The 142,567-nt window shown below is 41.3% G+C and overlaps 9 protein-coding genes across 10 annotated transcripts; 3 read left to right on the top strand and 6 right to left on the bottom strand.

Annotated features, from left to right (window-relative positions):
- Window positions 1-1,435: 1,435 nt before the first annotated feature.
- Window positions 1,436-7,471, bottom strand: SMIM24 (small integral membrane protein 24). Its single transcript, XM_053461785.1, has 4 exons — window positions 7,287-7,471; window positions 5,807-5,945; window positions 5,299-5,334; window positions 1,436-1,898 (listed from the first exon to the last, which is right to left on the bottom strand). The coding sequence occupies exons 1-4, from the start codon at window positions 7,459-7,461 to the stop codon at window positions 1,772-1,774; spliced, it is 477 nt and encodes a 158-aa protein (XP_053317760.1). The 5' UTR covers window positions 7,462-7,471; the 3' UTR covers window positions 1,436-1,771.
- A 2,055-nt stretch (window positions 7,472-9,526) lies between these two features.
- Window positions 9,527-14,852, bottom strand: SMIM44 (small integral membrane protein 44). The gene is made up of 2 exons (XM_053455862.1): window positions 14,229-14,852; window positions 9,527-10,263 (listed from the first exon to the last, which is right to left on the bottom strand). Exons 1-2 carry the CDS (start codon window positions 14,431-14,433, stop codon window positions 10,043-10,045), a joined length of 426 nt encoding a protein of 141 aa, XP_053311837.1. The 5' UTR covers window positions 14,434-14,852; the 3' UTR covers window positions 9,527-10,042.
- An 11,474-nt stretch (window positions 14,853-26,326) lies between these two features.
- LOC128473617 (deoxyhypusine hydroxylase-like) lies at window positions 26,327-30,345 on the bottom strand. The gene is made up of 4 exons (XM_053455870.1): window positions 30,051-30,345; window positions 29,727-29,803; window positions 28,628-28,865; window positions 26,327-26,873 (listed from the first exon to the last, which is right to left on the bottom strand). Exons 1-4 carry the CDS (start codon window positions 30,322-30,324, stop codon window positions 26,557-26,559), a joined length of 906 nt encoding a protein of 301 aa, XP_053311845.1. The 5' UTR covers window positions 30,325-30,345; the 3' UTR covers window positions 26,327-26,556.
- Window positions 30,346-42,685: 12,340 nt separating this feature from the next.
- On the bottom strand, window positions 42,686-46,122 carry LOC128473626 (deoxyhypusine hydroxylase-like). Its single transcript, XM_053455877.1, has 4 exons — window positions 45,840-46,122; window positions 45,566-45,642; window positions 44,825-45,062; window positions 42,686-43,249 (listed from the first exon to the last, which is right to left on the bottom strand). Exons 1-4 carry the CDS (start codon window positions 46,111-46,113, stop codon window positions 42,933-42,935), a joined length of 906 nt encoding a protein of 301 aa, XP_053311852.1. The 5' UTR covers window positions 46,114-46,122; the 3' UTR covers window positions 42,686-42,932.
- A 1,675-nt stretch (window positions 46,123-47,797) lies between these two features.
- On the bottom strand, window positions 47,798-50,117 carry LOC128490005 (uncharacterized). The gene is made up of 3 exons (XM_053461787.1): window positions 49,888-50,117; window positions 49,297-49,596; window positions 47,798-49,033 (listed from the first exon to the last, which is right to left on the bottom strand). Exons 1-3 carry the CDS (start codon window positions 50,080-50,082, stop codon window positions 48,275-48,277), a joined length of 1,254 nt encoding a protein of 417 aa, XP_053317762.1. The 5' UTR covers window positions 50,083-50,117; the 3' UTR covers window positions 47,798-48,274.
- Window positions 50,118-51,799: 1,682 nt separating this feature from the next.
- Window positions 51,800-62,040, top strand: FZR1 (fizzy and cell division cycle 20 related 1). The gene is made up of 14 exons (XM_053461786.1): window positions 51,800-51,901; window positions 52,891-53,057; window positions 54,197-54,322; window positions 55,958-56,021; window positions 56,784-56,911; window positions 57,523-57,605; window positions 57,687-57,870; window positions 57,963-58,028; window positions 58,670-58,772; window positions 59,353-59,537; window positions 59,652-59,885; window positions 60,328-60,432; window positions 60,594-60,686; window positions 61,006-62,040. The coding sequence occupies exons 2-14, from the start codon at window positions 52,989-52,991 to the stop codon at window positions 61,045-61,047; spliced, it is 1,482 nt and encodes a 493-aa protein (XP_053317761.1). The 5' UTR covers window positions 51,800-51,901; window positions 52,891-52,988; the 3' UTR covers window positions 61,048-62,040.
- A 3,417-nt stretch (window positions 62,041-65,457) lies between these two features.
- Window positions 65,458-70,125, top strand: TEKTIP1 (tektin bundle interacting protein 1). The gene is made up of 5 exons (XM_053455885.1): window positions 65,458-65,588; window positions 66,685-66,869; window positions 68,861-68,986; window positions 69,135-69,206; window positions 69,866-70,125. The coding sequence occupies exons 1-4, from the start codon at window positions 65,515-65,517 to the stop codon at window positions 69,179-69,181; spliced, it is 432 nt and encodes a 143-aa protein (XP_053311860.1). The 5' UTR covers window positions 65,458-65,514; the 3' UTR covers window positions 69,182-69,206; window positions 69,866-70,125.
- Window positions 70,126-80,629: 10,504 nt separating this feature from the next.
- LOC128490021 (GRAM domain-containing protein 2B-like) lies at window positions 80,630-102,707 on the bottom strand. 2 transcript variants are annotated; one of them, XM_053461788.1, is made up of 13 exons: window positions 102,457-102,707; window positions 89,180-89,308; window positions 87,106-87,190; window positions 86,361-86,430; window positions 85,638-85,741; window positions 85,079-85,177; window positions 84,679-84,750; window positions 84,363-84,431; window positions 84,121-84,190; window positions 83,412-83,483; window positions 82,661-82,760; window positions 82,376-82,483; window positions 80,630-81,569 (listed from the first exon to the last, which is right to left on the bottom strand). In XM_053461788.1, exons 1-13 carry the CDS (start codon window positions 102,507-102,509, stop codon window positions 81,554-81,556), a joined length of 1,047 nt encoding a protein of 348 aa, XP_053317763.1. In that variant the 5' UTR covers window positions 102,510-102,707; the 3' UTR covers window positions 80,630-81,553. The 2 variants fall into 2 exon arrangements, with proteins under 2 accessions (XP_053317763.1, XP_053317764.1); XM_053461789.1 differs by lacking the exon at window positions 102,457-102,707 and adding an exon at window positions 90,472-90,677.
- A 12,522-nt stretch (window positions 102,708-115,229) lies between these two features.
- HDGFL2 (HDGF like 2) lies at window positions 115,230-126,282 on the top strand. The gene is made up of 16 exons (XM_053461790.1): window positions 115,230-115,380; window positions 116,025-116,101; window positions 116,535-116,676; window positions 116,896-117,063; window positions 117,194-117,286; window positions 117,775-117,837; window positions 117,924-118,059; window positions 118,889-118,964; window positions 119,243-119,603; window positions 121,143-121,231; window positions 121,319-121,386; window positions 121,470-121,540; window positions 122,706-122,807; window positions 122,906-123,047; window positions 124,505-124,619; window positions 125,538-126,282. Exons 1-16 carry the CDS (start codon window positions 115,309-115,311, stop codon window positions 125,599-125,601), a joined length of 1,839 nt encoding a protein of 612 aa, XP_053317765.1. The 5' UTR covers window positions 115,230-115,308; the 3' UTR covers window positions 125,602-126,282.
- The last annotated feature ends 16,285 nt before the right edge of the window (window positions 126,283-142,567 follow it).

Raw genomic sequence — 142,567 nt, forward strand, 5'->3', positions numbered from 1 at the left:
GTGTGATTGCTGTTAGCAGTTTGATATATATATATATATCAAACTGCTAACAGCAATCACACTCCTATCAAGCCAAGGCAGCCAGTACATGCTGGAACCTGGGGATGATAGCAGTGGGATTACAGCCTCCATATGCCATGCTACAACCCCCACCCCCCTTACACATCCATGCTATCACACACACACTCACACTCATTCACAAACATTTAAATACTCATTCATTCCCTTAATCACACACACTTCACACTTACTCAAAAACCCTCCCCCACCCCCTCACCTGAACTGCAGATCTCCCACTCGCAGACTTCTGCAGGGGACCGGCTGTAGCAACTTCTCTGGCCCCGCCCTCAGAGGAGGGAGGGGGGAGATAGAGTTCTGTGAGGACGCTGCAAGCTTCCTGCCCTGCTTCTAACAGAAGAGACGCTGCTCGCGACCGGTAAGCAGCATGGCGCCAGCATTTTTTTGGGGTCTGATTAGAAGACGACCCCGATTATAAGACGAGGGGTATTTTTCAGAGCATTTGCTCTGGAAAAAACCTCGTCTTATAATCGAGCAAATACGGTAATAAGGTATTACATGTCCAACTATGTGTAGACTAGATATGCCAAATGACTCCTCTGCTGTCAAATTAATTGTTTGTATAATGAGTATATATTCTTCAACTTGCTTCAACTTGACTCTTTTTAGGGAGTACTTGCTTTAAAGGGACACGCCAGCCATCATATGCACAGTAATGCAGACGACAACTGAGAAGTCCTTTTAAATGATCATTGTATTCCCTTCAGAATCCACCTAGTTGATTATTTTTTTCTTGCTAAACACCCCCACCACACACACACACAACGTTCACTGAGCCAGAGCAGGAGTTGACTGGTGTTAAGTAAATCACATAGCAACCCAAACACTTCTGCCGTTTTATTTAAAAAATACAAGTCAACTCCAGTGCTGGCTTGGTGAACATTGTGGGAGAGGCCCATTTCAGTGGGACTTCCAAGCAGCCAATCAGAGGTGAGAATCATTGGACCACATTGGGGTGGAGCTGCTACTTCTTCACAAGGTAAACTTTATAACCTCCTAACATTTCAAAGGAAGACCCTTTTGGTTTGAGGATTATGGTTGGAGAGGCTTCATTGAAACTTTACATTATGTGGACATTTATGTAACTAGGTAAGCTACAGATAAAAGAAAAATAACATCTTTTTAGTATGGCTTCATGTAGGCGACAGGCTTCATGAAGGCGACAGGCTTCATGTAGGCTTTTACACATACAGCTTCTACACGTTTATATGTGTTGACACAGTTTGGTATTGATCTCTAGAGCATTTCAAACTCTAATAACCAACAAATTAATAGTACAATTGTCATACCACCTCTTTCGTAAAAAAAAAAAAAACACTCAACCCTGATTATTGACATATTTTTATTTAGAATCCAATATTTATGAGTAATGTATTTGATCACTTCCATTATAAATATGACAACAAAAGTCCCTCTACTTTTCTTTGGTAATTATTTCATGCATGGGGCATTATGACCACTCAAATTTCCATATGCATATATCAGTAATATGTGCATGATGAATGAATTCTCGGCAGGGTTGGCCAAAATTGCAATGATACATACCGACCTAAGTAGTTCAATTGTGTTTTAACTACCTTCACGTCATTGTGAAAAAGAACAATACGCTCTATATACATTAGTTTTGCACTTTTAGTTGGCAAGTATTAATATAGGTTGAAGAGGGAAGATTAATGTCTCTTTTAGCTCTTTTTCACATGACTGTGACCTTCTCTTCATTACTTCCCTTTTCTTCCTTTTTTCCATTGGCCACCTCCATCTTCATCTTCCCACCCTCTTCTTCATCAAGTGCTTCATTTTCATAGGCATTCATTTCAGCTCTGATGGAGACACATCATAACGTTTAACGAGAGAAGGATATTGATACGCCATTCGTTGCACAACTGAAAAATGTTGTCTCGCATATAATAACTTCTTCAAATTCTGAATAATATAACTGCTAACTAGCACTGGATTACACATTGCTGCATAGATTCACTTCTATCTTAGAAGTGGACAAGAATGTAGGGTTCCACATAGGCATCATTAACAATATTCTAAATAAATATTAATTTGCATATCACTTCCATTCCACACTCCAAGAGGCACATTACCGCTTCCACTCAAGTAAGTAAAGAACTGTGTCAGTTTGGAGAGATGTAGTCCTATACTGAAATAAATGCCACAATACAGTCCATTATTCTATATCTTAATGTAGAGATTCATGGGTGGGACTCTCCAGCTTTACAAATTCTGGTGATCATTTTAACATTAAGATTTTGCCACCGGGTAAATGTTGTCATCATATTACAGGTCACAGCATTCAGTCATTTTATTTACCTGCCTGAAGATGGTATGTGCTGCAAACACAAACAGTAATTATTGATCTCAGGTCCTATCATAAACCAAAACTTTGAATCTGCCATCATACCGAGCTGGTGTATACACCATTTTGGTCATGATATGTAACAAAGCAACCCCGTATTTAAGTCCATTGAGATTCATATGCTGTATGATTACAATATCTTAATGAACAATACGCAAAATGGGAGTTTGGTACACCTGTGATAGATAACAATATGTTTTGCATATATTCCCATTAATATGTTTTTTTTGTATCGATCTACCATCATAAAATACATATGAAAGATAACATTTTTCGGTGAAAGCAGACATATAATCAGTATGCTTCAAGTCATTGCAAAACGGAGACAAGCAATAAAATGATGATAGCGTTTATAGTGACATCTGCCTCTATCATGGTTCTGCCTTCATTAGTTGTCATTACAGGGAATTACAGGGAATTTCCATTCCAAATATAAGAAAACAATATCACAGTTAAGCACTGGACTTTGGCCAATGTGAGATGTTAAATTCTTCTTCAGCAGGTAAATAAAAAACAATAGCATTCTTGAGTTTCTTATGACAACAACCTATCAATGCCTGCTTTTATATCACATTAGTATTATGACTTCCCTAAAGCATGAACGTTTCTCTAATAGAAATGAATGATGAATGAATCGCATGGATTTGGTAAGTGTTATAATTAGTTTGTGGAACAACACACTTAAATAAGATAAAACCATTAATCCTTCATTCTCTTTTGCAAAATAAATTATAAGGTAACATTTTTTTTACGTAAAATATTTTATGCAAACTTTAATATGTGTTCCTGCCATATTGCAAACAAACTGTTGCATTGGGTTTCTGTTATTAAAGGGGAACAGTTGCCATCACAGCTTTTAGCATAACCAAATGTATTTATTAAGGATGAAGGGCATAATAATACACCCCAGCTAAACTGGCACTCAAATGCAAGGGCATAATATTGGGAAATCTTCCTGCTGATGCACGAAAGAATCGGCTCTCAAATGACACTCTGGTCTCCCTGCTATTAGCTGCTGCTGGCATTGCTATGAGCTGACTATGATGACGAACGCGCTCTAAGTGAGCAGTCATTACATTGTATGAGATTCAAATGCTGAACGGTAGTTCAGGCATTCCTTTCCTATTGTGTCATTGAAACCACAGGAATGTTCTCTCACAACAAGAGCGCCTCTTCAGGGTTTGTACATATATTATGATCAAGAAAGCAGACCTACACCGTGTGATCAGCGAACCGTGAGATCAGAGTGTAAAGAGGGGGAAGATAATGTTTAAATATCACATAACCTCTGATATTATCATGACATCATTATGAATACCTTCTAGTGACAAGAACGGTTCTACAAAGACACCAACACCTTTAATCATGTCATATGGGGGGAATAAAAAAGGGCATGTGCACCCTTTAATAAATAAATACAGGATGGACGTTCATTTCAAAAATGTAGAAATGTTAAAAAAAGGTCAAAATCTAAAACTAGAGCTCAGAGGCTAAGATGTGATGTAATGACATACCACTCAGTAGACAGTGTAAAGGTTAATACAAGACAAGAACAAAGATCAATTAATGTTGGAGTCTTTACAGCAGGCTAGATGGGCCGAATAGTTTTTAATCGTCCATTAAATTCTGTGTTTCTACACTACTTTCAGGAAAAAAAGTAAATTTTTTAAAATATAAATTAAGAAATCCCCTTTCCATGCCCACCAATGCAGAAAAACTATGATACTACATGTCTCACAAACATTTTCTTGTGAAGGCAAGATCTCATGTCTAGATTGAAGAGATGGACTATACACTATGTACGGTGTGTACTTCTCCTTTTCTTTTCCTTTTCATTTTTTTATGATATTGCGGATTGCGTCCACAAGTCAGCAGAGGTAACAGTGTTCATGGACAGAGCCCATGGTGGATGAGTCTCAAAAATGGACAAAGAAGTAACTAGCCATAATGTTAAAAACAATGAATGCAAGGCTATATCAGACAGGGCCAGTCTGGGGATAATGAGGCAGCCCTGGCAATTCAAGGCCAGCGGCTGCCAGATGATGTAAGTGTGGCAGATAGCTGGATTTGGCAGGCCGCACACTATGTTTTAATGCTCACGAAGCGCGTGTCTGGGCGTATCCAGCTAGCGGCCGCACACTACAGCATCCACTGGAATGGTAGATCAGTTGTTTATGGAGCTCTGATGGCCAGCGGCTCACCGGGCATTTGCCCAGTATGCCAGATGGCCAGTCCAGTGCCTACTACTTCTGCTTATAGCGCATTGGTCATCAACATTGAGTTTTCTCCATCAAATCACTAAATAAAAAGCTTACTTAGTTTTTGATTCATTCTATCTATATAACTTATTTAAAGATAGTTGCCTTAAACATTAGGTATTGTTTTAACTCAGTAGAGCTGATGGATCATGTGGAGCAAAATCTACATAATGCAGTACATGTCTGTGTTAAACAACTCTCAATTCTGATCCCTCCATCTTCTGAGGTGGTCAGTTTCTACTTGCAATTGCTGCACAGGGAACCAGTCAGTAGGAGCATGTTCAGAAGCATACATCTCACTTAATACTTTGAGTGCCAGGGGCCATGACACATATTTTCCATGGGCCGGGCCAATTTTCAGAGTTTTGCTACAGTTTTAGCTGTGGAGAGGGGATCACAGAGCACATACATACCTGGCACTCTGAGAGTTAAAGGTACCGTGTTCCATGTTCATGATGGCATTAAAAATTCGCTAGGGTTGCAAAGGGATTAAACCGTGGTAGGGGCTGAGAAAAATAAATCCTTCGCTATGCTGCATGCTGAACTATAGGTTGTAAAGGGTTTTGTATATGTTGCATTGTGTGCAATTGTCCTTACCTTTCTCTCTTCTTGTTCTCCCTACCGTACCCATCCCTGTAACAAACAAAAACATGTAAGATCAAAGTAATATCTATACCGAGTGAGAATTAATTTGCAGAATCTTCACATCCTGCTAAAGTGGTGATAGGAATGGTTGCAATTAAGAAAAAGGAAAATCTGGATTGCTGATCCTGAATATATTTGTATAAACAATCAAATCAGTTATTGTTGCAGCTCAAATTTTAAACTAGGGAGAGAATCAGCTGATGTGTCGGTTGCGAACTATGAGATCTGCATTGTATGTTCTCAACAACATTAGGTTGCTCATTAGATTCATGGAAACCTGTTGACTGAGTGTCTTCTACCATGTAACCTCTCATGATACCCTCGTATGCTTGTTTTCTTCTACTATGTATCTGAAATGCAGATGTTTATTGTTCAACAACTACCGGTACTATTTGGGGCTGGTGTGTGCTTGGTCTGCTTTTTAAATGGTTTGGATTTTTTTTTTTTGAGTAATACTCACTTTTCTTTTTTGCACCACAGTCTGTTCACAATCATCAAAACGAAGACGATGAAGAGGAACACGACCACGGCAGTAAGCCCTAGCAACCATGGTTGTAGGTAACGAGGGCCTCCTCCAGATGAAGCCCGATTTGCAGCATCTATGGTATGGTTATAAAACACATGTGAACAGCTGAACAAGTAAAAGCAACAAAAATGAGACCCTCACAAGCTACTAAACTGGTGTCTTTGTTATAGGCATACATTCCAAACCCAAAAAAGAGACATTAACGCCATGAAAAAAAAACAACAAATGTTTGTCAGAAAACTACATCTGCAGACACCTCGTACAATACAGAGCATGGCAGCAGCATGTTTTTATATTCATGGTGTAAAGAAGAACTATTTCATTTTCATTTGACAAGCAAGGACTGTTTACGTAAGACTCTACCGAGGACTTTTTTTAAAATATAAATATTAGATTACCCTCCCTTATGTTTATTTATTCTTGGCTGTAAACAACTTTAGACATTGTATTTAGGGGGGGGGGGTTGGTCCTGTTCTTCTATTCACTGCTAGGTTATCTCACGGCTGCTACCCTTACCTAGGCATACTTTGGAGGTTTACATGTATTTTACCCGTTTGCACTGTAAGCATTAAAATGTTGAAATGCTAATTATGGGTTAATAGTACTTATTGATTATTGGGCAATTCCTACTGCTTTATTTTATGGAGATCTGGAGAAGGATCTTGTTTGCACCAACATGTCTACATGGGTGGTTTATTAGAAGAAGAAGAAGCATTCTGAATCCTAGTGCGTAGGAGAGGCAAACTATTATGTAAACAGACAATACAGGTACCAATAACTGATTGTTATTTGACATCACTACATGTGTTTTAACTTGTAAAGAGGCATTTATCAAAGAAGGTTTCAGCCAGTCCTCTGTACATAATATTTACAATAAGGACATCATAATATCTAATACTATATCTTCATGGGGTGACAAATATGGGATTGCTGAAACTCCTTTATATCACAATGCATTTGTAAAGGCTAATCCCAGTGAGCTTCTTCGACAAGAAATACTGAGTAGGCCATGGATTATGCATAGTTTATGTAGGGGGGGGTTTCTTGAACTCTACTATGTATTATGCAAGGCCAGATCAGACATTCACTGGACTTGGCCCTTCATAATATTCAGGGAGCATAAATGTTAAACTTTTCATTTGACAATTAAACAGATGGCGAAAGCCACCAGTTCCTGCTTCAACTTTTTAAAACACAAAAAGCACCCACAACATCTTAATCTCACGCTATGCCCAAGTAACTATTCTTACTACTTTTTTTTTAACATGCAGCCATAAACTAGCCTTCTCTCTGCGCACTAGAAGGTATACACAAATACATACTACTCCTGACTATCCTCCCTGTATAATGGAAACACACAGGCACTGTCAACAACCATCACACACAGCGCAGGTCACTGCAATAGTTCTCTTACCTCCTTGTGCCATAGTGGAAATTACAAGCATCAAAACAACCAGAACTGATTTTAGAGTGGACATGTTGGTAAAGGTGACTATGCCAGGAGGTGAAAGCACAAATTTAGATGAATGCGCCAGTCGTCGATCTTTACTGAAATGGCACTCCCAGTCTTCCTTCTTTCTACTGTTCATTAATCTCTTGGCTATTTGCAGTTTTATGACAGTGTAGGGGGTAAAATCCACACATGCTCCATCTTAGAGTCTCAGTTACTGGGTAACCCATTCCCTGCCAGAGACATGTGATCCAGCTTATAGTAAAGATCAGTCAGAAGTGTAATACAATTTTAGAGCCATAGTACCGTAATATTTATACAATCATTCTGTTCTAATATACATCCATTAGGTGAATTTTCATTGCCTTTGTAGTGGCGTTATAAATATATATATATATATATATATATATATATAGAGAGAGAGAGAGAGAGAGCGAGCATTAGTTTCTAGAAACAGAAGTAGCATGTTTATTAACAGTGCAATTTAGAGGTCCCACATAGACGAAAGGGTTAAGTATCTTCTAACTGGACTTTGGTAAATGTTTTATTGCTACAGCAACCAACTCGAAGAGTAATCTATTGCAACCGTTAAATGTGTTTCAGTTGTGTCCTGCTAGACCCTTTTGTACACCGCCTCACCTGTACATTGTACTTCTGACCTGTACTATTTGCTGTTACACCTTTCCACAATCTGCGGTTCATTTTCTAAGCTGTTTAATTATCTATTTTTTGTCCTTCTGTGACAAATCGTTAAAAGCCTTAATGATTAAGGGACACTTTAGCCATCATATGCACTATAATGCATATATTATACCTGAAAAGTCCCTTTAAGTTATTTGAGCTCCCCCACTTGCAAATGCATGGAGAGATTCTGTAGAATTTCCCCATATGAATTTGCTCCTTCCCTCACCCTCCTATGTTCCATGCAGGAGATGTGTTTGGCTGAACACATCTCCTGCCATTTAATATATTTACTGAGAGTCACCAACAGTGTTGGCTCATAGAACATTGTAGGTGGGATGGAGACCTAGTAAGACCCCTCATGCACATGCACAGAAACCATCCCACTGATTTCAGGGGAGGCACTTTCGTAGTTCAAGTAGCCAATCAGTGCCGAGCATAGTTTCAGCTCTGTAGCTCCAGCTTCTTCCTAAGGCAATGGGTGAGGTAAGCCCTGAGAGCAGGGGTGCCTGCTGCTTTCCACCACCGGAGGATCATGGATCCCCCCACAATGAAGGGAGTGTGAGGTCTATTCCTAAAGGCATCTGTTTCAGTGCTCCCTCATGCTGTGCATTGGCTATTGATGCTGAGCGCCTGGATATAATGTCATATCACACTGCGAAGAAGCACTGATACAGGAGTCTGTAGGAACAGGCCTTGCGCATCCACCACAAAACCACCAGGAAGCCAGAAGAAGAGAGAAGGGTAAGATATAAGGGGAAATGGAGAGAAATAGAAAGGAGAGAGAAAGGGTATATTGAGAAAGGCAGGAAATACAGGGACAAATAGGAAAGACAGAAAAGAGAGAAAGGCAGAGTGTGTTTTCAAAGTGTTTGTGTGAAAGAAAGTTTTGTATGTAAGCATGTATAATGGCAAGTGTATGTTAGGATATTTGTGTGTGAGGGCAAGGGTGAATATGTGTGTGTGTGTGTGGGCAAGCATGTGTATTGACGCCACCCATAGATTTTTTGCTGCGCAGTTTATACTGTCAAGGGTCACGCAATTCTGCGCTGTAGGTTGTTGAAATAATTTTTCAGTATGGGCAACAGTGTTAAAAAATTATCACCCCTGGGTGTCAAATATGCTAGGTACCCCACGGCTGCCGGGACCCCCAGGAATCTTTCCATTTCTCTCTCTTGCAAAGCTCATAGCTCCAAGGTAGGTATAAGGGCTGTGGAGGGATGACTTGATGACTGTGGAGGCTGTGGAGTTTTTAATTATTGTTATTATGCTTATTACAATGTCATCACAGATGTTGTACAGCATTGGCAAGGGTATGTGGGAAGAGAGGGGCACCTCTTATTTATTTATTTTTACAAAAAAAGCACTTGTAAGAAACTTATTTTTTGTTTTTATTTATAAAAATTCTTTAACCCCTTAAGGACAATGGGTGGTCCCTAAACCCATTGAAAACAATGCATTTTGAGCCCGTACATGTACGGGCTTTGTCATTAAGGGGATAAACTATTTTATGTTGAGCCTGTCAGGGACTTTTTACTGGCCCTTTAGCTTCAAATAGCCTGCTTGCATCGTTTCAGAAGGATGTTTTTACTTGAGACTATTCCTCTAAAGCTCGCTTCCACTGACTGACAGACACAATTGGTATTTATTTATACATTGAGCAAATTATTCTGCAGAAAGGCCAAGTTAAAACTTTATAATCCATAGTTTAGTCAATGAGTTCAAGTTTAAATCATCTTCCACACTAGTTAGCAAATAAGCCGCAAAAACGCTGACTTCTCAAGGAAGCCTAGTAACATCTACATACGTTTACCTTAGATATTATCTAAGGTTGTGAGGCCAAACTATCTTTACATGATATTGTTTTCAGCTGACCCTTTCTATTATATATTTGACTTCAGACAAATGTGCTCCTTGTACAGAGACGTATGGACACTAAAGTCTATGTCAATATATAACAGACTTCTGGTCTCATTTGTTCATATCACTCTGACCAACTTTGCTGTGTTCAGTGTCCAAAATCTCATAAAGAAAGATTTTCAGAAGAAACGACTGTGGTTGGTCTCTTTAAAGGTGATTATTGATTGGCGATGTCCAGATCGTGGGGGGAAGGGATCTCGATCCAAACATGGCAGGTCCCTGCACTGTGTCTCGCCTCCAAATACATCCATGTTCAGATGAATCTCATGCTTCTCTTCTTCCTCCCTGTTTCCTTTCTCGCAAGTCTTCTCGTTGTCTGTTTTTGGTCCAAATGCCCAGTCTGCAGGGAAAGAGAAGAAAGAAACGTGTTCATATTGTTCTAGTTTAATGTAACCATTGCTAACTGGATCACATTCACTTTCAATAAATACAAAAGACTGTACATTCCATTGGATTGTGTATGGCCACAGAGCATAGTAATACATGCTGTGTCATACATTTTAAACATTCTTACTAATGGGACTTAACATGCGTACTTGTCAATCATTATCAAAACAATGTTCTAACTTCATAATAACCTGTTAATTGCCATAAAGCAGTTTTCGCAACATTTTCTTGAATCCAAATTACGGGTCCACCTTGGACCCCTCAAGCTTAAACAGAGCAGAACTGTGCCGACGTCGCCACAAGCTGTACAAAATGCAATAGTAGGTGGATTGGCACATATAATCAGTATGTCTCATATGAGGACCTTGCCCCTAGGAAACAAGAAACTCCCAAACTTATCAAACAAACAAATGATGTTGCCATCCCACACATGATCCAACCAAAATATACTCCAATAAATTCTATCAAACCCTTTTCAGCTATATCTTATTCCTCAGGCCAGCTATCTAAAAATGCTAAGAAAAGGGCCTCCCCTGAGCGGTCGTCTGCTTGCAAATGAGTAGGGGCTGCCTCTTCCAAGACTCTTCCTCCTTGTTTCCAATTGCGCCCAAGGCCTGGCAGAAGTCACCAAGGCCTATATCGTACCTGACCTCCTTAGTGTCGTGAGTATTTGTTTTGGGGCTCTCTCCACAGGTTATTACAGGTCACTACAGGATGAGAGCAATGTGTATGTTTTTACTATGTCTCTGTTAAAACTGTAATTTCCTTCTTTCACATTTAGTGCACCCACACAAATTACATAATATTATACTTTTTATTCAAACAATAGCAACAAAAAAAAGGTCATTATGTAAAAAATACATATTTTGTATGTACACAGAAAATCATAACAAAATAGGATATAAATCAAACGGAGACTCAATCATATGCCCCTTAATTCCTGTGGTCCCTTTAAATTTCCCTGTGGTTCTTATTGCAAATGTATACAAGGATTCTGATTTTGCCAGCCCATCTCCTGAGGGGGGGCTCTACACCTTCTTTCTACACCTTCAATTTGAAGCTTTGAAATTCATCCTCATCCCCGAGTGTTTTCATAAAACTACAGCTCTGTAGTCCGGGGAAAACATGTGCAACCATTTTCTGCTCAAGGGATGTGGACCCAGAGGGAGCAAAGTCTCTCCAACAATGTATAGCACTACTGGTGATCTAGAGAACTTTACACCAATGGGATGCCAGCTGCAGTGGAAGGCTGATTGCAATCAGCCAATTAATGGTAGTAATGTCTCAAGGCAAGCAAGGGGACACACAAAGTCTGCAGCTTGACACTCTTATCGGAAAGATCTGTTGCTGGGAAGGGTAGATTTAGACAGTGGAATGGGCCTTGGACCTGGACATCTACAAGTGATAAATGGGGCACCATAGATGGCTAATGCAGTACATGCCAAGACTCTAGTTGTTTGCTAAAAAGGCCCCAGCTATTGAACTTCTCATTGGCAATAGTCTTTTCCTCACTTTCCCTTCTCACCAAGCTCTCAAAAATCAGACTGGACAGTGCTTTTGTGATCCTGATGAAAAACAAAGAATGGCCTTGCTTACCCCTCCAGTTGCTATTCAGGTATAACTTGCACATTTATTTTCCCCAAAATGCATAATTTGACCTGCTTCTTAAACATCCAGTCTCAGACTGCATTAGTTTTCCTAGCTTTGTGTCATCCTGATACATGGCTTTTGATGCCCACTGTCATTAATAAAGACATTAAATAGCAGAGCCTTTGAAGTTCTCCACTTACTAATTTTGTCCAGTTGGAGAATGCTTCATTAACTCCTCTCTGGACTCTTTGGCCCAGTTTTCAAGTCACATTGCTTAAGCCTACATCTTTTATTTTGTATGGGAACCTAACCTTTTGTGTGGAATTGTATCAAATATGTTCATAAATTGAAACATCCTCATCAAAAACACTCTAACCTTGATGTTGCTTCTCTGAAGGAGGATTTAGACAGAGTGGTAGACTGGGCAGGCAAGCGGTGAATGAAGTTCAATATAAATGCAAAGGTTTGCATTATGAGAAAAATAATAACAATGCAACATACTTCAATGATATTTCCCTGGAAAAAAAAAACTAAGGAGAAGCATGTTTAAGTAATTATAGACAACAGACTTAGCAAGAGTGTGCAATGAGGCCATTGAGATATTGGCATGTAGTGGCCACCGGTCCTTAATGACATTATGGAACTAGAAAAGGTGCAAAGGAGGGCTACAAAATTAATAAAGGAATTGGAAGATCTTAGTTATAAAGAGATACTAAAAAGTTCCATCTATATACCCTAGAAAAACGTCATCTTAGAAGGCATAGTGTAATGTTGAATATGTGCAGGGTCAATATTAAGAGCTCTCCAGTGACCTGTTCATTAACAGAAATGCACAAACAACAAGTAGTCATCCTCTGAGACTGGAAGAGAGAAGATTTCCTACACAGCAAAGGAAGGGTTTCTTTACAGTAATGGCAATAAAGGTATTGAATTCACTGCCAAGAGAGGTGGTGCTATCAAATACAATGGATTCCCTCCTTTGGACTGGATATTTTTTTTTTAGAAAAGCAGAACATACAGGGCTATAAATAAAAGAATAAACATTAATATTTTAGAGCTTATGGATCCAAGAAGTGATTGCCTTTTAGAGTCAAGAAGGATTTCTCCCCTTAAGTGGCAAAATTTGAAAAATAGCCTAATTATGGGGGGGGGGGGTTTACCTTCTTTTAGATTAAAATCAAGAAGGATAGGTAGAAGGATTGAATTTGATGGACTATTTTTTCAACCTAAATAAATATATTTATTATGCTCGCTTTTTGTATATGTTTGTATATGATGCATTACAGTGATACATGTGTTGGAGTCTCTCTGCCTAAGCATTAGGAATTTACTAATTCTCAGGTAAGAATTCACAATTTGCCACTGGTAACAAATGTATAACAGTAGTGATAGGTATGGCTATCTAGAGCAATATCCACTTTTTGAGCTGCTACACATTTGGAAATGTATACAGTGTAAATAGAGTGCTAGGCACACACTATTAACTTTGAATCAACAGACCATGGGCTCTCAGGGCCAGCATTCCAATTTAACTGTATCTGGGGGTGAATACAATACATAGAGATTGCTATTGCTATTTTTTTACTCCTTTAGTGTAAAGGATCACATGCCTTTTCATATATTATGGCCTGCTCAGTCCCTGGATATGGTAGACCATATGTGATCTTGTGGACCCATATAGTGCTTGTTTACGATTGTAACAAAGTAGAAGTCATTATGCTTTCCTTAAATTTAACAATTAAGCAAATTACTTTAATGTAATATATGTATTTTCCCTTGCCTATGTCTAGCATTTTGGCTTCAGTATTGAAAACATTTCAGTGAATCTGGAAGGTCAAGAAATACTGTTTTGGGAAAAGAATCAACCAAATAATAACCATTTGGCCCTTCTAGTTTGCCTTTAATTGATCCTTGGTCCCATCTTACATTCAGGATAACCAAGTGCCTATCCCATGCATGTTTAAATCACTTTTGAATTAACCTCCACCACTTCTCCTGGAAGGCCATTCCACTTTTCTAGCACACTCTCAGTAAAGTAGAAATGGAAAGTGCCATTGGTGTGAATAAACTCTTCAGGTCATGCTGCCTACACTGCCCTTTACTGCTAATCTCAACATAGCTCTTTAATTATCATTGAGCAAATTAATTGTCTTAAATGTCTTTGATGCAGTTTTTATTTATTGTCAGTGTACTAAACTATGTTGTTTTGGTAAAGTGCTGTTAATGCAAGGGTAAAGTGTACTGTATTAATTTATAGCTTTTCTTTGTGTTGCAAAAATATTCCATTTCCCTCAAAAAAGACCTTAAGTGTTCACACCTCACTCTTACCTGCGATGTCATGAAGAAGGTCTTTCATGAGGTGTCCAACAATTGCATATGCCACAGTCAGAACAACCAGTGCCGCCATTAGCAGGTATATGACATAGGTGGGCAGCTGAATGGCATCTAGAGCTGGTGGCTTATAATCTCTGTATATTGGTTCATCATTTCTTTCTTCCACTGAGTACGGAGACAGCAAATACCCCTCCATCATTATGTCTCGTTACTTTTTCAAAATGCAGCGTAACATTTTAAAGGTTTCCACTTGGCTTCTCCACACCTGCATAATTTTATGGCACAGAGAAGTACGTAAGTAAAACTCCTGATGGATCCATGTCTCTTAGGCTTTCCTGATGGTATAAGGACAATATTAGTATCATGTAGAGCCTTGTTTCTTTTGAAGACACAGCATATGAAGATGGCATATGGTAGTCCTATGCCATGTTCCGTAATAGGTTACAATTGCTTCTCCTTGACTTCAGTCCTCAAAGATGACCTGGTTTCACCATATTATGAACAAAAGTCAAGACTCTTAAAATTGACCCGTCGACTGCTGTGATGTCCAATATGTCACAGTAGCTTGTCTGTGGACAAGATGTATCCCAATGCTCTACCTAGTTTCATTATTTTGCTACTTGCCATTACAGGAAACCTATTTCACTGTTGAGGAGTTTTTTTTTCATCTGTGGACATCCCGAGTCTAAAAATATTCTGTATGGAATATACGTTCTATCTTACCAATGTCTCTATTCTTTGCATGCTGTCACTGGATGATCCTGTGATTTATCTCCCCCTCCCCTTCTTCACTCAACCCTACATTCCTAAGGTATTAAAGTGTAAGCTCTACTTAATACTGCCTACTATAGATAGATGTGTAATAAGGTCATTTTTTTCTTAATACCATAGATAGATGAGTAATACGATCAGTTCTTTTTATTATTTATCATGCCTAAACAACATTTTAATATAAAATGAGTGACTGAGATGTATATGGGCAAACATAAACCGCTGTTGCCATCGGAATCTCACATAAATAGAAATATTTACAGGCTTCATATGTATGTATGAGCATTATATAACCTACTTGATTCAAATGTTACTGATTGTAAACTGTTATCATTGATGTTTATAACATTCAAATCTATCAGTGCATTTAGCATAATTTATCATGTGTGACCTAGCTGTCTAAACAGCAGCTCCTCCAATTCTTGACATGGCACTCAGTATAAAAGAAAAACCCTGAAGGCCTGTTTAGCTGTACGTTTCCTTGTTGGTGTCCTGCTAGGAGCCCAGATATAAATACCTCACTAGAATCAGCAGAAAGGATTATTGATTGCGTAAAAGAGATGGTACAGAAAGAAAAGAGGATTAGTAAACATCACGTGGCTATTAGGCATAATTAGCTACTCTTAAAAGAAAAACTTTGATTTCCACGGACAAATCATCTCAATAACCAGTATTTTTCTAATATATATATATATATATATATATATATATATATATATATATATATATATATATATATACACACAAGACCAATATATTGATCTTTAGTACAAGTTAAGTTGTCCATGGATGCCTAGATACATCGGTAAATCCTTTTTGTCCCTCCATTTTTTGCCATAAATGCCAAGCCTAATAGTAGAAATAGATTAGACTGAATAATTTCCTTAAAAGCTTCCACTCTCTTGGTAAACTTATCATGGTTGTACATACATGTAAATTGCCCGTGTAGGCTATAAAGGTCATACTTAACAATATAGCACAGGGTAGGCACATATTGGAAGGGAATATATTCTATAATTGTGTTAAAGATAGAAAATACATATGCCAATGAGTATGCCAACGTCTTTGCCAAAGGCAAGCCTGCTTTTGATGGTTCTAGTTGAGAGTGATGGATGTTGAAGTCAACAAATGTTCATCTGTCTATTTAAAAAAATGTAAAAAGCTAAATTTATTTTAACAAAATAACACGTGTCTTGTTTTACATTTTTTAAAATGTTTTATTTAGTCAAAGGAAGAAGGCACTTGTGACCTCATTATCCGTGATCCCAGCATGTTAACTGAGAGAAGGCTGTTTTAGCTGGCAACATGCTCCCTTCACACACCATATTACCATGGTGATACTTAAAAACTTTTTTTGAGGAAGCCACAGTGTTTTAAAGTAAATGAAAGTCTTGCTCATACTTTCAAATGCACAGGAGCACTACAGAAAAGTTTTCTCCGCCATAGTGTGTAGCAATCATGGAAAAGGGAGCACAAGTGCGCTGCTGTGTATGTGGTACTGCCAGCTGAACTATAGGGTGGGCTGAGATGGATGCCCCCACTTAACCCCAAACCCACTATAAACCACGACACGTTTAAGTGATTTGCTACGGAACCCGCAACGCCCACCAACCAATCCCTCTCCTGCCAAACCTTATCATAAGCCACCCATCATGCAAGCAAGCGGCCCCTGGAGTTCCTACTGAAAGCTAGAAAGAGAATCCGCAATCACATTCAGGTATACCGGAATGTGCTTAGCCCGAAACGACACATTCAACTCCATACAAAGCAGAACAAACCAGCACAACAAGCATAATACCAGAGGAGAAGAGGCTGACAAAAAATTGATTGAGTGGACAACCACTAGGTTGTCAGTAAAAAGGACAACCCTACGACTGCGCATGCAACACGTCCACAAGGTCAGAGCCACCATTAGAGGAAACAACTCCATTGCCGGCCACCTACCCGCGCAACACTGCCCCCAAAATATGCCCCAAAACCCACTCTCCCTAATGCATGGGTAAACAAAAACAACGACTCCGCCAACACTGAAAAAACACCTTCCCATTAAACCTGGCAAGGAAAACCTCCCAAACAGCTAGGTCTGCCCTCGCCTACCTGTCCCGCCGGAATTATCCGACAATGGTTGAAGGAGTCTTCCAGGAAGCACACACCTCAGCCATGCCCACCCTTAATGCAGCTAACTTATCGGCCGAAAGCAATCAAAAGCAGCATCCTGAAAGGGGCCCCCCATGAGGCCCAACAGAATCTCCTTGGAAACCTTTCACGCAGGACTTCCGGAAAGGCCGCCACAGATTTTTAAGTTCTTCCTAGACAAACAGGCAGCCCTAGGAGCAAACGGTATCCGAAAGCCATACGCAAAACCATCATCAAGAAATGGCAAACCCCCCGTCTACTGTAGCGGATTAGCCGCGGTAGCATCATGTCACGCTTCACTACATCCTGGTCCATGGAAACCAGAAAAACAAGAAGAGGAAAGAAAAAGAGGGGAGAGAAAACAAGAAAAGGCTAGCTACCGAACATAAGGGACTAGGACAGCCAAACAACACAGGATAAGGTGACAACAAAATGGCACTCAGCCTTGTGACACAACCCCTTAAATAACTACCCACTAAACTCCACCCCAGCTACCAAAATTGGCGCCAAGGCCTAGCCATACACAGGATCCCATGCCGGCCCCTATGCACATCAATATTGAGGGTTTTATATCAGGGACATGGGAAGATAAAGATAAATGATAGATTTGATTTTATTAATCCCTCTTTTTAGACAGGGTTCTACTTCCTTATTTTGAATTACATTTCTTTTATTATTATTTATTTTTACTGAGTAAACTTAAATCGCCCCTTCTTTGGATAAGGGTAATTTATTTAAACATACAATTATAGTGGTCAATGCTTTGGCCAAACCTTGTAGACTTTAGGGAGAGTTATGTTTCATCTCCTTCACTTCCCTATACATTATATAGACCCAACCCTAGTGTGCCTCTGCTGCTGGAAGAGCTCCATGACCCTGTATAATGTATAGTTAAATCATTGTAGGTCGTTGAATGTCTCCTTACACATTGAATTGTGCATTATACAGCTCAGAACTTCTCACTTCAAACTTGTTATTGTTGATCTTTCATAATGAGCAGTGAAATGAGAGAGTTAAAACTAAAACTTCCCTGACAGGTTTCCCCTTAGTGAATAAACCCGCTTTCACATTATTCTGGCCCACAAATCATCAATATTGCTTGCATACCAGTTACCCTCCTCAGTCGTAACTATCATATCACATTAGGAAGGATCCATTGCATCTACGTCTACAGGCCGAGAAGATACAATTTCTGCTTGTTATTTTAAACCATCTGTGTGAACTTGCTGGGAGCTTGTTGAATCTCCATATGCATACAGTCTCCATTTGCATACGTATCAATTCCAGGCAATGACCCAGAGACCCGTAGAAGCAGCACCTTACGTGGCGTCTCCCGGTGAAACCCGGAGAGTTCCAAGGCATGCCAATATGTGGTTATGATTAGTGATTGTAAAAGAAGTAGGGTGCTGTCTATATATCTACTAGCCACTAGAGGGTGCTGATATGCTATTTTTATTATAATATCATTAAGGACAAATATTACACCAGTGAGTGAATGAATGCCTAGATGTACACAGTCTCATTAAATACATCAACATTTAAATAAACTCTTTTTTACCGGTAACTTGATTTTATATTTTGAGTGAGCTGCTCAAGGTCTCCAACTTTAGCATATTATATTATGCATGTATATTTGATCACTGCCTTATGTGGTGAAGTTACATGTGTAAACCTACACATATTAGGCATAAATGCATTTTGCAGCCCACCCAAAAAGAACATATGCCAAAACACCTTTTTTCATATAATAATCAAATGCCATCCAAGAATAAAAAAAACAGGCAAAAACACACTTGGAAATATTATGCCCATTTAGATTTTAGAAAGGCTGATTTTTCTAAAATAAGAAGATATTTAGGCGAGTCTGATTTATTTTATGTATTGACTTTTATTTGAAAAATCTTTCACACATCTAAAAGAGCTAATAAAAAAAACTTACTGAATTGATTCTAATACTTGACATGAGTTTAAAAATATCCAATGTTTTTATGCTTTTTGCAAGTTATAGGGCAATAATCTGTCATGAAGCCCTGAATCACCTCCGCTGTAAAGGCACTCGGTGGCGGATCAGGTATGTGTTTCAATGCAGGGGCAATCTCAGATTCAGACCATGGCCGAAAGCAGACTGACAATGGATCCAGCTCAGGGCTGCTTTGCAATTTACCTAATCTTCCTCTTGGGCACCATCTAAAGGTAATTTGGGCACGAGATAGATATAAATTTGGGGTGAAAAGCTTAATTCAAGCAGGATACAGTGATACAGGCTTGGGATCAGAAGCTCTCTGTGACTGGACTGGTGGGGAACTGCACTATAAAAGCCCTCTACACCTGAAGAGAGGTGCTCAGTTTGTATTGTAGCCCCTCTCAGTATAACTTGGCATGTTATTTCTCCCGTAGCCTGACATTCCCTTCCTGACCCAGTTCCAGCCTACCTGTTTCTGCCTCCTGTGTACCTGGTTGTCCCTGTGTCCCCAGTGACTGACTTCCCAGTTACGACTTTGGGCGGTTCTCTGGATTACCCACTCATCTCCTGACTTCTGTTGCCAACATTTTGGCCTGTATCTGCATTTCCTTGCCATTCCAGGTGGCACAGATAGAGAGATGGTTCCGCCTACCAGGTAAAGAAGTCACAGTTCCTTCCAAGCAGAAGACTTACCTTCTTAGAGATCCAAAAGACATCTCTCCCCGCCCGGAGCCAAGATCAGAAGGCTAAAGGAGTTCATCCTCTCGGTGTTATTATTATTATTATTATCTTTTATTTATATAGCGCCAACAGTTTATGCAGTGCTTAATACAATACATACAATACATAAAAGACAAACCGATACATTAGATGGAGAGAGCCCTCCTCGCAAGCTGACAATCTTGAGGGAATGGGGTGACAAACATAAGGCACAGAGAAAGGGTGAGAGGTAGTGTGGGGGGGTATAAGGCACAGAGAACGGTGAGAAGTAGTGTGGTGGTTGTCTCAATGACAAGGAAGTTCTAGCAGCTAAGGTGGAACACTTCTCTGAAGAAGTGAGCTTTGGGATTTTTGTTGAATGTTGGGAGGGAGGGTTGATCAACAAGAAGGTGTCCATCAGGTGCATATAATGTCTCTACTGGGCTTAATGACATCATCTCTTTCAGTGGTCCCTTGGGCCCTTGGTCACTCAAGACCTGTTCAACAGTTCCTGCTACACCACTGGGACCGATCCCATACATTGTTACACAAAAAGGTCCTTCTCTCCCCCTTCGTTTTAGCCTCGCTCAGATGGTGGATGTTGGAAAAGAACCTCTCCAAAGGCCTTCCATGGAAGACACAGGACTGGATAGTCATCTCCACCAACGCCAGTTTAAGAGACTGGGGAGCGGTTATGGGGAAAGAGATCGCCCAAAGAAATTGGTCTTCACAGGAAACAGACCTACACATCACCTATCTAGAGTTATTGGCGGTCTAGAGAGCACTGAAGTTCTGGTCCCTGACCCTTCGCCACAGGCCAGTCAGGATTCTTTCAGACAATGTCACCATAGTGGCATTTCTCTCCAAGCAGGGAGGCACAAGGAGCAGACGCCTACAAGCCCTGACTGCAAGAATCTGTCAATGGGCAGAGTTCAAACAGTGCACAATCTCTGCTATTCACATCAAGGGGTCCTAGAATCAGGAGGCAGACTACCTAAGCAGACAAGCCGTGCACCCGGGGGAGTGGAGCCTGAACAAGGATGCATTCGATCACATCACAAGGAAAAGGGGCATACCCCAGTTAGACCTGATGGCCTCCCAGTCAAACCGACAGGTGAAAGAGTTCTTTTCACTTTCCCCAGAGGGACAGCCCCGATGACTATAAGCTCTCTCTCAGACCTGGGACTACGATCTGACATACACCCCCCCCCCATACCTCTTATCTCCCGAGTCCTCCGAAAGCCTCACAAGTTCATCATGATCGCTCCTTTCTGGGCATGAAAGATCTGGTTCTCAGACCTTGCCCGCCTGACTATAGACGGGCCAATTCGTCTTCCTCAGGTGAAGGACATTCTCCTCCAGGGTCCTATTCTCCACCCAGATCCTCCCCACCTTAACCTTTCTGTCTGGCTTCTGAGTATGTCTTTATAACCCCACTGGGGAGGAAGGGGAGGTCCACTTTTTTATAGGGTTTCCTGCCCTACCTGGTAGGCGGAGCCATCTCTCCATCTGTGCCACTGTGGAAATGGACAAGGAAAGAGAATTCCCAGGTAGGAATTCCCATTTTCCAATTTGTCCCTCGTGCTCCTATGGCTGGCTCCAGTTACTTGTCTATTACTCCTGCTACCCAGAATTGGGCTTGCCTGTGGTACCTACTGGTGACATTGCAGGTAGAGCCACTCCTTGAGTTACAGTTCCTCCCATTGAGCCTTGGACCTAGGTGGTCCTGATATTACAACTGAGCCATAGATATGTGGCTTAAGAGAAAAAAGTAGTTCACAGGAGGACATGAAAGTTCTATACTGGCCGTATTGCCCAGAGAACCTTTCTTGTAGTGGGACCTGAGGATCAGGAATGCTTGGGTGTAAATTGCATTGTCCGGCTTCAAAGATGTCCAAAAAACGACATAGGCACAAGATAACCAGGTATCAAAATTCCAAGTTGAAACCTAAAATTAATTTATTTCATAGAAATATAATATGTTAATAATTCAATTTAATGATTTTAACTTTTATTTCATATAAATATATTATATATATATATATATATATATGTACTAGACTTGTGTATTCGTATTCGGGCAAACATGAAAACGAACACGAAGGGTGCGTTTTCATTGTTCAGCCCGAATACCGAAGAAACTAACATGGCGGCGACAAAAGACGTACACGAAATCAAAGACAAACAACATGAAGAATCGTGTTCTTCTTCGCCTTCGTTAATATCTCCAACTAATCTCCTTGGTCCCTTCCCCTTCTAGCCTACCTTATCTACGTAGCATCTCAGGGGTTAACTGTAGCGGAAATCCGTAGGATCGCACAAGGAGTTAAAGGTCCGTACGAGCGACTCTATTGGTCGCTGACAGGGAGCTCCTCTGGCATCAACCAATGAAGGAGCTTCCTTCCGGTGACCAATAGAGTCACTCGTACGGACCTTTAACTCCTTGTTAAAGCTCCTGGAGCAGGGAGACCCCCAGGGCAAGTTTCCGCCATCAGGAGTTAAAGGTCTGTACGTGCGACTCTATTGGTCGCTCGTCCGGAAATTTAACTCTTGGAGTGGGGAGACCAAAGGCGAGTTTCACCATCAGGAGTTAAAGGTCCGTACTAGCGACTCTAATGGTTGCTGGCAGGGAGCTCCTTCATTGGTTGATGCCAGAGGAGCTCCCTGACCAATAGATTTGCTTGCATGGACCTTTAACTCCTGGAGCGCTGAGCTCTGGAAGTCCACTGCCAAACGTCATGTTTGGATGCTTTGACCTGGGGGTGAAAGAGGTGAGTTGGTAGCAAATTGCCCACTCATTCACCTTTTCCATTTTTCAATCCTCTATTTATTTTTGCAAATCTTGCTTTTTCCTTCCTTTCATTTTAATTTTTTTCCGTCTGATTCACAACCAACCAAACATAACACACACATATTCACAATTCACAAGGATCTTTACTGTTATTTGTCCTGGCCTTTACTTCTACACTCGCTAGTCTACAATTAACGCTATAACTTACACTTAACCCTTTTTTGGCCCTCTTTCTTCTATCAAATACCTTCCAACGGTTCCGTATTTTCTGACAGTACCGTTGGTTGCATCCTGTCAACCTAGGTAAGTAAATACCCCCTTGTGGGTAAGTATGCAAACGTAGGTAAAAATAAATATGATAAAACAACTTTTATAATATAATAAATTAAATATAAGAAATGTACTCATTGTTTTTAATAACACCAATTAAACTTACAGTTAGATAATATTGATAATAGATCTTTAACCAAACCAGTGCACTAATACTATTCTTAACCTTACATTAAGTCTAAGCTTATTTTGAGTTTCTGGCCCAAATTCTTCCATCCGCATACCTGCCAACAGCCCCTATTTTTCCGGGACGGTCCTTTTCTTTAGTCCTGTCCCATCAAATTCGGGTAAACTAGGTATGCAAATGTAGGTAGGATAAATAAATATAATAAATTAAATTACTATAATAATATAATAAGAGACGAACCCTCTTATTTTTAACACACATTAAATTTAAAATTAGATATTAATAATAGATCTTTAACCAAACCAGTGCACTACTACCTTACATTAACCCTATAAGTCTAAGCTTATTTTGAGTTTTTGTCCCACATGCTTTCATCCGCATACCTGCCAACAGCCCCTATTTTTCCGGGACAGTCCTGTTTTTCCAGTCCTGTCCTGTCAAATTCGGGAAAGTATGCCAATGAAGATGAGTTGCAAATGTTAGCCAAGCATGTCAAATTGGTCTAAAATCCCCTATTTTTCTTTTATTCAACTTCTATTGATGTTATATGATAAATATAATCAACGTTGCTCCAAGGCCAAGTTGCTCAGAGCGTTTGTCTAAGTCTGAGAAAACTGCTCTGAGCAACTTGGCCTGGGAGGAATGGGGATTTAATTTTAGGGCAAGGTACACTTTGGAGCACCTCGGATCGCGCCAGAATTTAAAGGTCCGTGTGCGACTCTATTGGTCTCCGGCAGGGGGCTCGTCTGGCATCGTCGAATGAAGGGCAGCTCTTCATTGGTTGCTGCGGCAATGTGTTTGTTAACCCCGTATATTAACCCCTGCTAGGAAACTGGTGAAAACAAAGATGAAAACGAACTTGAAGAACGTATACGAATATTCGTCCGAACCGAACACAGGAACGGGCGAATATTCGTAGAATACGAAGATTTTTTTTCTACGAAGACGAACACGAAGACTTCGCCCGCGCCCAAGTCTACTTGAAAACCCTCCAATGTGGCTGAATCAAAACGATTCTCCTGAGAAGAGGCCAAAATTCCTCCACAGAGAAGTAAAAAACTCATCGCAAGTTATTGCAAACATTTAATTGCATTTGTTGCAGCTAAAACTTAGCCAACCAGTTATTAGGTTTAGGGGGCAATTGTTTCACAGTACTGTAGATATATCATGGTATGTTTTTCTTTTCCATTTTCAAGTTTTCCCAAAGATGTTCAACAGTGTTGAGATTCAGTGATTGCTGTAGGAATGCCAATGTAATTAATACTCCTTGTTCTTTCCTGGACATCAGCTATGACTGGCACGGCTTTGATCTGTGTTTAGGACCATTGCCCTGCTAGAAAATGAATCATCTCCTGCACAATTTTAACCTCTTAATGACAATTGACATGCCAGGTACATCACAGAAATGCATTATCTTAACGGCAATTGAGGTGCCTGACACGTCGTGGGGTCAACGATTGCTTTCTTTGCTCAGCTGGTGTTGCTGCAATGCCTCGACATTGAGCCGTTCAGCAACACAAAAAAAAGTCAGAGGCCCCTTTTTATTGCTCCTAGAAGCTTTTCAAAATTCCACATGCTGCCTCTATCAAAATGGCGGCACCCATTCAAAACACAAGCGTTCCCAGAGGGTACTGCAGCACAACATGCAGGTCAAAAGGAGCCCAGCTCACAAATCACTGATGTGATTAGTGAGGTAAAAAAAAAAATTGAAAATGTAAAAGTAGTCGTCAAGAAGGCAAGTCTCAAGGGCTTGATGCAATGTTCCTCACAGGCTTTATTCCAGGACGTGGTCTGTCTGGATGTTCAGTCAATAACAGGGTTATAGGAGTTGAGGGGGAACAGATAACCAGGAACTGCAATTCCTCAGCATGTACCAGACCCACTGAGAGTGTTAGTGGAATCATAGTAAGGGTGACCTAGGCAGGATGAAGAGGACTGCCATCAATGGCCTCAAGCCATACAGGAGTCTCTTTCGGAAGTGTGGGAATAAGGTACTGCTTGCAGAACAAAGTTCCCTGCAGCTCCAGAATCCAAGAAAGCCTCTGTGAAGACTGAGCTCGTAGGCCAGGACAAACAAACAGGAACAATCATACGAGTAAAGAGGACAGTCCCAGTACACCTAAAGCAGGTCCCCTTACCCACCCTAGGTGCGGGTGTTTCCCAGTCTCTTGGGACAAGATCTCAGTAAATGGCCCGCCGCTCTGCAGTACATGCAAAGTCCCTCCCTTCTCTGCCTAGACTTCTCGTGCTCAGAAAGTCTGGTGGCACCTAGCTACACAGGTGATGGAATAAACTGCGGCGCCATACATATGTTGGATCTTCCTCCTCTCTCTCGTGCTCTTTGGCTTTCTCTCTGTGATTGCCTTTCGCGGAGACGAAGATCAATCTGGGTAACATATGCAATTACTGCATTACCGCATTACAGGTGTAACGATTGGATGAGGAGGACCCCGGATGGCGGAGTAAGCCAGGCAAACAGATGTAACGTGCAATATTAAGTTTTTACCACATGGTGGCTGTGCTACCAGTTTGCCGCATGGTCAGCCACGCGGTGAAGATGCCGACCGGGTAGCGGTGGTACTTGCTGCCCGGGAAGCCGTCTGAGGGGGAAGCGTCGTGGGAGCGGCCACGGAGCGGGACCAGAGAGGCAGGTAAGTCCTTACAGCAGGTCCCTGGCAGCTATCCTGTCCTTTAGGATATCTGATAATATCCCCACCGACAGGGCTAAGGTTGGCTATGTCATTTCACTCCTCACCGGGAAAGAAAACCCCCGGCAGTCTGTTCGTACTCCGAATTTGTGACAGCTCTGTCACAGGACTGTCCGAGGACTTGATTTGTCATTGTAATAATATTATTTGTCAAATATAACAATATTCTATTAGTGTGGTCACTTTAAGTCTGCCTTGTCTTGCTTTGGATGGAAATTATTCGATTTTAGAAAGTCTCTTAATGTGTGTTCAACTGCACCCATAGATACATTCAACATAGCTACACTGTGGCTCTGGGAATGTTTGCTCAGGTTGCTCCGCTAAGCAAGCTCACATCACATGTGTATTAGGATGCTACTCTTTGAATTAAAGATATAGTTTCACAGCAGTTTTGAAAATGTATAGGTAAATGCTGTGTGACTAAGATTTAACAAACAGGGGGAAAAAATTGTCCTAGTGTTAATCCATGTATCAACGGATAACAATGTTTTATCACTTTCTAATAGATGATCATATCAAACCAGTTGGTGATGGTGGACCTTATCATATGTACGTCACAGACAAGTCTTCAAAGCTAAAATATTTTTATTTTTTTCATATGCACTTTAACAATTTGGTTCAGATGTCTTTTTGTTGTCTAACATCATATAAGCGTCCAACATCAATTAATAAATTCTTACTTTCAACTGGATTTTTATCTCCCTTTGCATATAGGAAACAGCGGCACACCCCATTCAACCAGACTGTCTAAATCTAGGATTAGACAGATTTAATACTTTAATAATAAGCAAGAGGACTTATGGACACTCTTGTACTTGTTTTAGTCCATCCGCATACTGAAAGTCCCCACTGTTCTCATAGCCATACATATCTAATGCAACCTCACAGCTCTCCCTCACTACTTGCTCATCATCCTTCACATGCGCCTGCAGTGCTTTTAAACATTCCTCCTGGGCAATAGATCCCAGAGCTTCAGCACATTCATGCCGCACCATAGGGTTCTCATCAAATCGCTCCAACGCAGCCGATAGTCCTGAGACAGCCGACTCGTGCTGCATTTGCCCGAGAACATATCCAATCTCATGGCGGAATAAGGCACCTCCACATTGTAGGCCTATGGAAAAGGGAGGAATGATAAGTAAAGAAAAAACTGTATTTCCATCTATATATATATATATATATATATATATATATATATATATTCATGTAATGACACTTCTGTACCTTTCTGTCAATATGTTTGTAAAGATGTGTTTATAGATCAATAAAGCATTACTGAGTTCTCCAACACAAAAAACTATCTTTATAACTATATCATGGGTTACAAAAAGAAGATTTGTAGGGAAATTTCTATTTTCTTAGCTCTTCGGTGATGTCATCTCAGCTGAATGTATTTCACTGGCTGCTCATTTAAAATATCTGTAATGTGTTTTCTATATGGAGCAGAAAACGGGAGGAGTTTTAGATAAGTGTCTAGAGCCTCAACAGGTAGGCCAATATACTGGAGTACAAATTATCTTCAGGTGGAACTACCACAATTATTTATTACTAGCATAATGTTTTCCTTCTAAGACAGCTCTAATTCTTTAATGATACAATGATTTAGGCAACTGCAGGCTTTTTCATTTGTATGTGTCCCAGTCCTGTCATCTTAGCCCGTTCTACTAAACATCCTGACTCCTTATGCTACTACCTGTAGTAAAGAATACAATGGCTCCCTCTGCTTAAACCTTTGTATCAAGAAAAAAACATTGAATTATGTTTTAAAGGAAACCCAAGTGTAAGTTTCAGTTGAATAAGTGAGTGAGTGAATGTTATAGGTGTTTAGGGGGCACAGGCAGTCTGCTTCAGGTGGCAGAGGGGGCACTGGCAGGTTGCTTCAGGGGGAAGAGGAGGCACAGGCAGGTGACCTCAGGGGGCAGAGGGGGTACAGGCAGGCTGCTTCAGGAAGCATTGAGGGCACAGGCAGGCTGCTTCAGGGGGCAGAAAGGGCACAGGCAAGCCACTACAAGGGCAGAGATGGCATGGGTAGGGCAATTCAGGAGCAGAAGGGGGAATAGGCAGGCCGCTGCAGGGGCAGAGGTGGCACAGACAGGCTGTTTCAGGAGCAGAGGGGGCACAGGCAGGCTGTTTTAGGGACAGAGGTCTACCATGTCAATGTCTGGATTAGTATATAGTGATAGTTATGCTGTACCATATATGTTCAGTAATTTTTTTTATTAAATTTATTTATAAGTTAATAATTCATTTTTTTCAGATTTCTAGGTTTTTTGTCAGTTGGCATACAGTTTACAAATTAGTGAAATAAACATTCTTGCCAAAATACATTTTTTGTGGCTGTCCTTACATTTTAAAGTGGGAGGTGCCACATACAGGATCCAGGATCTGCTTGTGGCTTAAGGGTGGATAGCTTGTGATGAGTCAAAAGCTTGTTTCACACTGGGTTTGGGCCAAGAGTGTTAAAGATGATACAGTTGTTTGTTTATGTTTATAAGTGAAGAGTTTTGTAAATATTATGTAAAGTTAAATAAAAGACCACAGGCTATTTATATCCCCAAAAATTATGTGTTTTTATTGTGGTTAATCGAAGTTGTCTTTATATCTCTTACAACCACATGTAATTTAAAGAAACTCAACTAGCAACCTGCGAGTTTAAGGCCAGCCTAAATAGAACCGCACTTTTTACATTTTTTCTACAAGTTTCTCTGAGTTGCATTCCTAGAGTTCATTAGCTGCTTTAAACTCTGAGTCGAGTTACTATGGAATAGCTTGTGTACTGATATGCACATAAATTGGACTAAAATATGCATTCAGTAACTGGAGTTTCTGCTTAATGAATATGGCAGAGCTACATAAATGACAGTTTACCTTCTGTCAGTGCCAACACAGCTTCCTTGCCTCCGATATTGCGAAGGGCAAACATAGCACGATACCGTTCAAAAAGCGGGCAGTTATCATCTAGAAGGGTTGCCCGTAGAGCCGGGATATCGCTTTCCTCAGCAGGAGGAGCAGGATCCACTGACAGGTAAGGGTTATTATCAGGGGCATCTGGATTCTGCTGAAGCCATTCAATGCGACGTATGGCCAGCTGGCATGTCTCTGCTACCTGCAATTCAACAAAATAAGAAAACAGATAAGAAAATGTTTAGAACAGAAAATGAAATGTATAAAAAACACGCTCCATACAAAACTGCAGCAAATACTATAAACTATGTGGCAATCCCTTTTAATGACAGGTTAAATTTAGAGTAAATAAAACTTTATGAGAAGCATTTTGCTGTCGAGCAATCATGTAGTAATGGAAAAATCACCATGTAACTATGGGTCACCATCTTTTGCTGGACATTCAGTGGTTATGCCTGGGCGTGGGTTACCAGTGATATTGAAAATATTTGTTTAAGGACAGTAAAGAGAGGACAGACAAGAAATAAAAGAGAGGAAAGGAAAAGGCAGATAAAAGAGAAAAGAGAAGCAAAAGAATAATGAGGGAAAAGATTAAATATAGGGGGAAAGGCAAGAGGAGATAAGACTTGTTCACAGTTTTAATGCTCCAGACTGAATCAGTCACCACCTTCATACGAAGATTTTGCACCAACAAGACCACGGGTCATCTCCATAGTCTCCAAATCTCCAACACACCTTGATACTACAGCTCAGCTTCTCCCACGTTTACCTGCAATGTGAACCCTCCTTCCCTTCCCATATCGAACATGGTCTCCACTCCATAAGTTTCATATGTAAGTGTGGAAGACAGGCACCTGCCTTGTGAAATGTGGCCTCACATGGTACCCAGGCCAACGGTCTCTGGGAAATAATGAGGTAAATCCAAGATCTAGGACTTACCCCTATATTCCTGGACAGGTAACAGATATACCTACATTGTAGTATTTAAGAATTCAGTAAAAGTATTAGGGATACTATGAATGCTGAAAGCTTCTTTTCTTTTCATTTCAAGTAAAGCCTTTACCTCTATGACCGGATCCTCGGAATATTCCTTTAGAAGATCCAGTACCTCGGGGTCTCCAATAGCTCCCAAAGCTTCTCCTTTAAAAAAAAAGTTAAAGAAAGAGAGTTAAAAAGTTAAAAAAGAGAGTTAAAAAAGGAAAACAAAATACAAAAGGAAAACAAATCAAATAAGAGTAACTTTGTTATATCCCCCCCCCCTCGCTATACCGAAAAAAATGCTTACAGGCATTCAGTTTTCTCCCAGCTGCCACGTCAACACTACCCCATTGTTTTGTCCTACCTTCAAAAGTGACCTCTGGTCCTCACAAACCCTGCATACTCTCACCTGCCTCGTGGCGGACCATTGGCTCCTGTGCTCGGTCCTTCAGCACTGTGATAAGCACGGGAAGTGCTGTTCGGTCTCTCATTTGCCCCAAGCAGTAGGCCAATTCATGTTTCAGCAATGCGGATTCATCACTAAATCCTTGACCGATCAGTTCCACTGCTTCAGGTCCTCCTAGATTCCGTAGTGTAAAAAGTGCCCGAAACCGGGCAGGAAGAGGGCGAGTGGGGTCCAGCAGCACACGACCAACAAGCTGCACGTCGTTGAGTTCCTCCATGTTGAAACAAACAGGATGTGACATCGTAAACAATAAACTAAATGACTGCCAAAGTTGTCTCGAGACATTCAGGTTACTAGTCCTAGTATTTGTCACTCGCTAAACATTGACTTTTCTTCCTTTTTTTTTTTTCTGGGTTAGTGTACAAACATAAATGACATTGATTTTTCAAGGGCACATAAGGCTATGTTTTTGATACCATTTTTATGTATGGTTGTGTACATTTTGGTAATAATATATTAATAAGTAGAGAAAAAAACAACTTCATTTCAAGCTTTTTCTCTTCTGAAATTGAAAAAAAAATTCCACTTATTTTACCCTCATCCTATTTCGAGTGGCTTTGTACCAAAGAATGACAGGTAAATAAATACAATAAAAAGAGGTTAAAAACAAAATGAATGCAAATAGGATAAAACAGGGCTTACTTTGATGATTTCCCTGTTAAATTGTCTAAAGTGTGATTTTTTACTTGCTACTGTGATCTATATAATATGTTTAAAAGATATGTGTCCTCTTACAAGATTTTAGATATTTTAGATTTATTTGAAATCTGTTTAATTGAACTGTACTTTCAGCAAAAGATATCCCCCTGTACACGACTGTCATATTCATGTTATTTATTACCATAATAAAAAATATGTTAATATATACAACATTTCAACATAGATATGGGAAGATTTAAAACCGTAAGTGGTATTTAGATACTACAGTGATAGATGTCCAGCTGTGATATGATCCACACTCGTTTTTTTTACTTACTACATTACATTAATATAGCGCTAGAAGATTCAGTAGCGCTTTACAATCAGAGTCAGTAGGATATATTTAAAATAACAAAAAATAACAAACTGGCACTAAAGGAGAAGATGGCCCTGCTCTTATGAGCTTGCAATATAGTTGGTTGAGGGGGAAATGAAACAGTAACAGAAGTCTGCTTGGATTGTTACAAGTCTATCAAATCCATTTGTTCTCAATCCACACTTTAATTATATACAACTGCTATGAAAAGGATCCTCTAGAGATGCCAGTGTGTTTTTTTTAATTAGCCCATGATCGCAACCCCTTTGTCACAATGTCTGAATTTTTTTTGTACCCTTCTGACCATAGCTGTTTTAACTGGTCATTCTGCCCCCATGTGCTATTTGGGACATTTTTTGAAGCTGGTCAGTTCAATTTACCTCCATCAAAAATATATGTTGGAAAACTAGACACCCCATGGTATTTCAAATGCTAGTATTTTAACTCTTTCAATGCACTAATTATACTACCAGCCTTTGTCAAACTGGGTGGTAGTAACTCCTGGTATATGTCACTGTCAAACAACACCCCAAAATGTGTTCTGCAACATCTCCTGAGTATATTAATACCACCCATAAACAGGTTTACCTGGTTGTTTGGGTGCCAAAGGGCCACATTTGGAAGGTGCACATTTTTCAAAGTTGAACTTTGACATTTGGTGATCCTGTTCCCATGCCCTATTTGCGACCTCTTTAAACCTGGCCAATTCAATTTACCCAATTAAATTACATAATTTTAAAAACAAAACATTCCAGGGTATTTCAAATGCTAGTATTTTATCTCTTTCCATGTATACATTTTATCACCTATGTCAATGTTTGCAGTAGTATTTTGTGTGCGTTTTCACACACATTCTACTTTAGGTATGTGTAAGGACTTACCTGCCTCTCTGGTCCCGCGCCGTGGCCGGTTCCGCGACACTTCCTCCTCGGCCGGCTTCCCGGGCAGCGAGTACCACCGCTACCCGGTCAGCGTCTTCACCGCGTGGCCGACCACGCAGCAAACAGGTAGCACACCGTGTGGTCAAAACATAATATTACACGTCACATCTGTAATGTGTTCTAATAACTTTGGGTGACCTCCTTAATGCAGGACACACCTCCACCTGTCCCTAGTTAAACCTGGACTTCCTCTTCTGGGTCACCCTTGGTTGGTGTATTCTGTGGTTTTCCTGTGCGACTTGCTGTGACTATTTCTTCGTTTGACCCGGCTTGCTGACTTTGCTCCTGTTTTCTGATTTGGCTCCTGTTCTCTGATTGTTGGTATTGACTCGGCTTGTTTGACTACTCTTCTGGATTTGATTCGGCTTCCTGCTTTACCGGTTACCAGACCTGATTCTCGGTTCCAGCTCTCCTGGCTACTCCTGGTTCCTGTTTGCCTGGCTCACTCCGCCATCCGGGGTCCTCCTCATCCAATCGTTACAGTACCAAGGGTCACCATGGACCCCGCGAAGATTGGCCAGAAGATGTCTACCTGTGAAACCCGTATTGAAAGTCTGGATCTTCGCATGGACCAGTTTGCTCAGGCTTTGCAAACACTCCTGGCGAGGACTGATCCAGCACGTGGTCCTCCTCCTGTGCCTGCTGCTGCGCCTGTTGCTGTTCCACTGCCTGCTGACTCAGGTCTTCATACCCTCCGTTTACCGCCTCCTCCCAGATATGGAGGAGATCCTGCTACCTGTCGTGGATTCCTCAATCAGTGCTCCATTCACTTCGAGATGTCTCCCTACTTGTTTCCTTCCGATAGAGCCCGTGTGGGGTATGTCATCTCCCTACTCACTGACAGGGCTCTGGCCTGGGCAACTCCTCTTTGGGAACGCAATACTCCAGTGGTTAATGATTATACTGACTTTGTAACCACTTTCCGTCAAGTATTTGACAGGCCAGGTCGTGGCCATATTGCCTCGTCAAGTCTCTTCTCACTGCGTCAGGGTACACGCAGCTTATCTGACTATGCCATTGAATTACGTACCCTGGCTGCAGAAGTGGCATGGAACAACGACGCCTTGGTTGCTGCCTTCACTAATGGCCTATCTGACCTCCTAAAAGATGAGGTGGCTGCCCGGGACCTGCCCACGGACTTGGAAGAACGCATCGCCTGCATTGGCCACATTGATCTGCGCCTCCGGGAACGCCAGGTACAGCGAGATCGCCAAAGGAGGACTCCAGTGCGTTTTGCGCCACGTCCGGCTTCTTCTGACTCTGCTTCTCTTCCGCCTGAGGAGCCCATGCAGATCGGCTCCACACATCTCTCCGAGGAGGAGAGATCCCTCCGGCACCAACAGGACCTCTGTATGTACTGTGGCAAACAAGGACATTATGTGCGTTCCTGCCCTGTGAAGCCGGGAAACTACAAGGCCTAAGGAGGGTTGGGGTACCTCCTCTAGGCCTTTCTGCTGCCTTTCCCCATGACCGGGCGCCTCGTATGTTCATGCCTACATCTCTCACTGTTCAGGAGAGCACCATTCTGGCTCCTTATAGACTCTGGAGCTGCAGGAAACTTTATTGACCATGACTTCTGCAGGCTCCACAATATACCCTTGCAGGAGAAAACCTCCCCGATCTTCGTGGAGGCCATCGACGGTCGACCTCTTCAACCTGCAGCGGTGACCCACGAAACTACCCCGCTTCGTCTCAGAGTAGGGGTTCTCCATACAGAGACTATAACACTCCATGTGATAACTTCTCTGGCTGCCCCCATTGTCTTGGGCTACCCTTGGCTGCAGCTGCATAACCCTGACATCGATTGGTCTACCCGTGAGATCGCTTCCTGGCGGTGCTCCTCCTGCATGTTCTCTCAACCATGCATAGTGAAAATCGCCTCCTTGGATACCACCAGCCTACCTCCCCAATACCAGGAATATGCTGACGTGTTTGATAAGAAGGAGGCTGACTCCTTGCCTCCTCACCGTCCCTATGATTGCCCTATTGACCTGCTTCCTGGCACCGTACCCCCACGGGGCAGAGTGTATCCGTTATCCCCGGCCAAGACTGAGGCCATGGAGGCCTATGTCAGAGAAAACCTCCAAAAGGGCTTTATCCGCCGCTCCGCTTCTCCCGCCGGTGCAGGCTTCTTTTTTGTGCCCAAATAAGATGGCGGTCTACGTCCGTGTATAGACTATCGGGGCCTCAATCGAATCACCATTAAAAACACATACCCCTTGCCACTCATTACCGAGTTGTTCGACCGCCTGAAGGGATTGAAGGTGTTCACTAAATTGGACTTACGGGGTGCTTACAACCTCATTCGTATCCGTCAGAACGATGAGTGGAAGACAGCTTTTAATACCCGCTCTGGCCATTACGAGTATACAGTAATGCCATTTGGGCTCTGTAACGCCCCAGCAGTATTTCAGGAATTTGTTAATGACTGTTTCCAGGACTATCTTCACCAATTCGTTGTCATCTACCTTGATGACATACTTATCCACTCGCCAGACCCGATTTCACATCGGATACACGTTAAAAAGGCCCTGGCGCGCCTTCGTGAAAACCGTTTATACGCTAAACTGGAGAAATGCGTATTTGAAGTTTCCCGGGTACCCTTCCTTGGTTATGTCATTAGCGGTACAGGGTTCGAAATGGATCCCGACAAGCTGCATGCCATTCTGCAATGGCCTCAACCACAAGGACTGAAAGCCCTCCAGAGGTTCCTCAGCTTTGCTTACTATTATCGACGATTTATCCGAGACTGTTCTAAGGTTGTGGCTCCCATGACCGCGCTCACTAAAAAGGGGTCTGACTGTCATAATTGGCCTGCCTCCGCTGTTCAGGCCTTCCAGAAATTGAAGAATCTGTTTGTCTCTGCTCTGTTTTACCGGTTTCCAGACCTGATTCTCGGTTCCAGCTCTCCTGGCTACTCCTGGTTCCTTTTTGCCTGGCTCACTCCGCCATCCGGGGTCCTGCTCATCCAATCGTTACAGTATGAATTTATAGTTCCTGGTATATGTCACTGCCAAATAACACTGCAATACGTGTTTAGAAAATCTCCTGAGTTCAGTGGTACCACCCATGCATAGGTTTGTTTGGGGGTTAAAAGGTCACATCTTTGGAAGTTTGTGCCTATACCCCATTTGGGAAAGCAGCTGCCCCACTTTACTCCATTGGCTGCTGGGTGACAGAGGGGGTCTCCCTTTCCCCTGTGGGGACTGCTGCAGCTGCTGGCTGACAGAGGGGGTCTCCCTCTCCTTCATGGCGGCAGGTGTGACTGCTGGCTGAAGGAGGTGGGTCCCCATTTCCAACGTGGCGGCTGCTGGCTGACTGAGGGGGTCTCTCTCTCCTTCGTGGTGGAAGATGATCATGCAGGAAGGCGACACTTGCTCATAAAAATAATTTTTTTGTACATTTTTTTAACATGTTGTCTTTGAACTGGATGATTATGATGTCATGGTGAAATCACTAGGGTCTTTTTTATTTTTAAATTGTATTACATTTTTATTTATTTCATTGATCAAGTAGTGTTTAGTGAGCTGGGCTCCAATACATATTGGCACATTGTTTCACAGTGACATGTCATGAGCTGTAAATTCATACCTACAATGTGTGTGAGGAAAGAACACCAAAAATACTACTGCAGAGGTTGATCGTAAACTGTATTCATGGAAAGAGTTAAAATACCAGCTGTAAGGACTTACCTGACTCTCCGGTCCCGCTCCGTGGCCTGTCCCGCTCCGTGGCCTGTCCCGCGACGCTTCTCCTCAGACGGCTTCCCGGGCTTCAGCTTTGTCCCATAAACACCCTGCCTGTGCCATCTTTGTCCCATAAACACACTGCCTGTGTCATCTTGGTCCCCAAAGCCCAAACACCCTGCTTGTGCCATCTTTACCTTTCCCCAAATCACTTATACAGCTATCATACACACAAAACACGCATACAGTCACTCATTCAATCTGTCATTTACACAATTTACATTCCCACTCTTTCTTTCAAGATTCTTACAACCTCCCTTTCTCACAATCTCCTCCCCTTCTCACTATCTACCCCTATCCCCCTTCTTACTATCTACCCCCTCTCCCTCTCCTATCTCCCCCTCCTTACTATCTACCCCCCCCTTTTCGTTAGCTCTAGTTCTTTATTGATATGTTTTAAGGCAGCTGTATATTTTAATTTGTGTCCCAGTCCTGTCATCTTAGCCCATTCTACTAAACACCCTGACTCCTTATCATACTACCTGTAGTAAACAGGCCCTGGGCTCAGTTTGAACAGTGGTGCACAACCCATGAAAGTGCAAGCCACGCACTCTTCTTTTCATCCCAGTAGCTAAGAGGGTCAACATACGGCGCAGAAGGAACTTCACAGAGGTAAAGTTTGTCCATTTCAGCAGCACTACTCTCCTTTCTGCTGCTAGCTCTGTCAGTGGGCCAACTATACTATACTATACCGAGTGCCTCTTCCCAAAATGCAGCTCCTCCACTCAGCTGTGTTGTGCTGCTTGCGGCACTGCTGCTGATGCTGCTGCTTGGAGTAGCATCATCTCTTCTTCCTTCTGCACCTCTCCCCCCTCAGACAGCATCAATTGTTCCTGGTAGCTACAAAGAACATTCAATGTGATTGCTGGCTTTCCCTTAATCATTGGAGCGCAAAGGAATGCTAGCATAATTTCCGTACTTTCTTCGATTTGTTTGCGAAGGCGAACTTTTAGAAGATCCTTTAGCTTCCTGACTATTCCTGCTAAGTCAGAATGTACAGTGCCATTGTTTTCAAGGAACACATCCATCTTGCTGGCTAGATGGAAGAACACTGGGATCACCTGGCCCAGTCTGGCAGAGTTTGAGCTTAAAGTTTGAGTGATCATTGTCCAATCCTCCCTATTCAATGGAGATGTAATCCCAATGTTGTGCTCTGATGCAAGACTATGGATTGCCCTCTGCTGCTCCAAAATCCTCTCCAGCATATCTAAAGTGGAGTTCAACCACGTAGTCACATCTTGTCATGGGCAGTGTACGGGAAGACCTGCCCTCTCATGCTCTTCAGTGGTTCACTTGGCTATTGGAAATGGTCCAATGAAGCGTGGAGCCAATTTCATGGTAGGATCTCTTCGTCTCCTGTCTGCGTATCGCTTATGGCGCTGAGCAGCCCGTTCCATTGCAGCTTGTACTGATAACCAGGTAGAGTGGAGTTAGGCGAGACGTGTATTAGGAACTGGAACCGAGGAAGTAGGTAAGGAGCCGGGAAACACCTATGGGTCAAGAACATATAGGCAATATTACTGGAGAGTAAATTAGGATATCATCCAGATATATGACCACAAATTGTAGAAGGAAGTCTCAAAGGCAATCATTTATAAATTCTTGGTTCGGGCAGAAGAGCTAGAGGTCTGGGAGTCATGGCCAAGGTGGCGAGAAAGGACAGGTCTGTGGCATGGTTGGCACATGCTTTATCCAAAGCCGTGATTTGTCTGGACCTCCATTCTATGGTGGGGTTGTGAGTCTGTAACCACGGAAACCCCAGAATAAGGGATGTAGTGGGAGAATGGATAACATGAAAGGATAGTTGTTCCTCATGTTATAATCCAACAGATAGCGACCACTCTGGGTTCAGTGGGAATGCCTGCTTGTTGGCAAAAAGTAGAGTCTATGAAATTATCCAAGGCTCCAAAATCTAGAAAGACCTCAGTCTTAATGTGTCCTTAGGACCAGGCGAATGGCAACAGGCATGCGGGAAAAAAAGTAGATCAAGGGAAACGTCCAATGCATCTATAGCAGGTCCACTGAGCCTGCTTAAGTGCAGGCGTTTCCCGGTCTCTCCTCACAAGGTGTCCTGTCTGGCCACAGTACATACAAAGACCCTCTTCTTCGAATTCTCTCCTGCTCCGTAAGTCTTGTTGCTCCCACTTGCATAGGCTCCTTAGATTGAAAGCTGGAAAGACAAATTGCGGAGCTAGGTGTATATTGGGTTGGCTAGCTCTCTCTCGGAGTCTCTGCCCCGCCGGCTGAGTTTGTCTTTCGCCTAGTCGTACATCAATCTGGGAAACTTAAGCAATCAGTTCTCTAACTAGGCAGGTAAGTCTCTAGCTGCAGAGTTTCTGCCATAAGTTTGTGACATTCTATGGCTTATTCTAAAAGAGAGAGAGGGATCACTGCCGACTGGTGAAGAGAGAGGATGCTGTGGTCTTTCTACCAGGAAGAGCAAAAACAGAGCGTAGAGATGCCACAAATTTAGAGTAGGAATGCACAACAGAAGTGCCTCTTTCCCATCCAAGGCCTTATCCGTGAGCAATGATATGACATATCCCAATTTAGTCCAGAGAGAGCAGCATCAATTCCGGAAAACCGATGAAGAGCTCAGGGTCCAAGGATGTTATTTTCCAAATAGTGACTTGATTCGTCGTCGGGACCCTGAGTGACAGGGCTGGAAGTATCCCAGGAATAGTCTGCACAATAGCCAGATAAGAGTTCCAGAGCCAAGCCTTGTTCTAGAGATGGCTAAGAAAACCAGGGTTCCCAAATGAGCTCCCTCTCAGTAACCACCTCCGATTGTGGCCCACCACGAGCACAGTATAACCCCAAAAGAACGACGTTGTGGTACAATGTCTGTAGCCACTCCAAACATCGGTGGGCACTGACACAATTCCTAGCCACAGTAGAGTTCCATGGATTTGAAGCTAGGTCCTGGTCAGGCGCCAGAGAGGAAAGAGAATCCCCCCAGGACAAGGGGAACACAGGTTCATGAGCCCTTAATCCTTGGGCAAGTTGGTGAATATACTCCGCTGGCTGAAAGGATGGGGTGCAGTACATGAAAACAGGAAAATATCATGTGGGACAAACAAATGGGCTGTCACGTGGTTCTTTAGCCCCCAAACAGTCAAACATATGCATGGGTGGCATCACTGTACTCAGGAGATGTTGCTAGACACATATTGGGGTTTTGTTTGACAGTAACATATACCAGAAGTTACATACTTAGTTACATAGTTCATAAGGTTGAAAAAAGACCTAAGTCCATCAAGTTCAACCCTTCTACCTAACCTTCCTATTCTTGATCCAAAAGAAGGCAAAAAAACCCTAATTAAGCTACTCCGAATTCTGCCATCAGGGGAAAAAATTCCTTCTTGACTCCAAGAGGCAATCACATTTCTCCTTGGATCAAGAATCTCTAAAATATCAATGTTACTCTATTTATATCCCTGTATGTCATGCCTTTCTAAGAAAATATCGAGACCTCTTTTGAAGGTATCTAATGTATTGGATAACACCACCTCCCTTGGAAGTGAATTCCATACCTTTATTGTCCTCATTGTAAAGAATCCCTTTCTTTGTCGCCTATGAAACCTGCGCTCTTCTAGTCTCAGAGGGAGACCTCTTGTTCTTTGTATATTTCTGTTAATGAACAGGTCACTGAAGAGCTCGTTATATTGGCCCTACATATATTTATACAATGCTATCATATCCCCTCTGAGACGCCGTTTTTCTAGCGTATATAATTTTAACTTTTTTAGTCTCTCTTCATAACTAGTATCTCCCAATCCTCTTATTAATTTTGTAGCCCTCCTTTGCACTTTTTCTAATTCCATAATGTCCTTTTTAAGGACCGGTGTCCAGAATTATACCGCATATTCAAGGTGAGGTCTTACCAATGACCTGTAAAGAGACAAGATAATATCCTCCTCCCTTGAATCAATATCTTTTTTTATGCATGCCAAAACCTTATTGGCCCTCGCAGCTGCTTGCTGTCATTGCAAACTGTTGTCAACCGTTATTCCTAAATCCTTCTCATTGGTAGTTTCCCCCAAGGATATTCCATTTAAAGAATAGGTTGCATTTTTATTATTTTTACCATAATGCATAACTTTGCATTTCTCTATATTGAACTTCATCTGCCACTTGCACGCCCAGTCCCCAACTCTGTCTAAATCTTCCTGCAAAGAAGAAACATCCAGATTAGTCTGAATTACCTGGCCTAATTTTGTGTCATCAGTAAAAACTGTGACATGGCTCTCAATGCAGCTTGGGAGCTCCTTTATAAATAAATTAAAAAGAAGAGGACTTGTTGGGTTATTTGGGAGGTAAAAGGCCGCCTTTGTGAGGTGTGTATTTTTTGGCCATTTAGACATCTGATCCTACTGCCCCCATGTCCCATATTTGGGACACCTTTGAACCCGGCCAATTCAATTTATCCCATCCACTCATGCATTTTTTAATACGAGACACCCTATGGGCATTTGTAATGCCAATATTTTAACTCTTTCCATGCTGGAATTTTTGTAAAGATAAAGAATTTTAGGACTTGCTTATTAATTTTTTTTTTTTTTTTTTTTGGTGACAGTGGGGATTTTTATATGTTACCATATTATTTTTATTTTTTTTAAACATTTTTTAAAAAAAAAATTTTTTAAATTTTTTTTTTTAAATTTTTTTTTTTTTACTAATCACTCATTAGTGAGCTGGGCTCCATTGACCTTGCATGGTTGGATGCAGTACCTGCATTCAACCTGCAGGAGGAGCTCGAGAGTTCACAAGAGGGTCTGGATAGACCCTCTATGAACTCATTTCTATTGTTGATGCCATCCTGTGAATGACGGCAACGTCATTTACAGGATGGCACTTGTGGTTGCTCTTCGGAGCAATCACAAGGTGATCGGGGTAGGGGGTAGTGTTACTGACATGCCTCGATATCGAGGCATGTCAGTAACACCATTTATGCTTAGGAAGCGATTCAGATCGCTTCCTAAGCTGTTTTAGCCGGGCGCCGCCGCGATCTTTCATGATCGGTGCGGCGGCGGCCATTTTTCTTCCGGGGAGGGCTGCCAAGGGCTGCCCTCCCCGGATCCACGGTCAGCCTCACTTCGGCGATGCAGCTATTTAACGGCAGCCCGTACATGTACGGGCATTGTCGTTAACCCGTTGCACGGCAACCCCGTACATGTACGTGGATTGTCGTTAAGGGGTTAATTGCTTGAGCACTTTTTCTTGTGTCAGCCAATCCCATGTTCGCTGCAAAGGTTTCTTAAAATTAGCCAGCAGGGGCTCCGTCATTGGTTCTTCCTTAATATATTCATAACTGAAGCATGTGTGTGGAATAAAAAATAAAAAATATACTACCACAAAGTTTGAAAAAGGGTAGTAGAATTGGTGCATGGAAAGAGTTAAAATAATAGCATTTGAAATATCATGGGATGTCTAGTGTTCAAACATATATGTGTGATGAGGGTAAAGTGACTGGCTTCAAATGTGTCCCACACACCCCACAGGCAAAAAAAATTGGTTTAGAAATAGCAATATGCTACTTGGGATGTTACTCTTTGAATTAAATACACAGTTTCATAGCAGTTTTGTAAATATATATGAAAATCCTTTTATTTGTCAACCTTACACCCAATTATGCACATCTGCCCCCAGGCTTGCCACTCTGCCTCCTCATATGCCTTTAACCCCCCCGCCTATATGCCACTCCTCATATGACTTTAACCCCCCTCTATATGCCACTCCTCATATGACTTTAACCCCCCTCTATATGCCACTCCTCATATAACTTTAACCCCCCTCTATATGCCACTCCTCATATGACTTTAACCCCCCCCGCCTATATGCTACTCCTCATATGCCTTTAACCCCCCCGTCTATATGCTGCTCCTCATATGCCTTTAACCCCCCCGTCTATATGCTGCTCCTCATATGCCTTTAACCCCCTTCCCGTCTATATGCCACTCCTCATATGCCTTTAACCCCCTCCCCGTCTATATGCCACTCCTCATATGCCTTTAACCCCCCCGTCTATATGCCACTCCTCATATGCCTTTAACCCCCCCCGTCTATATGCCACTCCTCATATGCCTTTAACCCCCCCGTCTATATGCTACTCCTCATTTGCCTTTAACCCCCCCGTCTATATGCTACTCCTCATATGCCTCTAACCCCCCCTCTATATGCCACTCCTCATTTGCCTTTAACCCCCCCTCTATATGCCACTCCTCATATGCCTTTAACCCCCCGTCTATATGCTACTCCTCATATGCCTCTAACCCCCCTCTATATGCCACTCCTCATATGCCTTTAACCCCCCCTCTATATGCCACTCCTCATATGCCTTTAACCCCCCCTGCCTATATGCCACTCTGCCCCCAACCCCAGACTTGTCCCCCATGCTCTAGACTCCTTGGAGTCTAGTGGGGGGCAGCCAGTGGACGTCTGCATGATTCGCGTAGACAACCTTCGCTTCCGCCCGGCCCTACTGCTGGGGCTTCTATGATGGGGCACTGGAATGTCATAGAAGCCCCAGCAGCAGAGGTTGCCAGAGAGGAGGATCCAGGTCATCCCCGGCACTGCAGAGATCTGGATCTTAACCTTACTGTCAGACCTGTAGTTGAGGTCTGATCGTAAGACGAGTTTAAATATAAGACAAGGGGCAATTTTCAGAGCATTTGCTCTGAAAAAGCCTTGCCGTGTATTTGAGCAAATACAGTATATAAAAACAGTATTTAAAGATTTAAGAAGAAAAACAAATGATTTGTCCCAGTGTTAAACCATGTATCAGCATATTACAAGGTTTTGCTACTTTTTAATAGATGATCATAGCAAACCAGTTGGTGATGGGGGACCTTATCATATGTACGTCGCAGACAAGTGTCCAAAGCTAAAATATTTGTATTTTTCTTTCTATGTACTTTAACAGTTTGGGTCAAATGCCTTTTTATATTCTATAAGCATCCAACAAAAATAAATACATTCTTACTTTCAACTCACCTAAATAAATATTCCACATTTCTTGGTTGTGGATTTTTATCTCCCTTTGCATATAGGCAACATCAGCACACCCCATTCAGCCAGACTGTCTAAATCTTTTAATACTTAAAAATGATATAAGCACGAGGACTTATGGACACTCTTGTACTTGTTTTAGTCCATCTGCATACTGAAAGTCCCCACTGTTTTCATAGGCATACATATCTAATGCAACCTCGCAGCTCTCCCTCACTACTTGCTCATCATCCTTCACATGCGCCTGCAGTGCTTTTAAACATTCCTCCTGGGCAATAGAGCCCAGAGCTTCAGCACATTCATGCCGCACCATAGGGTTCTCATCAAATCGCTCCAACGCAGCCGATAGTCCTGAGACAGCCGACTCGTGCTGCATTTGCCCAAGAACATATCCAATCTCATGGCGGAATAAGGCACCTCCACATTGTAGGCCTATGGAAAAGGGAGGAATGATAAGTGAAGAAAAAACTGTATTTCCATCTATACATCTATAAAAATAGATATATATTAGACGCTACAGAAGTGGACACTTGTATGACTATGAATTTCTAATCCCTGTAACTCTATAGTATAACCTGCCTGCTATAATTATATAATGCTTTACCAGTTGTCTTTGTGAAATGAGAGGTACCGGGCTTGATAATGACCGGAAGAGGATGCAGCATTCTTAGTAATATCTTAAAAGTGCACAGGCACCGCTCCCCTCTCCATACTACTAGACTATCTTTCTATACATAAGTAAGCTTGTAGTGTTCACATATAACTGCATTTCATGCAGTGACACTTTTCTACCTCTATCAATACATTTGTAATGATATGTTTATAGATCAATAAAGCATTGAGTCCCCCAAATAGAAATTCAATGTATTTTATAGCTATATCACGGGTTACAAAAACGTGTAGTTTCTTAGCTCTTCGGTGACATCTCAGATGAACATATTTCACAGGCTGCTCATTTAACCTCTTAAGGACCAGGCTGTTTTTTTTTTTTAGTATCCTTTGGGACTTAGGCTGTTTTAACACTTTTGCGGCGCTCGTGTTTAGCTGTAAAATGTTCTCCTCACTATAAGTACAAGTACAAGGCATTTCAACCCTTTCCATGCACTAATTCTACTACCACCCTTTATCAAACTTTGCGGTAGTAAAGTTTTTTTTTTTTATTACAACAATTGCACTTCAGATATAGATTTACAGCTGCTGGTATATGCCATTGTCACATGTTCCTCTGATGGTCCAAAATAAAGAAGCAGAGGCTCAGCACTTCAAATAATAAGGTGAGTTTATTTCACACAGGCAACGTTTCGACGCACAGGTCTTTCTCAAGGCTTGAGAAAGACCTGTGCGTCGAAACGTTGCCTGTGTGAAATAAACTCACCTTATTATTTGAAGTGCTGAGCCTCTGCTTCTTTATTTTGGATTTATTGAGGGACTTGGTGGTACCCTGGCTCGTGCACCATTTCACTGCTGAGTGCTGCATTCCAACCTCTCTTTTTGTGTATGTTCCTCTGATGGTGACATAACTGCATAACTATTTTTTTTTTCCATATTTTGTTTTTTTTTTTATTATTTTTTAAATATATCACATTAGGATTAGAAAGTTGAGCTCCATTGACTTGCATGGTTGAATGCAGTACCTGTATTCAACCTGCAAGGGGAGCCAGGATTCTCAGGAGGATCAGGAGGGCTTTGCAGTTTTTTTTCCAGGTAACATACAGTGTACAAATTAGTGCAATAAAGATTCCCATCAACATGATTTTTTTTGTGGGTAAAAAAACAATAGCGGGGGGGGGTGCCAAATGCAGGATCGACCACAGGTGCAAAATACTCTAGATACGCCCCTGCTTTTGGCTTGGGATGAGTTTTAAGTCTGTTTCACTCTTGGTTTGAGCTGCATTCCTAGAGTTCTTTAGCTGCTTTAAACTCAGAGTCACAAATGTACCGATGTGCATTCAGTAACTGGAGTTTCCCCTTAATGAATATGGCAGAGCTACATAAATGACAGTTTACCTTCTGTCAGTGCCAACACAGCTTCCTTGCCTCCGATATTGCGAAGGGCAAACATAGCACGATACCGTTCAAAAAGCGGGCAGTTATCATCTAGAAGGGTGGCCCGTAGAGCCGGGATATCGCTTTCCTCAGCAGGAGGAGCAGGGTCCACTGACAGGTAAGGGATATTATCAGGGGCATCTGGATTCTGCTGAAGCCATTCAATGCGACGTACGGCCAGCTGGCATGTCTCTGCTACCTGCAATTCAACAACATATAAACATTTCAAACAGAAAAGAAAGTGTTTATAAAAAACACACTCCATACAAAACTGCAGCAAATACACTTAAAAGGAACAACTGTAAACTTTTTATGTGACTATCCCTTTTAATTAACTTCCTATGACAGCAGAGTTTTATGTTGACGGCACATCTGGGGAAATGTATTGTAAGGGGGAAATGTATTGTAAGGAGGAAAAATTATACAGCAAGACTGAATAATAAGAACAACTTTATAACATGTTAAAATCCCTGGGCATCCCTGTTCCTTTAAACTCAGCACACTTATTGCAAAGCCACTAAGTCTGTACTTTCAATAAACAAAAACCAGTCCAAACAACTGGAAACTAAAGTGAAATTAAAGCTAAGACTTTACTAAGACTTTAAACTGAAAAATGACAGGTTAAATTTAGAGTAAATTAAAAAAAAGTTTAAGGGCATCATTTTGTAGCATCATCCTTTTCATTTCAAATAGAAGCTTTACCTCTATGACTGGATCCTCGGAATATTCCTTCAGAAGGTCCAGTACCTCAGGGTCTCCAATAGCACCCAAAGCTTCTCCTGTGAGAGTTAGAAAAAGGAAAATAAATAAAAGTAAATTCGTTAGTAACGTATAACTTGGTTATATGCCTACAGGCATTCCGCTTTCTGCAAGCCGCCACGTCAACAGAGTAAAAACGACCCCATTGCTTCGTCCTACCTTAAAAAGCGACCCCTGGTCCTCAACACCCTGCTTACTTTGACAGCTATACTCTCACCTGCCTCGTGGCGGACCATTGGCTCCTGTGTCCGGTCCTTCAGCACTGCGATAAGCACCGGAAGTGCTGTCCGGTCCCTCATTTGCCCCAAGCAGTAGGCTAATTCGTGTTTCAGCAGCGCGGATTCATCACTAAATCCTTGACCGATCAGTTCCACTGCTTCGGGTCCTCCTAGATTCCGTAGTGTAAAAAGTGCCCGAAACCGGGCAGGAAGAGGGCGAGTGGGGTCCAGCAGCACACGACCAACAAGCTGCATGTCTTCGGGTGCCGCCATGTTGAAGTACGCAGGATGTAACGTCATCCAAAATTAACTAAATGACTGCCAGACTTGTCTCGAGACATTCAGGTTACTGAGGATTCCCAGTCTTTTTTAACTCCTTAATGGCCAATACTATATGTCACTCGCTAAACACTGACCTTAATTTGTTTTTCTGGCTTAGGGTACAAACATAAATGATACATTGATTTTTAACCCCTTCAATCCCAGGGGTTTTTGGTACCTCAAGTCCCGTAGCAATTTTGCCATTTTTGCGCTATGTCGGTTCAGCGATTATTCTCTTTTCCTGTGAATAGTGTACTCATGTAAACTATATATTGTTTTTTTCAAGGAGAGATAGAGCTTTCTTTTGATACCATAGTTGGATGATTAGCTGAAAATTTAGAATGAGAAATTTAGTAAAAACTAGTGAAAATTAGAACATTTTCCCTCTGAATCCTCACAAAATTAGGTAAAGCGATGGAAAATCCCCTCCAAGTTTATCAATTCAGGTGTCCTGATTTCAGAAATACCTAATTTATATAGATTTTCCATACTTTCCCAGCACTTATAGGGGACATACTGTAAGGTGTACATTTTTCGTAGAATTATGGCTTAATGGTTTTGGGGGTTGTGAACGGGGGCAGGAGGGTTATACTGGGTAGATGTTGTGCTAGGGCAATGGGATGTAAGTTTCTTTTTTTCTTTTTAATTATTTATTGTATTATTTTAGTGATTAGTTATTTAAAAAAAAAACAACCTTTTTTTTCTCTGTTTTGGTTTTCAGCATGGGAGGAAGGTGAGAGACATGGTTTCTCACTCTCTTCCCTCCGATACCCCTGCGCCAATCACACTGTGATCTCTATGCAAGTCCCCACAGACTTGCATAGAGATCACAGTGTCTGTGCCTCATCGGAGGACAGGATATCCCCTGCAGGGTCTGTATTTTAAAATGCCCGATCGTTTAAAAATGTAATAGCTTTCCAGTTTTTGTGCTGGAAGCTGTTACATCAGATCGGACAGCTGAAAGCCGGCGATGCTGACGTCTGCTGTCAGGGGGGAGTTTGACAGCCTGATCTCCCGTGCAGCAGCAGGGATGTGTCCCTGCCGCTGCAAGAAGGGCAGGACGGACCGGTACATTCATAGGGGATTCTTGGGATGCATTTTTTGGATGTACCGGTACATCCATAGGGGACTGAAGGGGTTAAGAGCACATATGGCTCTGCTCTGATACCATTTTTATGTATAGTCAGTAATTTTGGTAATAATATATTAATATAGAAAAAAAACAAATTTCTCAAAATGTATCCCTCTCTCTTGCTAGATTTTATTAATAACCCCTTTCAATCTGTTTCTCATCTGAAATTAAAATTTCACTGATGCATTACCCTCATCTTATTTCGAGTGATTTTGTACAGAACAATGACAGGGAAATAAATACAAGAAAAAGAGGTTTAAAAAAAAAAAAAGGAATGAGAATAGAATAAAACATGGCTTACTTTGATGATTTCAATTCATGCGCAATTTTTTTACTTGCTACTCTGATTTATATAATATGTTTAAAAGATGTGTCCTCTTACAAGGATATTTTAGATTATTTTAAAATCTGTTTCAACGAACTGTACTTGTCACATATTTACACCCTTTTTTCACTTTCCGCAAATGATATCCCCCGCTGTACACGACTATCATATTCATGTTATTTATTACAATAATTACAAATACATCAATATATACAACATTTCAACAGAGATATGGGAAGATGTAAAACTGTATCGTGCTATTTAGATACTACAGTGATAGATGTCCAGCTGTTATATGGTCCACACTCGTTTGTTTTTTACTTACTACATTACATTTATATAGCGCCAGAAGATTCCGTAGTGCTTTACAATCAGAGTGGGTAGGATATATTTAAAATCACAAAAAATAACAAACTGGTACTAAAGGAGAAGAGAGCCCTGCTCTTGTGAGCTTACAATCTAGTCGTGGGGTAAGTGAAACAGTAGGAGAGGATTGCTACTAGTCTCTCAAATCCATTTGTTCTCTATCCACACCTTCATAATAGAAAACTGCTATTAAAAGGAATCCTCTGGAGATGCCACTGTGTATTTTTATTTAATTAAAAGAATATGTGTTTGGAAGAGCAAGCAAGACAAAAAACAACACATTATTAGGCCTATTCATTGTCCTGACTCTCAAAATACCTGCAGACTGCACTCCGCACCCACTCTGCCCTGGTATCTACAGGCGTAGACGGGCAGAAGTGTGAGAAGGTGCAAGGAGAATCTCCAGTCTCTACTCCCTCCAACCATCGTGGATCAAACCTCTGCTCGTGAGTTTCACACATGTTGTGAAGCACACAACATGCCAATACCAAAGTAGGTAGGAATACGTAATCTGGTGGATCCAGAAGGTACTGCCATCGAGAACGAAGACGAAGGAGTGCAATTTCAGCCACACTTCTTGCCCGCTCCAGGCCAAGGTTAAACTTAGCTTGGCTCTGGCTCTGTCTGCTATCCTGTGTGTATGGTGTAAGCAACCAGTCCTTAAGTGGGTACGTAGCATCACCTAACAAAAAGTAGTTCTGAGCTTCATCAAGGAAAGCGTCCTCTGGTGCCGCCTGAAGCCTTCCTCCTAGTGCCAGTTCCCACACTACAGAGTTTTCCAAGATTGAAGCATTGTTCATGCTTCCAGGGAAGACGGCACAAGCGTCCCACAACACGCCTTGTCCATCAACCACTGCATGAAGTACCAAAGAACATTCACCATCCATCTTTGAGCGAGGAGGCAGGGGAATGTGAAGTGTACCCAATGCTCCTACACAATGAGGAAAACCCCAGCGAGCTTTGAAAATCCTTGCTTTGTCACGAAGAACCCCGTGGTCAGGGGGATAAAGGTATAGAGGTTTGAGAACAGTCACCACAGCCTGGCATACCTAAATAAAATAATAACATTAATTGCCATGCTTTATTAGGTTCTGAGCAAAAGTACAGACTTGGCAGCAGGTCTGGGGTTAAATCAGTTTGTTAAAAGACAACTTACTGAGATATTACCTTAAAACTTTAATTTTATGTTTAAAAAACAAACTAGATCCATAACTCTGTATAATTATATAGGCTTCGATACAAGAAATGTTAAACTGCTTAACAGTAACAGAAATCTGATAGAAAGGTGTTAGAAAAACGTGTGTTGCGTCACCTCTTTCAAACACTTCTTCACAACCTTTCGGCGAACTCCAAACTTCATGTGTAGTAGGGGGCATCGGTTGTGGCTTGCCAAGGTCCATAAGGCGATGCCTACTTTTTCTTCAGGCGCTAGGCCTGGACGGTGGAGACGGCCTCTCAGGTGATCGCACAAGTAAACAAATGTATCCTTTGACATCCTAAATCGATCAAACCAGTCCTGTGGACCAAACTCCTTGAGGAAAGAGCAGTGCTTCAGATGGGTCAATGATTTGGGCGGCGGACACCTCAAGGCTCTTGCCTTCAGCATTAAACACTGACAAATAAATATAAATATATTACATTCATATAGCGCATACAGTACAGTACATAGATACACTATGTTGTGAGAGGCCAGTATAGCATTACCGTTGCTAATAGCGACAGCACAAATAATACAACCATTCATAGTTTCTCTAACGTTTATTTATATGTTATTTTTGACAAATATTTATTTATATTCGTGTTTTACTTTTTCATGCCCCCCAGTGCAATTTAATACATGAAAAGTAAAAGCCAGATCGCTGTCACTCGTGTCCCATCGTTGCGTGATTCTCCCCCTAGTTACCATTAGGATCTGCCGCTGACTGTGCTGCTGGTACGCCCTGAACCTGCTCTTTCGCCGCCTTCTCCGAATCTCTGCTTCCCTCCTGTGGAAATCACCCATCATGTCTGCCGTCTGTCTCCTCTTCATCAGAAGCGGCATGAGAAGCAGCAGCCGAGACTTCACATCCGCAGACATTTCGGATTCAGCGGTACGCATTACCGCTTTCCCCTGCGCCAACTCAAGCCCCGCCTCTTTCCAGCTCCTGCCCGCCCCTTCCTCCATTTAGCGCTATTTCCAATGACAAATTGGGATGATGAGGAAGCGGAGGGATTACAATCGGTAGAGTCGCTAAAGGCTGTGTTGGCGGTGGTTGTATTACACAATGACGGGTTATTCACGGACTTGTAATTCTATAGCTCATTTAGCACTCTTCAGTATTATATTATATTATATACGGCGGTATGTGAGACATGGTTTGCTGTAAGTGTGCAAGGCAATGATCGGCATGCCCATGTGTTTGCATAGGGGACGCCGCACATTAAAAGGGAACACTCAGCTGTCACGTGATTCCTGAAGGGTCCCTTTAATTATTTTCTACTAACTGGCGTTAAATGGTGTTGTATCTAGGAGCACAGGGTACTCGTGTTTGCCTTCCCACCTATTATGTGGGTTCAAACTCCTACGACTCCTGTTCGCCCCCTGGATGAGCATAATAGGAATTGTATTTATTGCTTCTTGTCTTAATGGCTAGCTTTAGTGCCATGCCTGTAATTATACGTGGCTGCCAATAGCGTCAACTAGAGCAGTGCTGTAGCAGTACCTGTATCCCTTTGGCTGGGTGTAATGCACACTGTACTGACAATCTAGCCCATGCGTATACCTGTATGTTTGGACACCGCATTTGGGGCGTGTAGTAGAACATAACACTGGGTTGATTTCACCATCAAAGGGTTTATCAGGTTGCGACTGTACATCACACATGTAATATTTTATATAGCACCATCATATTCCGTAGCGATGTACAATGGAACGTAATGGATCCTTCGTTTTGGGATTTAAGAATTAGTGCGTAAAAGTTTGTGCGGAATGATGCAACGTTTAAACGGAATAACTGTCTGAATGCAGTATGATTACAATTATACATAGAATGTAATGCTAGATAAGGAGCATTTAGGCCATCTAGTCTACCTGTTCCTCCTGCTTAAACATGTGTAAGTCCCTTGCCTTTTCTTAGATTGGGGATATATCTATGCCTATTCCATGCAAGTTTAAATTTCTGTATTGTGTTAACTTCTACCGCTTCTGTCTAGAAGCTGTTCCACCTAACTACTGGCAGTGTTTTATGTTTTCCACAAATTTCATATTTTGCGGGTCACCTTTTTTGGCAATAAACATGGACAATGTAATGTGAGCAGCACGAAGTGTCTATCGCCCTGCAATTGCTAATACTTTGTTAATGGCTTGTGCCCCTTATTGTGTAGTATGATTGACACTGTGCTAATCCTCTATTAAACTGATTGTATTAAATCAAATGACCTTGTGCTTACTTGATTGCATACATTATTGATTTTTAATAATAAAAAAAACTAAACTATTTGGGTCTTTCGCCCGGGAAAATACATGCATTATTTCGTTGGCTATGATTTCTCCAGCAGGCCGGTGTACTTTAGTAAATTGGTCTCAGTGAGCAACGCCGTCCAATCGCTTATTGATTAGTATTACACCAAATAAGCTTTGTTTGTGCATCACCCTTCACAATGAGCCGATAACACATCCGCTGCCGCAGACAAGCCATTGGCCGGCTTTAACTAATCACCATGGCGATAGGCCCAATGCAACACTACGGACTGTTGCCATGGGAATGCGTTGGTGTAACTCGCTTCCTGTAATGATTCGAATGGGATGACGTCGCGTGTATCTCCCGTCGGGCTACGCGAGACTCAAGAGTGAAGGGGGAGGGGATCGGAGAGAGACACAGTATCTTCGCCATATTGGGACCGAGGAAGAGAACTAGGACTGGGAAACCGGGCACCAGGCAAGTGGGGTTCCAGCCTGGGTTTTATTCTAGGGCTATGTTTGGGTGGCCTATCGCCTTAGATAACAAATCCGCCCTTTGTAACCTACCAGCGCCGCGCACCGTATCCAATAACATCTCTCTCTCTCATCAAACAGCCTCTATACCCCCGTTCACATCATTCACCTACCGTCATCCCTTAGCAACGTTATCGTCGCCACCCTGATCGTCCCGCAGTGTTAAGATCAAAATCGAAACCCCCGTTTCGTGTCGCCATCTTCCCAAAAGGCCACTTAAACGTCAGATCAGCTTTCACGCAAGAGACAGATTAATCGACTGTATCACTGACTCAGTCATCTTGCGACAAACTGCCATCTCTCCATTTACGAAGAAGGAAAGAGGCCATCGATAATCGTGCCCCCCCCATGACAGTTCAGTTGATGGCGTTTTATGGGGGGAGAGGCTGACAGTGGTTTCGTGGGACGGAGCTGTCAGTTGCCCGGTTTATAATTAAAATATAAAATGACAGCAAGATCCTGCTTGGTACCAGGAACAGCTAATGGGGAAACATGTCAGGGCATTTCCAGAGACACTGAATTATATATATATATATATATATATATATATGTATGTATATATATATATATATATATATATATATATGTGTGTGTGTGTGTCTGTAAATGATCACAGGGCCTATGGAATGAATGGCTTCTGGAGGGTGACAGATGCACGCTGTTGTATGGATTTTTTTACTGATTGTAAATTAATTATGAAGCTGAATACAGGGGGGTAGCTATATTGTAAGCATGAAACGTGGGGTATGTGCTTGAGTGACATGAAGTCGTTTGATGGATGCGTGACATCTGTCATAAGCTGCTGCATTTTAAACCGGGTTCATTGTGCTTCAGCTGTATCCGCAGATCTGTCCCCCCCCCCCTGTAGCTATATATCACTTTTAAACCCTGCATGATATTTATTTATTTTTTAACATATACCGCTTTTTCTAGTTCTCTGCAGTGGGCACCAGCTGGGTGTTTGCCCAGAGGGTCTGTGACTGGTGGTCCTCACTTTTCCCTCCCCCCTCCTCCTCCATCATCCATCTACAATGGACCAGGATTACGAGAGACGCCTCCTGCGGCAAATCAACCTCCAGAATGAAAACACCATGCCATGCGTAGGTGCAACACCTGTCATATGCATTTATTATATATCCGTTTTGAAACGATGCGGCGTCGGATGCTATCGTTAACAATGGCAGCCTTCTCTATGGAGGGGATTATTGAATGATCACGGGACCGTATTCTGTGAAGTTTTTTGTGCACCATACCTGCGGCAGATATTTACCTTATACTGGATCGCTGTACGTTTCGGGATATAATGCACCCGGCTGTTGGCGTGGTTGTTGGCCAATCGTTCTCTGGACTTAAAGAAACAGCTGCTTCTTTTATTTTAGGAGTCTTTTCCCCTCCCCCGTTCCCTCCTTTTTTAATTTTCTCCCTCCTTTAGCACACAGCTGAATGCACTTCTGCCATTTGGCCTGTAGGTACAGGGTTAACAATTTAGATTCCCACCCCTCCTTTGTTATTCTGACCAGCCCCTACTGAAAACCTTTATATCACTGGGTTATGCCACAGAGCACTGCACAAAGCTTCACACGCGCATACACGCACACACCTGCCTATACTGCAAGGTTTACAATGAAGAGACGCAATTGTGCACCGCTTAGTGCCATCCACAACTTCAAATCGGTGGTAAATACTATGGAGCGATTGACTAACAGCTGCTTTTTTGTATGTTTTATGTTTTGTTTTGTTTTGTTTAGTAGCTGGATGTCTTTTTTATGTTTTTTCTTTCTTTCTACATTGTCTTAGAGCAAAACTGTTAAAATGTTTTTCTGAAAAGGTGACTGTCAATTGCCCTGATCTAACCTTGTTTAATGTTGTTGGCTTTAACCTTTTTTCTTGTTTAGTGTTGCACACAAAATCTTTATTTAATGTTCTGTATAAGGATTGCCTTTTTTTAATTATTATAAAGTAACTGTAAATGTGAGTGCTTTCACTAAGTATTAACTTCAGTACAATGTTTACTATTGATGATATGAGTCTCCTTTTTAAATACAGATGATGTTGACATGCCAAATAATTTTGAGATGGTTATTTACTAGTATAATAACAAGGGGTGAAGCCATACCACTGAATTTCTAGCTACTATGCATGTTTTTAGAAAAGCATATGTTAATCACGCAGTCTTGTTTTTCTGGCGTCTGCTTTGCTTGGATCAGCTACTTACAGTTGTTCTTTCTGCCTCATACAGGTGTCCGAGATGAGGAGAACACTAACCCCATCAAACTCTCCAATGTCTTCCCCCAGTAAACATGGGGATAGATTTATTCCATCAAGAGCTGGAGCCAACTGGAGTATTAATTTCCATAGGATAAATGTAAGTGACTACAGGTTGAAATGCTGTGCCATAGGTGTATGTGATTACTATTGTGTGATTACGAAACGCCCATACTGCTATAATGATTTTATCATGCTTTTTACTTGTGTATGTATTCGGTAGCCAACTTTGCAGTTGGGATGATCTGTGTCTCATGGCGGCCAAGTCACCTTGTGCATCGGCTCTGCAAGCCTTGTTAGGGTTTCGGTTCTGGGTTGAGCTGTACCAAATACGGCTCTCCTACGTCTAACCTGGCTGCCGATTTCATGAGTATCCTTGCAGAAGTTCAGATTAGACTGAGTGACCACCTTCGCTTTGTTGGGAGGACAATGAAGTTGTAGATCAGTGGTTTTAGAGGGTTCCTGTAAAAAAGTGTATTTTAGCTTAAAATGTACTCTTTGAAAGCCCAGTTTGTCCTTAAAGTTCTGCGTATGGTGATAGAGTTAAGCATTGACATCAACTAGGTTTTATCTTGTTTTGTTCCAACCAGCTTCTTTATCACCAGACATTGAGGCTGGCATTGCTGTCAATCGTGATATTTTGGGCGTCTTTCCTTGGCTTTATGGTAGCGCTAATTAAGTTAATTTCTCTTAAGGCTTTTATTAGTCAGAGGGGTTTATTTGCTCATGGGAGAGCTGGTAGAGTTTGTGGGAAAGTTGTGGCTTCAACTCCTTGGTTTCCCTGTAGATTCTAAATGTCTGATGCAGAAAGAGCTTGGTTGGCCCTCTATAATGCATAGTTAAATCAGTGTAATCTCTTAAACCATTGAGGTTTGTTCTGCGCTATTCATCATAAAGGACCAACACTTGCATGTTTATCTACCTTGAAGAGTTTAACTTGCCCTGCATAATGCATGATTCAGTGTGTGAAAAGAGTTTGAAGAAATCTTATGAATTTTAATACACGTTATGCAAGGACAGCCAAACTCTTCCAGCAGCAGGAGCTCATTGGGCTTGACACTTCATAACGTATAATCCTGAACCTTGTCCCTAGAGGAAGAAGCACCGGAGCCTTCAAAGTCTGTGTGCAGAGTTTTGTGCATGCCTGCCAGTAGTGTGAATGAATGAAACCTTGTTTATGGAATGAAGGGCAATGTGTGACATGTTTAATAGTATGATGTTATGAAATTTGCATAGGGTCTCTTGAAAATCGATATTTAAAAGCTCTTCACCCACACCATACCAACAAAATATCGAGTTCTTTTGCTCATTTTCGTAGCTTAGGGTTTGTTTAAAGCATGGTGAATTCACCATGGATCATAAAGGACCACGGCCGGTTAATATCCTGCAAGAATTGCCATGCTGGCCCTACATAATGCATGTCGATCAGCTTTAAAGAAATACCAGTGATTTTAAATACAGGACTGCCCTTTAGTGGATAGACCCCACTGTCATTCTGCTTTAAGTATTACAGACCTGGGGGTGGGGGGTTGATGTGTTGGCTGTGGATAGCGTTGTAGTTTGAAAGGATGCTGGAGAGCCATGTGTTGGTTACCCTTAATATATGTAGACCGCTACAAGAAATAGGCCATTTTCCCCTGCCTACTCTGACAAATAAAAACCACTAGAAACCTAATCTTACAGTTTTTAACTGGCTATTGCTGTTTATTAATGGGCTATTCTCTTCTGCCTTCAGGAAAATGAAAAATCTCCTAGTCAAAACCGTAAGGCGAAAGATGCTACATCAGACAGTGGGAAAGGTGAGTGCGTTCTTCCCGTATTAATAAGTTGTGGCACTGCTTTCATTTTTATTCTTAAAGCAGTAATGGCCAACTTGTTGCTCACCATCTGTGAGTGAATTAGAACTGCCTTCGTGTTCCTGAGCGCTGTGTTTAACAATACCCTGCTTCTTAAATGATTTTTTGTAAATGCATGTGGCTGTGTCTCAATCACACCTGTCGTTTTAGATTCTCAGCTGTTTGGTTAAAGTATTCTAGATAAAAACCAGAAATAACTCCAAACAGCTGAATGATCACACTGTTATGCCTCACTGAGAACGCTCTCTCAATATAGTAGTCATAGAAGATCGCTGGCCCTTGCTGATTGGGCCATTTCGTTTGTTGCCACTTTTAAAGCTCTATCTGGAAACTACTGGGCGATCAGGCTTATAAATGCGACAATTTGATTATTTAATACAATAAAACAAGCCAGTCATGAAAAGAAAGCTTGATATCCATCAACTAAGCATAAAAGCAAGATGATATATTAAGATTTCATTTTTTTTTTTTTTTTTTTTTTGGTGGGGGGCAGATGACCTCTAAGTCTGCCAGGCCAGCCAGTGAGAAATCGTAACATTGTGTAGCAATGGGTCTATGTTTGCTCAGATCCACTTTCACCCAACCCATAAGCCACAGGACAAAAATGTCTTTTTATGGTGTGCCTTTGTAACCTTTTTAAAATATTTAAAATGGCTTTTTTTCTGTGATTCTCAATGTGACTTATCCCTTTCTTATCGTTTTCAGATGGCTTGGCATACTCTGCGCTACTTAAAAACGAACTGTTGGGGGCTGGGATTGAGAAGGTGCAGGACCCCCAGACCGAGGATCGACGCTTGCAACCTTCCACACCGGAGAAAAAGAGCCTGTTTACGGTATTTTTTTCTAATAAAGTTTCACTGCATTCTACAGATAATGGATGTCTGACAGAATTTATACGCGTGAGACAAATGACATCAAGTCCATGTTTTGTGAAGCGATGTTGTAGTTGCGCACAGCATTGGGCTGCTGTGACATCAAAGGACTTTTTCTTCGCTTCTACGAAGCTAATGGTGGTGGAGGTGTCACTATTTCTATGGATTTTTAATAAACCTCATACTTCACCCCTCATGAGTTTTGCTGTGAGAAATCTTTTAGGCTAGACTATTAAAGTATTTTGGCATCTCCCATCAAAATGAAAACTTCTGCAGTGAATTTTCAAAAATGTACTAGGTTTCTTTTGATTTTAGTTGCCGTTTTATTGATAAACACCACAACGAGTCAGATCATTATAGCAGAAATAATGAGATCCTTCTCGTGCTGACTTCACTTAATTTTCCCATAGAACTTTCACGTTGTTTCGCTGGGTGTCCAAGCCATAGGCAAGGCTTTTTAAACAGATGTCTAAAAAAAAATAATATAATATATATATTCATAGTTAATACTATGAATACATTTTAGTTATACTATTATTTAGTTATACTATTTTGTTCCCCCTTCCTTCCAGTATTCTCTAAGTTCAAAGAGATCAAGCCCTGATGATGGTAATGAGGTGTCTCCATACTCTTTGTCACCAGTGAGTAACAAAAGGTAAGGAGGATTCAATGTACCTTTGTTTTCCATTCCTTGGGTTTTTCTTTCATTAACAGGTCTGATTTCTTGCCTTTTTAGCCAGAAGCTCTTACGATCTCCACGAAAGCCAACTCGTAAGATTTCAAAGATCCCTTTTAAAGTCTTGGATGCCCCTGAGTTGCAGGATGACTTTTACCTGAACTTGGTGGACTGGTCATCCCTCAACGTACTGAGTGTTGGCCTGGGTACCTGTGTATATTTATGGAGTGCATGCACAAGCCAGGTGGGTAGCATGCACAGGCGTGCCTAGCATTATGCTTTAGTTCAATTAACTGTGCAGGGGCATGTAAGAGTTAATGTGTTCTGTTTCACCAGGTGACCAGACTCTGTGACCTTTCTGTGGAAGGTGATTCTGTGACCTCAGTGGGCTGGTCTGAGCGGGTAAGTGTTTTTGAAAGGTTCTTTTATGTCCTTATTTGGTCAAATCTTAATGATGGAATAAGTTGAAAGTAGTGAGATAGCATGTCAATAATGAAGCCATCAATTTTAATTAATTTGTGCTTAGTCCATAACTGGTTATAGAGTAGCTCATAAACTTTTTCCAGTATTTACTTGACTAATATACAGACAATCCTCAACAGATTACTTTCTAGTAACAGTGTTTGTGTGATTAAAAAAAAAAGTGAAGGAAGCCCCCCACCAAAAACTGCAAAGAAAAAGTATCTAAAATATGTATCTGACGGAATAATTTTTGCTCTATTGTCGTGTTCCAGCAAGAATTTCAATGTTCTGTCTTCTCATGAATACCTTTATTGGCTAACTGAGTAAATATAGATTGCAAGCTTTCAAGACCTCTCAGGTCCCTTCATCAGGCATGTTATACAATAATGTGAAAAACCTCTCTTTAAGTATCAGTCAAATAGCATGGTTACAATTGGGAAGCAGATAACATCAAAATGTCCAAGACAAGGTTCTTTGATCAGTCAATAGTGTTAAAATCAGAGGTGGATTGGAGTCATAAAAGGAGGTGTTGAAATGTCTGCATGTATTGGTTTAATGGTATATTTTGTTCCTATACATAGGGAAATCTAGTGGCTGTGGGCACGCACAAAGGCTTTGTTCAGATCTGGGATGCATCCGCTGGGAAGAAGCTGTCCACGCTCGAGGGACATACTGCCCGTGTGGGTAAGGAAGACTTGCATGCCTTTTTTTTTTTAATAGATGGTGCCGTTATTAAACACTTTATGCTTTTTGTTTAGCAAGCAGAGCACTTTGATGCTTTGAAACAACCGAAGGAACTAGTTACAATAGTGAAGATATACTCGTTTTCTGTCCTGATGCTATCCAGTTCTCTTCTCCTTAGCTTTACGAAGGCTGCCTAAATCGGTGTCTACCAATGAGGCTCAGTATCTTGTCGGAATTCCTTCAAATCCTGCAAACAGAAAATGAAGACTGCCATAGTATATACTTAAGGCGGTTCAAAAACGTATTGCCATTTAAGAAATTGTGGTTTTAGTAGTGAGATGCACCACATTTTTAGCTGAGCAGCAGCCTGTCCCCTGTCTAGCTCTAGAGTGACTCCGGCACAGGCATTACTGCTTCTGCAATGTTTTCCACAGGTTAATAGACAGAAACTATTTTATACATAGAGGTGCTTACTGGTCATAGAAATCACCTTGTAGCTTTAAAAGTACGAGCTGCTTCCTTAGAATTCCAGAGATATTTTTATAAGTCTAAGTCTGTATCTGCTTGCTTTCTCTTGTAGGGGCACTGGCATGGAATGCAGATCAGCTCTCCTCTGGGAGCCGAGATAGGATGATCTTGCAAAGAGACATTCGAACGCCACCTGTCCAATCTGAAAGGCGCTTACAAGGTCACAGGCAGGAGGTGTGTGGTCTTAAATGGTCTACAGACCACCAGCTCCTGGCATCTGGAGGCAATGATAACAAGGTATAGATTTCTGATATTTGTGGATTAATGGTATTAAATAATTATTTTGTGTGAGAATAACCTGGTGGTATTGTATTCGTTTATCTAAACTGTATTTTTTTTTCTTTGCTGTAGCTTCTGGTTTGGAATCACTCTAGTCTGAGCCCTGTGCAACAGTATACAGAACATCTAGCTGCAGTGAAGGCCATTGCTTGGTCCCCTCATCAGCATGGTCTGCTTGCCTCTGGTGGGGGCACTGCCGACCGCTGCATCCGCTTCTGGAATACTCTCACTGGCCAACCCCTCCAGTGTATAGACACTGGCTCCCAGGTCTGCAACTTAGCCTGGTCCAAACATGCCAACGAGCTGGTGAGTTGTTTTGTGTCTGGGTGTACTGTACTTATGGTCACTGTAAAGGAGTGCCTACCAACTCATTAGCAGGGTAGTTACCTGTTACATTAACGTTTTATTAATAGCCTTATAGCTTATGTTTTTGATCATAGAAGTGGCATTTCAGCTTGTTCCCTCTGCTCAGTCCCTAAATCCATTATATATTTTTCTTGTGGAGACAGACACTGTGTTTCCACACCGTACATATTATCCTTGGCTACAACAGGAATGGTCCTTTCTAACATTTTAGACCCAGAAAGAGGTAGTTGTATATAAACTAAATATAACAGAGGAACATAGCTCTCTGGTGTGTTTTGTATTTGAGTGTTTTTGACACTCAATGCCTTTGACAAAATGAGTACTGAAGAATTATGCATTCTCCCTTTTAACAGTATTTTCTCCATCTGTCTCTTGTCAACAGGTAAGCACTCACGGTTACTCTCAGAACCAAATCCTAGTGTGGAAGTATCCATCCCTCACACAGGTGGCAAAACTGACTGGACATTCCTACAGAGTCCTTTACCTGGTTAGTGTATAATATTTCCTCACATGCACTCATCTGGCTGTACATGCACTAATATTAGTGCCTCGATCATGGCTAGTTTTAATCTGTATTGTGAGACGTAACTCGTTGTACAGAACAGATTCTTTTTAGCGGTGCTCATTGGTTTCTTTTTCTTTCTGTAGGCCATGTCCCCCGATGGTGAAGCCATTGTTACTGGAGCTGGAGATGAAACTCTACGATTCTGGAATGTTTTTAGCAAAACTCGCTCTACGAAGGTTAGTAGATTTTAGGGAAGTCTATAAATAAATAGTGGTTTAGCCTGTATTTGCTTTGGGGGAGAAGTGAATGTTTCCATTTTCCTTTTTTGGTTATTTCCCAATCTAAAAGGCTACAGATCATCTTATTTTGCAGAGCAATTAACATTGGCTTGCTCCTGCTGTTGGCTCAGTGATGTACCTTGCTGATGGGCGTATGTGACTGGTGGATCATAAAAATAGCAATTAATGTACTTCAACCTATGTCATTTATTAATCTGGCTTCCTTTTGCTGATGATATCCATCACACTAACCTTCCTTTTTATTCCTTTTTTTTAGGAGTCTGTCTCTGTTCTTAATCTCTTCACTCGAATCCGATAAACCAACCTTGGTCTGAACCTCCCTGAATTATCCCCATCAACGATAATCTGCCTTCAACCGAGACAAAGGCCTCCGGACCGTACAGGGATTCTAACAAAAACTTTACTCAATTGGGAGGCATTCAGTGACAATATTTGCATATTATATTCTGGGGAAAAAATTGGATGAGAATGGACCATTCTCGATTAGGTGCCATGGGACAGATAATGGTGGAGCCCCCCCTCTTTGTTATATAGATCTGTATGTAAGTGTGTATATAAATGCTGATGTATATCTTATCATTTGGAATTTAACTACATGTGATCCGTTGCAGCCCTCGCCACCAGTCAGAAGAGAAAAGGTAGCATATAACCGCAGTCACCCCACCGCCACCACCACCACGCGGACATTTCAGTACCTGTTATTATTATACAGGTTGCCATTTGCATGAGGAAGGGTTCCTGGTTTTAAAGGCTATACCGTTCAGTGCGGGTTTCCGCCTGATCACCCTACATGTTACCTGTTTCTAATAAATTACAGTCCCCCAGGGAGGGCAATGAGCGTTTTTGTTTGAGAGGGGGGCTTATTTTATGAATGTTTTGATGTCTATGCTTACTACTGCTGGTGCAATTTTTCATTTTACAGATGTTCTGTATTTTTAATGTTTAATTTAATGTCAATTACCAGATCAGTCTTTGTAATGACTGGGTCTTGCTCCCTGTGTTACATTTGTATATTTTACAGCCTTAGTGTGTTTTTTTTTGTATGTGAATGCATGTGTGGAGGGGGATGGGAAGCGAACCCAAAGGGGGTAAAAGATAATTTGTACAAGGAAAGCACTTAACCTTTAGTTACTGAAATGTCCCCCTCTAATTATAAGGCATTGTACCCACTGGATGTGAAGGGGTTTATTTGATGAGAATGTGCTCTATGTTTCAACATGGGTTCTTACTTTTATCCCCAGGAGGGGGAGGGTTGCAGCCTCTTTTGTTTTTAAAGAACAAAAAAAAGCCACTTGTTGAAATTGTGATTTATTTATTATTATTTATTGCAATTTGTGTGCTAGTGTGTGACTGCAGGCTGACTGTGAAAGTGTGTTGTAGCAAGTGTGCCAACACTATGTTTTCACAAATGGGTTCCGTACATTTCCCACTTTTAAAGCATCATTTTGGCACTGATGTAGTAGGAAAGCTCATATTTTTCCTTGATCAATCAATTGCTCCGTAGAATAAATGACTCTTGATATGTTAAAAGTTGTTAAACTCTAAATTTTTAAACATTCACCTACAACTTTTAAAGTAATCTATTGTGAGTCAACATGCCACCGGTATTACATTCCATATTTTGTTAGTGCTGTGATTGTCAACCAGTTACCCTACAAAAAAATGCAATAACGTTTAAGCTGATTTTTATTACGTTTTTAACTGAAATACAAAAGCATAGCATGGAACCAGCATAAATAAAGTGGTCTGTTATTGTTCCAATTTTACTTCTAACACGTCATATAACCTTTTGAGGGTAAGAATCCAACAAAAATTCTCCCTGGTTTAGTAATAAGCGAGCGCTTTCATTCCCTTTTTTTTTTTTTTTTACACTATTGGTAATGAAGGGGGGTATAGAATTCGAATTAGGGAAACTATCATCAATGTTCTTAGGTGCAGATTATTGACAGAAAATCCTATTTTTGTCATTTTTTACCATATGTTTGTTAAAGCAATATTCCCCTTTTCCATATTTGGTGAACCTGCGCAAAGTATACATCATTTTGTACATGAGTAGAAGGGCCTTCTTTTAAAATAATATAAATAAACAAAACATAATAAAAACCTAAACTACAATAGAAAAATAAAATCAGATTTTTATTATCTTGCTTAGATTTTGTAAATGCCACACCTAAACAATGACCCAATTTATGTTCAGCACAATTTCCTGATCAATACCGTTTTTTGTACTTATAGTGGAAGTGTTATGTGTTTTTTTTTTTTTTGTTTTTTTTTTGTTTTTTTTTTATAGAAAATACTTTTTGGTGGGGGGGGGTGATTTTTTTGGTGCTGTTACCAGTTCAGTATGGCTTGTCCCTTTGGGGATATCTGCTCTGGTGGGATCACTGATCTTCCAGTCAATGTTTTCCCCTTCTCCACCCCCAGGTGTGTTTGCTGATAAAAATTTGATCAGCAAGCAGGGCTACATAGACAATAATTGCAATCAGCCGTCTGGGGGAGCAATGTGAGAGCCCAGCCAGGTGTAGGCCCTGCTGAGGCTCTCCTGTCCTCAGGTGAACTTCCAGTGGGTGGCAGTAGATCACAAGATCGGGAATTCCTTGAACGATAGTGGTGCTTGGGGCGAGCACCATTACACACGATCATTCAGCAGGAAGCCAGAGATGAGAGCGAGATTCCAGGCTGATCTCCCATATAGCAGCAGGGAGATGTCCCTGCCGCTGCAACAAAGTCAATCGGGATGTACCTGTACACCCTAATGGGCTTTTTGGTGCAAGTTTTAAGGATGTACAGGTACGTCTTAAAGGGACTTAACTGGCTTAAAGAGACATAATCATCGTTAACAATATGAACTAGTGGACACCTATTTGAACGCTGGGTATCTGACACAAATCTTCTAGCATATAAAATATAAATCCAGTATTAAACAAATATTACTAGTTATATATTATAGGCCCAATACAGAACCTGGGTGCCTCAAGGTGTGCAAAGGCATATTTACAGGGGTGTCCAACCTGCGGCCCGCCAGCTGCGGCAGGACTACATCTCCCATAATGCTCTTTCAGCTAAGTGGTTGGCAGAGGAGTATGGGAGATGTAGTCCTGCAGCAGCTGGAGGGCCGTAGGTTGGACACCCTTGGCATATGAGATCAACCCCCAATCCTAGGAAGACAACTACAAACCAAAACTCCCAAAACAACCAAGGAGAATAAATAAGCCTATTGTATAATTTACTCATATTCAACAAGCAAAGCAAGAAAATTCAAGGTCCTGTCCATAATGGGAGAAAGATGCTGATATTTTTTATTGAAGAATGATATTTCTATGAAGTGGCGCCTTGCTGTATTCCTCCAAGCATTCTGGAGAGCCGAAATAGAGGTTCATTGACTAAGTAAAATGTCATCTGCAAGCAGACCCTTTTGATGTTTTCCTGCCATCTGGATTCCCAAAGTAAAACTAACGTAGCAGACCCTAGCCAATAGCCGGTGAATATAACATGGAAATCGCTGTTAGAAATTGCTGAGGGAGATTATTCCCAATGTATCCCATTAAACACCTACTCTGCGTCCAGGGACATGAGGATGGTGGAGATATACGGTGAGATCAGGTTAAAAAAAGCCTGTTTTATGTTACAAATTCTTGCGCTAGCATTTGCGAGCCTGATCCTGCTTCAGAAGGAATGTATGGTGTCCTCATCTGCAACAACTTCTTGCTGAGTTTCATAGCTAAAAGTGTCTAGGTGTTTAGCAGATTGCTATAGAAACATCTTTACATTAAGTACACAATGGTAAAAGTTCCAACTGACTGTGGGGCTCTCACACCCAGGTTCCTGCTTCTCCTAGGCCCTGGTGCAGAAATTTCCACAGGGCCCCCATTTCAACAGCTGGTCTGTGCCATCATTGCACCTAAACAATTTGTCTGTGCCTTCTTTACCCCTTGCCCCCCCCCAACATACACTCTGGCACACATATGTAAACCTACATGTACACATTCATTCTAACATTGAAACTGCGAGCTGCCTTGGTTTCACCACAGGGTCACATGCCGTAACGTGACCTCGATTCTCTCCCGTCTCCCCATGCTGGTTCAAAATATTTTAGAAAGGGCTTTTCTGACCTGGACTGATGCGGTCCTGGCCAGAAGGGCACTTTCTAAACTACTTTGAACCGGTACGAGGAGACAGGAATAAGGGGTTACAGGTCACACCGGCCCCCGTCACAGCTGCGTCCGCTGTAGTTACACCACTGCTGCGGACCACATTTCAGCAGAGGCAGCTGGGCAGACATCTCATTTCTAACTACAATAACTAAAGAATGCTTGCATCAAATTGCATGCAGTTAAACATATTTTACATGACAACTGGAGTGGAATATGTCCTTTAACAGGGCCTGTTCCGCAGACTAACAGAAACCAGTGCCTGTGCTATGAACAAAGCAATGTCTGGTCAACCTACCAAAAATAGAGCTTGGGTGCTCTGAAGAGCTTCTCGTAGAAACACCGGAAGGCAAAAGGATGGAATTCTGTTTTGTATAAAAAAAAGGTCAAAATTAGAGTGCAATACAATGTTAGTTTATTACTTAGGTATAGGTATAGGTATTTACACAGCATATGTGAATTGTTGACTCCTCTGTCTCCTCCCTGCTATTCTTAATAGTGTTTGACAAACCTAGTGGTTGCTATGGTAAGCAGTAGTAACAAACCACTCCAGTCAGCTGGAACAGTGACAGCCATACGTTTGTCTTTGCCTGCCTGAGACCAGAGCAGACACAATGGATGTTCCTAAAGATAGCAGCTACATCCCATACCGGACACTGGAGACAGAATTCCCTGCTACCAACAACAGGTAAAACCACTGACAACAGGATAATTAACAGCACCCATTATTCATTTTCAACACTGGCTGATCTCTACTAACATCAAGGTATCAGTAACTCTGACAGATGACCCCCAACTGTAATTTTATATAAACCCCTCAAATGCAGGTGAACCAGATGTTAAAAAGTTTATATAGTTGAGAAACAGCGCCGCCATCAGAAATCTTGGGGTCCAGTACAACTCTAAAGATAGAGCTCCTCTGCCCCATCCCACCCCATGTTCAGTTCTATCAGTCTATTAGTCACCAAAATGGGCTTTGTGTGCAAGCTACTGGAATGTCCAACACATCTATTGGATACATTTACCAAGAGCATACTAGGTTTTTAAAAAATGTAAATTTTCTTCACTTTTACTTATGGGTTTGGTATATATAGGGCAATAGTTTTAAAATGATATCATGTCAAGGGAACTACCGTACATTTTGCCTTCAACTATGTATTTATGAATAACCTTCAGTTAAAAATAAAAATCTATAGGTTTTTCCAGTTAAATTGTAAGCTTTTTCTAAGATTGTTACCTATATCAAAACGGGAAGAATGCGTACTATCCCTGAGGACTCAGTTAAATGGCCTGTATATTACCTTTTACCAAAATAAAGATTTATAATTACTTTACCCTCTATTTTCTTTAAATTATGAAATCTATAATTGCTTCTCAAATGCCAATGTTTTTTCTGTCATAACTTCTCTTTATATAATGCCATGCTCCCCACCGACATACCGAACTGCATTTGTCAGTTTCAATATGAAGGCCATTCTAACCGATTGTGAATTTATTCTCTGGTAGACTGAGCAGGCAGCAGACTCCTTGAGGGTGAATGTATTACTATAAGACAACCTCAGTATGTTTCTTGTAAGTGCTCAGTGGACCTCCCATACTACTCAATAGGATGTAGCAACAGCTACCAGTGTTCAGCTACTATACATGAGATTGGGTGCCATTGTACCGCTACTCTGCTTACACCAGGTTTTGTTCATTGAGCTTTTAGCTCCCTGGGCCGGTCAGCGGAGATCAGGTTGCACCACACTCTCTCATTACATTTCTTTTGGTTCATCTGTTTACAGTATGGAGCCTTTGTCTCTCCATGGATATTCCTCATACCCCATTTTGCAGCAAGCAATCCGCTGCAGGTCAGGACCGATAGGGGTCGATGTTAAAGCACAAACGCTCAATACAGAAAAGAATCGAGAGACCTACCAAAAGTGGAAGCAACAACACAGCCAGAGAGTGCAAGAGACTCTACCACACGGTGAGGGGGCATGGATTGCTAGGCTATAATGGCAAGTACATAAAGAAAGGAAAGCACTCTGGCAGCTTGTAGTTTATTTTAAACACACATTGCCGCTAGGGTTAGTTAATACTCCAGCTGTTGAGACTAGAGCTGAAACAACGAATCGATAAAATCGATAATAATCGATAACGGAAATCATCGATAACGATTTCCGTTATCGATTAATCGAGTGATCGATTCGTCGTTGGAGCACTAGGCTCCTTTTACTTACCTCCGCCAGCGTTCCCCGCTTCTGCTCCACGCTCTGCAGTCTCCGCCTTCTAGCTACGTGACGGATGTGACGCGCTTCAATCGAGTTCAATAAAGTTTTAAAAGTTTGAAGTGGAACGAGTCCGTAGCGGAGGTAAGTATTCTTTATGTCTATGTGCGAATCGCTCTGTGCGAGTGGCTCCATTCGCACAGAGCGATTCGCGGGGGTGGGGGTCCACGGCGGGGTGGGGGTCCACGGCGGGGTGGGGGTGGGGTTTCAGGGCAGGGTGTGAGTGTGGGTGCAGGGGAGAGTGGGGGTGCAGGGCAGAGTGGGGGTGGGGGGGCAGGCCAGGGTAGGAGACTGGGTGCAGGGCAGAGTGGGGGTGGGGATGCAGGGCAGGAGACTGGGTGCAGGGCAGAGTGGGGGTGGGGATGCAGGGTGTGAGTGTGGGTGCAGGGCAGAGTGGGGGTGGGGGGGTTAGGGCAGAGTGGGAGACTGGGTGCAGGGCAGAGTGGGAGACTGGGTGCAGGGCAGAGTGGGGGTGGGGGGGCAGGGCAGAGTGGGGGTGGGGGGGCAGGGCAGGGTGTGGGTGCAGGGCAGAATGTGGGGGCAGGGCAGAATGTGGGGGCAGGGCTGGGTGCAGGGCAGAGTTGGAGACTGGGTGCAGGGGCACAGTGCAAAGTGCTGGGTGCAAAGTGCCAGGGCTGGGTGCAAAGTGCCGGGTGCAAAGTGCCAGGGCTGGGGCAAAGTGCTGACTGCAAAGTGCTGGGTGCAAAGTGCCAGGGCTGGGTGCAAAGTGCTGGGTGCAAAGTGCCAGGGCTGGGGCAAAGTGCTGGGTGCAAAGTGCCAGTGCTGGGTGCAAAGTGCTGGGTGCAAAGTGCCAGGGCTGGGGCACAGTGTTGGGTGCAAAGTGCTGAGTGCTGGGTGCAAAGTGCCAGGGCTGGGTGCAAAGTGCTGGGTGCAAAGTGCAAGGGCTGGGTGCAAAGTGCTGGGTGCAAAGTGCTGGGTGCAAAGTGCATAAATATTGTGTGGGTTCTTGTACTTTGAAAATATTGTTTTTTATTACATCATAACAAAATAAGAATGTTAATGTAAATTTTAAGTTGTTTTTTAACATCCAGTTCATTAAATTCTTTTAAATAAACGAAAAATTTGCATATTGTTTTTTTTTATCCGATTAATCGATTAATCGAAAAAATAATCGGCCGATTAATCGATTATTAAAATAATCGTTAGTTGCAGCCCTAGTTGAGACTACATTTCCCATGACTCTCAGCCAGTCTAGTATGTTAAGCATCAAGGGAAAATGGGCGGGGAGCGGGGCGTGTCAAGACCCCGCTCCAGCGACGCGGAGGATTCGAGTCTTGACCCGGAGAACTGGAGAAGCTGTGCTTCACCGGGCAATCTCCGGGTCAAACCTGGAGAGTTCCCAGGTATGCCTACACTACACACTAACCTTTTTGTTGTTGACATTAATAGCATTACTGAACACCATAGGGAATGTAGACTGGGTTAGTTGTGGTTAATCTTTACCACCCCAGTTATTGTAAACTAAAGTTTTCATGTTGGGCAGGTTCATAACAGTGGTTATACCCTGGTGGTATAATTTTTCCAATTAATGCATAATTAACATTTGCCTCCCACCAGGAAACCCTTCTCCACAGCCAACAAAGTTGGACAATGGGGAGGAGGTATTAGGCTGGGAGAGGGAAAAGATATTCAGCATTGGTATACATATATGTTTATGTAATCCCTACAGCTGATTCTCATCACCTGCGAGAGACCGCCTGGTATGATCCCTCCATGCCAGCTCAGTATCTACAAAGTGCTGCACGCTGGGGCACCTTCAGTTGGAGAGACAGTCCTATTCTTGGCAAAGAATTTGGTATGTATGTGGAATACTGTATAAGACATACGTCCCTATTATGATTGAAAGGATAATACATCATAGGTCAGCATGGCTGTGATGTAGCTATGTAAAAAGTACAATTTCTAACATTTCTAGAACTGTAAACCTGATTTCTTTTTTTCAGTTGTGAACAGACACAAGTGTGAAACCAGAAATTACTTGTCAAAGTAAATGGCATGATGTGTCAGCATACAAGGTGAATAGGCATTAAAAGTATTGTATTGTGTGACATGACAATGGTACATCAGAGTTTACCTCAGTGAATATGTTATTCACTGAGGTAAACTCTGATGTACCATTGTCATCAGATTGTCATTACAATAGTATGTTTCTGCACGCTAACCAGTGACGTATTCTAGCCTAGGCCAACTAGGACTAGGGCAGCAGCCTCTCTGCCACCTATTGGGTGATCTGGTTCACTGGCCAGCATCGCCTCAATGTGAGGTGTGATGGCTTGGTGTCATAAGAATGAGGTCTGGTGTGTGAATTAGGTGTGAAGGCTGGGTCTAATGGAAGTGGAGTGTGATATGTAATAGCTGGGTATGATGAGCTTAAGGTGTGATATGTGTGATGGGAGTGAAGTGTGGTAGGTATGAGGGAGTGAGTTGTCATATGTGAAAGACGGAGAGGAAACGTTTAAGGGAAGAAAGAAGGAAAGAGAGAGAAAGAAAGAAAGAAAGAAAGAAAGAAAGAAAGAAAGAAGAATGAAAGAGAGAAGAAAAAAGTGCACGTATGTGACAGGCATATGCATTGTATAGCACGGAATATGATGGCACTATATAAAACAATAAATAATAATATATACTACTTTATATATATATATATTCTCCATTCCTCTTTTATTTATTCTCTTAGGTCTGCATCTGTCTCACAACTATTTCATCTTGCATAGCAGAGAACAACATGATCATCAATGTGATAAAAGCATAACAAGTGAAACAAATCTACAGCAAACACCAAGACATTTTGGAAAGTACTGGCTTCCAACAGAGGATTCAAATAGGAAATGTACTACACAAAACCAGTGTAAGGGCAATTATCATCTCCACAGCTTTTGCATCAACTAAATATATCTATGAAAAACAACATTAACTTAAAAGTCATTTTGAAATTTATTTGGAACATAACTGTTCCTTTATCGTAAATAAATATCCTCCTTAACCCCTTAAGGACAATAGGGGTTTTTACTCGTAGTATATTGCGGGACAATGGCTCTTTTAACGTTTTCCAGTGTTACTGTTTAGCTGTGATTTTCTTCTCTCTCATTTCATGCTCCCACACATATTATATATTGTTTTTTTCAGGATAAACAGGGCTTTCTTTAGATACCATTCATTTTATCATATCATCTAATTTACTATAAAAAAATGATAAAATATGGGGATTTTTTGTTAAAAAATTACTTTTTCTCACTTTTTAAACAGAAAACTTTTACTCATCTGCAAAAACTAATGAAAAAACCTGCTAAATAGATTCTACTATTTGTCCTGAGTTTAGAAATACCCAATGTTTTTATGTTTTTTTGCTTTTTTCTACACATTATGGGGCAATAAGTACAGGTAGCGTTTTGCCATTTCAAAACCTTTTTTTCCAAATCTGGTCATTATTCCCCCCATGTGCCATTTCAGGTATCTTTGAAGCCGGCCAATGAAATTTACCCCATCAAATCATATATTTTTAAAAACTAGACACCCCAAGGTATTTGAAATGCTGGTATTTTAACCCTTTCAATGCACTAATTTTACCACTACCCTTTGTGAAACTTTATGGTAGTAATTCTTTTTGTATTTTTTTCACACATGTTGTATAAATTTATCGCTCCTGGTATATGTCCGTGTCACACAACACCCCAATATGTGTTCAGTAACATCTCCTGAGCGCAGCGATACCCCCCATGCATGGGTTTGTAGGGTTATTTGGGAGGTAAAAGGCCGCCTTTGTGAGGTGTGTATTTTTTTGCCATTTACACATCTGCCCCATGTCCCATATTTGGGACATCTTTGAACCCGGCCAATTCAATTTACCCCTTCAAATCATATATTTTTTAATACTAGACACCCTATGGGCATTTGTAATGCCAATATTTTAACTCTTTCCATGATGGAATTTTTGTAAAAATAAAAAATTTTAGGACTTGCTTATTAAAAACTTTTTTTTTTTTTTGCTGACAGTGGGGATTTTTACATGTTACCATATTTTTAACATTTTTTTAAACATTTTTTTTAATTTTTTTTTAATTTTTTTTTTTAATTTTTTTTTTTTTTTTTACACTAGTCACTCATTAGTGAGCTGGGCTCCATTGACCTTGCATGGTTGGATGCAGTACCTGCATTCAACCTGCAGGAGGAGCTCGAGAGTTCTCAAGAGGGTCTGGATAGACCCTCTGTGAACTCAAATCTCTTGTTAATGCCATCCTGTGAATGACGGCAACGTCATTCACAGGATGGCACTTGTGGTTGCTCCTCGGAGCAATCACAAGGCGATCGGGGGTCGGGGGGGTGTGTTGCTACATGCCTCGATACTGAGGCATGTCAGCAACACAGTTTATGCTTAGGAAGCGATTCCGATTGCGATTCCGATTCCGATTGCGATTCCGATTGCGGCGGCGGCCATTTTTCCTCCGGGGAGGGCTGCCGAGGGCTGCCCTCCCCGGATCCACGGTCAGCCTCACTTGTGGATGCTGCAAAGCGGCGATGCAGCTATTTAACGGCAGCCCGTACATGTACGGGCATTGTCGTTAACCCGTTTCATGGCAACCCCGTACATGTACGGGGATTGTCGTTAAGGGGTTAAAGCACTCTACATAGTCATTTTGACCCACCCATTTTCAACATACGCTGTTTGCTTGAGTAAAAACTGATAAAGTAAATTGGCATGACAAACTCTTTAAAAGTATAGGACATGTGGCAAAACGTAATAATTAAAGGGAACTCCGTTCTATTTTTGTCCATATTTCATATATTTGTACGCCACTGGAGGACCACCAGCAACAGCAGCACTGCACCTATGGATACACACATCCAGCAGCATGCTATGGGACTCAACTTCCCTACAAATTGAACCAGTTTGATTAATTGATCCCTCAGAGTAAGGAAGGTCATATGGCAGCAGCACTAGTAGCAGGGCACTGGGAGTGGGTATTTTCCAAATATTACACAAATTAAAATAATTGATCGCCCAGAGTCAGGATGGTGAAAGGGGAGCAATAGCAGAGCACTGGGCTTGGACAGGCAGGTGCTGGCAGATGGGAGCGTAAAGAAGGAGACTGAGCAGCGCCAGTAGAACCTCACTCGATTTTAGTATTGAGTGCTGGGGACCCAAATTTGAGAAGATATACTTTCAAGAAAGCCAGCTGCTCTACCAAGTGTGGAGAGAGCAGGATTCTTTGTGGGTTGAGTATGTTGCCTATCACAGAGAAAACACTTTCACTTTGAACAGTGGTCGGTGAGCATGAAAGCAACTGCTGGGTCACCAAAGAGAGGCCTGACCAGACAACATCTTTCTAGTACCAATAGCTTAGAGGGCCTGTACTAGGAGGTAATGGTTGTTCCTCAAGGTAGGCTTTGATCCTTTCAGAGACGCTAGTGGTGCTAGTAGCCACCAAAGTATCAAAAGCCACTGCCCAGATGGTTGATGCTCCGGTGGATCTAGTGTAGCTGCTCTGCGCGGGTACAAGGGATTAGAATTGGAGATGTGGCTGGTACTTTTGCCACTGTTGCTGGGAATTTTCATATCTAACTCTGAATCTCTCCTTCGCTTAACATGAACCCTACAGACAAGCATGTCTCTCCAAGCATTAAAGTTATTTTTAAGGGCCAATTCGCCCTTAAACCTTGGGTCACAGAGGGTGGCCAGCATGTATTCTATCAGCATTCTGATCACTTCTCGACCTATACATGTAATCTGTCACCTAGAAAGACCTCATTTTGTTCCAGGAAGTGCATATGTTGTTTAAAATAGGTAAGTAAAAGGATGACCTGGCCCAAAGTGGCATTGCACCATCTGCCTCATTATTGCTTTTTCCCTCTGCCGAATGGAAAGGGCACACCAATGTTCTGCTCAGAGGACATGGAGTAAAGAGCCTGGTGCTGATCTAGAATCCGCTCCATCGTGTCCAGGGTGGAGTTCCAGCGGGTGACTATCATGATATAGATGGTGGTGGAGTAAACCTGCCTTCTGCTCCTCCCTCAGCTGCTGACTTACCTTCAATCTTACAATCAAAGCCTACGCTGCCCGCCAGTTGGAATAGTTGCTCTCACCACCAGGTGCAGTATATGTGCTGCACAACGCCTAAACCACAATGTCTCCATGTCTAACCACTTTCACCATGTTTGCTGCCCATCAGTCACCACCATTTCCATTTCTACTGCTATGTCTGCCTGTGGTAGATGCAAGCTAATGTGCTCTGCTCATCCATACCCTGAGCATGGAGTAGGAAGCATCCTATCCGCTAACCATCCTAACCCTGCTGCCTTTCTGCCCCTCTCCTTTCGCCCCATGTACCTACACCGGCTAAAGTAGTACTGTCTTCCAAATGTTTGGGCTGCCACCAGAGTGCCGCCAGTGAAAGAAAGGCATGCGGTAGTGGTGCTCCATATGTCAGAGGTGAAGGTTATGGTTATCCAGCTGCCTTGGACAGCTTGTCCCTGGTAAAGGGAGGGCACTACAGTCGTGCTGAAGGTGGTAAACACGAGAAGCCGTAGGAGGGATAAAGGGCCTCTAGCCGCAAACTCCCACACTTTACTACGGGACCAGACAAAGTAGTAGTAGTGTTTCTTTTTTTTCTCTCCCCATAATTGTATTTGTGTTGGTTGTGATGGTGGTACTGCTGCCAGTGCATATAGGGAACCCATGGCATAGGTACTTTGCTGCTGCTTCTGCAGAGTGGAAGAAGCAACACACTTAACAGAAAAATTATTATAAGATGTGTCTGGCTCATAATCTAAATCAAGGTCATTGTTGTCATCGACAGCATTGTCATTGAAGATGGCCATACCCTTTTCTACCTGGGAGGAAGAGAAAGGTCCACTCTTGCTGCAACAGTAGACCTTCCCTCTTCTTCTTTGCTATCTTCTGTAACAAAAATAGATCTGCTACTATCATCTGACAGTGCCACTGCCTGGCGATCTTTGCTTACGGTAGTTATAGCACCAAGGGTGGTAGTGGTAGCCCCAAGGGTGGTTGTGGTTACACTGGCAATGGTGGTTTTAGTCTGTACTTCACCATAAAATAGCTTGCACGTGATGCCCAATCCACAGATCAATCCTTCTCACAGACATTTCCAAATGTTTTGTACTCACGGTAAAAATAAAAAAATAAAAATTAAAAGGTATACCCCCTACTCAGGAATTTCATTTAGTCAAATGCCAAGTTTTGCCACCATTATTATTCAGCAATGAATTGAAGACAATAAAAAAAATAACTTGTCTGCAAATTAGAGGTTTGGCTGGTAACGTTAATGGACAACTATCTTAAACTACACAAGACCAATACAAAACACCAATATTTATTTATCAATGAAGAACAACATATGATATGAAAGATAATAAAATAAACTGTCCACAAATTAGAGGTTTGGCTGGTAGCATAAATGGGCAACTGTCTTAATCAACTAAACTCTACTCATGAACAGAACAGTATTTAATAAAACACTTGTGTAATTAACTTTAATACATAATATTGTATATGAGCAATCTCAGCCTCTTCTAACCTAACTGTCACTGGTTTACACTCCAACACTCATGAGTCTGTAAACGCTGCCACTGACAAGTTAAAATGGTGTCAGCAAGCTTATATGAATATACTGAATGCAGATTGGCCAGAGTAAAAAAATAAAGAAAAACCCCACAGGCTGTTGAACCCATCAATCACTATAATCAATGAGTCTTTCCACATGCCACAATTGTTCTCGCTGCATCTATCTATCAATCACTTATTCAGTACCCTCCTACATAGTGTGGTCACATGTAACAGAGAGATGAAGTCATTAACCCCTTTAGGACCGACGTTGGCAAACTGCGTCTTCCCTTGAAGGCCGCAGTTTTTTTGTAAATATTTAAATTCCGTGCTCATGATTCACTTCAAAGCGATCACGTGCACGAAATTGAGGGGGAGTGGCTGCTACAGATTACTGGGGACACCCAGCGGTCAGTAGCAGCCGCCCCTCGCGATCCCAGCGTTCATAGCGACGCTGGATCGCGCATCATCGATGACGTACCTGGTACGTCCCGGTCTGCCGGTGACCTTTGACCAGGAAGTACCAGGTACATCCCGGTCTTGAAGGGGGTCCCTCTATGTTTTCAGAGTTCATAGGAGTACACAAACTAAGCAGAATTCATTAAAAATGAAGTTTGTGTGAATGCAAATCCACTTAACATATAAATGTTTAACAAGATATGTGACACAGCCATTGTCTTGTATACATGTACATTCACCCTGCACTTGCTGGCACAAATCCCCTGCTCATCTCATATAGTGATCGCCCAAGAGCAAGGCCATTCATTGTGATCTGATGAAGAACTCCCTTGCCATCAGCAATGAAGAGGCCGCAGAGAATGGGACCTTGCTCTTTTCCATAACCACCATAATCTTTTTAAATCTGTATTGCAAAATCAGAAAGCAAGGCACCTTCATTGGACCAAGCACACCCTAGTTACATAAAGTATTTATCCATGCCAAACACGTAAACTGCGACTCTACGGGGCAGGCGACAAACTCTGTGCTTATAACTTTAAATCATTCTATGTGGTCACCAAAAGCAATATAAAATTAATATCAAATATTCCCCTTTGTTACCTAAGTTTCAAATCTTTGAACCCTCCATTGACCACTGTAGTTCCTTGTCAGTTTGGTGCTGTCTTGGAAATTTTGGCATTGCTGAGTTGCAAAGAGTGGTTGGAAACAATCTTTCTTTAAAAAAAAAAAATTATAATGATTTTATTCATAAATTCAAGGATTCACAACAGGCCATATCTTTTACGTTTCCATATTTTAAAGCATAAATAAGATACAGAATTATAAGATACATAAGTTACAATACTAAGTTACAATTATCAGTTGCAGTTTAGGCCTAATTCACTATACATTGTGTCTGACATTAACCTTCAAAATACATAAATACATACATCCCTTTATCATTCTTTTCCATACATCAAACTTCCTCTTAGAGGAGGGACTAAGGGATTCTATCAGGGCAGATTAGACGTTCTGATGTAATATTAAATTCAATTATATTATATTAAAATTAAATTATATCGTCCAGGGACAAAAGGCACAAAAACGGACGGAAACCTTCCTATGTTTGAAATCACCTATAGTTGTCATTTTCCTCTGTACAATCCTCTAGGAATAGTTTACATGGTTGCCAAATTTTATCAAATGTACCAATATTATTAATTTTAAGAAAATAACCTTTTTCCATTGTATATTGATATTGTATTTCTTTAATAACTGTCTTCCAACTGAATTTTTCCTTCATTTCTCCAGCGCCTAGCCATACAGATCTTTGCAGCAAGAAAAATATGAACAATTAGAATCTTTAGCTTTAACTGAAATTTTTCTAGTCCCAAATGGAACAAGAATATCTGAGGATCCAATTGGTCCTGAGATTGAAAAAGCCATCTGAGTAGTCGCAAGATATTATTTTTGAGATCAGATAATTGAGAGCAATCCCACCATATGTTGGCGAATGTTCCAGTGGGGGCAGAGCATCGCCAGCACCTATCTGAGTTTATACAACAAATTTTGTTAAGTCTGCTTGGGACAAAATACCATCGGTAAATCATTTTAATATAAATATTATATAAATCAAATTTATCGAATGGACATTTCTTTTCGTCAGTACGAAAGCTTGGCGCCAACGTTCCAGCTCAAGCTCTATACCCAGATCGCTTTCCCACCTCACAATCGGTGAACCTTTCTCATCCATATGAAGCCCTTGTAACAGTATAATTGAGCTCGAGATTTGTTTTTGTCTTTTGTGTAAAGCCAACCAGTGTTCTACTGGATTTTTGTCTATTTTTTACCTGATTAATATAGTTATTGATCCTTAAGTCAATAAATAACTCAGAGGTTGGTAAAGAATAACAATCTCTAATCTGGGAAAAGGGCATAAGTACATCTTGATTTAAGATGTTTTCAATGCAGGATATCCCACAGTTTTGCCATTTAGTTAAATCAATATCCCTAATGTAATAATGAATAACCTCTATAGAAGTAGAGGGTGAGAGAGATATCATAGATTATTTGGTTCAAATTAATTATTTCCTTTAACTGAAATAGATCAACCCAAAATAAAGAATATAGTTCACATTTTCTAATATCTGCTTCCTCAATTTGTAGCCACCTCGGAGGGTTATTTGAATTTTTAATCCATGCTAAGTAGTGTATCAACTACTTGCTTCGTGGAGATTGTTAATATTTGGGTAGGATATCCCCCCCCCATGGGATTTTTTACTTAATATGTTATTGGCAATTCTTGTTTTTTTTATGCCAAATAAATTGGTCAATAATTTGTTGGAACTGTTTTAATTGTTCTAAAAAGATTTATGCTTCCAAACCATGAGATTTCAAGATTTTTCCAATCCGGAAATTTAAGCTTTGTTTTTTTCCAATAAATGTTTAAAATTATAATTAATAAGTGAAGGTAAATCTTTTGTAATTTTAATTCCTAAATAATCCATGGTTTGGCCATTCCAATCTAATCTGTACAGAGAACCAAGCTCATTAATTTCATCTTAAATCGTAATTACTTGTGCCTTCTCAAGATTGATTTTACAGTTAGAGATTGATCCGTATTGATCAATCAGTATAAAAAGTGCAGGAATAGGGAGAGACAGGTTCGTCATGGACAGAAGTATATCGTCCGCATAAAGAGATGTTTTGTACGAGTCAGAGTTAATTTCTACCCCAAAGATGTCAGGAGATTGCCTTATTGTGTCAGCTAACACTGAACTCAGGTCCAATACTGACAGCATATAGCAATGGAGCTAATGGACAACCCTGACGGGTTCGTTTTTTTTTTTAGGGAACCAGTCCAACATATGAGGGGCTGTAATCTTTCTCCTTGGAGACCAAGGAGGAAGATTGCCTGAAGCAGTAGAAGGCGGAGAACCAATGAAAGAAACAAAATATGGGCCCCAAAGTGGTTTGGGCTAGCCCTGTTGGCAACATTGACGGCCCCAACAGACTTCCTCGGGGTATGAAAGGAGCAAATCCTCTGTTACTCAAAACACACCTTTGTTAAGCTAATGTCAAGAAATGTGCACGAAAGAAGGAGCAGTGGTGGAACAAGGGCTGCAGACGCATAGTTCATCTGCATGGACATCCTTTCTATCATAGTCTGGATGTTAGAAGCATCATCATAGATAGAGTGAGAACCAGCTCTGCACAGCTGTGGGTCTTGTCTGTTTGATTGACTTCACAGCATTTAGCACCCAAACTGAACTAACAGAAGATCTGGATACACATTTAACAGTTGTTTTTACTGCATGGTGTCAGCCATACCGCCAGTCCTTATAGCTTTTCCTGCTAGCAACGCAAATGTAGCAGATGTAGACACAAAATAGCCCTCACCAATATGAGAGCAAAGTGTAGAGGACCTATAAGGACTGGAAGAATAAGCCTGAAGTAAAGAAACATATGGTGCTAAATACATATCCAAAAAGGAACATATAGGTTCCAATGTGGAATCAATACAGGTGTCAGGGTCCGCAACTCCGGACCCGACGAAACTACTCACCCGAGTACCCGATGCCCGCGGGTACTGAATCCCGCGACGCGTCTCCAGCTTCTTCCTCCTCTGCCAGCATGCCTGCGCTCAGCAAACTTTATGCGTCCCGGGAGACACCGGGGAACGTGCACGGATGACATCACGGTTGGGGGCGAGGCTTCCCCCAGGTGGCAAGTTTAAAATCCAGCACTGAGCTTAGCTTAGTGCTCAGTGATTGTTTTTCTATTGAGCTTCCCGTGCGTTTATAGTATTCTCCCTGCGATTTTTGTGTACCGACCCTGGCTTCTCCTCGACTCTGCTGCCCTCCATTACCCGACCCTTGGCTACTAAACGGCATTCCTGATATTCTTGGTTTCCTGACTCTGGCTTCGGATTTTGACCTCGCTGCTCGCTATTATCCTGACCTCGGCTACGTTCCTGACTTCTGCTACTTCGATCTGCCCTATTTTAAGCTGCATTTAGCTGTTTATCGCCTCCTGGGGTTACGTCCCTGCATACCGGACTCCACCATTGTTCCAGCCTTACAACAGGCCACTATTGGTCTACAGGGTGGTGGTCTAGTGGGCTTATGTACTTTGGGGACTGTGTCAAATACAGGTACAACTGGTACCACCATTAGTTGTATAATAACTGATTGTGTCAAAGAAAAACATTATTTACTCCTGGTTCTAGGAGAGCACTTATCTTGGACTGAATGTGGTGAGTGGTATCAATAGTCAAGGGAAAAATAAAAACCAATGATCCTCTCAATGCCTCTCACACTCAGCTATATAAACCTCTCTGTCCTGGATGACAAGGGCTCCCCCTTTGCCAGCCGGACTAAAAATTACGGTGCCAAAACCAGTTGGTGTTATGATTGCCATTAAAATGACCACCCTGGTTTAGCTACAAGTACTGTGTTTATGACAATTCTTTGGGGAGCATTTTCCAGTGAATTGTTAATTCAGATGGGAGGACCCTTCAATCAATACACTGTTAAATTCAGATACATTGTATCCAACAGACACATGGAGCTCCTCTACACTTCGCTCTCATATTGGTGAGGGTTATTTTGTGGCTATTTCTTTTTGTCATTATTTTCATTTACCTTCTATTTGACGTGTTCCTGTTGATTGTTTCATTGTTATTAGTAATCACAGGCAATCACACTATTCTACCACTTTAAACTTAACTAAGGGAAAACAGAACTGGAGCTCTGAATATTTCCTCCTTCGCAACAACAACTGGAGCAGCTCTGCAATCAGCATCAGAATTAGTTATGTGGTTGCCTGTACCAGTAGAGGTCAACATTTTCTTGCATTCTATGATTTCCCAAGTCTGCGCTGTTTTACGTATATTCACTCAGCAGGGGAAATCTTAGTCCACCACTTGGAGGACACCAGGCACCAAACAAAACTACACTCCACAGCTGAGTGGGGTAAAGGCATTACTTATGGGGAACAGTGCTCTCTAGGCCTAATTTTACTAAGCGTAGTGATGTCATTTAAACAATGTTTTACATCCACCATGATTTTTTACCATGTAATATTTTCTAATATTTTAAGATATGTCTAATGTAGTTTGCTAAATAAGGGTAATTTAGCATTGTAGGGTATAAGGATGAATTCAGCTAGTCCTTCTGTGTGAGTTAGGGTGCTACAAAAATACAAAGCCTTTAAACCTTATACTCAAAGAGGACAAATGTATATTTCTGTCATAGGTGCCACTACCAACGGATCAAGAAGCTGCTTATAGGCCCCTATTGCTGCATAGGGCCTTTGAGACCTGCTCATGAGGGATTACATTTTTATATTGTTGCATCACTGTAAAATAAAACTAGCCTATAAAACCTCTAGATATTTCATTGAGAGAACACTTTTAGCTTTTTTTTAGCCCCAGAAATATACAAATTTTACCTGAATTTTTTTTATTTTAGGAACATACATAAACATATAAATAATTTGTGTAAAAATTCTTTGAAATACATACATAAGTAAAAATCACTTTATATTAAAAAAGATTGGTTCTCTGGATATCAGTAAAAGATAAATACACATATTTTCTGAGTAATAAGAAGAGAGATGCAATCCTCTGGGTTGAGGTGTGAGTTGCTGTTGTGCGCTTGCATGTCTCTGAGGTATTAAAGAGGTTAAGTGTGTCTTTTGTTAGGATTGATAACACTATTTCAGACCAGCTGGAATATTTCTTATTCAATGTGAAAAAAACATATTTCACTACTCCCCATATCTGTTTCTTCTTTGTCTCTTTTCCAGGGAATGCATTCTCCTCTAAACACTCAGTATGTTAACAGAAAACAGAAAACTAATTTTAGGAAAGCAAAACCCTCTGAGGGAATTACCCATTACCAATGTCACCCCCTTGCAGCTCATTTACCAATGGTCAAGCCTCTATAAAGGGAGAACGTCCCTACAATTTGATCATACCCTAAGATTCTGTGATCGAAGCCTCTTAACATGCTTTTTCATGTCATACTTTAGACCAACTGTATTTAAGTCTTGATTGTATTCCAGATGCCATAAGAGGGTGCATAATCCACATCTACAGAGAAGATGGTCTAAAGTTGTAAGTGCTCATTATGGCTTCTAATTTTATTCCATGTTGTGTTCAGCCTTCGGGGCCCCTTTTATAATGTTGGAACTAAAAGCATAAAGTGCAAAGTTTTTTCTTTGAGTCTGTTTTGAGTTCAGCAAAACCATATTGGACTGATCCCACACCATGAAGATTTTTTCACTGCATTTCTCCTGTGAGTGGTCTCTCACGTTGTTCCAGCAGAGATGTTGATAAATGTGACAAGCTTCTTTGTCACGTTCACCTCATGTGTCCCGAGACCTGTGGATTGGACCAGTGTTAACATGCATAAAAACATAGTGTCTAGTGAGTAGTTTAGCACAACGTCATTGTGTCTGTATGTAGAAGTACAACGCGTTCTGCCACTTTGTGGAATTTCTAGTATGCAGAAAAACCTGAATAGATTCCTGAATGTTCACAATGCCTAAAACAACACAACCCATGCACTATGAGTATTTCTTTGTGAATTTGTGCAAAGGGAATGTGAAACACTAGAAATTTGTTTTGCAAGTTCATTTGGTGAATATTGGAGAAATGCACCCACTCACAACTTTGGAAATATCCAATGACAAATCCAAAAAAAAAACAAAGAACACCCAATTTAGTCTCAATGAAAGTAGTTTTCTCTTCTAACGGTCATCACATTTTATACTGCATAATATATTTGATGTATACCAAAGTATTAGTATATACTGGGTAGGATTTACATTTTATGCTGTCACTTTAATAGGGCGTGACAAAGCTCAGCAAGTTATGTCTCTTTTGTTAAGTCAACGTTTTCTTAGGTTATATGTATAGGTTTTATAGCTTACCTTCAAAAAGAGTGCCCATATAATAACAAAATGGAGATATTTCACTCACATTTGTTTGCATCTAGCTACATTCACACTAGTGAGCCGTAATACCATGGCCTTTGAGGCAGAATTCTTTGTGAACTGGTTAAGAGGAAGCATTCTGTATCAAGAACCTCCAGGACTGACAGTTATTTGTAACGGTTTCAATGCTACCAATGTAACATACATACTGCTGCGCATGTTAATTTACAAATAATTTACAGGTGTACTAACCCATGGTTCAATGCTTCCTTTGGCCAGGCTCCCATGACACTCAGCTGGTTCTCCAGCTCCATAATTCGCAACCCTATATATCCTGACGAGACCAGCAAGATGACAACCCTGATAAATGCAGAATTAGGAAAGATAAGTCTTTGTCAAAGGGAATGTAAACCCATTAATAGCAAGCTGTAGTGCTGGAATGTTAATGAAGGGTGTAATGTGACAATCATTAGAGTTGCATTGAACACTTTAGCTTAGCTTCACTACTTCTAGTGCAGCAGACTTCAAGTAACTTACAGCAACATGTAAACATTGAGCAGAATGTTCACAGTCCTTGGCGCTATCCATTGTGTGCGATTAGAATTGCCTAAAGTTTCCTTCTGCTGACACACTTTTCCTGCAAATTAAAAGGGACATAAACATCCTGCTTAGTACATTGGTGATAAAAATATCATTTTTGTATGTTTATAGTTTTATCTTATACACTAGCAAACTGTGTTCTTTAGCTTCATTTTATGATGCTGTTAACAAAGAGATCTAAACTGCTTCTCTTCAAATGAGAAATTTACTGTAATTCAACCGCGTATGTTGATTGCGTGGTAGGCATGCATGAACACAGACAAGTAGATACTTTAGCTGTAAATATCATTAGATTTTTTCATTTTCTACTTCACCTTCAACGTATATTTAATAATGTTCTTTAAACCTGGCTTGTTACTTCCCCGCTGTGTTTTATTTCACCATTTATCGTTTCTATGGTGCAAGATCTGGCCTTTTTTTCTCTGCAAACTCACATGATAAGAGAAAATGATAATGTCACAATGTTTATTTAATTAATACGAACATGGTTGCAACCATGAAGAACCCAAACATTCTGTCCCTGGCTGTAAGATTATTTTTCACAATGCTTAATATAATACTGACAAACTCAGACCTATACATAAGGATCAGGGGCTGTATTAGCAATCTTATATTTAATTGTATAAGAATGTTCTTTACACAGACAGGCAAAGTGGTCAGCAAAATGTATAAAAATATATCAGCTCACCATTACTCTGAACAATCCCATCCACTTCACTAGGGGAAGATCTTATTTGAGTCTGGACTTGGAAAGGTGCAACTGTAAAAACAGAGTGTCAGCAAGTTAGTATCCACATCTGTAAAATGTCAGTCTGTACCATGAACTCATTAATAATGTATACGATAAGTACTGTTTAGTACAGGAAGCCTTCAATAAATTATACAGTGTAACCTAGTAAATAAAAACCTTCCCCTTTTATACCAGCACACGTAATAAATAAAGCATTTTTTAAATTACTTTATATGTGAAAACAAAGGATCCAGAGCCCAAAATGTACAAAAGTCCTAGACGTATACCTGCACTAGCAAAAGGGACCACTCACTTTAGATTTAGACTATGAAAAATAACACTACATCCTACAAGTGTGCGTATGCAACAAGGCCATTTAGACTGTGGGTTTTGTGTGTGTGTGTTCAGCTAAGTTTTGTTTTCCATCTGTCAGCGTGCATGTAAATGTATAAGGTGACCAAGCTGTATTTCAACACAAAAGTCTCAGGGTTACCGAATTCACTGGCACTGAAAGGAGGCAGAGATTTAAAAGAATAAAGCATGTAATAAGCAAAACGTAGGCAAAAAAAATTTAACAGAGCTAATATATTTCTTAAGGAAGTACATCAAGTATAAAATATAATTTACTGCATTGTGATTTGTGTAGGTTTGCATTTCCTGTACTCACCCTTGCCTGTGGCACAGTTTTGTGCACTGTCAGACTCCTGATGCTGCTCCAGATCCGAGTGGCTGGAGTTCTATAACAACAAGCAAAGTCATGAAACATTACGTGCAAACTTCCACAAGTGCAAGTACATTACACGTATTAAAATGTAAGTACTGCACAATCGTACTGAAAGTTGGGATTGTACAGTCATTCATATTCTACATATGTTCAGTCACACTGAGATAGAGTTTGATTATACTCACCAAGACCTTGTTTTGTTCTGTACCTGGGTCTGCACAGTATGAGAGAGGGGTGTTACACAAACTTCCATCCTAGTGAACAGAGGACAGCAATCATTAGGGTGTGATATATAATGAGGAAGATGCCACGAAGAAAGAGGGAAGGTAAATTATATGTAGGTATGTCTGATTGTGCACATATGTAGGTCACAACTTATAATGTCATACACACATTTATACTCAACATTATAGTCTAGATTAATTACTGTTCAAACTTGGCCAGCAGATATATCACAGTATGCTGATAAACTGGGACAGGCATGCTTAAAAGTGTACCTACCTGAAGATTAGTACAAACAGAGCGGACTGCTTGGTAACAAATTTCTCTGTTGCGCAGAGACCCAAACAGATACTGGGAGAAAAAAGGCAAATTTACAATTGTAAAATCAGCTGGTAAATAAAAAAAAATATTATAATGACACCAGTGATAAGTTTTTTTTTTCTTAGTGCAGGGTTTCTGGCATTATTGCAGATGTGACAACCTCTCTTTTAATGGTGGGAGCTAAGTACCTTCAACGTGTTAAGCTGAGTTTCTGCCCGTTACTGCTAATGAACACTTGATTTTTAAATAAAGGCTAGGTGGTTTGTTAAGCCTCTAGAAGCAGAGCGATGCGGATTTCTTCATAAATGTTTCCGTTTACCAGCAAAAAATTGAACACGTCTTTGTTTTTAATATTTACCTTGTCTCCTTCAATGGTTCTCACACTCAGAGCATTGGGCACCAGTAGTGCTGTATTTGCTTTCTTTAGAAGGATCACAGAGGTGACAGGTATCAAAACCTGCAGAAGACAAATAACTATATTATATTATATTTTATTATATATATATATATATATATATATGTAAAACTCAGACTTTAGTGAACCTTAGACCTTAATATGCTTACAGGTAAAACTGTAATATTTTTTGTACTAAACATTGGTTTATCTATATATATACACGTAATATTTCTAAAACAAACTCCTGTTCTGAAGGGAAAAAAACTAAACAAACAATATATCATTTGCGTGGTTAAAGTAAAAGAGAGGGGGGAATTATGTTTGAAAACAAGGTAGCAAGAGTAAAAATATACCCTTAGTACTTAAGAGGTTAACAATGTTATCATTCATCTGTTTTAGTCAGTTAACCACTCTAATTGTATTTCATTCTTACTTTTTCTGCATTTTTCATTATCTGTTGTACATCCTTTTTTCTGTTCTGCCCCAGTCCCTCCTTTCAATCCCATCCACACAGGCTCACCTTGATTTCCTTGCGTAGCATGCTGCAGTAGAATCCTAAGTAGTTGGGCGAAATGTACAAACGACCCTGATATAAAACTTCCTTCTGGAGGGCACAGGAAAAGCCTGCAGAGAAATCAAAGTTTAAAGCCAAAAATATCAACAATAACAAAGGTGACACTAAAAAATGTAGTGAAGCGTGTAGGGTCTAGTCTAGGAAAAGAAGTCGGAAATTTAGCAAACAATAATAAAATTCAGCATTCGTGTTCCATTTTAGTCATAGAAGTTTTCAGTTCTCATGAAAAATAGATTTTGGGCAAACTGGGCCAAATTTTTTTTAGGCATACTTGCTATTTGAGGCTTTTTTTGTATACCTTGGGTCTTGCTTACTAAAATATAACATAGGCTTAAGGCAAAAAAAAAAAAGTTCAAGCCACAGACTGCACAATTTAATATTAGACAGTTTTAGCATGAGGCGAAAAAAGACATTACACAAATGGAATGAGATAAGAAGTTATAAAAAAAACTAATTCCCTTTTAATTAAGGAAAAGCTCCATTTGGGTAGTTTAGAAGAATGCAAATTTTAGTTTCTTACAATAAAGGGTTCAACCTCTCTAAACCGGCATACGTGTATGCAATCAGATATGGGTTGAAAAGTATTTTTTATTGAGGTGTGACTCATAGCGGAGTCTGATTACTGTTTCCAAATCTGTAGCAATGCAGAAAATATCATAGGTGACTTACTGTCTTTAAGCTCCTCATCCTCAGAAACATCCCGAAACAGCTTGTGGAAAGTGACATTGTGCTTTGGTAACTGTAGAAAGGACAGTGAAAATGTACATATGTTAGAGAATGAAAGAGAGAGAGAAAAATATGCATAAATGAAACAAAATGTGAATTAAAAATGAGACAGAAGAGACATCAGTTTTTGCATAATAATAAATATTAATAATGGAACATGTACTTTATCACTCTGGGGGGAAATACATCACTTAGACCATACATGTACATGAGACTAGAGCCCTGCGCGGGACTACTTTTTTAATCCCGCTCCCGCGGATTTTAATCCCGCTCCCGCAATGTGAGTGTTCCGCTCCCGCCACATTTGTGGCCAATCATGCCCGCCTCCTTACCTGATTTCCCGCACAGTCCCGCGCGGCTGCCTTCGAGTTGTTCCCTCACGGCGTCTCTTCTCTTGCTCCGCCCAGGAGCAAGGCGGAGTCACAGGAAGTGACGTCACATCACGTGACTCCGTTTTGTTCCTGGGCGGAGCAAGCTAGGAGACACTGTAAGGGAGCAGCAAGAAGGCAGCCTTGCGGGACTGCGCGGGATTACCGGGACCCGCAGGTACAGTGCCTGACCGCCTGCTCCCGCCCGCAGCCCCAGCAAGACCGCCCGCAAGTTTTTTGGCGGGTCCCGTGGGACCCGCCTCCCAGTGCAGTCCTCTACATGAGACCATATCCCCTTTCACACATTCCCATCCACTTACATTGCTGGTTATAGATCTGCGTCTTTCTGTTGAGAGATCCTTTTCAAATGACATTAAAGATGAAGGTTGGTCATATGTTTTTGACCTAGAACGAAAAAATTATAGTAAGACATGAATGTTAACTTTAGGATCAGGAAAACAAGATAAGTGATGGTGAGTTGGGTAGATTAACCCAAAACTGTTCCAATATAAGTAAATATTAATAACATATGTTAACATATCCCTCTATAAACTGAATTCTTATATTATGTTAATCCATATATATAAACCTCAAGACCAAGATATTTTAGATGGTGAAATTAGACATTATTGGCTGATTTACAATGGATTGCAAGCTTTTCAGACTATGTAGGTCTTTACTTCAGGCATAATATGCCTGAAAAAGAGACCTAGATAGTCTGGCTGGAAAGGTCTCTATTTTCTATGGCTAACATGGTACAACTCTATACAGTAGCATACCTAAAGGGGGGGTGCCATCCGCCCCGGGTGCCACTCATCAGACGTGTATGCGGGTCCACTGTGGAGCTCACACACTGTGCGAGGGAACGCTTTTCCTGCCCAGGTTCCTACTTCCCCGGGCAGGAAAAAGAGTTTCCTCACATAGTGTGCGGGTGATTAGGCGACCGTAGGACCGCATAGACGTCTGTGCGGCCTCAGTGATGGTAGGTGATGAGAGGTGCGGGAGAGTGAATGGGTGAATGAATGAGTAAGTGTTTATGGGCATAAATGGGACAGGCAGGCTGTTTGGGGGGGCAGAGGTGGCAAAGGCAGTTTGCTGAAAGGGGCAGAGGTGGCACAGGCAGGCTGTGTCAGGGGCAAAGCTAATAATTATTTTTAAAATAATAAATAAATAGTCTTGCTTTCATTAATTTTTATGTGGGGGGGCGCATATAGGATCAGGAAATGCATTTGACAAACTTGATATATGAAAGCTATTTACATTCAGTTTTATTTACTAACAAAGGCTGAACTTGAAGCATATATTTTATTTTGTAGTATGATTGCATATATGGCTAATCTTACAATTTCTTGAATTAATAATTGTTTTATAGTAACCTTCACTTTTCTACTGTATGTCATTCCTCATCTGTGGGTCAGATTACATAGTACAACATTTGAATAAACTAACAGCACTTTTATTTGCCATTGAGAAGTGTATAATATTTCACAGTTAATCAGAGGACACACCATGGGTATCAGATGAATGACGTCTTTCTTATTAAGAGGCAGATAGAATGTTGTCTCCAAGAGGCTGACAGCATTCTGGGGATTAGTCCCTCCTATTTAATCAGCTGTAACAGTATGTAGAACATCAGGCTAATTCAAATCCGAACCTACATACTGTGTACTAACAAACTACCCGATGCACATTTCACAGAGTACAGCTGATCAATCTTTCAGATCTGTTACCCTAATTTTAACAATATGATTTAAAGTGAGGTTTTATTAGTGATCAATTTTAGTACAATGGTTAGGATAAAAACCACTTCTACCAATAACTGGGTAGTGTCACAATGTTCTTGTTGTCATCATTGCCACCCAAAATATTACATAACTGTCCCCCCAGGTAAACCAAGTTTTTTGGAAGAACATGAAATGAAACCAAACTTTTTTTCCATGAGAAATTACATTAGTATGTCGAGCACTGTATATAATGCTTAAAGAAAATATTTGTTATTGCAGGCTGTATTTGCATGTCATGTCTGGTATAAATCTATTCTGTTTTCTTATAATCCTGTTCATCCTAATCTCTTTCCATTTTTACCTTGTCATGTTAAATTTCCTTTCTGGCTCACTCTCAATCACCTGCTAAAGGGCATACTCATCCTTTTTATCACCAATGATAGCATAGCTGTTCTTTAAATGTCCTCCTTTTGCTCTGTTGAATCTTTATATATGGCACAATTAATCCTGGACACAGCATCATTTTGAAAGCATGGAAGCTTTGTTAATAACGAGTAAAAGTTTCCTTAACTGTGCATTTTTGCTAAAATATTTAGAGACATCTAAAAAGTATAATCAAGAAGATCATTTTGGACAATAAACTACACACTACTACACTCTTCCATCTTACCTGAACAACGTTCCAGTTCTTTCCCCCCCATCGCCTTGTAAAGGTTCTTCAAGACTAAACGACTTCACGTCTGCAAGCCGTTTTTTACTTTTCTTCTGTTTAGTAGATGTTGCACCATCTGGAGAAATACTATGAGGACAAAAGTGGCATTAATATATCATAGATAAAAGCATACTATAGTAAAAAAAAAAGGCGTAAACCTTTTCTCTAAAAAATATAGTTACATGTGTGGATTACAGTTAAGGTTATTCTGTTCTGACAGCCGACCCACAAGTATAACTTTTGAAGGCAAATGATCGTGTTTTATGTCAAAACGCTTTTGCCCAAAACGTTTATGCATAATGTGTATGTCTAAATTAAAGTATGTAGCATTGTTGCCAAGAAGAAAGGTCAAACTAGGACAATTAATCAACATTAAAGGAATTCTTTTTTTTAATTTTTTTTTTATTAAGACAGTTTAGAGGTTGTGTATTCAAACGGCATGTCAACGGTTCCCTATGCTACTTCGCCTAGAGACAACAAGACAAAAAAAACTCCTAAAACAGATCTGGAGTTGCTGCCCTTATGTAACAAAAAGAATGTCAGAGCATCCACATCACACATGTTGTAAACAATGTAAATGTTTACCAAAACGTATACTTAGGACTTCGCAGGCGCAACACCATATAGAACAGGGAAGGCGCATTTAAATACTTCTCTAAAGAGTAGAATCTTGTATAGTAAGTATGTAAAGTTTATGGTTAAAATCAATGTCCAGTTGTCAGTATGAATTAACGGATCGGTCTTTTTTTTCTTTCTGTATAGGTTATATTTTTATATATGCAGTTTTTTTTAAAAAAATCTGAATTTAATATAGACTATAAGGCACCACTTTACAGCGAAATTACAATAATTACCTTTGGCGCCATGCTCCCAAATATTTTCTTACAGTAATATCATTATTATTACTACAGTAAATATTTTAGTGTACAAAGATGTATAATATAATATGTATAAGGAGTGGAGTACATAATATAAACAACACATGCAAACTGTCCTCAGTAGTGTATCAATATTTAGAGAAATGAATGTAAACGTCCAGATGATGTAAATAGAACAGCTGGAGATACAATTTTGAGAGGTTCACACACACACACTTTGGTGATGATTCACACGTAAAGTACAGTCTACAATGTGGCACACAATTAAGGCTAAAGGAAGCCCCGAAATGTGTGAGCCGTCACCGCACACGGTACTTTTGTGGCGCTAATTCAAGTGACAAAAGAGCCCTACAAGTACGTGGGGCACCTTACCTCAGAGGCAACGTGGCACTTTCCCGGCCTGGTCTCCCGATGAGCTTCATAGCTGGCAGAGTTCGAAGCCACTTCCTCAGCAGCCGAACGTGTTCTCAAATAAATGCCAAGCGTGACCCCCTGTCATGTTTCCACACAGGACGTGTGAGACTGTCCCATATGACAAGCCTTCTGTTCCTCCTCCTCCTCCTCGGCATATACCGGCGGCCCCGCCTCCACACACCACAACGACGGCACTCGCAGACCGCCCCATTCAGCACGGACACGGAGATTATTCATAGGGCTTGCGGCTCGTCCCTCCCAGTGCGTGTGTCGCGGGGTGTGGGTTTTATTACGGTGCCAGTTGGAATGTCAGCTGACTCCATTGTCAAGTACCGGGGTTAAAGTAAAAAAAGCAAACTGGCTGTGCGCCTATACAGCTTTATTCTGAAAGAATATGTTTGCAACCTAATCTTTGTTGTTGTAGTAGTTGTTGTCATTTACCCTTTTTTCTATTATTATGGAATAATATGGAAGCAGTAAGGGTGTACTTAGTTTTGAACACATGGCTTCTCCAGTCTGGCTTTATTTTTATGAGTAAATCATGACACGGGGTGTAACATGTCACAGGTTGTTCTTTATCTGAGGTTGTATTTGCCTATTTTTTAGACCTGCTAAGGAAGAGATGAATGTTGTTATGTCCTGATATGTAAAACTATTGAATTCCAAGAGTGTGTGCTTTCTTTTTCACACAACCGTATATAAGAATGGCACATACAGAAGTGCCTGAGCCATCTGTCTTGATGGTCACCAGTGGCCTGCCTTAAAGCTAGGGAATGTACAGGGGTTGCTATAAACGAGTAGATAGTAGGAGCAGTTCTTACTGGTTTATTCTGGTCTAACCTCTCTGGCCAACATTGAAATAAGAAGAGAAAAGTAACTGGGTTAAGAAGGAGACACAGCCTGAGGAGATAATCCAATGTTATCTCTCCTATTCTAATCTCCGAGGGCAAGGAGGCATTGAAACTTCATGCCAACAGTAATCTATTTACAAGTTACACAGACTGGTAATGTAATTACTAACAAGGAGATGTTTTTGTGCATAATGTTGACATGCGTGTGCTTTGTGTTGAAACATATTACAACAGTTCAATTTTAACCCCATTGAACCTTATTAGACATCGGAACTGGTCCTTGACCAAATAGCTCCCCAGACAAGAGGACCTATTGTCTCCCCACAAACACCTAGAACAACAATTTTTCCAAACTTTTTCAAAGCCACACTCTGCTTTTTTTATTATCTGCTAATAATAGTAGTAAATAAAAGTCTCACAATTGTACCAGGTTGGCAGTTTAGTCAAGCATTTGAATACGTGAATAAGGTGCAATTTGTGGAAGAGAATGAGTGTGATTAAGAATTGGGATACTCAGTAATTATGTTAATGTGGCCTTAATGGCCTGTGACCTGGCCACCAATAATCTTGATTAATGGCCAGCCTGGTAGGTGACTATAGGGAGGGAAGCTAGTGGCAGCCCCATTTTAACTACATTGTAGGCCCTAGGCAAAGCAGTGTACTGGGTCTGCTACCCCCATACCTGGGAACTCTCCGGGTTTGACCCAGAGATTGCCAGGTGAGCACTGCTCCTCCGGTTCTCCGGGTCAAGACCCGAATCCTCCGGGTGAAATGGGGGTGTTTCCCGCTGCCGTCAGCGGTAACTCCCCCGACGTCAGTGGGACCGCCCACCAAGGTCAGTAGGACCGCCCACCAACGTCAGCGGGACCGCCCACCAACGTCAGTGTGCAGTCCTGGCCACGTCTCGCAAGGGAAGGCTCCGGGTTGCCAGAGCCGAGAAGTTCCCAGGTATTGGTACCCCCTACCCCCGGAAAAAAACCCATGATTTGAGGCAAGGATTAAAAAACAGAAACAGATGTATTCATAAGTGTGAACATGTAAGGGAGAGCAGGGGAGAGCTAGCTGCTTTGAGTCTGGTGGGCAAGGATATGATGTCACGCAGTTGATGCCCACACACACACACACATACACTGCCCTCACACAAACCTGTGCATTCACTATCCTTACACACGCCTGGCCATAGACACACATATGCACTGCCCATATACACAGATATAAACTGCCCTTACACACGTCTGTGTCACCTCTGCCACTGAAACAGCCTGCCTGTGCCACTTCTGCTGCTGAAACAGCCTACCCTTGCCACTTCTTTCTTTGAAATGGCCTGGCTGAGCCACTTCTACCCCTAAAACAGCCTGCTTACCACTGTGGCGCTCTTTCATGCAAAATGGAAGCAGGAACCTGGACGGGAAAAGAGGTGACAGATGGAAGAGAGAGGAGGGAAGAAAGGTAAGAAATGGCGAGAAAGGAGGGTAAGAGAAGGGGAGAAAGGAGTGCTGTGGGTGATGTATGCATCTGATGTGCACCAAGGGCCGGGATGGCCTAACGAGAGATTTCCTGGTGGGCTGGGGGCCAGCCAAGCAGCTCTGGAGCCGCGCAGATGTCTATGTGGCCCAACGGCCGCCTAACACGAGCCCGCAGCTTACTGTTGTGGAACTTGCACACTGTCAAAGGAAACTCTTTTCCTGTCCAGGTTCCTGCTTCCCTTGTGCGGAAAAAAGAGAGTTTTCTCACACAGTGTGTGGACGCCACTGCAGTTGTCAAAATAATAATACAAAAAAATGTGCACCTCCTAAATGTGACACTTTTGCCCCACCAACCAAACAAACCCATGCATTGGTGTTATCACTTTACTCAAGGTATGTTTTGCAATGACATATACCAGGAACTATAAATTCATACCTGAAGTACTATGTGTGTGAAAAAAACACACCAAAAAATTACTATTACAAACTTTGGCAAAGGCTGGTGGTAAAATACAAGAATTTGAAATATCTTAATAATAATCTAGGGTGTCTAGGTTTCAAAAATATATGGTTTCATCTGGTAAATTGAGTTGGTCAGGTTCATAGGCAAACCTATGCATGGGTGGTATCACTGTGTGTACACTGAACACATATTTGGCTGTTGTTTGACAGTGACATATACAATGAGCTGTATATTCATACCTGAAGCACAATGTGTGTGGAAAAAAAACAAAATACTACCACAAAGTTTAACAAAGGATGGTAGTAGAAATAGTGCATGGAAATATTAACATTTGAAATAAAATAAAATGGTTTTCGAAATAGCAATAAGCTACTTGTACTCATTGCCCTTTAACTTGCAAAAAAACATAAAAACATTCGGTATTTCTAATCTCAGGACTAATAGTAGAATCTATTTAGCAGATTTTTTCATTCGTTTTTGTAGATAAAAAAAATATTTTTCAAATAAAAGTAAGAAAATTTGCTTTTTTAATTTTTCACCATATTTTATACTTTTTATAGTAAATTAGATGATATCAAAATAATGTTATCTATAGAAATCCCTTCTTGTCCTGAAAAGGAAAAACCCAATATATAACTTGTGTGGGTTCAGTAAATGAAAAAAATGAAAATTACAACTAAAAGAGCACCTTAGAAATTTTTAAAAAGCCATTGTCGCAAAGGGTACAAAAAATAAAATCAGCCATTGTTACGAAGGGGTTAAAGAGGAAATCTGTTTACCTTTGTATCCCTAAAATTAATTTCAGCCCTGCTCAGCAAGTCTGGGCAATGGAGGGGTGAACTAAAGACTATACAATTAGTCCATGTGCCAACAAGACTAGATGGTGTGTAGTTATTATGCTGTTATATAATGGCACATTATGTGTCCAGTACATGGTGCCACTATTTATACTGCTTTCACACACAACAAATATGTCTATCCTGTAAGTGAAAGCCATAGCAATCACAAAAACTTTAATGCTACCAATGAGGCAACCAGTTATGCATTTTACTCTTACATTCATCTCCACTGAATGTTGACATACCCACATGAAAGATCACAATGTCTGTTATTTTGTATGTTGAAAGAATCTCAACCACATGATACAATAATAACGGAGTAGGAAGGCATTATATCATGTCCAGAGAAAAAAGATTTTTTTTTTTATTTGAACTTAAATTGGAGATAACCTACCTACCACACACATACCTCCCAACATTTCAAAATGTGAAAGAGGGCCCCTTTTTTTTTTCTCACAGAACTCACAGATACAAGCAATTGCACTTTACAATGTCACGCTTGCATCGCCACTTAAAACATGCTTCGTCAGTCACAGTGGCAGAACTACCGGGGTCGCAGGGGTCGTGACTGGGCGCTGGGGTTCTGCCAGTCAGGGGGTCCCAAGGGGTGCCGAGCGGTCGTTTTCAGCAACCGCTCGGCTCCCACCACAAGACTGCACGGTAAGTGACCTACAAAGGGGGGTAGGGAGAGGGTAGATAGTGAGAATGGGGGGGTAGGGAGAGTGTAGATAGTGAGAATGGGGGTAGGGAGAGGGTAGATAGTGTGAGAGGTGGGTAGATGGTGTGAGAAGTGGGTAGATTGGGTTGGGGTGGGGGGGCCCTTAACAGATTTTCACACCGGGGCCCTGAGGCTTCTAGTTACGCCCCTGGTCAGTCATGAATATTAAAAATAACCAGAACATTGAATTGTGTTCCCATGAGGCTCAGCCAGACATTCTACTTCCATGATGCTGGATGAGCGCATGGGAAGTGCAGCAACAGTAAAGCTGCAGATGCTAGCTGTGAACTAAAATTCCCATGATTCTCAGCCAGCCAGGTGTCCACCATAATGCTGGCTGAGCATCATTGGAAGAGAAGTCCAAAGCAGCAGAGATTTTTTTTTACACTGCCCTTACACACACATACATGTACACTGCCCTTACACACACACATATACACGTACACTGCCCTTACACACACACATATACACGTACACGGCCCTTACACACATATACATGCACACTGCCGTTACACACACATACATGTACACTGCCCTTACACACACATACATGTACACTGCCCTGACACACACACATACATGTACACTGCCCTTACACACACATACATGTACACTGCCCTTACACACACACATACACATGTACACTGCCCTTAAGCACACACAAATACACTGCCCTTACACACACACACACACATATACATATAAAACAAGTGATGGTATAAGAGAAGGGGGGGGGAGGTTGAGTGGGGTGTCAGAAATAATAGGTCTGGAGGTGAGAAATGCAGAGAGGTAGAGAGATAACCAAGGGACAGAACAAATAAACTTAGGGAAACCAATAACCACAATAAAACATCAAAGATAATAACAGCAATTAGACACACATTGGATGTTTAGATAAGTTCATATGAAGTTCTGGTAGTGTGTAAGGAAACCAGAATCCACATTAAGTCCCTCTTTTATGGTGTTAAAATGTATAATCATTTTCATCTCAAATGTTTTTCTTTCCTGAGAGTCTCTGAAATTTCCTTTGAGTACTTTAATTTTTAGGTTTTGGATGGAGTGATTGTTCTGTGTGAAATTATGTTAGTCCAATAAAAAAGGTATCACCGCATACTCTGCAATACTCTATTTTTTGACATCGTGTCTACTGGACTAATACGGCTTCACCCTTTTACATATATATATATATATATATATATATATATATATATATGTACATACACTGCCCTTACACACCAGCTAACAAATACCTATACTGCTCTTACACACACCGGCCCATATACACACACAAGCTTACAAACACACACACATACACATACACTGCCCTTACACTCCTTTCTCCCCATCTCTTACCTCTTCCACTATCCTTCTTCTTTCTGCCTCCATCCTGTATCCTGCATCCTGTGGTGGGAGCGCGAGGTCTGTCAATTCAGACCTCACTTTACTCCTCCCAAATCACTACACGCCGGCGAATAATTCCTAGTAGGTGTTAGGTTCTATCATCTTAGGATCCACAGCAGGAACCTTCAGCAGAAGCCAATGGCTTAGCCTTATTTAGGCTCAACATGTTGCTCACCATGCTGTTAAACCTCCAGATGCCCAATCAAGTGAATTATTATTGTTTCTGGAGCCAAGGCAAGCCTGAAATGGCCACATGATTGGGAGATTCTATGAGCTTGAAATAAATGGATTCTTTATGAATTATGTTGGCAGTAGACAGAATGGGAAGTGTTTTGAAACACCAGTGGCTGGTGTCACAGATAAAGCATTCTTTCTATGTGGATAACATACAGAATAAGCCAAGGTTCAATCCATGAAAGCCCTAGCAGCTGTAAAGCTAACAACCCTGGGTGGTCACTGTGAGACTGTCCTAACTATGCAAAATAAGTATGAGAAGATGGTTATTGTTAGGAAGAGAACTGAAAATGCTTAAGGGGGTCTGTTCCATTCATCTACAAATTTCCATTAGTTCTCCAGCAGTTAACTGATCTGGAGTGATAGAAAGATTGGGTAAAGGAGTAGAGGGGGTAGAGTACCCCTATACTACTCAGATTACCTTTCAGCACATCTAATTTGATACAGAGGGAGATTAATGACTCATGTTTATCAGGAGTAGGGTAAAACTTTAGAACATCCTTAAAACAATCAGATATTTTTAACGAAAGCTGCATATAAGGTGTCACGAAAGCCTCTGTCCCCTGGGCTCATGGAGGGGCCTGGGGGCCCGCCTTCTCCCTACAGACTATGGCCCCTAGCCTTGGAAGTGGTTCTGTTGTTGGGGAGGTGGCTACAAGGGGGTTTGCTGGGACTACTTCTTCCCCAAGTTACAGAGTGTCATGTTTGCCCAATTATCAGAGACTTTAAAGACTGTGGAGTTCAGACACAAATTTGAGGTAGCTACATTTTGGGAGGGGGTTTTATGTGTGGCGTGTTACTCTCCGTTGGGGCAGGACATACAAGAAAGAGACCTCTATGGCCAGTATTTGCACGGAGATCTTATATACAGCTGGTTTTGACCAGAAGTCAGGGAACGGCCTGTGTTTACCATCTTCCCCACAGTGGGGCTATCTCCCTCTCTTTCTTTTTTTTTTTCCTCTCCCTCTCATTCTTCTTTTAAACCTTCTGTTTCTTTCTTCTGTCTCTCCATCGAAAATGTTGTTAAACTCGATAATTTGTACAAATTCCAAAAATGAGCAAGCGACCCCAACAAAACAAACAAAACACAGAGAAAGCTCTAAATGTTAATTTCAACTTGTTTTTTTCCCCACTCTCACTCTCTCCCTTACTTCTTTGACAACAGCTTCCTTGTCTCTGCTTCCCTATCTCTGCTTCCCCATCTCTGTTTCTCCGTCTTTGCTTCTCTGTCTGCGTTATTCTCTCCTTTTCAGAGTACTTTTGCAATAGGACGGACCCACCACTGGGACAACCTCTCCCCCATTCTTCCAATCGAGGAGAAGCAGATTCTGAGGTGGAGCAACGAATGAGGATAAGGAGACGCAGAATCGTAAACTGGGCAGAGAATCGGGAGAAACATAAAAGCTACAGAGGAGAACGAGGAGAGGTGAAGGAGAGTTGACCCTGGCCCTAGCCTAGCATGACACAGTGCCTCTAACAGAGAACAATGTTCTTTAAAAGTAAAATACACTACTTGGGATTGCTATACCCGGGAGCCTTACTGGTGATGTCATTGGTGACATCACAGGGATTCCCCTGTGCCAACTGAGATCCCTGGGTCATAAAAGACCCCAAGGGGGTCTCTAGACATCTCTGAGAGAGCAGTGCAAAAAAACATAGTAAAAGAAGCAGCGCTGCTGCATAGTGTGTGCATGAGGTCATTATGAAGATTCAACAAAATAAAGAAGTGAAAAGGTAAATAAAAGAGATGGAGAGAAAAAAGAGGATGGTGTAAGAGAAGAATGAGCGTGAAAGAAAGAAAAAAGAAATGGAGAGAAAGAGAGAAGGAAACTCAGAGACAAAAGTGAGAAAGAAGGAAGAGGGAGTGAAAAGAGATCAAGAAGGAAGGAAGGAAGGAAAGAAGAAAGAGCAAAATAAGAAAAAATAGGTTAAGAGAGAAGGAAAAAGGGGGAATGACATAAGAAAGGGAAAAAAGGGGAGAAAGGAAAAAGAAAGACAGAAAGAGAGATAAAAAAAGAATGTGCACACTAGTATGTACAGACACACACTCACATATATACAGTATATATATATATATATATATATATATATACCGTATTGGCCCGAATATAGGCCGCACTTTTTTTCCCCACTTTAAGTCTTTAAAGTGGGGGTGCGGCCTATATTCGGGGTCTAGCGCCCGACGCCCGGGACATGCAGTCCTGGGCGCCGGGCAGGCAGCGGGGTATACAGATCCCCCGCAGCGGTGCAGGGGACCTGCATCCTACTCTCCGATACGCTCAGACAGCCTCCCCTGCCAGCACTTCCCACGGGGGGGGGGTGCCGGCACAGGAGGTTGTCTAAGCGCATCGTGCGGATGCGTTTTACCTCTGCACCCCCCCCGGACTTACCGGAGCAGACTCCCGGGTGTCTTGCGGGGCCGGCGGAAGTTGTATACGCGTATTGCGTAGATGTCCCCTGCCGGCCCCGCAAGACACCCGGGAGTCTGCTCCGGTAAGTCCGGGGGGGGTGCAGAGGAGGACAGTGGTAGCATATCTCGGGGAGGGAGGACAGTGGTAGCATATCTCGGGGAGGGAGGACAGTGGTAGCATATCTCGGGGAGGGAGGACAGTGGTAGCATATCTCGGGGAGGGAGGACAGTGGCAGCATATCTCGGGGGGGGGGCAGAGTGGCAGCATGTTTTTTTGGTGCTTTTTTAAAGAAAAAAAACTTTTTCTTTAAAAAAGCACCAAACTTTTAGGGTGCGGCCTATATACGGGGGCGGCCTATATCCGAGCCAATACGGTATATGTGTGTGTTTTTGTTACTTTTACTGTAAATAATGGGGAGGAAAATTATGTTTTGTGGGTTTGTACTTTACCACTATATCACATGATCTGGTGCACTGTTTGCCTCAACTAGGTATCAATGAATAGTTTAATATTGTCCTAAAGTTTAATCTGTTTATATGGTTGCTACATGAATGAACCTATAGCAAAACTCTGAAAAATTGGCTCTTGGAGGTCTGTTCAGGAAGCAACCGACACATCATAAACTCTATTAGAAATGTATTGGCTACAACTGCTTTTGTAGATATGAGTACACTTCTGAAAATTGGCCCTTTCTAATTCATAGTGAAGTTGCTGAAACTATAATTGTACAACCCTTGGTGCAACAAAGTGGATATTTTCAACTGCAAGCATTTTACAAACATTTTTCCTAGTGCAGTTTTGGTCATAAATATCATGCCTGTAAACATGAACTTAAAAAGGTTTAGTGCCCTTTGTTTCACTGCATTGTTCACTAATCTTCTACTTATACAAAGAAAGTACATGTCAAGGTGATGCTCATAATTAATCCAGATAAATTGTTCACTTCCTCATCCTATAATACGCTTTAATCTCTAAGAATTAGAATTATTGGAAGGACAACCAACTGTCTTTTTATGAAAATGTTTAATTAAACATATCTAAGCCTACCCTGGAAATCTGTACTCAAATCAGCACCCTATATTGATGAGTTCCATAAACATCCCTACTTCATCAAATAATCATATAATCCTATTAGAAAACATGGTTCCATGCTATAGCTCATAGTATATCCCAACTATGCCAGGCACATAGACAGTCACATAAGTTTTCATTATATCTCTAAATTACTAAACTGTGTTTATGTGAATATATTCTGAAGCATATTCTGGCCTAGGCCAACTAGGTCCAGTAGCAGCCTCCTTGACACCAAAATATGGTGATCCGGCTCCCAGGGTTACACTGTTAACTTGATTGTTTGGTTACAAGGGAGATCTCTGATCTCCCCTACTGGCCCACTTACACTATGTATGACATAACCAGCACAAACGCCATAGCATGGTTTTCTAAGGAGCTACACATCATTAATAGGAAGAACACCAGGATATAATGTCACATTTCAGTGCTTATCAGTGGCTGGAATGTATAAAATGTTTAAAAATATTGGAAAACAACAATCTGAGTATGCGTATTGAGAACCGGTGTTTTTGTTTGTTGTACAATAACTTGATCTATTTTCTTAGTCACTATGACACTGGAGACCGTGCAGTTCACAGACAAGAGGTAGGAGATGGTCACAAAGAGAATGCATCCAGAAGAATGTAAACTGGGTTCAACTTTTTGGTCCCATCCTGCCCCTCAGGCTGGTATGGGAGGAGATAGTCATGCAATGCAGTTCTGGGAGCAGTCTGCAGGCCCGGTGACCTTTGAACATACAGCTTACGTTCACTTGTGATTCTCTTCCGTGACTGTTGCGTAAGCATGACACGCAAACAACGACTGAGGTCTGTGTTAACCCCTACATGCTATAAAACAATATGTCTCAACTCCTGTGCTCTTTAGGGAGTTCATGTAGCCTTTGTGGCATTTCAAGAAATGACACGTCACCTTTTTAACATTAAGCATACTGACAAAATGACTGACGGAAATGGGAAAAAAAAATCAGTGCAGATGCAGACATGGCCTGGCCATCAGGTACAATGTTGAAATCTGGTACTGTTCAGTTAAATACTTGGTCGAATACTTGACTTATTCTCAAACTCGCCAAATGTCCACCCAGCAGGTGAAGTTCAAATGTCTGCTGAAATGTGCTCCATTTATGCTGAAAGTATGGTATATCTATTGTCTTTGGTGAAAGAAATTCAATATATATGTTCTTTCCCTGTAGGATATAAAAATAATAAATAGAACCCACTTACATTAAGGAGAAGCTTTAGCCTCAAAGCTATAGTGCACTGCCCCCTCAGTGGTTCATGTTTTGCACTACTTTGGCAGCCAGTTCGAAGGAAATTAAAATTAATTAAAATTAATCGGAGCAGTTACAATGTACAGGGGTATCTCATTAGACCACCTGGAACTCTTGCATGAAGCAGGGCAAGAGCTGACTGTCGATGAGTATGGAGCTCATACGCAGTGGCAAGCAGGACATGTGTTCACCTGAACACATCTCCTGCGAGCCAAAGAACTGGGAGATGGGGGAATAGTGCGAATGCATAACGGGATCCATGCATTTGCAAGGGGACCGACAACCATTTAAAGAGGACAGCCAGCTATAGTTTACATTAAATTGCATATGGTCGCTGGAATGTCCATTTAAGAAGGACAGAGCTGGGTTAAGGAGGGTACCAAGCTAAAATTCACCCATTACCTGTAATACATAATACAGGAGGCTACAATAAGTATATACAGTTCTCAATTGCAGGGTTGTCTTTGTCTGTCAGGCACGAGTAAACAACATTAAGCTTAGGGGAAAAGCCCTGTACTTGGTATTCAAGTTATACATACAAGAACACATTCTGCCAATAAAGCCTGTCCAAAATGAAACCCAAAGTGCACTAAGTAGAGAGACAAGGGGCTTAGAAAGGATTCTGCAAGGGTGTAAATTTTTCCCAAGGACCCGGCTGTATATGTTTTGCAGTCTCCTCTCTTAGCACACAATTAGTGACATATATGTAATTGCATGTTAAAGAAGTTGCTATTAGTGACTAGTGACTTGTTTTTAAAGCAGGGCCTTGCTCGCCTTCTACTACTCTAAGTTTTCCAGGCAATAGTCTATGTTTATTGTGATTATCCTGTGATCAATAAACTAAAATCCGGTGTCTCAGAAAGCTGTAGTACAGGGTACTTAATGTTCCAAATTGTAATAAATGTTGTAATGTATTGAGTAGTATAAAATGTGCCGGTTTAGCAGGTGTATTGACAGTTCCTAAATGTGTACTTAGTAAAGAAAAAAAAGTCAAATGTTTCTTCTATAGTTTGCTCACGTGATGCCATACCAGTAATGCTATTAACTAATCCGTTTGGCGTTTAACAACTTTCCAATCACAATGGCAACAGCAACAGTACCTTTGCAAACTGATGTGCTCTAAATTTAGTTATTATTGAAAAACTGTTATATATCCATAGTTAAATATAATTGTCATATTCAGGATATTGAGCTATACCCGTCCATGTTCATTACTCACTCAGTTGCTCCAGGCGGTGATTGCTTGTCTAGAAGTGCTGCAGAGTTTTCCATTTAAAATTCTTAATTGTCCTGTTTTTTGTTTTGTCTTTTTATGTGTTTTTTTTTTAGACTAGGCTGACTTCTCTCTGCCACTCTTTCCCTCCGCTCTTTCTACCTCTCCCGCTGTGCCTCTCTCTATCTTCTCCAGGTTCTAGTGACAGTGAATATGAGGACAAAGTCCAAAACTCACTCCCCTTTTCTGTCCTGTTCTATTCCCACAAGAGTGCCTGATAGCAGGAGAAATAAGTGAACCAGAAAAAAAAAAAAGATCAGTCGGTCAGCATTTTCTTATCTCGTGATAAGGCAGTCCCTATTCTACGAGGTTCTTTTTTCTGTCTTTAAGACCCCTTACCCATAGATGTGTTTTAAATAGACTTTCAGGCAATTTTAATGATATATTATTCCAGACAATACATCAGTTAGATTGGAAACACCATTTTTTGACCTATGAGTCAACAGATGGCAGCAGTTGCATCGGTCTTAAGATCAAACAGGTAATAGGATTGCCTCATTGCTTCTCTTTGGCATCTGCTGTATATTTCATTTTTTTTAATGGGCTTGCCAGACAGGTCAAAGTCCGTCCTTGCCAATTAACGTTAAATAGGTATTCGCACAGTTCTCACTTTCTATTATAAAACAGTTCTTCAATAAGGGAGCAAAAAAAGGGAACGAAACATTGGTGCTACAGTGTGTAATCAAGGTCATGAAGCACTAACGCCGAATTGCAGACATAAAAAGAAGCCAAGGACGCAAATCAGCAAGAAGTGGTTGTAAACTAAGAAACCATTAACAAGAAAAGGCAGAGATCACAGCAAAAGTACACCGTGCATTTCAAAACGCATGTTTATCAGAAGAGACTCTGGCTTTGTTTCAAATATAGTGTGACCTGCTGGCAATAGGTGGCGTTAAAAAAATTACAGTGAATGCAGATTATTAGGATGCTCCATCCATGTCTAAAGAAATCCAAAAAATCAAAAGAAAACAGAATTTTGACTAAAATCAGATAATACATGTATATTTGAATTAACTTTATGATGGGCCACATTTGATGTCAAGGTACAGAATTATTTTTTATGCCAATGCCAAAGTAAAAAAAACGATAAATCGTTCATTTCCACCCTCCCTGTGCATACCTCTTTACCTCCAAAATAATTATGTCAGGTATGACTACAGTTAACACAAATACCGCTACAAAAGGAATGCTTACCTTGTGTTTGGAATGGTACTAGTGTTGTGTGTCTCATTTTATTAGATCAGGTGTTCTCATATAAGATTGATGATGGATCATCCTGACCCTTGGTTAATCAGCCAGTAACTATCTGCTCCTCTTGTTGTCCCTCCGGCTGGGGATGTACTTTTCAGGACAACATAATCTTTAGGTAAGAGGCGCTCATTCATGTTAAAGAAAGTTAGCATCTCTATGCCAATGGAAAAAACTTTTTTCAGTCATTCACAATGCATCATGCTGCACTGAAGACCCTCTTTGAAGACACACTTACTTTCAGACAACTTCAGATATTCACAACAGTACATACTAGTGCCGTTCCCAGAGTTTGTTGTCTTTGCAGGTATTTAAGGGGATAATAGTTTCCTCAATGTCGTAACGGCAAAACTTACGATGGGTTTCTCCCAGTTCCTCCTATACACACACAGAATAAAATGCACACACCTTCTCTGCTACACTCCACTCCCTCCTCTTCATAGTCTGCACTGCCATGCAATGACATTTTATCCATGTGCACTGAGTCTTAAACGGTCGATTGAGCAGCATGATACTGGGCAGCCTGATCTGCCCCCCTCCCCTAGTTTGGCAGCATAGGGACTGCTGCTCCTCTGAACCTGCTGCCCTAGCCCTAGTCGGCCTAGGTCAGAATACGTCAATTTTAGGCCATTCTTACTTATAGAACTTCTTAAGCTCAGCCATATCTCTAGAATTTCTGGTGTAAATGGCTCTCTTGTTGTCATTCCACAGAATCTTTAATAGGTTAAGACCTGGGCTACTGAACTTCAGCTGGTGGACAGCCATCCTGACATTATTCTTCACGATACTGTGATAAAATTCATTGTCCCCCTGATGATGGCATGGAGTGAAAAAGGGGAGAGGTAGTGAAAATATTGAAATAAATAGAGAACCATATAAAGGAGAGAAACTGAGAAGGAGAAGAAAGATAGGTGTCAGTTCCCATGTGTGCAATCTGGGTGCTCGGGCAAGTCCTATGTGTGCAATCTGGGAGCTGGTGCAAGTCCTATGTGCGCAATCTTGGTCCCGGGGCTGGCCTTTGGGATGTGCGACCTATGATCTATGACAGCAGTGTGGGTCAGTGAATACTAATGTGCATTTCTATGTTGCTCACAGTAGTTTTTTTTTTTTATTATTCTAACTGATCTCTGATGAATCAATGTTCATATTCATAATTGTGCATTCTGATTGGCCAACCTTTTATAGTTTGTTCTGCATTCATGGTGCAGCTGGTCCTTTTATATATTTAAATTGCCCCCCCCCCCACAATGTACAATTCTTGTACACATGTTTTACCTACAACCTGGTGTAAAAGCTAGGAATGCTTCCACCAATGGCCCAGCACATAAAATGTAAAAGTGATACTAATATACTGATGTGATATTGGGAGTTATGCTGTACTACTGTTAGTGTCTGGCTCAGTATATAGTGATGGGAGTTAGGGTATATCACCGTTAATGTCTTTCTTGCTATAATAAGAGATACACTGTACCACTGTACCAGTGTCTGGATCACTATATAACGAGAGGCGTTATACTGTTGTGGTGATGGAAGTTGTGACATAGCACTTGACATACCACTGTCAAGCTTAGTATATATATTGGTGGGAGTTATACATAGTACCGTCAGGCTCAGTATATATTGAGGAGAGTTATGTTGTGCTACCCTCAAAGTCAAAATCTAAATAAATCACAGGGATTGGGGAAATTTGTTTTACTATTATTTTCTCTCTGCAGTTCTAATGCCACCAATTAACTTGTTATTTATTTATCTACTTTCCTTAACGTTAACCCCTTCATGACAAAGCCCGTACATGTACGGGCTCACAATGTATTGCTTTTTAATGGATTTAAGGGCAACACATTGTCCTTAAGGCGTTAAAAAAGCTCTGTATAGATATAGTGAGGGGCACAATTTTCTGTTCTTGCCTCGGGTGCAAAAGGAACTAGCTACGGGTTGCCCAACTTGTTCAGTGGCTTCTTTAAAGTTAGAGCACCAGATGTCACTGACACATTTAATGTAATGCTGTTTGGGAGGCATTCAAAGGGTGCTTGGAAAGGTGTTTTTGTTAACTTTACTAGCATGTGTAACAGCAGTGAAATACTTACACATTGTTGATTTCTTCTCATCTGTTTTGTTGTTCTACTCCTGGATCCAAACCTACCTGTGTGTTTGGCACAATGCCTCAAATCATCAGTTTCTACCCAGCTCTGGGATGTGATGTTATATCATTAAGCTCTGTACCTGAGTAGAGAATATGCCACTGGGTACAGCTGCTATGTAGGCTTTGACAGCTAGGCACAGTCATCAATATTATAGATGGGCCATTTGGGGAAACCAAAAACCTTCCTTGGGCACTGCAGAGCCCAATCACCCAACATAGTAATTTACCTCTGTGTCATGGTTATACTCAAGCCTGCGTTAAAGGTCTACAGAAGGTTTATCTGAGTTGTGTCTGGTACAGGACTTGAGATCTCATATCTACAAGAAGGTCCTTAGTTCTACCTGCCACATGGCAAGCTGTGCTGCTGACCAATTGTTTTTTCGTCTGCACTCAGAGTACTTCTACCCGTAGTCACTGAGTACTGATCATGGCACATGTTACCTATTTAGTAGAATAGTTAAATCTTATTCTAGACTGAATTCCTTGCTTGATAATACTTTTCCTGTTGAGCTTGTGCTGTGGGCTGTTAAAAGGATCTGATTTCTTTCCTGTTTACCTGAATCTGGACTTTCGGATTACACTTTTGGTTTACCCTTGCACTGTTCCTCTGGACCTGGCTCAGTGCCTGACTCAATTAGACTGTGTCCTTGTGTGGGATCCTGACGCTTTTGTTTTGTGGCATATGGGTTGCACCCCTAGATTTTCTAGATTTTTTGAGTGTGCCAGTGTGGGTGGTGAGGCTACATGATTAGTAGTATGTCTTGAGTTTGTGTCAGTTTAGTCGAGATTGATCAGTCAGTGAGTTTGTATCGGTGTAATGAAGAATGGTTAGTATGGGTTTGTCAGTGTAGTTTAAATTGATTAGTGTTGCGAAGGTTTGCATCAGTGTGACTTTGTTAAGAGTGGTCATTGTGAGTGTTCAGCGTTCGTGTGCATCAGTGAAGCTTTGTGGAGTCAGTGTAGTGAAGTGAAGTCAGCATAATGCATCATTAAAGGTTGTCAAGTTTTTTGTCGGGTCCCGCGGGACCCGTGGGACCCGCCTCCCAATGCAGTCCTCTACCGGGAACTTCCCCGGGAATAGTCTGCGTGGTAAACGGGCCAGAGTTCCATAGCCGCGGCTGGGTAAACCCCGGTCCTAAAGATTAGTGATAAAACTGGGGTTCTCAAACGAGCTCCCTCCCCGTAACCCCGTAACTCTGTTGCCACCACAAACACAGTATAGCCCCAAAAGAGTGACGTGGTGGGACAATGGGCGTCCGCAGCGACACAGTCTCAATTGTTGGCACGTATCACCGCAGGTCCTAGCCGCTGTACAGTTCCATGATTTTTGCAGCTAGGTCCCGGTCAGGGACCTAGCTGCAGGGCACAGGAAATGATACAGGTAATGAAGGAGACTGAGCCCTGGCAGCAAAGAAATGACAGGGCAAGGCACAAGCTCTGTCATACAGAGATATATAGTCTATTCAGGATTGTAGAGGACTAAATGCCCCCTAATATTAGAAAAGAAGAATGGATTCCCCAGAGTAAGGAAGGACACTGAAGTGCAGGTGCAAAGCACAGTACAGGCCAGGCATTGGCAGACAGACACATTCAGCTGCAAGACTAAGGAAAGGCATTGAGGCTCATGTTCAGGGCAGGACATAGGGTAGGCACTGACATACAGACATATCCAGATTGTGCAGGATTGTACAGGACAAAATCTCCCCTAATAATAGAAAAAAAGAAGAATTTACCCCTTGAGCCTCACCAACAGAGGCAGGGCAGGGGACATGACATGCACTACAGCAGAGGCAGGGCACAGGGCAGGCATGGGCAGACAGAAACATCCAGCTACTTGGTATAGAACCAGATTTGTTCCAGTATTAGAAAAAACCCCAGAGCAAGTCAGGCACATCCAGCCCCCGATGCAGGACTTAAAAAGGTTTGACCACCAGTTTACCCGTGAAGCAAAGCTGAGCTGTTGGGTGTACATAGGTATTGGTTCATACCAGAATTAGGGACACTTTACCCAGGCTTAGACACAATTTACAACAAGCTGTGTGCCCATCTCCCACACTCTCAAATAATTTCACACTTTACATCAGGTGAGTATTAGCAGGTGTGGCAGTGGTACGGATACCAGTGCATGTTGGGGAAAAAGTGGTATAGCTAACCTGCAGCACATCCTCCTCCTCTGTTTGATAATCTAAATCCAGGTCATCGTCATGGACATTGTCGATGACCATATCCTTTTCTACTTTCTGCAGGGGTAGGGCAGGCACAGCCAGCAAAAAGACTGGAGCCCCTCCCCTGTATTAAAAAAGAACAATTGGTTACCCAGAATAAGGAAGGACGTTGAGGCACAAGGGCAGGGTACAGTTCAGGCATTGAAAGGCAGACGCATGCAGCCACAAGACTGAATCCCCTGCCCCATATTTAAAAAAGAACGAAATTGATCCCCCAGAGTGAGGAATTAGAGCCCTGTGAGGGACTGTTTTTGTAATCCCGCTCCCACTGAATTTCTGACCATTGCTGCCCGCTCCCGCAACATATGTGGTCAATCCCGCCCACCCGCTTACCTGATCTGCAGATTTCGAGGGTACTCCCGCAAGGCTGCCTTCGCGTTGCTCCCATACAGCGTCTCTTCTCTGAATTTACGTCGCTTACGTCAACGAGAAGGCAGCCTTCCAGGAGTGCATAGCCAAAAGAAACGCATTTAGGTGCAGGGCACACAGACACATCCAGCTACAAGACTGATTCCCCTCCCCCACATTAGAAAAAAAATTGACCCCCAAAGATTAAGGAAAGGTATTGAGGTGCAGGGCAGGGTACAGTTCACGTGATTCCTCCTCCTCTGCCTGATAATCTAAATTCAGGTAATCGTCATTGACATTGTCGATGACCATATGTTTTTCTACTTGTGCTAAAGCCAGAGTAAGACTCACTTCTGCTGCAAGGGTTAACATTCCCCATTCTTACTTTTTTTCTAGCCCAAACCAGTTGCTGGTAAGAATGGGAAAAAAGTTGCCTATTCGCCTAATTTGCCACCAATTTTAAGAATTTATTAACCCCTTAAGGACTGGGCGGAAACGTCCCCAGGAATAGTTTTGCGCAGTTGTAAACCCCGGTCCTAAGGAAAAGGTAAAACCAGGGTTCCCAAATGAGCACTCCTCTCTGTAACCACCACTGGTTTTCCGGTCACCCTGTGCCCCTCCAAGGAGCACAGGATGACTTAAATATAAGAGGAGACTGGGCAGGCAGGCAAGGAGTTTCCCCAGGAATCCATCAATGCCCCCCTCCCAAACACCGTGACACCATCATTTTCTTAAAACTAGGCACCCCAGGGTATTTTATTTATTAAATTTTTGGACATTTCTTTATACTTTCTTGGAACTGGATGGTTCCTTGATGGTGTCATAGTGACATCACTAGAGACATTTATTTAAAATGTTATTACATTTTTTATTTTACAGATCCCATAGTAATTAGTAAGCTGGGCATCATTGGCCTGCATGGTTGGCTGCTGTACCTGTAGTCAACCTGGTCTGCATGGACAGACTCACCGGGAACTCTTTTATTTTGTACTTGGGGCTGCCATCTCGTGAGACTTTTTTAAAAATTTTACTTTTTTGAGAAGAGGTCTCTGCCTTCTGGAAAATTGTGCTAAGCACAAGACAAAAACACAGTCAGAACCAACCAAGTCACTTGTGTGGTTAGTGACTTTTGTAGTAAAAGCAAATGCTTGTTTCTGAAAAACTGACCCCTGAAGTCTTCTGTCTTGGTGCAATAAAAGGTAAAAAAAAAAAAAATATGTCAGATATATTCCATTGGGTACATGATGCGAAATTCTACTACGGCTGACAGAGTTTTTGTGTAGGATATTAACCTTATGCTTTGCAGGTCAGAGTTTATTTGGGTTTACAAGTCTCTATTTCAGGGCACATGATTAAGAATAACAGGTTTTCTCTCCAATATCAGGTGCTGTTATCACAGTGTGAGCAAAACACTTTTTAGTGCTTAGTGGAAGTGTCCCTGAGCTTTGATCAGATTTTATCTTAACTATTTGAGCCTAAATCTAAAAAGACGGTATTCTTGCAACAGGCATAAGAAAAAAGTAGTGATATTAAGAAAAATGGCTTTTCAAATGTATTATTATTTATTGTTTTATATAGCATCATCATATTCCTGAGCGCTGTACAAACGGTTAAACAGGACATAACAAGTAGTATATAACAATTTGACTTACAGGAATAGGGCAAGGAGGGCCCTGCTCAAACAGTCTAGGGAGAGTTAGGGTGTATAGCACAAGAGGTAAAATTGCCATTGTTAGGGATGGACCAGACACATTAGTAAAATTTTGCACCCTTACACGTTGGAGAACACTTACAAAATTCTTACCTTCTGATACAGTAAATAAGGCACTTTCCTTACAAATCTTTCTGGTCTAAAACCCATACCACCCTGTTACAGGTGGTGGACAACCCGCCTTGCTTGCTCATCTATATATATATATATATATATATATATATATATATATAATGAGAATTTGTATCTTCACAGAGACAGGGATCAGGGTGAAATGTTATTGTCCTTATCTTCTCAGTTGGAGATTGTCTTAAGAGTATGTTCACAGTGCTATATACCACACAATAACTGGAAACTTAAATTCCAAGAGCCAGAGATATTATTTGTGTATATGTGTTCAAGCAGGGTCAGTCAACTGTGATATAACAATTAGAAAAGAATGGGTTGGGACCTTGAAATATCATAAACTCAATATAGAATATAACTGTATCTGTTTTAACTGTCAGCTCAAGAGACTTCACATTAAACCTTACATTGGTGTAAAAACCTTGAGATTCAGACCATAACAAGTCTGGTCTCTTTGGTACTTGAGCAAGGTGCATTGAAAGGCTTTACAGTGTATAGGGTTCCTGCAAAAAGGATCCATACCTACATTGACATTCTAAAAGTATAAAAAATACATGACGTGTACTGGTGTGGGGGCTTCAGGGTGGTCTCTTGCCTGGTGTGTCATTTGGTCTAGAATTGGCACTGGATGTCAAACCCAAGAACACTCAACCTAACTTGACGACCACTTTTCCTCAAATCCTGCATTGTACACTTTCATTTCAATGTATATGTATTAGAAATCTGTTTATTTGTACAGCAGTGTAAGAAAGAATTTGAAGGCATCCTTCAAGCTGTGTTGAAGGGTAGCCCGCTGTCAGGACCCGGGCAAGCAGGTCAGGTAGGAGCCCAGTTGCAGGGGATACCAAAGGCTCTGTCTGTAGCATTATGACTGGTAGGTAGGTACATACAGGCACACAACAGACAGAACAGCAGGACTGGAGTTGAAAAATAAATGGGAACTGTAGCGAGGACAGGGGAAACCAAAGTGGCAGGTCACACGCCTTGGTAGCCCTCAGGCAGGGCACACAGCTTCCACATAGCCCAGGCTGGTAGGGTGGAACCCTGACACCCACTCAATGCATGCATCTCGTTTTGAACCTAAGACGTCTTTCCCAGAATACATCAATGCCGAACCATAAATCACTAACATACAACATATTTTCTACTTAAGTACTACAGGGCAAGGCCAGAAACTAATAAAGCAAACTATGTTTAGGATGTCTGTTTTACTTCTCCAGTTGGTCCTAAATGTAAAGTTCAGTAGAAGCACTCCCAATGTATTCATAAAGCTTAATTTTTCATTCATTATTCAGTTTTTCTTCTAAACAAATTTCTCACCAAAGAAGCAAGAAAACCTTAGTGGTCATAAATTTCTTACAATAAAGGAATCTACAAATCTGCAAGAAATGCACACTCCTCTGAATTCATGCATCCCATCACTGACAAGGAAAAGGGTGAAAAAAAATCAAAATACCGTTTCTGTTTTTTCAGATTTCACATCTTCTTCAACTAAATGTTCTATATGTGAAACGCTTGTTAATCAGATTTCAAAATCGGAAGCCATCCTGGTCCTGAAAACACAAGATTATTATGCCCTCTAGTGGCCAAAAGTAAAAAAACTCCCTTGTTCTTGTATTGCATATTCTACCGTAACCTTGTTCTCACATCGCAATACATTATTCGGCAGACAAGATGGGGCGAGTGGTTCTTATCTGCCATCATGTTCTATGTTTCTATTATACAAAAAACTATTCTTTTATTTGATAATGCTAAATATATTTACCTATATTTCCCTTCGTCCAAACTAAGAGTAGTCCAAATACTTTGCTGAAGGGCTGCGCTCTGTAGGTTAGGTGCCTAGCAGAAGCCTTCACCCCTTCATCTGTATAGTATACTCTTCAAATAAATGCTCAGCACTTCAAAGGACTCACAGGAGTCTTTATCATGCTATAGTAGCAGGATTTTTATATCCACACATACGCATGTGGCTTAATAAGGACAGAGACTGTCCACCAATCTCATTTTGTCTGCGTCCATAGAGCAGACCTTCCCCGGCTGTCAGAGATCACGGGGAACTCTGATCTCTGACAGCCAGGGAAGGTCTGCGCGATGGACGCAGACAAACCCCGCTGCTAAACGCACCTCCTCCCGGCGAATCGCGTAGAGATCTACATGCTGCCCGGACCAAGCACCGGGGACTCAGAAGTACCGGTAAGGGGGAGGGGAGACAGGAGGATCCAGGTCCCCTGCATCGCTGCGGGGGATCTGGATCTTAGTCTCATAGTCAGACCTCTATTTGAGGTCTGATTATAATACGACCCCGATTATAAGACGAGGGGGATTTTTCAGAGCATCTGCTCTGGAAAAAAACCTTGTCTTATAATCGAGCAAATACGGTATATATATATATATATATATATATATATATATATATATATATATATATACACCCCTGCTCTCACCTCAGTCAATGCTTGTGTGGCTCCAAGCTGAGGTGTCTGTCTGAGTGTTGACTAGGTTGACCCAGTTTGAATTCCCGACTTTTGACCTTGGCTTGACTTTGGACAACCTTAGCTTTCTCCCGTCCCACAACTTCCTTGGCTTGCTTGACCCCAGTGAACCTGTGCTGCCTGCCTCAATACTCTATCGATCTATGATAGTATATTTTTGCACCGAATTTTGCGTTTTTAAAAGTTTGTACCCTTCGTGACCAAGGCTGTTTTAAAGCTTCTGCTGTGTTTGTGTTTAGATGTCATTTTCTTCTTTCACATTTACTATACCCACACAAACTACATATTTTTCAGGACAAGAAAGACTTTCTTTAGATACCATTATTGTTATTACAAGATTTTTTTCAATAAAATGTATCCTATTATTATTATTACTATAAAAAGTAGCGTTTTGCTATTTCAAAACTATTTTTTTACAAATCTGGTAATTCTGCCCCTATGTGCTTTTTGGGACATCTTTGAAGCTGATATAATTTACCTCATAAAACCATATATTTTTGAAAACTAGACACCTCAGCTATTTCAGTTGCTGGTATTTTAAGGTTTTCCCTGCACTAGTGTAAAACAATTGTCAAAATGTCAAAAACTGTCAGCCTGTCAAAACATATGGTAGTCATTTTTTGTGCTTTTTTTCACACACATTCTCTACAACAATATGTGCTCAGCAACGTCTCAGTACAGTGATACCAGCCATGCAAAGGATTGTTGCATTGTTTGTGGGCTAAAAGGCCACATTTTGGAAATGTGCATCTTTCAACTTTGACATCTGGTCATCCGTGTCCCAGAAAAAGATTAGAAAATCTTTGAAGCCGACCAATTCAATTTACCCCCACCAAACCATATATTTTTGAAAACTAGACAACCCAGTGTATTTCAAATGGTGATATTTTAACACTTTCCATGCTAGTATTTTTGGGAAGATACAGCACAAATTTTAGGACTTACTCATATAAATACCTTATGGTGTCATGGCAACATCACTGGGGTCTATTCTTAAATTGTATTACTTTATTATTATTATTTTGCTCAAAGTAGAAAACAAAGGGCCCTTGATATTAAGGCAGTTCAGCAACACTGACTGAGCTTAAAAAGAGCTCAACACTGCCATATTGAATATGGCAAACGTGACATGGGGTCCCTGCAACTTTTTTGGTGTCAGGCACATCATTGGTCCACAACTTTATGTTTTTCCAACCACGTCATCGGTCGATAGGGCTTCAAAATTAATGAATGAATAAATTAATGAATGTTTGTTTAGGGGGCAGAAATGGCACAGGCAGACTAATTAGGGGGCAGAGGTGGCGCAGGCATTCTGATTATGGGAGCAGAGGTGGCACAGGTAGGCTGTTTCAGGGCAGAGGTGGCACAGGCAGACTAATTAGGGGGCAGAGGTGGCACAGGCATTCTGATTATAGGAGCAGAGGGGGCACAGGTAGGCTGTTTCAGGGCAGAGGTGGCGCATGCAGGCTGATAGAGAGGCAAAGGTGGGACAGACAGGCTGCTAAAGGGGCAGAGGTGGGACAGGCAGGCTGTTTCAGGTGTAGAGGTAGCACAGGCAGGTTGCTTAAGGGTCAGAAGTGGCACAGGCAGCTTGCTAAAGGGGCAGAGTTAGCAGGGCAGGCTGCTTCAGGGCCAGAGTTGGCACAGGCAGGCTGCTTCAGGGCCAGAGTTGGCACAGGCAGGCTGCTTCAGGGCCAGAGTTGGCACAGGCAGGCTGCTTCAGGGCCAGAGTTGGTACAGGCGGGCTGCTTCAGGGCCAGAGTTGGCACAGGCAGGGGGGTGCCACATTCAGCATCCGATGCCAAATACTCTAGGTACACCCCCTTTTTCGTTGCTACTATAGCTTGACAAAGACTCTTGATGAGTTGTAACATTGCCACTTGTGTTGCAATAAACACCTCCACTCTGCATTATTTGTAGTGCTGGGCCTTTATTTAGAGAGCAAACTAAGAGTAGGCCATTTACAGCACTCGTCAATATGTGTTGTCATCTTCAGATGGTGGCACCACCTACCTTGACAAGTTAACGTCAAATGCCGTCGTGGATTTACACGTCTGAGGTTGTTATACTCTAGAATATACTATCTGCAAAGGACAAGATCAGTAGACATGGCACTCCTTTGCATTGTTTTTCCTGTCCGCCTATAAACAATATAATCCAATAAGCTATCACAGAACAAAGTAAACTAGCCATATGTACACAAGACAAGAAACTTTCCTCTACAAAATACTCGATTCATCTTCTAGTACGAATGTTTACATCAGGACGACACGCCCCCGTCGCCAGATTAATCGACGCGCTATTACGCCTGTCACGTGAGGTCATACTTGGCCACATGGCCTTGAAGACCATCCCCCCTGAATGCCGCAAATAATGAGCGACTGTGTGCTGGAAGAGGGCTGTTTTTTGGACCAATCGAAAGCTGGGGGTGGGACTTCCGGTGGAGCTAGCTATCTGACCAGATAGTGTGTACCGGGAAACGGTCGACGAAGCTGAGTGTCAGTCATGCCGCACAACTTCAAACCGGGAGACCTGGTTTTCGCCAAGATGAAGGGATACCCTCACTGGCCGGCACGGGTCAGTAAGTCTAGTCCCGGAAACCAAACGAAACGGACCCGGTGGGGGAGGGAATGATGGGCATTAAAAAAAAGTAAGCCGTTTACCGCTGAAAGACTAAGAGAAAAAAGTGATAGAAAACCGCAATGGGCAGAGGAGTCTTAGCCTTACGCCTCGGGGGTTATTGAGAGGTGTAACGGATAAGTGTTGAGATTGTATACGGTTCAGTCGTTCGTATTAAAATATGAGGGCAAAACGGGGTGTAAATAAAAGTTCTCCAGCACCGGAGAGGACGTGTTTCTTATTTTCCCCTGCTCAGATCTTGTAGATATGAACCGTCAGTAAAAGGACTCCATTACATTTCACAGAGAACTGTAGCCTATTACCCCTTTTTTACAATGAAAGGTCACGAGCGGGGCCCTCATAAGACCACCGTTCTTGCAATGAACTTTGTACGAAAAAGTAAGCGAGCTCGCAGATAGGGTCCTCCATTCCCATTGAATCTATATGTGGAAGCTTTGTTTTTTTGTGGTTAAATTGTACAGCGCCGCAGAGTATGTTGGCGCTATACAGATTTGTCCGTGTGTGATGTAACTGCTGATCTGGAATATGACCTTTCCCATCTACAAAAGGTCTTAAATGTTTCTTTGACCTTCTGTCCTTAGATTGATGATGTTGCTGATGGGGCAGTCAAACCCCCACCCAACAAGTACCCTATTTTCTTCTATGGTACCCACGAGACGTAAGTATGCATGGTTTCGTAGCACGTTTGTAGCCGGTGGTTAATTCTAGGTGTTATTGGTATAGTTAGACAAATTTGCTTTTGGGATGTTTTGCTACTTTTAGACACGGCGCAGTCATTCTTCTTCAATTTATTAGCTTTAAGAAGCATCTTGGGCAGTTTATTAAGTAATTTTGCTTATTTATCAGTCTGGATTATAAGTCTTTGTTTTTAAAATTTGAAATGCATAAAGGTTAATATTTTTAAATACATAGCTGTTTTTGCTTAATATAATGCACCTACAGTGCTAGAGGTTGTACGTGACATTTCCAATGGAATGATGACATGAATGCTGGATAGCTATACTAGTATATCTTCACACCTAATATATATATAATATCTAATATTATTTCTAATATCCTCACACCCAATTCTGTGTTTGTTTGTTTGTTAGAGCATTTCTTGGCCCCAAGGATCTTTTTTTGTATGAAAAATACAAGGATAAATATGGGAAACCAAACAAGAGGAAGGGATTCAATGAAGGACTATGGGAAATACAGAGTAATCCTCACGCCAGCTATAGCATGCCCCGTCCGGTGAGTGTTTTTCCTGCATTATGGGTTTGTTTTCCAGCTGGCAACCTTTCCATCCCTTAAGCATCCTTAGACTTTGTCTTAGTTTGTCAACTCTGGTTTTGTCATGTTTTTTGACTGTATGCATTGTAGGAGGTGCTCTGTAAATTGTGTGCTGTATATAAATAAAAGGTTATAAAAATATACTGGCAACTCACCTTCATATTCTTTGCATGGTTCCAGTTAGTTAGCTCATCTGATAGTGATGTGCCAGATGAGCAGGCAACAGCTGGGACAGAGTCTGGACTAGAGGAATCCGTGCCGGCCCTCCCTCCACCTGACGAGGCAACATCTAGTGAGGAAGAGGGTAGCGATTTTGGGGGAGTGAAAAGAAAAGGACCAATTGTCAAGGTAATCCTGGGAAATATTGCATCTATCTATAACCACAGTCATCCTTCACATAGTCGCATGGCATTGCTTTGACCCCCTCCCACCCATCATGCCCATTTTCTTGCTGTTCTTTTTGTCTCGTGCTCAGCAGGATCCCAAAGCAAAGCGTGTAAAACATTCATCCAGTGAGCAGGATCCAGACAGTGCTTCTACCTCTGAAGAAGAGAACTCTGACAGTGACCAGGTGAGATTTTCCATGTGAAAGTGGTGGACCCACTCGCATCCATAGCATACACTGATGCGGATACTCTGTAACCCTTGCAGTGCTGCATATTGTTTATGGTACCTATTACTAAGTATAAGAGATCGAAATACTAACAAATTACCTTTATAAATATATAGCCTGAGTATGTCCATTAGAGTCAAAACAGGGCAAGTAACTAGGTAGCTGTGAATAGGTTAAAAGTGCAGATCAATATTAACAAAAGTGTTACCCAAGATTATTAATGTTCCCTACATAGTGGTTACAGTCTGGTAACTAAATCATTGTATTACGTCAACCTGGAACATTCTTTGTGAAATCTGAGCTAAACGTGAAAGAGCAAGACCAAATAGAAAGTTTAATCATATATATAGCGGAGGGGGCACTAAAAAAGGGAATTATGCTCCAATTTAGATACGCTTTGCTAACCTACTACGCATCAGAAACACTAATTAGATATTTCTCCCCAGGATTTTAACCCAGAAAAAAACAAAACACAGAGGAAGACAGGACCCGGAGGAAGAAAAAGCAAGGTTTGAACTCATATGAGCGTTGGTTGGGGTGCATTGGGTCATTTCTATTTTCTTTTTCTTGCTAACACAAAGATATATTTACCCAGGCAGCAGTAAATTCTGGGTCTGACTCAAAATCTGACTCTGAAGATGAAGGGAAGGATGATGTGAAAATGCCGTCATCATCGTCGTCTTCTGATTCTGAAAAACCTGTGAGGAAAGCTCCAAGAGGCCGTAAACCAGGTAGGTGCAGGAAGACTTTAGAAGATACCGTATTTGCTCGATTATAAGACAAGGTTTTTTACAGAGCAAATGCTCTGAAAAATACCCCATATCTTATATTAGAGGTTGTCTTATAATCAGACCTCAAATAGAGTACTTACTACAAGACTAAGATCTAGATCCCCCGCAGAACTACAGGGGACCTGGATCCTACTCTCTGGCAAACGGTGAACGTATGCGCCATGCACGCAGACAACCTCCACTGCTACCCGACACTTCCGCCGGGGCTTCTATGACAGAGCACCGCCGTGACCTTCTGATGGTCAGTCATAGAATCCCTGGCATGAGGCCCAGATATCAGCGGAGGTTGTCATCGAGCAAGCGTCCACCTGCTGCCCCCACTTGACACCAGGGAGTCTGGAGCACAGGGGACAAGTCTAGGGATGCATCGGTACGTCAGGGGACATATAAGGTTGTATAAGGCATATCAGGGGGGCAGTTTGGCAAATAGGGAGGAATAAGGCATATCCGGGGGTAAAGTACATGTCAGGGGGGCAGAGTGGCATATTGGGGTTATAAGGCATATCTTGGGGGCAGAGTGGCATATAGGGGGTATAAGGCATATCGGGGGGGCAGTGGCATACGGGGGTATAAGGAATATCTGGGGGGGCAGAGTAGCAAGCCATGGGGCAGATAACTGACCCATGCATAACTGGGGGCAGTTTGGAAAATTAAAGGAAATAAAAAAAAAAAAAAAAGGAAAATAAAAGAAAATAAAAAAATGCATTTTTCTTAATGATAGTTTTTATTAAATCTGAAAAAATTGTGTTTTTTTGTTTTTTTTTGGTAGTTGAAAAATCTGCATCAAAGCCTCGTGGCAGAGTCCGAAAAACAGAGACTCCCCCAGACAGCTCTAGCAGTGACAGGTAAAATCCTCCGCTTCTGTGTTGCTTAAATCACTCGTAGGCCAGTGTGGTTTTTATGATTTCTACCATACTTGTGCATCAGTGCATGTTTATCTCTGATATTATGACTCAAAGGACTTCTGAAAAATCAAATCAAGCACAGTTAAGTAATTTATACCTAATTGCAAGAGTTGGTTGTATACCTCCCCTTTCCTACAGAGACCATATGTACTGTTCATGTTGTGCTCAGTTTGGAAATAAACTGCTGGTGACCTGACCTCGCTGTCCTATATTTATAGTGACAGTTCCCCAGACCGGGTTAGTGAATGGAAGAAGCGAGATGAGGAAAGGCGGAGTGCGCTGGAAGAGCGGAGGAGAAAGGAACAAGAGGAGCAGTTGCGCCGACTACGTGAGGAGGAAAAGGAGGAGGATGAGAGAAAAAAGAGAGAGAAGATAGAAAAGGGGGACAAAGGTAAAACTGACAGTGACAGCAGCCAAAGCGATGATGAAGATTTTAAGCAAGAAAAGAGATTTACATCTTCTGACTCTGAAAATGAGAAAAAATCCACAAAGGAATCGAAAACTAGTCCAGGAGATGGGAAGAAAGCCCCAAAGAAGGAAAAAGACAGAATGGCCTCAGATTCAGACAGTGACAAGAAGGTGGGTGAAGTTATGTCTATCATGCATGCCTGCAAATTTGTGGTGTAACTGTGGGTGGGTTTGGGCGCCCCTGGCAAATCTCAAGAAATCATGTAAACACACACAAATTTGGGGAAATGTTAAGTTTTGCTGCACAAATTTTAACTTGTTAATTAACATTTAATGCACAGTTCCTATATATTTGTTCAGTATGATTTAACAGATTTTTTTGTTGGGACTAAATTGGGTGATGGCAATTCCATTAAAAAAAAATCTTATTCTCTGAGCCTCTTACACTGTTGGGATCATTCTCAATATCCATGTGCTCCTTTAACCCTTTAATGACAATCCACATACGATACAGTGTGTTGGTGACCATGCCCGTACATGTACATGGTAGCATTATTTGCCGTTCGTCGGTCGGCAGCATCGCAGTTTTCCTGGAAGCCTCACAAGTGAGGCTAGCCAGGCAAACCAAAAAAATGTTTTTCTGACCTTCCGATCGGCGGTTTAAACAGACCAGTGATGCAAATCACCGGTCTGTTAAACACGCCCCTGAGCCAGATGCAAATCTGGTGAGGGGCATTCCAGAAGAATTCCTCTTCATTGAGGACGCCTCTTGATTGCAATGCCCCAGAGGGGACTTCACAACCTCCTGATCGCAGTGAATCACGGTGAATTCAAAGATACCTGAAATAGCACATGGGGCAGAATGACCAGGTTTGGGGGGAAAATGGTTATGAAATAGCCAAACGCTACTGGTACTTATTGCCCTGTAACGTGCAGAAAAAAGCAAAAAAAATTGGGTATTTGTAAACTCCCAAAATGTACTACGAGTAAGAAAGTCTTGTCATTAAGGGGTTAAGTAGCTGAGGGTACAAAAATAAAGACCCTTGATTTGAACAAAGCAAGAGGAATGCTATAATAAGCTATCTAAACACCTCCTGCCTGCAAGGTTCAACATGTAATTTAGGGAATTCAAAGGGGAACTTTTGGAAGACCTCAGGACTGTTTGTGGACTTGCTGGGAATGCAGAGCAAAACTGTTATCCTTAAGGAAGGATGGTTAGCCGAGTACAGGAGTAGTGGTGCACCAGTCCACCTCTGAAGTATACATCACAGCATTTAAATAAGCCAGAGGTGATTTATAACCAAAGGAATGTTTCAGAAAGAAATTGAGAAGTAGTTTGGGATGGATCTATCATGCTTTTGGGGTCGTTTGGCAGGCAGTAGAAACTCGGGAACCTAATGTCCCACAGTAAGGCTTCAAATTAAATGAATGCTGGACACCTAGCAATTGCCTTTACAGTCCCTGAAATTGAAAAATATTCAAAATCTCAAACATATTGTGTCTGTAAGATGACCTAGGGGTGTGTCTCAGCTAGAAGCATCTTGCAAGGAAGAATTGGAAAAAACCTAAACTAAAAGAAATACATTTAGCCGACACCAGATGCTGTCACTTCTGCATACAAATATTATTTGTAAAGCAAATGTTTCACTGTGTGGCATTATTACACGCAAATAGACTGACATGGTATTATTATGCTATTAATATTTTTAGATTAAGAAGACTGTCAAAAAGACACCAGCTTCACAGTCTGCGAAAAAAACAACTGAGAAGGAAAAACGTGGAGACCGACCAAGAGGAAGGTAAGAAGAGAGTTATAGTAGTTGATAGAATGAACTTTTTGTGGATGTAGGTACAAGTTATTACATTAAAAAAACTCAATTTCCCAGGCCTCCCAAGACTGATAAGGGAAGAAAGAAACCAGAAACAATAAATGACCGGAAAACACAGAAGAAAGGTAAGTAATTTTATAGGCTGCGTGTATTATGTCTGAATATTGCGAAAAGGCAAATGAGGTGTCATGGTATAATCTTTCTCCAGAGCCTACAGTAGAAGAAAAACTCCAGAAGCTCCACAGTGAGATCAAGTTTGCATTGAAAGTGGACAATCCTGTAAGTGAAACATTTACGCCGTACGCTGATAATTTCACTTAGACTGCATTTGCACCCGATGTCTCATTTTAACAGGCCATAAAAAAAAAAATGTTGTGCCATGTACTTAAAACAGAGGATGATTATTGCAGCAACATGAAATGTATATTATGCTCTAGTTGGCACTACCTCTGACCTCTGTTTCAGCTCTAGATCTTGCTTATGATCTATATGTTACCCACTATTCTACCTGTATGAGTTTAGGTTACTTTCAACTACATAATGTTTGAGGCATGTACTATAGGTGTAAGTCTCTGATAATGAGCAGCCACTACTAAGTCCTAGAGTTTCCCCACAGACCCAAAGGGATTGTCCTAGCACTTAAAATGCCGTCAGCATAGGTGTATACGCAGACTCACCTCGTACAAGGTACGCCGGGGTGCTTCTCCTGCTCTACACTCGGGTGCGAGATTTTCATACAAGAATTGTTATGCCCACTCCTACTTTTTCATTGTACTGTGAAAATTACACTATATGACCAAAAGTATGTGGCCACCCTCCTGATTGAACTTGGGTGTTTCAATCACACTCCTTGTTCACAGCTGTTTAAAATCAAATGCATAGGCAAACATTGAAAGTAGAATAGCCCTGCTAGGTCTGCCCTGATCCACTGCAAGTGCTGTTATTGTGAGAATGGAAATAACACACTGCCTTTCTACACACCTGCCCATACAAGCACACACCTGCCGACGCATATACACATACACTGCCCCTACACACACCTGCCCATAAACACACATACACACACACAAACATACATTGCACTTATACCCCTTTCTCCCCATCTCTTACCTTTTTCATCCTTCCTAAGGCCCTGGTTAGGAGTAACAACTTGACTGCTAAGGTGCGTAGCGCATACACATAGCCGTTTCTCTATAGCATCAGTTCCTACAGTTCCAAACTGCCTCTGGAAGCAACATCCGTACAAGCACTGTATGTCAAGAGCTTCATAAAACGGGCCCAGTGGCTGCATACAAGCCAAAGATCACTATGTCCACATTCTTGTTGTCGTATAGTGTTTCCTTTGTGAATATTTATGTGTAGCACAGTGATAGTGATAAAAAGCTTTCATAGCTTTTATTTGTACATCTCTTTAAAAAAAACCAAACAAATGTGTTTTACCTAGGACATACAGAAATGTCTGAATGCTCTGGAGGAGCTTGGTGGTCTCCAGGTGACTTCTCATATACTGCAGAAGAATACAGATTTGGTTGCCACGCTCAAAAAGGTGAGTTGCATATCTCTGCACCAGAGAGGACATCTGCACTTGCATCATGAATTTTTTCTATTCACTCCAATTCCACATTCTCGCTACCTCCTTCTCAGATACGCCGGTACAAGGCCAATCAATCTGTAATGGACAAGGCTACTGAAGTATACAGTCGAATCAAGGCTCGTATTCTGGGTCCCAAATCTGAGTCTCAACTGAAAGACAGCCAGAAAGATAACATCGGCGAAAAAGATAAAGGTGAGGCAATGCATAGCAAGGGACCTATAATCAGTAAGCTCCCATAGGATAGTATGGGTACTAGTTGATCTCAGAAGTTTCAAAACCTATTACATTTAAAACTTTAATAGTATTTTGCAGCAGACTGTTATGATGGCATCCTTCATTAAGACATTTTTACTCTAAGGGTAAATTGTTAATACCGTATTTGCTCGATTATAAGACGACCCCCCAAATCTGAATATTAATTTAAGAAAAAAAAGAAAAAGCCTGAATATAAGATGACCCTATAGGAAAAAAGTTTTACCAGTAAATGTTAATTCATGTAATCTATTTTTTTAATAAAAGCTATGATTGAGAAAAATATTTTGGTTTTATTTCCTTCTATTTTCCAACCTGCCCCCAGTTATGCACATCTGCCCCAGAAATACCTTATACCCCCTATATGCCACTGTGCACCATGATATGCCTTTTTACCCTCTAAATGCCACTGTGCCCCATGATATGCCTTTTGACCCTATATGCCACTGTGCCCCCTGATATGCTTTTTGACCCCCTATGTGCCACTCTGCCTCCAGAATTGCCTTATGCCCCTATATGCCACTCTGGCATTTAGAGGGTTAAAAGGCATATTATGGGGAAGAGTGGCATATAGGGAGGTTTAAGGCATTTCAAGAGGCAGAGTGGCGTATAGAGGGTTAAAAAGGCATTTCTGGAGGCAGAATGGCATTAAGGGGGTTAAAAGGCATTTCATAGAGCACTCTGCCTCCAGAAATGCCTTATGCCCCCGTTTAACACTCCCCCCCCCCCCCTCCTCCAAACTTACCGGTACTTAAGTCCTCCGTCGTGTAGCCGGTACTGAGTCCTCTGTCATGTAGCCGGGGCAGCGTGCTGCAGCCGGAAGGAGGCGTGGCTAGCAGCGGGGGCTGTCTGCGTCCATCGCGCAGACCTTCCACGGCTGTCAGAGAACAGAGTTCCCCGTGCCGGTGCCGCACCAGCGCGGGGAACTCTGTTCTCTGACAGTCGGGGAAGGTCTGCGCGATGGACGCAGACAACCCCCGCTGCTAGCCACGCCTCCTTCCTGCTGCAGCGGAAGTTGTCTACGCGAATCGCATAGACATCTACCACGCTGCCCCAGCTACACACCGGGGACTCAGAAGCACCGGTAAGTGGGCCGGAGGGGGGGAGGCAGAGGAGGATCCAGGTCCCCTATTTAAGGTCTGATTATAAGACGAGGGGTATTTTTCAGAGCATTTGCTCTGAAAAAAAACCTTGTCTTATAATCAAGCAAATACGGTGATATTGGGTGCTACGGGCACTTAATGGAAAAATGTTTGAGAAACAGGATTGTAGATATCTGTGTGTTTTATTTATAGGTCTCATGGATTTTGTTGTCTAACCTTCATAGATTGGTCTTCAGATATGTATAGTATACGTAGAAATACCTATTTTTTCTTATCCTAATTACCAAATTTTAGAAACGCCAGTGAATGGAGACTCTACATCCCAAGCAAATGAGGGTAGTGTTGATAAGGAAAGTGAAGAACGTAACCAAGAGTGTGAAACAAGTGATCATGGAAAGGAAGAAGACGGGTGAGAAGGATACCACTATTCCTAAGCTGTTATGCTTACAGCTAGTATAATTTTACATTGAGTTCTTGTTGTAACTACTACTCTAAATTCACACTGGCAGTACTATTGGATGGTCTGACCAGTGAGTTTATACCAGACAAAATTGCAAGGAGCCTAATGATGTTGATGTGCAGATTTTGTTCTGTTGTGAACCACGTACAGTGGTAATGGTGAGGTTCTGGTGTATCCAACAGCAAGTGTCCATTTTTTAGCGTAGGTGACTCTTTTTCAGGACACTTCTGCTGAATTCCATTACAAGGATGAACAATGTTGAGGGAGATTGTAGACCCTGCCTTCTTTGAAAGAGGGTGGAATGTCTATCTGTGGTGTGACTGATGTCTGCAGGCTAGATTGGATCAACACTGAAAAATATCCAACTGCAGGAGTATGTGTGGCACAAATTGTAGACCCCTTAGGGAAGAGCACATCTACAAATGTTCCACCTCTTGAAGCTCTAGCGGCTACCACAGAAGAGGCAAAATGACACAAATGTAACTGTCCAGGGGAGAAGCCTTAGAGGGGTCACAGGCTTTATATCGGTTGGGGATGTAACCGCATCCTACACATCCCCTGGAGCTTTTTAGGAGCAGTTAGGGCTGATGTAGCTTTCTTGTCTGGTAGCACAATGGTTTTGGTGGACTGTAGACTGTTATGTCAGTTTTTAACTCTGGTTACTAAAATAGTCGATTTCTTGGCCACCATTACACATCAGGTTGACCTTTCTTATCACACACACACCACAAACTCTGGATTTACTTCTTATGTTATCTTTCAATGTAATGTATTATTTCTTGTGCCTCTTAAAATAATGCTGTTTTCTCAACTGGTGAAAATAAATTAGCTGTTCATTTTTGACAAAGTATGTTTTGTCTTTAACAGTACTAATCTCACAGACGAAACTAGTAATGCCGGCCTGATCCCTGCTGAGACTTCTGGAAGTTGAGGGTCTGTGACACATAGGATTCTACTCCATTATTGCTGAAGACTGTCTTTGTCAGAAGTCCATTTCAAGGGTTGCATCTACTGTGTCCCCCTATGCTCTTAGTGATGTTTGGTTATTTTTTGTTTTGTTTTTCCTAGTTTATTTCTTGTGACATGAAATGAGTATAAAAAGTTTTTATAGATAATCTGTGTATTTTGTCGTCTTTGGGGGGAGGGGTATCTTAATGCTGGGTTGTTTCTGTCCAAAGAACTGTATCTAGCCACATTCTCTAAAAATCAAATTGATTTAAGTAATCTGTATTCTTTTGGTGGGAATTTGAAATGGTTAAAACCAGATAGACTCAGAGCTTGGTGTTTCTTACAGCTCGTTTTGTTTGTTTAGAGTGGTCCAAAACATAACGTCCATTTTATCTAGAGTTTAAAAATTGTTGATATATTGTGGTATCTTTTAACACCCTACTTAGAAGATTTTAGGATATTTGTAATAATAATTAAAAAAAAATGTATGCCTATTTGTTGTGAGCCATACTAGTGTGGGTTATTTATGTAATTTTCTAGTTAGCAGACCCGGCTTCACCTTCTGTTCATTTAAATATAGTTTTTACTTATAAACCCCTATTGTAAACTGTTGTGGAATGTGTTTTGGCGCTATGTAAATAAAAGATGCCGTCGTAGCGCAAAACGTGGTGGACCATCTCTCACTTATGTTAGACGGGTATACGTTGGAAGTAAACCAAACCTTGGAAGCTCAGAAATGGAAAGCATTACGGAACGGCTGAAAGAGGCAGAATAAAGAATTATATGACAGGCAACTTCTCCGCCAAATCTACACAATGATATTCCAAGTGAAACTGGAATAAACCTACAACGTAATGACAAAATGAAAGATCTGGGAACGAGAAACTAATGCACCTTATAGGCCTCTCACAAACCCACTCTAAAGGATATATGTGTATGTATAAGTGTGTATATTTATATATACATGTTTATTAGGAAGCCCATGTGTGTATATGTAATGTGTGTGTACAAACAAATGTTTACAATGCTACCTGACCCACATAGGTAACTCAGTAATTTATTAGCTCTACAGGGGTGTGGAGATTTTTAAAACCTCCACTTGTCCAAGGGAGTAAAATGGTAGTCCCAATCTACCTGTCCTTTATGACAATCTATTTGTGCCGATACAAAAATGAGTTTTAATCAAAACTGTATTTATGGGAGGGTCTATGTATTGACACACCCTGCTCCCTGCCCACTTTCCCTTTAAATGGGGGTATTTCCTGCTGGCATCAGTGGGAACGCCCCCAACATCAGTGGGAACTCTCTCTGACGTCAGTGGGTAGTCCTGGCCGTGTCCCACAAGGGAAGGCTCCAGGTAGCCAGAGTGAAGAAGTTCCCAGGTATGTCCGTCATAGAGCAGACGTTTAACTGGCTGCCAGAGAGGAGGATCCTGGTCCCCTGTAGCGCTGCAGTTGGACCTGGATCCTTGCCCTGCTGCTTGCCCACAGCATGGCTAAATGGGGAAAAAAACCACCTGCCCAACGCCCGGAACTGCATGTCCCAGGCGTCGGGCGATACAGGTTGTGCATCCCTGCATTACATTTTTAGGATATATAATTCGGTAAAAAAAACTCCTGTTTATTTAACATCACTATTTGTTGTACTATTCACTAATTTAAATATTAATTCTAATTTATTGCAATATTACTAAGTTCAAAATTTGTTAAGCTGTTATAATCAGGTCTCTTCTATAATTGTGGTTCTTAAATGTAACTATGTTTCTTAGATTACTAATTAATTCTAATTAGTCATGTTCACTGCCTTACTTAAACTATTCCTCCATAGATTTATACTTTCTTTGCTAATCTGTTTTTAACATATTTGTCATTCTCGTGTTTTGTCTGTTTATCTCTATCTGTATTATGAATTGAGCTTATTTATTTAATTAGTAACTAATAGGTGAGCTTATACTGTTAAAAGTCTATATAAATTATAGTTAGTGAAACCAATGGTTGATTGATCTTTGTATTAGCACTTTAAATACTGAGTCATTTACATTTTGTGCCATACGCCTGAGGAAGCCCTATTGGTGAAATGCATTTGGTGGACGGAGTTACGCCACATACGTTGTGACGTATAGACTGAGACCGGCTATTGCTTGCGTGACCTGGTCTTGCTGAGAGCCTGCTTGTTGGTTGGATGTGCCAGCCAGGGTGAACTGCTCTGCATCCTCTAGCCAGCAAATGCAGAAACACACGTGCATGCGCCAGCCTGGAGGTCAATTACATTCTCATAAGCGCAGATCTATACATCCAAAGTGGGACCATACACCAGAAAGGAGTCTCATACGCAAGATAATTGCTCCATACATATTGAAGCGGAGCCAGCCTTGTGAGGAATTTTTAATAATTCAATAATATTTTTACCCTACGGATTTACACTGTTGCAGCTTCATTTTTTCTCTTTTTTTACTCCCTTCGTAGAGCCATTAACCGTAAGAGGGAAACATCAAACGAATCTCTCTAAGAACCTTTGTTGATTTTTTTGGGACCAGTTCTCTTGGACAATTCCTATGAACTGAGTTAATATTAGATTGGACTTTGCTGAACTTAAGTATCTTTGTATCTATTAATCAATAATTTATATCTTCTTTATAAATCATTCTATATATACAATGCATATTTTGCACACGGTCACTTTTGATATCATACATTATGTTTTTCCATAGATCTTGATATATATATATATATATATATATATATATATATAGACAGATAGATCAGCACAAATCTATTTGCACATATTTATAATTTTTTTATATAACCGATTTGCACACCTTGTTTATTGCCATATGTTTATATTACATTGATTGCATATTGCACTTTAAGCTAGAGCAGGACATATTTCTTTATTACGGTGTATATATTTAAGAGTTAGACTTTTGGTGGATCTCCTGTCTTTGCTACTTACACAAGGAGCTCATTACTATATTTTTTTTTTTTTTTTTTTGCACTTGCCAGAACCCATCACTAACATGTCATTTGAAATTTAAAGGTAAACAGGTATGGAGTAACAGATCGTTTTGGTAAAATATAATAGTAATGTAATATGTTTAACCCAAGCCCATTACACCCTAGCCTGCTGAACAGACCACTTGGCCATAAATGAAGAAGGTAATGTATTACAGGAGGTGTGGGGAGGCAAATGACAGTTACATAGAGAGTAAAACTTCAGTTATACCCAGAAACTGACTCGGGTAATTGAGGGAAACTGTCATATTTGTGGAAAAATACCAGCAGAAAATATGGGACTACACCTTTAAAATCATCTAGGACAGTTAGCATCGGTATTGAGGCAATGCTGTTATGTCACAATGGCATGCACTGGTAACTGATGCAACATTTCATCAACCCCAAGACACATCTGAGACTTCACCAGCACGAAGACCTGGAGCTTTAATGCAGCCTCTCAATCCAGAAGTTAAAGGTAAGATATACTTAAAAACTGTGTGTTTGCCTCTTAACCCCTTAATGGCAAGACTGTTTGTAACTGGTAGTACACTTTGGGATACAGGCTTTTTAAACATTTTTCCAGTGTTGCTGTTTAGCTGTAATTTTATTCAATCTCATTTAGTGCACCCACACACATTATATATTGTAATTCTTTTTCAGGACAAGCAGGGCTTTCTTTAGATACCATTTTTTTTATCATATCATCTAATTTACTATAAAAAATGTATAAAATATGGTTTTCTAAGTCTTATTTGAAAAATCTTTTACTCATCTGCAAAATCTAATGAAAAAAACCTGCTAAATAGATTCTACTATTTGTCCTGAGTTTAGAAATGCCCAATGTTTTTTTTGTTTTTGGGTTTTTTTTTGCAAGTTATTAGACCATAATTGCAAGTAGCCTTTTGCTATTTTGAAATCATTTCCCCCCAAATCTGGTCATTCTGCAGTGCTTGGGGCATCTTTGAAGCCGACCAATTCAATTTACCCCATCGAAACCATATATTTTTGAAACCTGGATACCTCAGGGTATTTCAAATGCTGGTATTTTAACTCTTTCCATGCACTAATTCTACCACCAGCCTTTGTGAAACTTTATGGTAGTCATTTTTTTTCTCACATACATTGTACTTCAGGTATGAATTTACCGCTCCTGGTATATGCCGCAGCCAAACACCCCCCAATATGTGTTCAGGAACATCTCCTGAGCACAGTGCATGTGTTTGTTGGTCTGACTAAAAGGCCACATTTGGGAGGTATGCATTTTTCAAATTCGAATTTTCACATGTTAAAAATTCTGCCCTCATGTCCTATTTGGGATATCTTTGAACCCGGCCAATTCAAGTTACCCATCAAATCATATATTTTTGAAAAATATGCACCCCTGGCAATTTCAAATGCTGGTATTTCACTGGTAATAGAGGGAAATGGAAGAAGATGGAATAGGAGGTGGGAATTGGAAGAAGAGGAAAATGAGGGAGTGCAAGAAAATGGGAAAAGGGAAATGGGAAGAGGGAATGCAAGAAGAGGAAAATGGAGGAAATGAATGACAGAAAATGGAAAGACAAAGTAAATGAAATGGAAGTGAAATGAAGGAAAATGGAGCTGAAGAATATATAAATGGGGATAGGGAATAGAAGAAGAGGAAACTGAGGAAGGGAATAAAAGAAGAGAGAAACAGGAAGAATAATGGAAGAAGAAGAAAATGGGGGGTGTAAGAAATAGGACTAGGGGAAACAAGAAGAGCAGGATAAAATGGAAGAAGGAATGCCACAAGAGGGAAATTGGACAACGGAATGACACAAGAGGGAAACAAAAAATAAGTGACTGAAAGGGAAGAAGAGGAACATACCTGAAGAAGATGGAAATGTAAGAATAAGGACATGAGGGGAGGTAATAGAAGAAGAGGGAAATGGGAGGACTGAATTAAAGAACAGGAAAATAAAAGAAGATGGAATGGAAGAGAAAATGAGGAAAAGGGAAATGGGGATGGGATGCAAGAAGAAGTAAATGGGGGTGCAAGAAGAGGTAAATGGGGGTGCAAGAAGAGGGAAATGGGGAGGGAATGAAAGGGAAATGGAAAAAGGGACATATGGGTGGGAATTGGAAGAATATTGAAATGGGGAGGAAATGCAAGAAAAGGGAAACTGGGCAAAGGAATGCAAGAACGGGGGAAAGGGATTGAATAAGAGGGAATGGGAAGGGAATGGAAACAGAGGAAAATGGAAGAAGAGGGAATAGGAGCTGGAAAGGAAGAAAAGGAAATAGGAGATATCTGAAATGGAAGAGAAAGTGGGGTAGGAATTAGAAGAAAATGGAAATGGGGAGGGAAAGGGAAGAGGAGGGAAATGGGAGAGGAAATGCAAGAAGAGGGAAATAGGGGGGAGGGAATGACAGAAGAGGAAAATAAAGGAAGTTGAATGGAAGGAAAATGAAAGAAGAGGCAAATGGGGCGTGAAAGAGGAGGAAAATAAAAGAAGATGGAATGGAAAATGGAAGAAGAGGGAAATTAGGGGAGTTAAATGGGGGAGAATACAAGAAGAAGAAAATGGTGGGAGGGAATAGAAGAAGAGGGAAATGGGGACGGGATGCAAGAAGGAGTATATGGGGGTGCAAGAAGAGGGAAATGGGGAGGGAATGAAAGGGAAATGGAAAAAGGGACATATGGGTGGGAATTAGAAGAATATTGAAATGGGGAGGAAATACAAGAAAAGGGAAATTGGGCAAAGGAATGCCAGAAGAGGGAAGTAAAAGAAGATGGGGTGTAAATGAAAGGGTTACTTGAAGAAGATAAAAATGAAAGATGCAAGAAGAGGGAAAAGGGGTTTAAGAAGAGGGAATGGGAAGGGAATGGAAAGAGAGGAAAATGAAAGAAGAGTGAATAGGAGCTGGAAAGGAAGAAAAGGAAATAGGAGATATCTGAAATGGAACAGAAAGTGGGGCAGGAATTAGAAGAAAGTGGAAATGGGGAGGGAAATGGAAGAGGAAATGAAAGAAGGGGAAAAGGGGGGATGCAAGAAAATAGAAACGGAGAAGGGAATACAAGAAGAGTAATATGGGTAAAATGCAAGAAGAGGGAACGGGGAGGGAATGCAAGAAGTGGGAAATTAAAGAAGATAAATGGAAGGAAAATGGAAGAAGAGAAATGGGTAGAAGGTCCAGACAATAAAGATAAAAATTAGGGGAGGGAATGCAAGAATAGGAAAATGGGGGGATGCAAGAAGAAGAAAATGGGGAGAGGGAAATTTGGGGAGTTACTTGAAGAAGATGAAAATGAAAGATGCAAGAAGAGGGAAAAGAAGTAGAAAATGGGGGAATGCAAGAAGAGGGAAATGGGGGAGGGAATGACAGAAGAGGAAAATAAAGGAAGTTGAATGGAAGGAAAATGAAAGAAGAGGCAAATGGGGGGTGAAAGAAGAGGAAAATAAAAGAAGATGGAATGGAATATGGAAGAAGAGGGAAATTAGGGGAGGGAAATGGGGGAGAATACAAGAAGAAGAAAATGGGGAAGGGAATAGAAGAAGAGGGAAATGGGGACGGGATGCAAGAAGAAGTAAATGGGGGTGCAAGAAAAGGGAAATGGGGAGGGAATGAAAGGGAAATGGAAAAAGGGACATATGGTTGGGAATTGGAAGAATATTGACATGGGGAGGAAATACAAGAAAATGGAAATTGGGCAAAGGAATGCCAGAAGAGGGAAATAAAAGAAGATGGGGTGTAAATGAAAGGGAAGAAGAGGGAAATTGGGGGGAGTTACTTGAAGTATATGAAAATGAAAGATGCAAGAAGAGGGAAAAGGGGTGTAAGAAGAGGGAATGGGAAGGGAATGGAAAGAGAGGAAAATGGAAGAAGAGTGAATAGGAGCTGGAAAGGAAGAAAAGGAAATAGGAGATATCTGAAATGGAAGAGAAAGTGGGGCAGGAATTAGAAGAAAATGGAAATGGGGAGGAAAATGGAAGATGAGGGAAATGGGAGAGGAAATGCAAGAAGGGGAAAAGGGGGATGCAAGAAAAGAGAAACGGAGAAGGGAATGCAAGAAGAGGAATATGGGTAAAATCCAAGAAGAGGGAACGGGGAGGGAATGCAAGAAGTGGGAAATTAAAGAAGATAAATGGAAGGGAAATGGAAGAAGAGAAATGGGTGGAAGGTCCAGACCAAGAAGATAAAAATTAGGGGAGGGAATGCAAGAAGAAGAAAATGGGGAGAGGGAAATTGGGGGAGTTACTTGAAGAAGATGAAAATGAAAGATGCAAGAAGAGGGAAAAGAAGTAGAAAATGGGGGAATGCAAGAAGAGGGAAATGGGGGAGGGAATGACAGAATGAAAGATGCAAGAAGAAAGAAAAAAAGTAGAAAATGGGGGAATGCAAGAAGAGGGAAATGGGGGAGGGAATGACAGAAGAGGAAAATAACGGAGGTTGAATAGAAGGAAAATGAAAGAAGAGGCAAATGGGGGTGAAAGAAGAGGAAAATAAAAGAAGATGGAAAATGGAAGAAGAGGGAAATTAGGGGAGGAAAATGGGGAGAATACAAAAAGAAGAAAATGGGGGAAGGGAAAAGGAGAAGAGGGAAATGGGGATGGGATGCAAGAAGAAGTAAATGGGGGTGCATGAAGAGGGATAAAAGAACATGGGGTGTAAATGAAAGGAAAAAAGAGGAAAATTGGGGGAGTTACTTGAGGAAGAAGATGAAAATGATGGATGCAAGAAGAGGGAAAAGGGATTGAAGAAGAGGGAATGGGAAGGGAATGGAAAGAGGAAAATGGAAGAAGAGGGAATAGGAGCTGGAAAGGAAGACAAAGAAATAGGAGATAACTGAAATGGAAGAGAAAGTGGAGCAGGAATTAGAGGAAAATGGAAATGGGGAGGAAAATGGAAATGGGGAGGGAAATGGGAGAGGAAATGCAAGAAGGGGGAAAAGGGGGATGCAAGAAAAGAGAAACGGAGAAGGGAATGCAAGAAGAGGAATATGGGTAAAATGCGAGAAGAGGAAGTTAAAGAAGATAAAATGGAAGGGAAATGGAAGAAGAGAAATGGGTGGAAGGTCCCAACAAATAAGATAAAAATTAGGAGAGGGAATGGAAGAAGAGGAAAATGGGGGGATACAAGAAGAAGAAAATGGGGAGAGGGAAATTGGGGGAGTTACTTGAAGAAGATGAAAAAGAAAGATGGAAGAAGAGGGAAAAGAAGTAGAAAATGGGGGAATGCAAGAAGAGGGAAACGGGAGAGGGAATGATAGAAGAGGAAAATAAAGGAAGTTGAATAGAAGGAAAATGAAAGAAGAGGCAAATGGGGGTGAAAGAAGAGGAAAATAAAAGAAGATGGAATGGAAAATGGAAGAAGATGGAAATTAGGGGAGAAAAAATGGGGGAGAATACAAGAAGAAGAAAATGGGGGGAGGGAATAGAAGAAGAGGGAAATGGGGACGGGATGCAAGAAGAAGTAAAAGGGGGTGCAAGAAGAGGGATATGGGGAGGGAATGAAAGGGAAATGGAAAAAGAGACATATGGGTGGGAGTTGGAAGAATATTGAAATGGGAAGGAAATACAAGAAGAGGGAAATTGGGCAAACGAATGCCAGAAGAGGGAAATAAAAGAAGATGGGGTGTAAATGAAAGGGAAGAAGAGGGAAATTGGGGGGAGTTACTTGAAAAATATGAAAATGAAAGATGCAAGAAGAGGGAAAAGGGGTTTAAGAAGAGGGAATGGGAAGGGAAACATGGGTGGGAATTGGGAGAATATTGAAATGGGGAAGAAATACAAGTAAAGGGAAATAAAAGAAGATGGGGCGTAAATGAAAGGGAAGAAGAGGAAAATTGGGGAAGTTACTTGAAGAAGATGAAAATGAAGTATGCAAGAAGAGGGAAAATGGATTGAAGAAGAGGCAATGGGAAGGGAATGTAAAGAGAGAAAAATGGAAGAAGAGGGAATAGGAGCTGGAAAGGAAGAAAAGGAGATATCTGAAATGGAAGAGAAAGTGGGGTAGGAATTAGAAGAAAATGGAAATGGGGAGGGAAATGGAAGAGGAGGGAAATGGGAGAGGAAATGCAAGAAGTAGAAAATGGGGGAATGCAAGAAGAGGGAAATAGGGGGAGGGAATGACAGAAGAGGAAAATAAAGGAAGTTGGATGGAAGGAAAATGAAAGAAGAGGCAAATGGGGGGTGAAAGAAGAGGAAAATAAAAGAAGATGGAATGGAAAATGGAAGAAGAGGGAAATTAGGGGAGTTAAATGGGGGAGAATACAAGAAGAAGAAAATGGTGGGAGGGAATAGAAGAAGAGGGAAATGGGGACGGGATGCAAGAAGGAGTATATGGGGGTGCAAGAAGAGGGAAATGGGGAGGGAATGAAAGGGAAATGGAAAAAGGGACATATGGGTGGGAATTAGAAGAATATTGAAATGGGGAGGAAATACAAGAAAAGGGAAATTGGGCAAAGGAATGCCAGAAGAGGGAAGTAAAAGAAGATGGGGTGTAAATGAAAGGGTTACTTGAAGAAGATAAAAATGAAAGATGCAAGAAGAGGGAAAAGGGGTTTAAGAAGAGGGAATGGGAAGGGAATGGAAAGAGAGGAAAATGAAAGAAGAGTGAATAGGAGCTGGAAAGGAAGAAAAGGAAATAGGAGATATCTGAAATGGAACAGAAAGTGGGGCAGGAATTAGAAGAAAGTGGAAATGGGGAGGGAAATGGAAGAGGAAATGAAAGAAGGGGAAAAGGGGGGATGCAAGAAAATAGAAACGGAGAAGGGAATACAAGAAGAGTAATATGGGTAAAATGCAAGAAGAGGGAACGGGGAGGGAATGCAAGAAGTGGGAAATTAAAGAAGATAAATGGAAGGAAAATGGAAGAAGAGAAATGGGTAGAAGGTCCAGACAATAAAGATAAAAATTAGGGGAGGGAATGCAAGAATAGGAAAATGGGGGGATGCAAGAAGAAGAAAATGGGGAGAGGGAAATTTGGGGAGTTAATTGAAGAAGATGAAAACGAAAGATGCAAGAAAAGGGAAAAGAAGTAGAAAATGGGGGAATGCAAGAAGAGGGAAATGGGGGAGGGAATGACAGAAGAGGAAAATAAAGGAAGTTGAATGGAAGGAAAATGAAAGAAGAGGCAAATGGGGGGTGAAAGAAGAGGAAAATAAAAGAAGATGGAATGGAATATGGAAGAAGAGGGAAATTAGGGGAGGGAAATGGGGGAGAATACAAGAAGAAGAAAATGGGGAAGGGAATAGAAGAAGAGGGAAATGGGGACGGGATGCAAGAAGAAGTAAATGGGGGTGCAAGAAAAGGGAAATGGGGAGGGAATGAAAGGGAAATGGAAAAAGGGACATATGGTTGGGAATTGGAAGAATATTGACATGGGGAGGAAATACAAGAAAATGGAAATTGGGCAAAGGAATGCCAGAAGAGGGAAATAAAAGAAGATGGGGTGTAAATGAAAGGGAAGAAGAGGGAAATTGGGGGGAGTTACTTGAAGTATATGAAAATGAAAGATGCAAGAAGAGGGAAAAGGGGTGTAAGAAGAGGGAATGGGAAGGGAATGGAAAGAGAGGAAAATGGAAGAAGAGTGAATAGGAGCTGGAAAGGAAGAAAAGGAAATAGGAGATATCTGAAATGGAAGAGAAAGTGGGGCAGGAATTAGAAGAAAATGGAAATGGGGAGGAAAATGGAAGATGAGGGAAATGGGAGAGGAAATGCAAGAAGGGGAAAAGGGGGATGCAAGAAAAGAGAAACGGAGAAGGGAATGCAAGAAGAGGAATATGGGTAAAATCCAAGAAGAGGGAATGGGGAGGGAATGCAAGAAGTGGGAAATTAAAGAAGATAAAATGGAAGGGAAATGGAAGAAGAGAAATGGGTGGAAGGTCCAGACCAAGAAGATAAAAATTAGGGGAGGGAATGCAAGAAGAAGAAAATGGGGAGAGGGAAATTGGGGGAGTTACTTGAAGAAGATGAAAATGAAAGATGCAAGAAGAGGGAAAAGAAGTAGAAAATGGGGGAATGCAAGAAGAGGGAAATGGGGGAGGGAATGACAGAAGAGGAAAATAACGGAGGTTGAATAGAAGGAAAATGAAAGAAGAGGCAAATGGGGGTGAAAGAAGAGGAAAATAAAAGAAGATGGAAAATGGAAGAAGAGGGAAATTAGGGGAGGAAAATGGGGAGAATACAAGAAGAAGAAAATGGGGGAAGGGAAAAGGAGAAGAGGGAAATGGGGATGGGATGCAAGAAGAAGTAAATGGGGGTGCATGAAGAGGGATAAAAGAACATGGGGTGTAAATGAAAGGAAAAAAGAGGAAAATTGGGGGAGTTACTTGAGGAAGAAGATGAAAATGATGGATGCAAGAAGAGGGAAAAGGGATTGAAGAAGAGGGAATGGGAAGGGAATGGAAAGAGGAAAATGGAAGAAGAGGGAATAGGAGCTGGAAAGGAAGACAAAGAAATAGGAGATAACTGAAATGGAAGAGAAAGTGGAGCAGGAATTAGAGGAAAATGGAAATGGGGAGGAAAATGGAAATGGGGAGGGAAATGGGAGAGGAAATGCAAGAAGGGGGAAAAGGGGGATGCAAGAAAAGAGAAACGGAGAAGGGAATGCAAGAAGAGGAATATGGGTAAAATGCGAGAAGAGGAAGTTAAAGAAGATAAAATGGAAGGGAAATGGAAGAAGAGAAATGGGTGGAAGGTCCCAACAAATAAGATAAAAATTAGGAGAGGGAATGGAAGAAGAGGAAAATGGGGGGATGCAAGAAGAAGAAAATGGGGAGAGGGAAATTGGGGGAGTTACTTGAAGAAGATGAAAAAGAAAGATGGAAGAAGAGGGAAAAGAAGTAGAAAATGGGGGAATGCAAGAAGAGGGAAACGGGAGAGGGAATGATAGAAGAGGAAAATAAAGGAAGTTGAATAGAAGGAAAATGAAAGAAGAGGCAAATGGGGGTGAAAGAAGAGGAAAATAAAAGAAGATGGAATGGAAAATGGAAGAAGAGGGAAATTAGGGGAGAAAAAATGGGGGAGAATACAAGAAGAAGAAAATGGGGGGAGGGAATAGAAGAAGAGGGAAATGGGGACGGGATGCAAGAAGAAGTAAAAGGGGGTGCAAGAAGAGGGATATGGGGAGGGAATGAAAGGGAAATGGAAAAAGAGACATATGGGTGGGAGTTGGAAGAATATTGAAATGGGAAGGAAATACAAGAAGAGGGAAATTGGGCAAACGAATGCCAGAAGAGGGAAATAAAAGAAGATGGGGTGTAAATGAAAGGGAAGAAGAGGGAAATTGGGGGGAGTTACTTGAAAAATATGAAAATGAAAGATGCAAGAAGAGGGAAAAGGGGTTTAAGAAGAGGGAATGGGAAGGGAAACATGGGTGGGAATTGGGAGAATATTGAAATGGGGAAGAAATACAAGTAAAGGGAAATAAAAGAAGATGGGGCGTAAATGAAAGGGAAGAAGAGGAAAATTGGGGAAGTTACTTGAAGAAGATGAAAATGAAGTATGCAAGAAGAGGGAAAATGGATTGAAGAAGAGGCAATGGGAAGGGAATGTAAAGAGAGAAAAATGGAAGAAGAGGGAATAGGAGCTGGAAAGGAAGAAAAGGAGATATCTGAAATGGAAGAGAAAGTGGGGTAGGAATTAGAAGAAAATGGAAATGGGGAGGGAAATGGAAGAGGAGGGAAATGGGAGAGGAAATGCAAGAAGTAGAAAATGGGGGAATGCAAGAAGAGGGAAATAGGGGGAGGGAATGACAGAAGAGGAAAATAAAGGAAGTTGGATGGAAGGAAAATGAAAGAAGAGGCAAATGGGGGGTGAAAGAAGAGGAAAATAAAAGAAGATGGAATGGAAAATGGAAGAAGAGGGAAATTAGGGGAGTTAAATGGGGGAGAATACAAGAAGAAGAAAATGGTGGGAGGGAATAGAAGAAGAGGGAAATGGGGACGGGATGCAAGAAGGAGTATATGGGGGTGCAAGAAGAGGGAAATGGGGAGGGAATGAAAGGGAAATGGAAAAAGGGACATATGGGTGGGAATTAGAAGAATATTGAAATGGGGAGGAAATACAAGAAAAGGGAAATTGGGCAAAGGAATGCCAGAAGAGGGAAGTAAAAGAAGATGGGGTGTAAATGAAAGGGTTACTTGAAGAAGATAAAAATGAAAGATGCAAGAAGAGGGAAAAGGGGTTTAAGAAGAGGGAATGGGAAGGGAATGGAAAGAGAGGAAAATGAAAGAAGAGTGAATAGGAGCTGGAAAGGAAGAAAAGGAAATAGGAGATATCTGAAATGGAACAGAAAGTGGGGCAGGAATTAGAAGAAAGTGGAAATGGGGAGGGAAATGGAAGAGGAAATGAAAGAAGGGGAAAAGGGGGGATGCAAGAAAATAGAAACGGAGAAGGGAATACAAGAAGAGTAATATGGGTAAAATGCAAGAAGAGGGAACGGGGAGGGAATGCAAGAAGTGGGAAATTAAAGAAGATAAATGGAAGGAAAATGGAAGAAGAGAAATGGGTAGAAGGTCCAGACAATAAAGATAAAAATTAGGGGAGGGAATGCAAGAATAGGAAAATGGGGGGATGCAAGAAGAAGAAAATGGGGAGAGGGAAATTTGGGGAGTTAATTGAAGAAGATGAAAACGAAAGATGCAAGAAAAGGGAAAAGAAGTAGAAAATGGGGGAATGCAAGAAGAGGGAAATGGGGGAGGGAATGACAGAAGAGGAAAATAAAGGAAGTTGAATGGAAGGAAAATGAAAGAAGAGGCAAATGGGGGGTGAAAGAAGAGGAAAATAAAAGAAGATGGAATGGAAAATGGAAGAAGAGGGAAATTAGGGGAGTTAAATGGGGGAGAATACAAGAAGAAGAAAATGGTGGGAGGGAATAGAAGAAGAGGGAAATGGGGACGGGATGCAAGAAGGAGTAAATGGGGGTACAAGAAAAGGGAAACGGGGAGGGAATGAAAGGGAAATGGAAAAAGGGACATGTGGGTGGGAATTGGAAGAATATTGACATGGGGAGGAAATACAAGAAGAGGGAAATTGGGCAAAGGAATGTCAGAAGAGGGAAATAAAAGAAGATAGGGTGTAAATGAAAGGTAGGAAGAGGGAAATTGGGGGGTTACTTGAAGTATATGAAAATGAAAGATGCAAGAAGAGGGAAAAGGGGTTTCAGAAGAGGGAATGGGAAGGGAATGGAAAGAGAGGAAAAAGGAAGAAGAGTGAATAGGAGCTAGAAAGGAAGAAAAGGAAATAGGAGATATCTGAAATGGAAGAGAAAGTGGGGCAGGAATTAGAAGAAAATGGAAATGGGGAGGGAAATGGAAGATGAGGGAAAAGGGAGAGGAAATGCAAGAAGGGGAAAAGGGGGGATGCAAGAAAAAAGAAACGGAGAAGGGAATGCAAGAAGAGAAATATGGGTAAAATGCAAGAAGAGGGAATGGGGAGGGAATGCAAGAAGTGGGAAATTAAAGAAGATAAAATGGAAGGGAAATGGAAGAAGAGAAATGGGTGGAAGCTCCCGACAAAGAAGATACAAATTAGGGGAGGGAATGAAAGAAGAGGATAATGGGGGATGCAAGAAGAAGAAAATGGGGAGAGGGAAATTGGGGGAGTTACTTGAAGAAGATGAAAAAAGATGCAAGAAGAGGGAAAAGAAGTAGAAAATTGGGGAATGCAAGAAGAGGGAAATGGGGGAGGGAATGACAGAATAAAAGATGCAAGAAGAGGGAAAAGAAGTAGAAAATGGGGGAATGCAAGAAGAGGGAAATGGGGAGGGAATGACAGAAGAAGAAAATAAAGGAAGTTGAATGGAAGGAAAATGAAAGAAGAGGCAAATGGAGGGTGAAAGAAGAGGAAAATAAAAGAAGATGGAATGGAAAATGGAAGAAGAGGGAAATTAGGGGAGGGAAATGGGGAGAATGCAAGAAGAAGAAAATGGGGGGGAGGGAAAAAAAGAAGAGGGACATGGGGACGGGATGCAAGAAGAAGAAAATGGGGGTGTAAGAAGACGGAAATGGGGAGGGAATGAAAGGGAAATGGAAAAAGGGACATACGGGTGGGAATAGGAAGAATATTGAAATGGGGAGGAAATACAAGAAAAAGGGAAATTGGACAAAGGAATGCCAGAAGAGGGAAATAAAAGAAGATGGGGTATAAATGAAAGGGAAGAAGAGGGAAATTGGGGGGTTACTTGAAGAAGATGAAAATGAAAGATGCAAGAAGAGGGAAAAGGGGTTTAAGAAGAGGAAATGGGAAGGGAATGGAAAGAGAGGAAAAAGGAAGAAGAGGGAATAGGAGCTGGAAAGGAAGAAAAGGAAATAAGAGATATCTGAAATGTAAGAGAAAGTGGGGCAGGAATTAGAAGAAAATGAAAATGGGGAGAGAAATGGAAGAGGAAGGAAATGGGAGAGGAAATGCAAGAAGGGGAAAAGGGGATGCAAGAAAAGAGAAACGGAGAAGGGAATACAAGAAGAGTAATATGGGTAAAATACAAGAAGAGGGAACGGGGAGGGAATGCAAGAAGTGGGAAATTATGGAAGATAAAATGGAAGGAAAATGGAAGAAGAGAAATGGGTAGAAGGTCCAGACAATAAAGATAAAAATTAGGGGAGGGAATGGAAGAAGAGGAAAATGGGGGGATGCAAGAAGAAGAAAATGGGGAGAGGGAAATTGGGGGAGTTAATTGAAGAAGATGAAAACGAAAGATGCAAGAAGAGGGAAAAGAAGTAGAAAATGGGGGAATGCAAGAAGAGGGAAATGGGGGGAGGGAATGACAGAAGAGGAAAATAAAGGAAGTTGAATGGAAGGAAAATGAAAGAAGAGGCAAATGGAGGGTGAAAGAAGAGGGAAATAAAAGAAGATGGAATGGAATATGGAAGAAGAGGGAAATTAGGGGAGGGAAATGGGGGAGAATACAAGAAGAAGAAAATGGGGGAGGGAATAGAAGAAGAGGGAAATGGGGACGGGATGCAAGAAGAAGTAAATGGGGGTGCAAGAAAAGGGGAGGGAATGAAAGGGAAATGGAAAAAGGGACATATGGGTGGGAATTGGAAGAATATTGACATGGGGAGGAAATACAAGAAAAGGGAAATTGGGCAAAGGAATGCAAGAACGGGGAAAAGGGGTTTAAGAAGAGGGAATGGGAAGGGAATGGAAACAGAGGAAAATGGAAGAAGAGGGAATAGGAGCTGGAAAGGAAGAAAAGGAAATAGGAGATATCTGAAATGGAAGAGAAAGTGGGGTAGGAATTAGAAGAAAATGGAAATGGGGAGGGAAAGGGAAGAGGAGGGAAATGGGAGAGGAAATGCAAGAAGAGGGAAATAGGGGGGGAGGGAATGACAGAAGAGGAAAATAAAGGAAGTTTAATAGAAGGAAAATGAAAGAAGAGGCAAATGGGGGGTGAAAGAAGAGGAAAATAAAAGAAGATAGAATGGAAAATGGAAGAAGAGGGAAATTATGGGAGTTAAATGGGGGAGAATACAAGAAGAAGAAAATGGGGGAGGGAATAGAAGAAGACGGAAATGGGGAGGGAATGAAAGGGAAATGGAAAAAGGAACATATGGGTGGGAATTGGAAGAAAATTTAAATGGGGAGGAAATACAAGAAGAGGGAAATTGGGCAAAGGAATGCCAGAAGAGGGAAATAAAAGAAGATGGGGTGTAAATGAAAGGGAAGAAGAGGGAAATTGGGGGGAGTTACTTGAAAAAGATGAAAATGAAAGATGCAAGAAGAGGGAAAAGGGGTTTAAGAAGAGGGAATGGGAAGGGAATGGAAAGAGAGGAAAATGGAAGAAGAGTGAATAGGAGTAGGAAAGGAAGAAAAGGAAAAAGGAGATATCTGAAATGGAAGAGAAAGTGGGGCAGGAATTAGAAGAAAATGGAAATGGGGAGAGAAATGGAAGAGGAGGGAAATGGGAGAAGAAATGCAAGAAGGGGAAAAGGGGGGATGCAAGAAAAGAGAAACGGAGAAGAGAATGCAAGAAGAGGAATATGGTTAA

The sequence above is a fragment of the Spea bombifrons genome, chromosome 1 (genome assembly GCF_027358695.1).
Source record: "Spea bombifrons isolate aSpeBom1 chromosome 1, aSpeBom1.2.pri, whole genome shotgun sequence".
NCBI classification, from domain to species: Eukaryota; Metazoa; Chordata; class Amphibia; order Anura; family Pelobatidae; genus Spea; species Spea bombifrons.

Bases quoted from the DNA above. Each gene is read 5' to 3' on its own strand.
- LOC128473617 (XM_053455870.1), bottom strand. From the start codon at position 30,324: ATGGAGGAACTCAACGACGTGCAGCTTGTTGGTCGTGTGCTGCTGGAC. The intron at 29,804-30,050 runs GTGAGAGTATGC...TTTTTTTTAAAG, and splicing joins AATGGTCCGCCACGAGGCAG to GAGAAGCTTTGGGAGCTATT. The intron at 28,866-29,726 runs GTAAAGGCTTTA...GTTGAATTGCAG, and splicing joins CCGAGGATCCGGTCATAGAG to GTAGCAGAGACATGCCAGCT.
- LOC128473626 (XM_053455877.1), bottom strand. From the start codon at position 46,113: ATGGCGGCACCCGAAGACATGCAGCTTGTTGGTCGTGTGCTGCTGGAC. The intron at 45,643-45,839 runs GTGAGAGTATAG...TAACTCTCACAG, and splicing joins AATGGTCCGCCACGAGGCAG to GAGAAGCTTTGGGTGCTATT. The intron at 45,063-45,565 runs GTAAAGCTTCTA...GTTGAATTGCAG, and splicing joins CCGAGGATCCAGTCATAGAG to GTAGCAGAGACATGCCAGCT.
- HDGFL2 (XM_053461790.1), top strand. From the start codon at position 115,309: ATGCCGCACAACTTCAAACCGGGAGACCTGGTTTTCGCCAAGATGAAG. The intron at 117,287-117,774 runs GTGAGATTTTCC...ATTTCTCCCCAG, and splicing joins AGAACTCTGACAGTGACCAG to GATTTTAACCCAGAAAAAAA. The intron at 118,060-118,888 runs GTAGGTGCAGGA...TTTTTTTGGTAG, and splicing joins TCCAAGAGGCCGTAAACCAG to TTGAAAAATCTGCATCAAAG.
- TEKTIP1 (XM_053455885.1), top strand. From the start codon at position 65,515: ATGGATGTTCCTAAAGATAGCAGCTACATCCCATACCGGACACTGGAG. The intron at 66,870-68,860 runs GTGAGGGGGCAT...TAATCCCTACAG, and splicing joins GCAAGAGACTCTACCACACG to CTGATTCTCATCACCTGCGA. The intron at 68,987-69,134 runs GTATGTATGTGG...TCTTTTTTTCAG, and splicing joins TATTCTTGGCAAAGAATTTG to TTGTGAACAGACACAAGTGT.
- SMIM24 (XM_053461785.1), bottom strand. From the start codon at position 7,461: ATGAACAGTAGAAAGAAGGAAGACTGGGAGTGCCATTTCAGTAAAGAT. The intron at 5,335-5,806 runs GTGAGTATTACT...TGTTTGTTACAG, and splicing joins CTGTGGTGCAAAAAAGAAAA to GGATGGGTACGGTAGGGAGA. The intron at 1,899-5,298 runs GTAAGGACAATT...TGTCTCCATCAG, and splicing joins GAGAACAAGAAGAGAGAAAG to AGCTGAAATGAATGCCTATG.
- SMIM44 (XM_053455862.1), bottom strand. From the start codon at position 14,433: ATGATGGAGGGGTATTTGCTGTCTCCGTACTCAGTGGAAGAAAGAAAT. The intron at 10,264-14,228 runs GTAAGAGTGAGG...CTTTCCCTGCAG, and splicing joins CCTTCTTCATGACATCGCAG to ACTGGGCATTTGGACCAAAA.
- LOC128490005 (XM_053461787.1), bottom strand. From the start codon at position 50,082: ATGCGTACCGCTGAATCCGAAATGTCTGCGGATGTGAAGTCTCGGCTG. The intron at 49,597-49,887 runs GTAACTAGGGGG...TTTATTTGTCAG, and splicing joins GTCAGCGGCAGATCCTAATG to TGTTTAATGCTGAAGGCAAG. The intron at 49,034-49,296 runs GTGACGCAACAC...TATTTTATTTAG, and splicing joins TGAAGAAGTGTTTGAAAGAG to GTATGCCAGGCTGTGGTGAC.
- LOC128490021 (XM_053461788.1), bottom strand. From the start codon at position 102,509: ATGGAAAACTCTGCAGCACTTCTAGACAAGCAATCACCGCCTGGAGCA. The intron at 89,309-102,456 runs GTGAGTAATGAA...TTGTCCTCATAG, and splicing joins TCACCGCCTGGAGCAACTGA to TATTTCTCCAGATGGTGCAA. The intron at 82,484-82,660 runs GTAAGTTACTTG...TGCATTTATCAG, and splicing joins CTCAATGTTTACATGTTGCT to GGTTGTCATCTTGCTGGTCT.
- FZR1 (XM_053461786.1), top strand. From the start codon at position 52,989: ATGGACCAGGATTACGAGAGACGCCTCCTGCGGCAAATCAACCTCCAG. The intron at 57,871-57,962 runs GTGGGTAGCATG...CTGTTTCACCAG, and splicing joins GGAGTGCATGCACAAGCCAG to GTGACCAGACTCTGTGACCT. The intron at 58,773-59,352 runs GTAAGGAAGACT...TTTCTCTTGTAG, and splicing joins GGGACATACTGCCCGTGTGG to GGGCACTGGCATGGAATGCA.